We start from the raw sequence: 144,179 nt of genomic DNA on the forward strand, positions 1-144,179 counted from the left end.
TGGTGACTGGATATTACCCATGGCTTACTGGGATTTGTGAGCAGCCTTTATCCATGACTTGTTGGGACTTGAGAGCACATTGCCTGTGGCTTCAGATTGCTGACTGGATATTACCCATGGCTTAATGAGATTTGTGAACAGCCTTTATCCATGACTTGATAGGACTTGAGAGCACATTGCCTGCGGCTGGAGATTTGTGACTGGATGTTACCCATGGCTTAATGCGATTTGTGAACAGCCTTTATCCATGACTTGATGGGACTTGAGAGGACATTGCCTGCGGCTTCAGATTGGTGACTGGATATTACCCATGGCTTAATGGGATTTGTGAGCAGCCTTTACCCATGACTTGTTGGGGCTTGAGAGCACATTGCCATGCGGCTTCAGATTGGTGACTGGATGTTACCCATGGTTTAATGGGATTTGTGAGCAGCCTTTATCCATGACTTGATGGGACTTGAGAGCACATTGCCTGCGGCTTCAGATTGCTGACTGGATATTACCCAAGGCTTAATGGGATTTGTGAGCAGCCTTTATCCATGACTTGTTGAGTCTTGACAGAACATTGCCTGCGGCTGGAGATTTGTGACTGGATATTACCCATGGCTTACTGGGATTTGTGAGCAGCCTTTATCCATGACTTGTTGGGACTTGAGAGGACATTGCCTGCGGCTGGAGAATTGTGAGTGGACATTATTCATGGCTTAATGGGATTTGTGACGGGACTTTATCCTTTGTCGTGGTCTGCAAGTTCATATGATTCATGCGCTGCCGGTTTTGAACTGATATTATAAATACCCTGTGTGTGATCTGTCAGCTGGCAGGAGCAACAGTCTTCCATGCCTTGATGTTTATCCTGTTGACCGGATACTTTTGTCATATATGCTTTGAATTAAATGCTACTTTCAAAATGGGTGCATGACTGATTCCAAGGTTTTGTGATATTTAACATATTTATTCATTTGAGTTGTGTTTTATCCCTAACTCACGAGGGCAGGTAGCATTATGGTGGGAAAAAACGGGCAGAAACCCACAACCATCTGCAGGTTGCTAGCAGACCTTTCCACTGGACAAACTCACTTGAGACTGCACTGATGAGAGGCTTCTGGGTCACTGTGCCACGCTGGCAAGCTAACCATCTTGACCAAGATATTTAATACATGACCTGTCACAATCAACAGATTTCTGTAATCTGAAAACTAACCCTAATCAACAGCTTGCTAATAGCATGGCTCCCTGATATATGAGTGGATCGCAGGGATTTGTGAATAGACATTATCCATGGCTTTCAGGGATTTGTGACTGAACATTATCCAGGGCTTGCAGGGATTTGTGACGGAACAATATCCACGGCTTGTAGGGATTTGTGACTGAACAATATCTAGAGCTTGCCCGGATTTGTGACCTAACATTATCCATGGCTTGCAGGGATTTGTGACTGAACAATATCCATGGCTTGCGGGAAATTGCGACTGAACATTACCCATGACTTGCAGAACATTATCCATGGCTTTCACGGTATTGTGACTCAACATTATCCATGGCTTGTAGGGATTTGTGACTGAACATTATCCAGGGTTTGCAGAGATTTGTGACTGAACATTATCCAGGGTTTGCAGAGATTTGTGACTGAACATTATGCAGGGTTTGCCGGGTTTGTGACTGAAAATTATCCAGGGCTTGCTGCAATTTGTCACTGAACATTATCCAGGGCTTACAGTGGTTTGTGACTAAACATCGTCCAGGGCTTGCAAAGATTGGTGACTGAACATTACCCATGGCTTGCAGGGGTTTGTGACTGAACATTATCCAGGGCTTACTAGGATTTGAGACTAAACATTATCCAGGGCTTGCTGAGACCTTTGGGCTGATATTGTCAAGGAGTTGGTTGATTTTGTCACTGGATACTATCCATGGCATTCTGACCTTACATAATCTTTGGCTTTCATGGATTTCTGAATGCATTTTATCCATGGCATGATAACAGCTGTGAGAAGACATTATCCATGTGAGATACATAACAACTGAGAGAGCTTGAACAAGCTTGTATTCCTTTACAAACTTGAGATCCATGGAATATGTAAGACACTGGACGACTCGAAGATCCATGGCAGACCTGTATGGGAGATGTTGGTACGTGTAAGATCTTGGCAAAGGGATGCATGTATCATGTAACATCCTGAGCATAAATACTTCTAATATACAACATTGTAGGCCACGTTATATGTGAGATCTTGTGAGATCTTTGAGGGTGGGAGCCATTGTACACAAAGTATCTGAGATGCTGAACAAGAGTAGGATCAGTGTAGATACATCCTGGAGGAGTGAAGGAGCCTCAATATATGTGAGGTCTTGGAGGAGAAAGGGAGCCATAGTATGTGCAAGAACCTGGAATGGTGGACTGGTATACGTATGATCCTGGACTGGTGTGGGAGCCAAGATATATGTAAGACCCAGGACAAGTGTGGGAGTCATGGCATATGTGATATCCTGGACTAACATAGGAGCCACAGTACATGTGAGATCCTGGAGAAGTATGGGAGCCACAGTTTATGTGAGATCCTGGACAAATGTGGGAGCCATGGTATATGTGAGATCCTGGACTAGTGAGGGAGCCATAGCATATGTGAGATCCTGGAGAAGTATGGGAGCCACAGTATATGCGAGATCCTGGACTAGTGAGGGAGTCATAGCATATGTGAGATTCTGGACAAATGTGGGCGCCAGGCTATATGAGAGATCCTGGAGGAGAGAGGAAGCCATGGTATATGCGAGATCCTGAACTAGTGCGGGAGCCGTGGTATATGTGAGATCCTGGCCAAGTGTGAGAGCCAAGATATATGCAAGATCCTAGAACAGTGTGGGAGCCATAGTATATGTGAGATCCTGGACCAGTGTGGGAGCTACGGTATATGTGAGATCCTGAACAATTGTGGGCACCATGATATGTGTAAAATTCTGGACAAGTGTGTCAGCTATGGTATAAATGAGATCCTGAGCCAGTGTGAGAGCTACAGTATACGTGAGATCCTGGACAATTACAGGGCCATGGCATAAATGAGAATCTGGACCAGTGTGGGAGTCATGGTATATGAGAGATCCTGAACAAGTGTGGGAGTCATGGTATATGTGATATCCTGGACCAGAGTGGGAGCCACGGCATATGTGAGATCCTGAACAAGTGTGGAAGTCATGGTATATGCGAGATCCTAGACAAGTGTAGGAGCCATGGTATATGTGAGATCCTGGATCATTGTGGGATCCATGGTATATGCGAGATCCTAGACAAGTGTGGGAGCCATGGTATATGAGAGATCCTGGAATGGTGTGGGAGCCATGGTATATGTGATATCCTGGACCAGTGTGGGAGCCACGGCATATGTGAGATCCTGAACAAGTGTGGAAGTCATGGTATATGCGAGATCCTAGACAAGTGTGGGAGCCATGGTATATGTGAGATCCTGGACCATTGTGGGATCCATGGTATATGCGAGATCCTAGACAAGTGTGGGAGCCATGGTATATGAGAGATCCTGGACTAGTGTGGGAGCCATGGTATATGTGATATCCTGGACCAGTGTGGGAGCCATGGTATATGTGATATCCTGGACAAGTGTGGGAGCCATGGTATATGTGATATCCTGGACCAGTGTGGGAGCCATGGTATATGAGAGATCCTGGACTAGTGTGGGAGCCATGGTATATGTGAGATCCTGGGCAAATATGGGAGCCATGGTATATGTCAGATCCTGGACTAGTGTGGGACCTATCGTATATGTGAGATCCTAGACAAATGTGGGAACCACGGTATATGCGAGATCCTGGGCCAGTGTGGGAACCACAGTATATGAGAGATCCCAGACAAATGTGGGAGCCACGGTATATGAGAGATCCTGGAATGGTGTGGGAGCCACGGTATATGAGAGTTCCTGGAGAAGTGTGGGAGACATGGTATATGTGAGATCCTGAACAATTGTGGGCACCATGGTATATGTGATACCCTGGACAAGTGTGTCAGCTATGGTATATGTGATATCCTGGACCAGTGTGGGAGCCACGGTATATGCGACATCCTGGACAAGTGTGGGAGCCATGGTATATGCAAGATAGTAGACCAGTCTGTGAGCCATGGTATATGAAAGATCCTGGACAATTGTGGGAGCCACGGTATATGAGATCCTGAACTAGTGTGGGAGCCACAGTATATGTGACATTCTGGACAAGTCTGAGAACCACGGTATATGCAAGAGCCTAGACCAGAGTGGGAGTCATGGTATATGTGAGATCCTGGACAAGTGTGGGAGCCATAGTATATGCAAGATCCTGGACTAGTGTGGGAGCTACAATACATTTGAGATCCTGGACAATGGGTGAGAGCTACAGTATATGCGAGATCCTGGACTAGTGTGGAAGCCATGGTATATGCGAGATCCTGGACCATTGTGGGAGCCACGGTATCTATGAGATCCTGGACAAGTGTGGGAGCCACAGTATATGCAAGATCCTGGATCAGTGTGGGAGCCACGGTATATGCAAGATCCTGGACCATTGTGGAAGCCATGGTATATGCGATATCCTGGACCATTGTGGGAGCCACGGTATATATGAGATCCTGGACAAGTGTGGGAGCCACAGTATATGTGAGATCCTAGATCAGTGTGGGAGCCACGGTATATGCAAGATCCTGGACCAGTGTGAGAGCCATGGTATATGTGAGATCCTAGACCAGTGTGAGAGCCATGGTATATGTGAGATCCTGGACAAGTGTAGGAGCCACAGTTTATGTGAGATCCTAGATCAGTGTGGGAGCCACGGTATATGCAAGATCCTGGACCAGTGTGGAAGCCATGGTATATGCGAGATCCTGGACCACTGTGGGAGCCACGGTATATATGAGATCCTGGACAAGTGTGGGAGCCACAGTATATGTGAGATCCTAGATCAGTGTGGGAGCCACGGTATATGCAAGATCCTGGACCAGTGTGAGAGCCATGGTATATGTGAGATCCTAGACCAGTGTGAGAGCCATGGTATATGTGAGATCCTAGACCAGTGTGAGAGCCATGGTATATGTGAGATCCTGGACCAGTGTGAGAGCCATGGTATATGTGAGATCCTAGACCAGTGTGAGAGCCATGGTATATGTGAGATCCTGGACCAGTGTGGGAGCCAGGCCACAGGCAAGATAGCGGAGAAGTGTCATTGCTGGATAAACCTGACATACTTGGCCCACAGTGTAAAGTTTGAAATCCCAAGCAGGCTTACAAATTTGAAGGTGCATGTTTAAGATGAGAGACTGAGTTATCTCCGTCCATGAAACATGTTTCAATCCTGCTTGACAATGGTGGAAAATGATGACAATGCCAACGAAAACGGCTGTCAGTTGAACGAATAGTGTAACTGAATTATCAACAGCCCATCCATGATCTCCGAGTTTCCTGGCAACAATTTGGTTTTCATCTGCAGATTGCTTCACAGATCTTTCATTGTATACTCTGAAGCAGAGAACATTTAACAGGATTCCCACAAAGATAAATGTCATGACATGAAAATATGTAAATTCTAGGCAGAATCAAAGGTCTGGAAATCAATAAGTGTCTGGTGCTGACTTACCATGACTTCTGCTGGGAGGTTCATGGCCTGCAATGTAGATCATACACAGCTTCAGAGATTTCTTCCTACATTTTTGTTTCAGTATACATGGAAATGAGTTCTGTACGACATGTTACAAACAAAAGAATCCAGTTACTGACTTTCTTTCCTAAACAAATTAAAACCTTGTTTGTTGGTGAAATGTTTTTTATGACATGTCAGGATTTACAACATACATGTGAAAAAGTCAAATAAATACAGCAGTATTTTCCAGATAACAACATAGGCATAACAATAAATTAATTTACCACCTGGCAACTGACAAGGCTATGAGAAGAATACTTCATTTGCCACTAACTTTTCTTGCAAGCAATCAGAAAGTCTTTAACATTTTAAAACAAACTTAAAGTGTATACATGTATATATGAAAAATGACTTCAGCTACCAACTGCATTTTTAACCCTGAAAATGGCCCGTCCAACCAATGCAGCTTTGTCTCCAAAAAAATTGTAAATGTGCACAAATTGCCCTGAAAGTTGGTGTTTTATATGCGAAGGAATTAGGACAACAGCCTATTCAGATACATACCAAAGTCTCCGTTATAGGGACTACCATAATCCCTGCTCAATGCTAGTCCACGTCTGTCCATGGAGCGCCCACCAACATCCCTATGGAACAATACGTACACATACACGTACAATAATGTGCAACAGATTTAAAACAGCAACAGATTTATATTTGTTAAAGCCTTTACAGCTCATGGCATTTTCACTCATAAAACCACACCACATCCCTTGGACATACATCTGCAAATCTTTTGCAAGTTTAAATGAAATCTTCCACTGAAGTGGAAAGAAAGGTAAGTATATGTACACAGGACATGACAGATGTAGTACCTATAATAAGGCCAGCATTATGGTGGGAGGAAACTGGGCAGAGCCTGGAGGAAACCCACAACCATCTGCAGGCTGCTGGCAGACTTTCCCACATACGGCTGGAGAGAAAGCCTTGAACTCACAGTGACGGTATTGATGAGAGGCTCCTCGGTAATTACACCACGCTGGTGTGCTGGTATACAGAACAGTGTACTCCTATATATTCATTCATCGCACAATTGTACTTTGCTGCTTTTTCTTTAACATATCTGATACACCTAAATGATTGGACCTTCAACAACAACAACAAAAAATTACACTAAACTTTCAGTGAGAATCAAACATTGCCTGATGCCCAGCCTCCTTTTACCCTTCACTTTTCCATTTGGCTAAACTCTTAGGTCTATAGGCTTGTGATTTCACATGGCCATTTCTTCATCTGGTGTCTAGACTAACCTTGACATGGAAGGGTAGTCCCTGACAACCTCTCTGCTGAAAGAATCACGGCTGTCAAAGGGCTCATCCCTCATGAAGTCCCGCGATGAGTCCCGCATCACTCCTCGTCCTGAGAAGTCCCGCCCATGGTCCCGGCTCAGGTGAACATCCCTACAAGAAATACCGATATCAAACTGATATAAAATCATAAAAAGGCATTAAAACACAGTTGTCTCGCACTTGGACTGGAAGCTTGAACTACATAACGCCAAGTACTGGAATGAATGGAATATGGCCGAAATTATTTGTCACAACTTCAAGTGCATAAATATATATTTTTACATCTTCATATTCGAATAATTCAAACACGTCTTTGAATGTAGCCATAAATAACACTTAGTTTATTTAATTCATAGTTGTGTTATGATACAATAGTGAAGAATTTTTCACTTATACCAGGGAGGTCAGTTTTATGGGTGGATGAAATAGGAGGAACTGTGAATCATCTACAGTTTATTTAACCATTCCTTACTGTACTTGAGGCTTCTTTTAATGCTGTAATTTCAATGCAGTAATTTCAATGACAACATACAGTGAAGACATACGTCACCACGGTAAATGTGATCCACCTATTGTTGTGACAGCTTTGTGATTGAGTCAGCATGTTATCATTAGGGTTTAATGTTGTACTTAACAATTCTTCAGTAATATGACGACAAAAGACTCCTTAGGGTGCATGTAATGTGCTTCCTTGTTGCATTTTGCATGAATTGTCACTGGTCTTTAATCTAGTAATGCTTCAATGAGATGACTTACTGAAGGCAAGTAAGCAGACTCACTTGAGCCATTATACTGATTCAAGTCAACCAGTTGTTACACTATCCTCTTAATGCTGAAAGCCAAGCGAGGAAGCTACTTCCTCTTTTTTTTAAGGTCTTAGGTGTGACCCGACTCAGGGATGACCCTGGATCTACCGCCCATAAAGCTGACACTCTAGTGACAGCTTTGAAAAATGCCACCTACAGTTGTAGGCTTTATTGGTGGAACGTGGAAGACAAGTGTCCTTGAACGAACATTAGAACTGTGCAAACAGCCATACAAATGTGGTTGACCATTATTATAGCCAAGGCACAACAAACACCGGCAGCAGCAAAATCTCTGTAGATGATACAATATGGATGAAGATGTTTGCACTGCACAAGTCATGGCAATGACTTCTCCTTGTTCTCCAGTGTAGGACAGGTTTATCCAGATTTTAGGTGGTTTTGACGTATCCATACATCAATTTCGTGGTCACGGAGTGAATTGTCTGAACAAGCAATCAGCTGTGGGATCTTGTATAGCCATTCCAAGAAATTTACTAAGAGAATGAATATACTGATAGGAAAAGCAGTAACTAATTGTTAATTTCTTCACCAACAATGAGAGCCCCAATGAAAATTGCAGCTCTTTTGTGTACAGCTTTCTATGTCCTGACTGTTAATCGGAATATATTGGTTAAACAGATCGTCATCTTATCACAAGCACAGTGAAACATTTAATCATAGAAATAACTGCAGTGGGTTTAAACATATACATGATCTACTAAGCGTCCCAGATAACACAAGTAACAACAACTCCATTGAAATTTTTTAATGTATTCTAGCCAACACATCAGTTTATCACACAGCATGAAACTGATCTATTTTGTTTAAGGAAGCATTGGCTATTCGCAGATGTAAGCCATGTTGTAACCTTAGCGATTTACAATCATCTTAGGCTTACGACACATGAGGCCCCAGGACACCTTGCATCAGTTAATAATGTTCTCGAGTCAAAGTGTTCCTGAACTCATAATGACCAAAAAGCACTTCAAGCCATAAAGCTTACCTAGAGGACTGTCTCTCCCTGGGTTTTGGCCGGCTGTCGTAGAAAGAATCCTGGTCCGGTGGGTAGTCACGACTGAGCAGCACTCCACGCCGCGACATGGTAAAGCTGCGGGACTCCATCAGTGGCTCTCTGCACATATGACAAGAGCATTACAACTTAAAACATGTGAACATTCAGCCACCATCCACAATCAGCTAAGCACAGTACATGTATGTCAATCTAAAATATACATATAACAAGGGTATCACCACTACGTCCACCATCCACAATCAGCCAGGCACACAAAAATGTACACATAAAACAAAGACCATTAAAACCAAGCTAACTTATCACCTACTAACCTGGGTCAATGTTAAGAACAAACAAAACAAAGGCATCAAATGTTACAAGGCGATTAGAAAAAAAACATTATGGTTACGTGAGAAATAGAGATTAGCGTGTAAAAAAAAAAACTAATTTATATAAAAAATTACTTTCAACTTTTATGGCATAAAGGGTCTAAAAACTACCCCACTATTTTACCTCCCCAACCAGGAGTCGCAGAGTAACATTCAAGTTTGACCTCCTACAAAGCAGAAGATTGCATGTACCTGTCGCGCTCATATCCTCCTCGACCTGTGTCCCGGAGGTCAGAGGTCATGTAGGGGTCACGTGTACGAAGGTCCCGATCCATCCGATCCTCTTGGTAAGGCATTCGCTCTTCTCTACGGCCCATACCATCATCATAGCCACCTGCTCATACAAAACAAGGACACATATTATCTGATGACTACTGAGAGTCTTTAATATTCATGGAGGTATTAAAACTTTGGTGAACACACAAAAAGAAGATGTCTGTATGTGAATAATATGAACAATGCTTACTGGACAAGACAGGGAGTTTACTTTGTATTACAAATGTACCTCACAGCATGGATTAAATGTTTGGAAACTCTGGGCCCTGGGGCTAGGCTTACAAGTAAACCTTAAAACAAGTATTGTTCTTATACAAAAGCAAATCAAAAGTGCAACAGCAATTAAGCACGATATTTTAACTTTAGTCTTGACTGATGTCACATTACAACGTTACGACTTTATGTTCGCGCTGGGTAGTTGGGCAAGGGGAGAATTAAATCGGCTTAATTACATTTCACATATCCAGGTTATAAAACTTACTCAACGGACTCCGTCGTCCTCGTCCAGACCCCACAATTCTGCCCCTTGAGGAAGGCCCCATCCTACCCCTGTGAAAGTTCAAACAAAACATATAAAATCAGCCATGATCCCATAGAGCAGACAGAAGTTCTAAACTGGAAGGATTAATAGTTCTTAACTAGAGGATTCACACATGATGATGGGAAATTTAAGATGTGAAAAGGCACATGTAGATGTATGTATGATCAGAGGCCCAGAGCCCACATATATCAAACATCTTTAGACTTATAAATCAAAAAATCAAACACAGCCACAATTAAAATGTTTACAATTTGTACACTGATTGATTATGACAAAACAATGTACATGCATCAACTTCAGTTTGAGTTGATTCGTCTTCTGTATGTATGCTTTGGGGTTTACGCCGTGCTTAGCAACTGTTTGAGAATCCTCTTCCGAGTTTGAATTTCTAAGCAATTGCAATTCATGACACAAGTCTTAATGGTGAACTGTCCCAGTTGATCAAATTTGTCTCGCAAAACTGACACCATATATCCTAGAGGTACGTGAAACATGGAGCCGAAGTGATTTAAAGATGTAATATCGACAGATGTTGTAAAAAAAAAAGAAGGTTTTTTAAAGTGCTATAGGCCAAGTTTTATTAAGCTTAGTAATCTCTACACTCTTATCTGCCCTTGACGTCCACCTAGTTTTTGATGTCGCAGTGGAGTGATGCTGTTTTGTGCAGCTATTAACTATGGTAATCGCACACCGAATTAGTGGGATTAGTTTCACAACTTCCCATCAGACCCCTCCACGCGACAAAAATGGATAACCATCATGTGACAAGACCATTTCGTGCCGAATAAGCACTCAAAATTATGCTCCAACCACTATGAGGAGGCGTGTTTTGACCCAGCTTACGGGTTAAAAATGGGTTTGGAATTGGATTCCAAAGTGGAATGGAAAGTGAAAAAATCTGAGGACTATTTTCAACATTCCTGGTAACAAAAGCAGTTTTCCTGACAAAAAACGAGGAGCAAATCCAATGTAGCCAACATTGTGTCTTTAAACCGGAGTCCCAATGTTACGTCACACATATTTGGCACACTAGCGCCATTCAAGGGCATACAGGTAATGTGATCTTTTTTTCTCTGAATTTTTGGTATTAATTAAATTTTCAATTTCTACAACTAAAACAACTCACCAGATGCATTTTTTTGTTTTCATAATTTTTTTCCATCTTACAGGTTTACCATTCAGTTAGGTAAAGTGAGAAATAAAACCGGGACAGTTCACCTTTAAGTTGTTTGACAAATATGAGCCCAGATTTATCATATAAAAGAGAAGTTCATAACACCAATATTAAAATATTGTATGTTTGATGTTATGCGAATGACCCATCAAAATGGCCTCGACAGAAATTCTTTTTTTATTTCTTGTTGATCGTTTGAAATATCATATTGTTTACAGTTGAGATGCGCTCTGTCAAGATATAAAATTTCCTCTCTCGCTGTTGAGCAACGCCGGCTTTTTAGCACTTAGACAGGTATACCTTATCTGATACCTGCAGATCAAGACACCAGGTACCTGTGAAGTGTTTTCACATGTATCCATTTGGATACCTGTAAAACAGTGTAGTGCTCATACAAATGTTTAACAAATGTTTACTTGTTAGTTTTTTGTTAAGAATAATTTATCCTGAGAAATGTCAAATACTGCATGACATATTTTAGCAGAGCGTTTTGATCAATGTTGAGGACGCTGAATTGTGATCAATCCTTTGAACAGGATTCTATGATTGTTCTTCCGTTCTGCAAGAAATTAAATGAAAAAAAAACTACCTACCTACTCTCTTTTGCATGTAACATCAAACAAACAATATTTTAACTTTGGCCTAATGAAACATTTGGATCAACAATTGAAATTCCTGAGGTGCTACAACACCGAAAGACTGCATAGCTAGAGCAGATGTGCCTCACCTAATGCCACGGCTCCCCCTGGTCATCCCAAAGCCACCATCTCTGGACAGCCCAGGCCGGCTGCCCATCCTGCTGCCGTTCATTGACGCATCACGCGAAGTTTCTCTTACAGGCATACCCCTTATGGACTCCCTGGGTGGAGGGCCCCTCATGGATGACTCTCTTGGAGGGCCCCTCATGGACTGTTCTCTATGAGGGCCCCTCATTGAATCCTCCCTCTGTGGTGGGCCTCTCCCTGACCGCATAGAGCCATCTCTGTGTGGTGGGCCTCTCATGGAGGTGTCTCTGTGGGGAGGACCCCTCATTGGCCCATCTCGCGGAGGAGGGCCTCCTCTACGGGACATCATGCCGCGCTTAGGTGGAGGGCCACCTCTTAGGCTCACCGGCGGTCCACGCTTTCTTGGAGACATGGAAGACATAGTTCCCTTTGTCTACCAAGATGTATTCAATCACTATTTACCTGCAAAAAAAACAATGATTTTATATCAGAAACAAAGAGACGCATGGATCTGTGTTAACTATCTTATTGTAGAACCTTACTGACTTCATATCAAAGTAAACATAAACAAAACATGTTAAGCCCTAGGCAAAATAAATCTATCATCTCAAATTATCCACTTAATTTTTGCTCTTACTTTAGAATAAACCAAATAATTATCTTTCATAAAATAATGTTAGCCTCACCAGTGCACACATTCCTGTTCAAAATTGGTATGAAGTTCCTAAAATTCATATACCGGGTCACATTATAACTCTTTTCACATCAAGAATCATTTTAAACACTATATATTACATCATACAAGTTCAAACCTTCACAAGCTTGCGAGACACCTGAAATGCTGAATCAGCTTATTAATCTTACTAGGAGTGGGTCATGGGCGAGAGTTTAAGACGCTGGTCTTTCTAGGTCTAGGAGCCACAAAGTGTGGGTTCAATCCTAGCCTTCGAAAGGTAACTTGAAGACAATAAGAGGTGGATACAGTAGCTTGCCTATTGTACTGACTATAGTTTCTTTTCAACTGTTAACTGTTGGGAGACTGGCTGTGTGATAGCTGGTAAAAAATATTGACCACATTTAGGAATAACTTTTCGCACCCTTTCATCTGAACTATATGCCATTTTTATGCTTTCTCCACCTTTAACATTGGGCCGCCATTTTGCTTTTGACATAAAAGGGTGATCACGTGATTCCCAGCATCCGACCGGTCTTGCAAAATAGTAGTTGTGGAGTGGATAACTCTCACGAAGCAACGCAGTTGCGAGAGTAACAAGTAGAAAAATAGAGACCAGGTTATCAGGTTATGCAAGGGGAGATTTAATGCGATTGTGAACAGCAGTAAATATTCTTTTCCATCAATCAAACACATTTTGCCCTATTTTCCTCAAAACTTTGTTGCTTGATGAGTTACCCCACTCCGCAACTAGGCCTATACGGTAGTTGATAACGCAACCCTAGTGATGCAGACAAATGCGGCCTGGTGTCTTTTATTTCTCTGTTAAGACACCTCTCAACATGTGTGATGGGCACCTCTTTACTCTGGCAGTAACACGTTGTTGTTGTTGTAATTATACATTATTTCATTACATGTGCCGGGAGGGGAAAAAAACCAGACCTGGCCCCTTACGTCACCAACTGGACGTCCAAAATATTCTATAAAATCTGTCTTAGGTTCGCATATTCTAAATATCAGCATTATATACACAAAAAAATACAAACAAAAACAAAACACGGGCGTAGACATTCGGTGCATAATGACGACAGCGTTGTCAGTGAAAGTCTCGTGCTTTAGACACGTATTTAGTATCAGAATCTGTGCACAGTACCGCTAAGTCTAATGAACGGAACTCACTGTAAGTCACAGCAAACACGTGCAGCACACTGAAACTTACCACGCGATGATATTGCTAATAAAACTCCGCTGCAAACCGAATGGTCAAGAATAAAATGGCCGCCAACACTGTTATACAGCGCCCCCTGGTGGCAGATCGATGATTTGGATCAGGGGAATCAATTTTATTGACACATTCTCCACGACGTCGTCCCAAGATTAGCCCGAAGGTAAGCTGGAACGTTCCCACCGCAACGCCCAGCTGCGGTCATAGAAACAATTTCACTACAAAACTGGCCCGAACCCTACCTTATCTTTGCTTTCCACCGATTCCCTAAAACGCCCGAAATGTAATATGTCAAAACCCGCATTGGCAAACCATCTTTGTACAGTAACCCAGCCGTTTAAACTTTCGAATCTGACAACTCAAATCAACGTCTGCCATGTTTGGAACTCTTTTTTCTTTTTCCCGTCTATGCGAAAATTTTATCCCACCCAACATTCTGTTTACATCGCATGCACTTCTTAAAGAGAATGTTGTGTACGATAAAATTTTCGCGGCCCATCACATTGCCCGAAGTTGGAAAAAAAATTGCAAATATGGCAGTCGTTGGCTAACCAAGATGAGATTGTCTGCTACATGTATATATGCGTACAGTAACATTTTAACTTGCAGTTAGAGACTGCATCTTTGGATCTGAATAATGATGATTATTGGGTTTCTTACGATCTTTTCTTCACATGTCCACACAAATACGTAACTGGACATGTGTATTTGCCCAATTCTCAGTTAGTTGTACCGGTAATGAAGTCTCTCGTCGTTCAGGACACTTCAAAGTTTAGGCCTAATTAGTTCTGTAGACGGCATACGTGGACTGCATCAGGTCAGAACACCTGTTAGCCAAACGCCCGCAACACATGGGCCTATATCAGAGCCAGTTATTGGCACTATTTTTGGAACCTTTCTGTTTGACCATGGAGGTAAAATATTCCACCTCCATGCTTTGACCACATGGTGAGTAACACAGCCAAAAATGAACATGACACACACACATATATAGCGGGTGTTTTGATACTGGGCAGTAATGGGCGTTTTGGCTACAGCGGGCGTGTTGTTACCGGGAGTTTTAGTTAGCGGGCGTTCTGGCTAGAGGGCATTTGCTGTATATAGCTATGTTCCCGGTGTCATGCGCGCACAGGTAAATCCACTTGGGGAGAAAAACACGCACTGGTAAATCCGCATGGGCAGAAAATCAAGCACTAGTAAATCCACATGGTCAGAAAATCACGCACTGGTAAATGACACTTACGGCGAAGGTTCTGTTCTCTATACGCTCGATTTACAGTACATCCAGCATAGACGTGTTTGAACTTCCAACCACATGTCACGTACACAATCTTTCCTGTAAATCCTGGTAACACTTCATATGTTTATTATTGTGTTAATTTATTTTATTTATTTATTTGATTGGTGTTTTAGACCGTACTCAAGAATATTTCACTTATACGACGGCAGCCAGCATTATGGTGGGAGGAAACCGGTCAGAGCCCAAGGGAATCCCACGACCATCCGCAGGTTGTTGGCAGACCTTCCCACTTACGGCCGGAGAGGAAGCCAGCACGAGTTGGACTTGAGCCCACAGCGATTATTGTGTTTATGTGTTTATCTGATGATAACTATGCTAGATATAGGCCCGACGTTCAGTTCTTGATTAATGTTTATGCATCTACTACAATGTTTGTCCTAAAACATATGTTGTGATTAGATTATCAGAACGATATATAACGCAATCGAAACATCATTTATTTGATGCTGGTCTACGAGACGCTTTGTCCATTTATTTTAGTGTCAAACTGTTTATTTTCAGTAGATGTTATATATGAAATTAAGGTTAAACAACAGTATAATCTCCCTCTTAATATAGCAGATGTATTTTATTTATTTATTTGATTGGTGTTTGACGCCATACTCAAGAATATTTCATTTATACGATGGTGGCCAACATTATGGTGGGAGGAAAAAGGTAATGTGACGTCAGAGTTCCTAGCTACCGTCAGTATGACTCACAAAGCCCACCTTGGTTTCAAAATATTTGAATGGCTCTCAAGGCTCCCCCAAAAATTTTTAAAAAGCATTTTTACGTTTAGTTTTCAGTTGTCCGTGAACCGCCAGAATTGCCTGCTCACGATTTCAGGGCCTCTAATCCACGATGGGGGCAGGCCAAATCAGGAAAAGAGGTGCCTGTCTGCTATGCCGAAGAGGTTATTGACGGAAAATAGGGTTAGGACTGGCGACTCGGTTACGCTCTCACGGTCCATAGTTCCCTGGGCCTTACAGTCCAAGACCCCAAAAAGGTCTAGATCATCGACGACTATCTCAAAAGGTCAATGCTTGCCTACCTTGTTGTTTCGCGTGTGGAGTATATCCACTAGCTTGAACGGGTGGTCTGTCCCCCAGAGGAGGGTTCCGAGGTCTGATAACTCACCGAGCAGCAGCTCCGCAAAATCATCCAGAGGAAGCTGGTGGCCTACAAGCGCCAAGACCAAGCCAAGGGTCTCTGATCTAAAGGTGGACTATATATTGCAGCTCAAGGCGTCTCACAATGACGGCTGTGCCACCTGCAACATCGAGCTCCTCTGGATCTACCAGATCAAGGATACCCAGCAGTTTAGTATCGTCCGTCTAGACAATGCCACGTGACAATGACAATGACTTGTCTAGAGTATAATCGAAAAAGAGGGGCTGCACCTCTCAACGCTATACTCTTGGCATAACCCCATCTGGTGGTAGTTGGGTATCGTGTGGAACGATGAGAAGTTCCTCGAGGACAAACCCTTGTTGTGGGCCGTCTACCAGGTAGTAGAGCACAGGCTCGTCAGACTTGCTAACCGAGCGCCCAAGCCGGTACACTCCTAGAGACCAGACAGGGGCTGTCGCGCGACGGCGACCGCCTTCCAGCTCACCTGGCTGGTATAGATAGCGAACGCCAACCTCAGAAGGGAACTTTTGCTCACGAAGGTCATCAGGACGGCCTGGAACAGTGGAGGAGGGCTGTTTGTGTCATCGTTTTTGCCTTGATGGCATCCTTAGGTTTCTTGCCAGTGAGGCGTGAAACTTCATTGTTGAGAGCAGACACCATAGCAAGTGGCTGGGCCAACCATTCCGTTGATTGTTGGCCAGGAGGGAGACGCATCTCCTGGGTGTGTTGGTATCCAAAGAGCCGTTCAGCCAGAGTGCAATTGAAACGCTCCACAATGCCTTGGTCTCGGTGCACGTCCACCCGCCCACGCCTGATCGATACGCCGTGTTTTGCTAGCACCTAGCTTGTGACGTCCAGGAATTCACGCCCTGGATCGACCTGGAGCAGCTTCGGCCATCTAAGGGGCCCCCGCTTGTATATGCGGGACAGGGTATCAGTGACCAGTTTGGCTTCTTGTGAGAAGCGAGAAGCTACGTCGACAACGGTAAGAGCGTATTTCTAGAGCTTCCGCTCTCGACCTGGCCGATCATGCGGAAGAAACAGAAGATCGGCCTGATGGACTTCATTCGCCACGGAAACATCGAAACTACTTCGGCATGGCTGCAATGCCTTTCCAGTCGCCCTTGGAGCTACAGTAGACGGGAGACAGCTTCCGATCCATCTATCACCTCGTGATATGCGAGATATTCCAGCAACCCGATTAGTTTCCAACAGGTTTCAGCGACCGGCTCTGGCAGCTGCCTGATCGTATCTCGGAGGTTGGTAGGGCCCGGCAATAGCCAACCTCTTGCATCGCGAAGTACAGCTCTTCAGTTAAACCCATATTTTGCATCTGAACATGCATATGGTATACATATAAAGCCAGTACAGCAAACATCCGACATGGCAGACCGCAAGTGGCCAACTGATGAAGACTTTGAGAAGGGGCTAAGCAGGAATGAACCGGGCAAGTGACCTCCTAAATCGCATATGTCGTATAGTGAAGGTTAAACCAGTCTCCACGCGCTTTTGGAAGACTTCACTTCCACTCTTGGAGGCGGTCTGTGGGGATAGATTCTACATTTTGGCGCCAAACCGGTTGCAGAAGAATGCCTTAAAGCCTCCTACGTCCGATACCGTAAAACACTACCATAGCTTCGATTTGATATAGTTGAGGCAACCCGGAGAAAACGACAAGCCTCACCACTCAGGTTTCGCCCAGAGGAGCCCCTGTGGTCCCGGGGCGGTTTTTCGGGATACTTGGCAAGTTTAGTGACTATCCCATAGCTCACGAGGTCGGGCTCCTCTGTGGAATTTTTCTACTGCCCTTCTACTAACTTCGGTCGATTCTCGGGTTGGATAGGTAGAAATCTGTAATGCAGCTTCCCCGAGAGTCTAGTCATTTGGACGCCCACAAGGGCTTCATAACAGCCTTTCGATATCTTCGTCGCTCATGGAGCCGATTTCGTCGGCGGTCACGTATTTCCACAAATACCGTTTGGCCTGCCCACCTGCCACAAGGGTGGCGGCAGTGCCCCACAGTATGACTGGCCTCCAGACTCATCACCTTTGGGCATGTTGTCTTGTGCCGCTGGCACGGACCCAGCACGGGGGTTATGTTCGTCCACTTTGTCAAGCAGTTGGTCGATCAGGTCGTCACAGTCCAATCTATTCCTTCGGAACGCACGGAAAAGAGGTGTGATACTTGTTGCGTATATCTCCACGAACAGGCGCCTTAGTCTAATATAGTTGTACATGAGTCCAATAAACATCAGAGACTGTACCGCAATTGCTGCAAGCAGCAGTAGCTGTGTGATAGCATACATGCTAGCATACCTGATATGCATCTGGCCGCCGCTGGTATGATCTGTTTTACTGGAGCGAGGGGCATAGGATAACGATCTGGCGGAACGCCCCGCGGAACAGACCCTCAAGCAAGTTGAGTAGAAAGGCTGTTTTCCAACACCCTGTCTGCCCGTAGATAATGGCGCCGTGGGCGCCCCCCCCCCCCCACGACATCGTCGAGGTGTTGGCTCAGTACAGCGCGTCTTTGAACCTGCCATCTTCGATGTGAAACTGGGCGTCCATGATTACATACAGATAAACGTTCAATGCGCCCGCCGCCTTTGCCTCTTTCGTATCTTGTGTGGTCATCCCTTCGCTGGCGTTCTCCACGCGCCTTCCGCTGCCATGCAGCTGGTCGTCGTCTGGTGTCCTCCGGTCCAACCACAGGGCATACTTAGACTCGAGGAATTCTACAAATGACACCTGCTAGTCCTAAGTCTCTTACGACCCTGGCAGCCTCTGGGTTCCGCTTCTTGATAAGTGAGCTGGCGAAGAACTTCCGGGCCTCTTCCCATTGCTGATATGCCCGCATTCCTTGGCTGTACAGCTGATTGGGGATGTCCTCTGTCGTAACCTCTGCCTTAGTTATCTGATTGTTGTGGAAGTACTCAGGCTTCCTCTTCCATGGTGCCCCGGCTGTTTGTTTCAAACAACATCAAGACGCAATTCTGCGATTTAGTTGGCACATTGAGGTTTACGTTCCAGAGTGTGTCCAATTTGTCCTTCACCAGTCTGTGGTGCCGAAGGATGCGATCATATAGTATGACGAGCCTCCCCAACAGTTTAGCGGATCTGTCCAGCCAACTCTGGTTCGGTGACCATATCGAACTCCCGACATGTTTTCGACAGTGTAGCTGGTGCCGGCATCATCTGTCGTCTTCATGACCGTGTGGTAATTGTTCAACGTCAGTTCGTACTCTAGCCGGTCGTCAAAGGCGCTCTGACAGAATGGCATATGGCTCTCCAGAAGCTTGAAATCCAGCGAGATGTAGAACCCGTTATTGGTCAGCTAAAGATCACCATAGCCCTGAAATTGAGTCGTCGATGGACATTACTTCATTCCCGCTGATTTTAATCGTCGTCTTCTTGACTATGGTGCGTCCTAGGTTATTGACCACAATGGCGTTCGCGTCGGTCGAATTGAGCTTGATGGTGATGGCTAGACGCGCGATGCCGGGCACAATGACGTTATTTGGACCGAAGATCTGAAAGCGGACCAGCAATTGCTGGTTTTCGTCGATCGCGCTCGGGTTATTGGTGACGACCAAGGACTGCCGTATGCCTTTTACAGCCAAAGGCACGCGGAGCCTTCTGTAGGGATTGAGCTTGCGACCGTATTCACTGGAAGCCATCGTTACTATGTTAGACATCAAGGCACACTGTCTAATATAGACAGACGAACGGACTGAGGACGTTGAGCCTGATGATGTTGATCCTGATGACATACCTACCCTACCTGATATCGATACGACCTCACAACGGGACACAACGCGAACCACCAAAATGACCAGTGTTGAACGAGAACTTATTAAAGCGGCAATGGATGATTACTACCACGCGATGGCGGATGTGGGGCTCTCCCCGGCCTTTTGAGCGGGATTACGCGCAATTTGAGATGGATCGAGGAGGGCAACTGCACCTCGTGGCCTGGTCGCCTAGTTCTTTTCCACATTGATTACCCAGGAACTCATCCCCCGGGTGATCTCCGTGGTACCAGGTAGATTCGATGATGTGTCAGCAACACCCCTAACAGGTCTCTCTACCGCTGATCGAAAGGACGAAAGTTGCAGAGATCCACAGAAGTGAGCCGAGACATAAATCCGGATTTTTTGCTAGCAAAACCCACTCCTTGCAACCCAACAGGCCATCGCTCTACCTGACTGAGCTAAGAAGCCAGGCACCTTGAGAGTGAAAATTTGGGGTGGGGTGGGGGTGGGGGTGGGGGCTGTCTTTTCCGCACATATGTTTTGTTACAGAATCCTACCACCCCATACCCATCTATGTAAAAAGACGTGCCGGTTTCGATTATCACATCAGTTTTTATCTAGAATGAAAACTTTAGGTCTAATCTCCGAAAGAAAATATGCACAGTCATAAAGAGTGTGTGTGTGTGTGGGGGGGAGGGGGGTGTAGGATTACCCTCCGGCGTAAATAGATCATTGCCCCAAGTTTATGTATGTGCTTACCGTGAAGACTAAACGTGGGTTGAGGAGCCGCTGAGCTGGGCTCTCTGGGACTCTCTACGTGAAGGGCCTTACGCAGGGGGCGGATATATCATATACTAGAGAGCCTAGTCTATGGGAGACCGGCGGGCCGCGTAGATAAAAGTTTTTACATTGACGGGTTGAACGTGGATGGGGAATGCCGTGGGAGCCGCCCCTGCGCGATCTAGCTGGTACGCTCACACTCTCTGCTGCTTTTTAAATATATTTTAAATGAGTGCAAAGTAGGAGTGCCAAATATTTATAGCGTATCAACAACCTAAAATGTCTGTCTGGCAGAATTATCTATCAGTGCTCCTTTGGTTGGAAGGCAAATATTGGACCCAACTACCTGAATAGCGCATGTGTAACATTTAGAGCGTTTCTGCGCTTTATTATCAAATTGATTATACACCCGCGAGCAAATCATCTTATTGGTATCTAACAACACACTAGACAAGACTCGCCCTAGAAAATAAGTACATGTGTACGGACCTCATATGCTTTCCACCCAACATTTTCTGATAAATTAACGAAAGGTTAACTCAGATTTTGAGACTGCTGGCATAAAGATTAGCGATAACATTAAAAACAATATGAAAATACGTATATATGAAACAGGCTATTGTTCTCAAACATGTCGAGGTGGCGTTACGCCATAATCATTTATTTATTCCTTATTTCCAGACTTCCTTCCTTCTTTTAGAACAATTTTTCCCTTCAAAGACGAAAATTTCTGTAATTTGGCTTACCCTTAGTGGACTATTTTTGTCCTGTAAATCCTTTGATTTAACAGACGGGACAAAACTCTTCGCATTTGTCAAAGAGACGTTGTACCTATTCTGTCCAAAATGCACGGGGCATTGTCAATTGTTTCTGGAATAATAACCACAAGCCTAGCGGAATTACAAAAGTTTTCCTCATTGGAGATAAAGTGTTGACGCAGAGTCAGAGCTGCGTTTAGTATCGATCCGATGCAATGACTTTATTATCGGCAGTTTCTGTGACTGAATAGAGTACTTACGGTGGTTTGTTATTTAGGCATCTGACGTACACGCATCGCTGAAAAACAAGTTTTGCCTGCACGCTTTCAGTAATAGATTGCCCTCCTACTGCACGCCGTCAACGGTAGATTCACCTCCAGCTAATTAATTTTCTACTGTAAATCTTCATTTACCATTCATCGTTGTGAACCCAAAGACATCAACAAACGCCTGAGAGAGGAAAATGTTAACGGATTTGTGTAAACAGATTCGTGTAGAGTTCCACTGGGCGATTTGTCCGACTGCGGACTTCAGTGGATGCTCTGAGGAATCTCGACTCGAATGTGAACTTGTGAATCTATAGCTAGACATCTTACTTCTCAAGTTTTTGCATTGCTCAGGCGTTTTTGTCGACGTCAGATCGTCGCTGTTCAACTTTATCGTTCAACTTGATATACTTTGATATAAAAATGGACTCAACGTATCGGACGCCAACAACACAACACACCACGTGGAGTATACCACAGCGGGGATTGCAGTGAAGTCAGCAGTGGTGCTAATGGTGTCGGTGACGATCATTGTGAGCATTAATTTCACTGTCCTAAGAACGACTAAACAAATGTCTCCGGTGACCAACGTTTTCCTAACCAATTTGACAACGGCAGATTTTTGTGCCGGACTCATTGCATTTCTTCCGTCCGTGGCCCCGGGGATTACTGGCACGTGGCCATACGGCGCCGTTTGGTGTCAGATAAGCGATGTAGCTCATGGGTCATGCTGTGCCGTGTCCATCTGGAGTGTTGGGATCATCGGTGTCGAAACGCTACATCGCCACTCGTCATCCACTTTACTACAAACATAAACTGACGCCTAGAACATCTTTCGTGACTGTTTTCTCCCTGTGGACCTTGGCCATACTCATCTTCCTGACACCAAACATGACCAAGGCCGATTTCTTGTACTTCAGGTTCCAATCGGAAATTAGCATGTGTGGTTTGTATTGGGAAGCGGAATGGCTGTGCATCGCAACTGGATTTATGATTCCAGTCCTCAGCGGATCAATTGTCGTTTTCACTACAACTTTTGTAGCTAAAGCCCTGAAACAATCGAAATCAACAGAAAGTCAAACTGAGGCACCAGTCATAACGCGAACAGACACACTGCACCGGAAGTACCGTACACGTGAAGAGAAGGCCATCCGACTGCTGATCGTAACTACCTGTCTGTATTTCTTGACGTGGGGACCATATTCAGCAGTGGTAATTCTTAAAGCCTTTAGATCTGAAATTCACTCTGTTCTCATTTACTTCCTTGGGTATCATTCCTGTTTATAACGAATGTTGGTAGTTCTAAAAGTGATAAAAACCGGATGGCCTGGCTGTATTCAGAACTCAGCAATGACACGCCTGGTTACATTTTACCACAGCTTGGTTCAATATTAAATAAGATTTTATTTCAAAACGTCCAGCTTTACCATTTTTGTGTGTTTCTTTGACTGTGGCTTTTTGTCAATTTCATGAATATGTCGGTCATTTTACGACGATGACCCCTTCTATCAAGTCAGTCCCAATGTCGACAAAATTATATTCATTTATATATTTATTTGATTGGAGTTTTACGCGGTACTCAAGAATATTTCACTATATACGGCGTCGCCCAGAATTTTGGTGGGTGGGAACTGGGACCAACCCAGGTGGAAACCCAAGACCACCCGCAGGTTGCTGACAGACCTTCCCGCGTACTTCCACAGAGAAAGCAAGAACAATCACTCAGCAGCCTCGCACCAATGTGACCGTTGTGAGTTCAAGCACAGCTCATCTCCGATCGTACGTGAGATGGACTTCTAGCAACATGCAGATGGCCGTAGGCTTTTCTCAGGTTTTGCCTAATTTCTTTATACCATAATGCAAGCCACCGTCGTATAAGTGAAATATTCTTGAGTAAGGCATAAAACAGCAGTCAAATAAATAAATCAAATTTATAAATAAATCAAATTTCCCAAAGTTGGGAATGTATAAAATACGCAAATATTTATATGGCTTCAGGCAAGCACTCAAGTCCAGGCTGCTCTCAAATAAATTATTGCGTATTTTCTTGGCATCTGTCCTAGTGACATGGGAAATATAATGCCTTATTGTGTGCTACATACACGCCAGTATGAGCATAAGATGTTCTGTAAGACACTGTATAATGCTCCGTTTATGTCTATAGATATATTTTGTTTTGTCTCACTCTTGTATATCATTTGTTATATATAGACTCAAGATCCAAATATAGTGCTGTTGTCACGCTTTTGCTGCCTCACTGGAATGTCACCCCGGGCACAGTAACATACCCGTTCGCATTGTACCTGCAAGGGGCAAGCGACCAGTTTCCCTTTGAAACGGTTTTATTTTGTTTGTACTCAAGAATATTTCATTTATACGAGGGCGGTCAGCATTATAGTGGAAGGAAATCGGAGAGAGCCAATCCCCAGGTTGCTGAAAGACCTTCCTACGAACGGCCAGAGAGGAAGCCAGGATGAGCTGGTCTTGAGCTCATAGTGACCACATTGGAGGGAAGCCGCTAGGCCATTGTGTCGTGCTGATGTGCTAACCGCCTCAGCCAGGGAGGCCTCCTAGTTTGTTAGTAAGACCTCATTAGAAAACAAAAAACTGTCAACGACGTGTGGTCTTTAGAATTCTAACAACGCAGAACAAATGTTTAGAATTGGTCGCGATAAATGATTATTTTCATTCCATCAGTCGGTACATATATAACACAGGCGAAACAGCGGTATTATCATTTTGAGGAAATATTGATGTTTAACAAGATAAAGGTTTCTTTGGCAACCCCAGGCTATGGATGTACGGTAGATATATTTACCCCAGTCCTAATCTCACGATTTCCTAAATGGGCAATCATCAGCTATAGCTGCGTCCATTATCTTTGTGAATGTAGAGAAATCGTAGTGCTAAAATCATCTGATGTGTAATAGTGGTAGCAAAACAAGACAAACGATCAGCACGATGATTTTCTAGCCAATGGCCAGGCCTCAGACCCCTATTAATTTCCCATCAGCGACAATGTCAACGTTGGTGTAGCTCAGTCCCAAACATTTCGTGGCCGACGAAAATGCACCAATACAACCAATGCAACCAATCTTTGGTGCATACCTGGCCCAAAAAAAAAAATGAAAAAGAAACAGAAGTAGAACAAGAGTGAAGACAAATTATCCAGCACCTATAGATAAACAGAGATTGTGTTTTTTTTTTTTTTACTCCAAATGCGTATCAAGTCAATAACTTCCACCACGTATTTATGGCTATGACGTCGTGGTAGACCTACTGTATTTCGAAGCCTGGCGTGCAGGCTACTGCCCCTGAAATCAGCTATATAATAGTAATGTAGTGCATTGAAAGACAGAAGGAGTGGGAGAACAGGACTTGTAAGGGCTGGTATTCGCTCGTCAGATACTGGCTCTTTTCTGACACAGGTTTGCATTGAGTGGACGCATCAATGTCACACAATAAGTAGAAATAATTACGCTGGTATAATTGCTTGCTAATCGAATTAGGCTATCAGTACTTTCCAAAGATTGCCCATTGGCTATATTCTGAGAGTTCAACGAACTTATTGACTGCAGTTTTGATATCAATGTTGTCTGTATAATCCTTATGGACATGGGGTCATTCAACTTAGACTGTGTCTTGGTGGACCGTAGGTATGTTTTAACCTACGGAGAGCAGAGAAAGACCTTTCGCTTGTTGCATCTGTGGCTGGCACAACAAGGATCGGACGAAGTACAAAGCAAACCTCGGAGAAAAAGGTGGCCTCCGTGGCTCAGTTGGTTAATGCGCCAGCGCAGCGTTATTGACCCAGGAGTCTCTCACCAATGCGGTCGCTGTGGGTTCAAGTCCAACTCATGCCGGCTTCCTCTCCGGCCGTACGTGGGAAGGTCTGTCAGCAACCTGTGGATGGTCGTAGGTTTCCCCCGGGCTGTGCCCGGTTTCCACCCACCATAATGCTGACCGCCGTCGTATAAGTGAAATATTCTTGAGTACGGCGTAAAACACCAATCAAATAAATAAATAAATAAATCGGAGAAAAAGGTCCTCTCGTGGTGGAACATTTGAGAAAAAGGGGAAATCAGAGACTTCAACTCAACAGGCGAGTCTTCCCGTTCGACAAATTTTGTAGAAGTGTATCTAACTTAGTCTCTCTTTATGAAAATCTCATGTGTACAATGCTGCAAAGGCTTCTAGTTGCTGACTGTATTATTGCAGCCATTCACAAGCAGATCCTGAAGATTTCTGTATTGTCAGAACCCCGGCTGATCAAACCTGTCTTGAATTGCATTAATGATATGATCAAGAACATCAAAGTACTGTTGCCTGTGGACCCCTCGCGGCGTCTGAGGGAAATGCCATGCCCCTTCGCCAACTTCGTATCGTGATGGCGTCTTGCGTTTGCGCGGTAACACGGGATCTTTAGATACTTTTAGATATGAAACCCTGCAACCTTTAGATATGAAAGTGGACTCAGGCCTACTTCTGAAGGATAACCTTGACGAAAAAGTTGTGTTTTGGCATACAAAACAGAAAACTAAGTCGGTATTTTCTTGATAATGCAACCAGATGTATTTATCAAACCATTCCGGTTGAAACTTTCGTTTAACGATATTTTTTTTCCAATCTCACGGAACGGGTAATCAAACGATCTGGGTTGATCGGGAGTAGATGGCACACGTGTCGTGCTAGTACGCTGTGTGGTTATTTGGGACCCAGATGTCAAAGGCGTGTTGTCACCGCATTGAGGGTTTTCTTTGACAGCCTCTGCCGGAGGAGACGGATTCTGACAAATTTCTGAACAATTTCATTACAACTGTAGGCCTTCAGCTGTAATGGAATCAACCTGTTACTGGACGGTATTTATACACAGGCCGTTATATTAAAGCAGCGCCATCTGTGCAGTCTGCTGACGGCCCACCGATTCAATATCGTTGAAGTGAGTAAATTATCTGCAAAAGTATACTTTTTGGGACTTTAAATATAGATGACGGCATTTTTTTCCGACATGCATGATCGATTTATCCCCGAATTTCGAAAATTTATTTGGCACTAGGTGAAAAAATATGGTGTGCCTACCACAGGAATGTACTTTGCCTAAAGATGTAATACTCGAGGTCCAATTTTCGCTACCTGGTGAAAGTTTGACGCCCATATTTCACCCCAGCAATTGCATTTTTCTGCGCCACTGGGCACCGATATCTGCGTCAATAATAAGAATTCAGCAATTCATATACCTTAATGTAGTTCCTAATTTTAGACGCTAGAAATCGCTCTCAACGTCTCTGCGGCCGTCTAGCGGTCCCCAGCTTCCGTGGGCTAGGCGGCCCTTGTAGCCTCGCCAAATGGGCTGAGATAGTTGAGGCAATCTTAATTTGCTGCCGCCGCCCCAGAAAATCTTGACAAAAGTTGCCCATCAAATCCTGAACCTTCCGATGCCAGCAGCTTCGAGGGGTGCATGGCAGCCTCATCACCGATTGTCACCTTGTCAACAATTTCAGACTTTTATCAATAAAACTCTTACCTAACCAAAATTTAGACAATTTACTTTATTTTCATACGAAGCATGCACCTTTTGACGTTGTAAATTTATCGACATTAATGTTTTATGGTAACCGCAGGCTTCTGATGTAGCCTAGTTGTATCGTCCTGTATCCCACATTTCCTTATATGATGAGACTTACACCTTAAAAGAGTAAATTCAGACGAGCATCTCCAGTGTGATGATTTGCAAATGGTGAAGCGCGTGTCCTAAGTGGGCCAAATCTGATCGATCTTTTCATATCCAGTGAAATCGACCTTCCAAGCTCACCTCTAATACGGCCACACTGAATTACCTCCCTTGAAGTCCTTGACAGGTTTGCATGCATATGCACATGCATATACTGTGTCTTCTTGTAGCAAGTCCATGCCATCAAAGTGCTGCCGCCACTGAAGTAACATGTCGAAGACACCAAGTGTGACACCCACCCAGTCACATTACCACTGACACTCATCTTCATTCATCCTCGCTGAGGGGAAGGTTACTGACACTGGGCTAACCAGTCATGTTTCATTGCTCTAACCTCTCAATGCTGAGCGTCAAGTAAGTCCGAGTAAGTTCGGTAAGTCGTCTCAGTGCTGCTTCACTGAGACGACTTACCGAAGGCATGTAAGGTGCCCCACCCGAGCGTTTATACCGATACGGATCAACCCCTTAATGATTAACGCCAAGCGAGGAAGCTACAACTTCCTCTTTTAACGCCTTAGGCGTGACCCACCCAGGGTTGACCCTGGATCTATGCCTGCACCCCCCCCCCCACCCCACCCCCACCCCTGGTGTGACCTGACTATAGCTGTGGATAGCTGTCATCTAGTGGGTGATCGCTGTCCATACTTGTCACTAGTGGGTGTGACATTGTTACTGTAGTCAATACAGATAGGGAGTTGTTGCCCCTTGCGAATTCCTCGTTCTGTGACGTAGGTGCCATGGAAACGATATCGAGTGTCTTCCGGTTGTCACGGCAGCTCAGAACTTGCGTAGTTACGATGTTTTGAGGATCCATGGTGGTATGCATTTCTCTGAATTAGCTCAGATATTTTTACGATGTAAACATGTTCATTTTATGTTACCTAAGTGTACAGTGAGTGTGAATCTGCGTAGGAGTTGAAGCTATCGATAACTGACAGATTGTGCGCTAAATGTAATATCATTCTTTGTTTTTAGCGTGTAAGGAGCTTTGTGAACTGGATTGATGTATGGTTCTTGCGGAGCGCGCGATTTTGCTCAAACGGTGTACCTACACAACGAATAATAGTTCTAATAAAGCAGCAGTAATCAACCCATGGATTGACTTTGTCATTTCCTCATTGCGAACTCACAGCAGCATTCGTCGCCCACCGATGCGATAGCTGCTGTCATAGACATTAATATAGCTGTTCATAACTCTCATCTAATGGCTGTGACATGACTATAACTGTCCATAGCTGTCATCTAGTGTGTGTGACATGATTATAGCTGACCATGACTATTGTGTAGTGATTGACTCAAATACAGTTGTCTATAGCTATCATCTAGTGACTGCGACATGATAATAGCTGTCATCTAGTGGGTGTGACATAAACATAGCTGTTCATATCCGTCATCTAGCGGGTATGACATGACAACAGATGTCCATAGCTGTTATCTAGTGAGTGTGGCATGAACATAGCTGCCCATAGCTGTGAAATAGTGGGTGTGACATGACCATAACTGTCCATAGCCGTCATCTAGTGGGTGTGGCGTGGTTATTACTGTCCTTAGCCAATGAATGGAATTGTGTTATGCTAAATCAGAGCCTCATTCGCCCAGTGGGTGTGACATGACCATAACTGTCCATAGCCATTGGATGGAATTGTAGTATGCTAAATCAAAGCCACGGTAATGCAATTAATCTGTTTGTGAAGAAATCCATACAAGGTACACTTTGTCTAATATCTTGTAAAAACTCATGTGAAGCCTTGATATTAAAAATCAGTTAGGAAATTTGGTGTTTAGTGTATTTATGTATGTCTGGGGTTTAACGTCGTACTTTCTAGTCATATGACAGCGAGGATTCATCATGTATACGGTGTATTCTTGTGGCAGGACGAGTCCATGCCGCCATAGTGCTTCGGCCACTGAAGTATCATGCCGAGGACATGACAACCCATCCAGTTATATTATGCTGACACCGGGTCAACCAGGCCTGTTTCCTTGCTCTAACTTCTCAGTGCTAAGCGTCAAGCTAGGGTCAAGTATCATTTTTAAAGTCTTTGGTATGACCCGACCCGGGTTTAATCCCGGCTCTTCTGACTTCGAGGCGGAGGTTTTAACCCCCGAAAAAGAGTCCTGAAAAAGAAAATCGATTTACCAGCCAAACCAGAATGGGCAATAAAGAAATTTATGGCTATCAGCCGCGCGAGACGATATGAAGATTCCACATCAAACAACCAACTATTTAGCTACAACCACGTGATCTATTCCACGAAATCCATAAAAAACAGGACCGAATAGTGGAAGAGAGGTAGACCTTGTGGAAGTTGTCAGTCATCGTTGTCTACTGATGGCAGAATAGCATGATTTTTATCTTCAGATTGGGACCACGATTCCATTTCTATTTTACATTGTACAGCCATGCATTTACTGCTTTTAGTGGATTTTCTCCCTCTTAGGATTTCAGACTGTCTCCTGTTACTTCGCGTCCAAGGTAACCTGTTAGTAATCGCATTCTCGCGAGAATGGAACGAATGACTTCACGCCATATTGGCCATACTTCAGCCATAGCAGGGCCATGCTTATCACCGGAAACCGGAAAACAAAAATGAACAATGATTTGAAAGACGATGAATTATGCTTCTTATACGGGCGAGCTCTATAGGTTGGTCGCCAGTCTGGGCTAGAGGGTTGAAGTCTTAATTCTTTTCAGCTCAGAGACCTAATTCGGATTCTGGTCTTGGTGGATGGTTTATTGTCACAACAGCGTTCGTCGTTTGATCTATTAAGTGATTGTTGTTCAAGGATATACAACAAAGCCTGTGTCCTTTGAAAAGGTATCAGAAGTGTCTTATAGTAATAGGTCGTCCATCATACTCACTTTCCTATATGCCGCTCCAAACTGTCTCCTGAGCACCTCCTGAGCACCTCCAGGGACCTCGACTTACGCTGTATAACTAAACATCAGATTTGAAATAAGACTACCTCCATGGATATTCGTATGTAGTTTATCATAGCTTTTAGTGTATACGATGATGGGCTGGGGAGGGGATTGTGAGGTTGCTGAATCAAGTTTATTTGGAAAGGTCGCTGGTGTAGATTGATTAGTATTAGTGCTGCTAACCACACTGAAAAAGTTCCCAGACAAACGTCTCAAAGCTGTGTCTTTGCGGCGATTAGATATAATCATTGTATAAAAATTTGTCTTCCCAGCAGTCGAAAAGTTTTCGGCAAAAATACAAATGATGACGTCTTCATACATGCCATTGTCCGCTAAGAAGAATGGTAGTTTGAGAAGATTAGGGTTGCTTGAAAAGTTAGGATTGTCTTTGGAACGTGTACGTATAGGGTTTAATACAAGCGGCAAGTAAGAAATGTACACGAGGGAAATGTACGAGAACAGTTCCTCATTGCCTTGCCGCGGGCCTGTATGTAAAGTTGTATCATGACAATCCTTAGAATCCATTTGATTTCATAAAGCCGATGAAGTCTGCTAAGGCTTGACGAGTTATGGCCGGCTCCACAGGCGTGTTAAGGAGGGATAGAAAGCCGTGATATCCGCTGTCGTAATGGCGGTGTGTCACAGCTACACCTCCGTTTCTTAGACGACGGGCGTACAGGAAGCCTTCATCGCGTAACACGTCATACTCGCCTGTTAAGATAAACGTTGGGGGCAGGCCTTCCAACGAGTCGGCCATCAATGGATTAGCCATTTCGTCTCTCAAGAACGTGTTGAACTGTACCGATAGGGCAGGGTCTGGAGGCGCGTTGGGGGGTCGAACTGAACGATATTTGCCTGGTAAATATTCTGGATTGACGTAATCGGCATACCTTGAACGCCTGATCCACTCAGATATGTGTTGGTTTTTCAAAACTTTCTCAATATTATCGAGACGACCTTGAAAATAATACAGCCAAAATTCGACCATACGCCTCGCAGAAAGGATATCAGGAATGACGTCGCTACAAGTCTGGTATGACGGCAACCGGAAGTCGAAACTTTGAAGTGCTGGATACAGAAGACCTTGAAATTTGATTTGTTGGTTGAGAGACTTGTCTTGTCGAAGAGCCAATGACACGACAGCAGCAAGATTCCCTCCAGCGCTGTCTCCTGAAAAAGACAGTAGTCTCAAAACCAGATGATCCGTTACTGAGAAACAGTCAAATAGTTTGACAAGATACAATATACAACAGGCACATTTCAAAATGATGACAAAAGTAAACTTTGATAGGTTTATTGGTGTTGGCACAACGGCGTCGTCTTACTGTTGACTCTTTTTGGTGGTTTCTGTGAGTAAAACAGAACCTAAAGACACAGCTGTCTGGAAGCCCTGTTCCGTTATGTTATATATCTTAAACTTTTCAACAGTTTAGATCATGTCATGTGGTATCAGACAGTATACAAGGATAAGGGATTGGAATTTAAGGCAAAGGCAACTTATGCTAGTATGCCAGTAAGTGATGTTATTAAACATATATTTTTCAGAAGGTAAAATAAAACTACTGCATTGGGTACACATGACCAAGATTTCTTCGTCGCGGAACAAACATTAATCTGTCTATATTTAGAATAATTCTATCGTAACGCATTGTACTCCCCTCCCCCCTCCCACCCACACACGCTTCCCAACCGACAGTTACACAAAATTCAGTAAATTCCATACATTATAAGTTTTTTGATCAAATCGTTATTACAGCTGAGTCCGTTATTTGACCCGGAACTCATTCACGGACTACGAATTTGAACTTTGATATGGAATTCATGCCTGGAATATTCATTGTCTGCCCGGCATCATTGAAAACTGATGACCGCTTCTCTTTTGTGTGTTACCGGATTTATTTCTTATTTGTATAATTTCTTACATACCTTTGTCTTCGGGAGTTAGTGTTAAACGTTGTTGTGGAAATGGATCTTGCGATTATCGACTTGGAACGCCCTTTACGGACTACGAATGGTATAGGAATGTCGGACTTGACGCTTATATTTAATCACTTTAGTCACTTTAGTTTAGCTGGGTCATTTAGCACAGTTTCAAGTCGAATTAAAGCCCTTTGCTAACACTATTTTTAGATCTTTTTGAACAAATTTTTGTGACATCTTATTCTTTACCTTCAATTGAGAATCGATTCAAGTCGAATTAAAGGTCTTAAAGGCATTATTTGTGTGTATTATTTCTGGCAACATTGGAGAAAAACAAATGGAAAGAATGAATTTAGACAAACTAGAATAGAACCTAGGACAGCTACATGTAGTTACTATGTGCAATGCCCTAGTGATTAAACCAGTGAAAAGAAAGCGTGCAATGTTTGCAAGTGCCGGTGCAACTGTACTGTAACTTTGATACACTGCTGACTGTCTGAAAGCCGACAGAATGTTGAACTTTGTTGAAAAGTTGTTGAATTAGTGTAACCTGCTTCATGAATATCTATTGAAGATCCAACGAAAGGTGAATTTGAAAGAGCAACAGGATATTTCTGTGTAAAATACAGTGTAAAAATTGTATCCTCCAAACTGAGTGTTCTGTCATTTAAAAAAACCGTAGAAAACAACTGCTGAGGGGTGAGTGGGGGGGGGGGGGCTTGTAAATTTTTGGCAATTTCATGGGTTGTTCTTACTTCCGGTAAAAAGTATTGCCATATTTGGATCTAGTGCACAAAGTTACATGAAATTAGATAAAATCTGGATCAATGTAGGATAGAATAAGCAATAAAATGGGGGAACGTGGCCTGAAAGAAATGGTCACAGAAGCCAAATTTGAATATGCAAATCGAAACTTTTACAGTAACTGTATATTAAATTGCTCTATGATGGGATCATTCGTTTTTGAGATAAAAAATTCAAAATGGTCACCAAATCACATGAGCAATTACTTGTTAAATAACAACGAAAGCTTTCCCATACTGTCAGTGCAGTAAGTGCCAAGATTGGTTTCTCTACATATAGTTGGTGGGGAGGAGGGGGGGGGGATATAAACAATGAAACGAACAATAATTTTAATAATTTACGTAGGTGTTCCTGCAAGACATACACTCAAAAAATTAATCTGTTAATAAAACAGTCTGTTGTCTGAGTGATGCTAGAATGTAGTCTCTTTTTGCAGTACATTATTTTTTTAATATAAGACACATATTCTATTAATTCAGCGTAAAGATTCATTTACACTAACAGGATATTATGTTTATTATGACACAATATTATGTAATAAAAACAGTATACATTCTAGCATCACTCAGACAACAGAATTTCTGTTAAAATTAACAGATTAATTTTTCGAGTGTATAGAGGTTGAACAAAACCTCTGTTTTCCTCCACCCGTTGTTTTCCCACTCACATATTCGTGAGTGCGGCGTTAAACATCAATGAGATGCACACAAAAATCATCTTCCTACCTGCCACTCCTATTCTGTCGACGTCGACTCTCAGCTTCGCTGCATTCTCGATGATCCGTCTAGTTGCCATGTGGCAATCGTTCACAGCTGCTGGGAATACATGTTCAGGGGCCAGTCTATACCTATGACAAATTACACACGGGATAATAGGTAGATACCACGACCAATATCACGATTAATATAGAGTATGTCGCAATACTACAATGATCCAATTTAGCTATTTAGCAAATAGATAATGAATAACTTTATTGATCGGTTATTTGTCCAATATTACCTGGAATGCACGTGGACCTATTTAAGTTTGGATTTTAAAGACTCCAATTTTCACTGTTTAAGCTGATCATAGTCGTTAAATTTGTATACAGTTACCTTATTCAATATACTGGGGCGTTCATTTGGGTAGGGGTGGGGGTAGGAGTGGAGGTGGATGGGGGTGAAGGTGGGACGGTCTTGCTGGCTCAAACGTTAAGTTCTGGCTCGTTGTATGCAAAGGTCAAATCCTGGGCAAATGCGTTCACATGTTCGGATCCAGCTCTCGCTGTTTTGTCTTTAACTTAGAGGCTTTGTCAGTTTCTTCTGAAAGGTGATGGGTTATTCCTAACACTCATGTTTCGTCCTCTTACAAACCTCAACACCGACATATTCGTGAAAATTCTTAAGTTAAATATAGCAATAAATAAAATCTTACTCGACGGAAATGACTACGATGCCAGCCTCCGCGGAGATGTAGCTGGTGAGCGCATCGTGGGAAGCTGAAAACAAAACAAAGGACGATATTCATGAAAATTTCATATGTGGTCCTCAGGTACATAGACCTTTACAGGTACATGTGCTTATTTAAAGTGAAAGACAGCACCTGGCTAATGTTTGTGTCCACGGAAAGTCTACTACCCAAAGTATCTTAAATCGGCATTAAATATTGTTTTAGATATTTTTCAACCCAATAAAAGTTAAATGAAACTTCGTCTTGATACGGCTTCAGCAGGTCTCCATTATTGTCAGCACGGTGCCGTCACGTTTTCTCTAACTATCCAACGTCGAAGGTATTTTCCGTGTAATAGTCTAAGCAGTAGCCCTTGGCAGATAAAAGTTGTGGACTTCGGCGATGAAGGCCCAAGTGACAAATATAGTTTTCTCCGAAACTGGACATTCTGGAAGAATATTTCTTCCACTGCTCGAACTGTTGATACACTAGGCCTGCTATATCATTTACAAGGAACTCCAGAGATCCTGTTCAAATACACCAGCAGCAGATGCACGACCGCGGTATTCCTGCTTCAGATCGTAGCCTACGGAGGTGCTGTGGTGGTGATTTTGACCTCCATTAGATGTTTACAAATTACTATAAGGATTGTTGTAGGCCTACAACTAGATTCATGCTCAATTCTGAAACAAATGGAAATAAATCTAAGCACCGCTGAGACTGATCTAGGTATTCGACTGTCGCTTGATTTTATGCTTCAATTTTGTAGCCATGACTTCTAAGGTGAAAGCAGATCTGACCTAGTCATTGCGGACGTCAAAGAAATAACTTCGGCTTGAACACGGCCTTTCAATAAATTTACAATGTTTTATCACAGGAAACAGGAAAAGAACACCCCTTGTATGTGAAGAAGACAAAAGAGTAAAATTTAAATTCTTCAGTTGTAATAAATTCAGAGAAAAAAGATAATCTATCATAAGATTAAACTACTGCAGGAGTCATCATTTTGAGATCGTTTTGAAATCGTAGCCGAAGGGCCACTCACAAAGTGTTGTGGGGCAAATCTGTACCATTTATGGACCACCACAGATGTAAAATCAGTTGATTTACAAGCCGTGTAGTATTCAGTGACGGTGTAACAAAATATGTTAGACTGTAGCATGCCGTCTTGGCCTAAACTGCATTTATCTCCCCAAATACATTTTTGTCGTTCATTTTAGTGTTTAGTCAGCGGTTTCTAAATAACAAATAGGCCCATCAGAGTCGGTGCAAAATTCATTAGGGATACCAAAGGTTTACGGGAATGAGAAGACCGCACCTCACCCGACAACGCTTAAAATTAATTCTGTGTTCTCATATAGGTCACTTCATGAAGTGAATTTGTAAAGGCTACGTCACAGATTAGGCTAAGCAATCTGACAGCAACGTGTTGATTGGATAAAATTTTCAAGATGGCTGCCTCGGCTCACACCAGCCATTTGTGCGGTATTGTCATTTTGTTCTGCATGTCATTGGGTTAAATCTCATCAAAATAATAAAGTGTGATACTTTTTAGAAAGCTTGAGTACCATGATTTCTACTGAAATATGTTTTAGCCAGGTGCTCTCTTGTCCTTCAAGGATTGGGAACATGTGGATGGTCGTAGGTTTCCCCCGGGCCCTTTTCCTCCCACCATGATGCGGGCTGCCGTCGTAAAAGTGAAATATTCATGTGTATGGCGTAAAACACCAATCAAGTAAATAAATAAATAAATATTTAAGGATTGACTAACTTTGTTCAGTTCATTGGAGTATGAGCAAAAAACCGTTATGCAAACTGTATGAATCCGCGTTGCTTTAACATTCTGGGTATTGGATGGGTTTTACAAATTACGGTCGATAATGATTGTGTAGAATGAAAATTAGGTGTTTGAAACACATTTTCATGTCGAAAACCCGTATACGACACTTTGGAAATGTAAATTTGACGGAGGCATGAGTCCATTTTCAGTAAAAACATAGTCCATATTGGGGGGGGAGGGGGGCGTTCATCGAGACCTGAACGCAACACAATGACCAGAATTTTTCGTTATCTCGTTATCTCCGGAACCTAAAGGAAATTAATGATATGCCGGTGAATAAAAAATCTGTTTATACAGACATTGTTTTTTTTGTGTCTTTCTTAAACTGAACTACTCACCCACGCTCATAAATACAAATCCGCCCCCGTGGAAGTACACAAGGCACGGCAGTGCTTCGTCTCTCTGAGTCTTGGGACGATAGACTCGTGCCTTTATTTCGTAAGCACCATGAATATCAAATGTTCTATCTTCCACCTATAAAGACAAAATGAACAGGCATTAATCTTGATTTCCGGTTTCCTTCCACCATAATCACCGTGGTCATCAACCATGGCTTGTAACTGAGCCATGTGCATCGCCGAGTCCCCATATGAGGGTTGCTGACACCATATATTTCCGAGTCCTACGGGAATAATGTAAGGAAATACGCAGCAAAAGACCCACTCATTAAGAACAAAAGACCTATGTATAGGTGAATCGATTGTGATGTGGTCACCGTTTTCATAAGCCAACAAAGGGAGATGACCTATAAGTATGTATGTATGTTTGGGGTTTAACATGGTATTTAACAATTTGTTCAGTCATATTACGACGGGGAGTCATTAAGTGTGTGTACATATACTATGTCTTCCTGTGGTAGGGCGAGTTGATGCCGCCAAAGTACCTCCACCACTGAAGTATCATGCCTAAGACATCAGACAAGACACCTCACCCAGTCACATTATACTCATCTGCAATGGGCCAACCAAGCATGCCTCCTTGCTCTAACCTCTCAGTGCCTAGCGCATGACAGCAGCGAATACCACTGTTAATGGCTTTGGTATGACCCGACGTGGGTTTGATCCCGGGGTATCCGGACGTCGAGGCGGATGCTCTAACCATTAGGCCACCGAAGGAAGACAGCATAGTCAGCAGTCATATGTGACGTTGGCTGCAGGACACGGGAATATACAAGTCCCCTACATGACCGATGCTGTCCAATGAAAAGCGAATAAATATATATGGGTACAGTGATGCCCGTCATATATATGTATACTGAGGGGACGAGCATTTCCTCTTCTAGGAAATCAGCCACTGGCCCAGGGCACACTTAATTACATTTCCCGTCCGAATCGCATGATGTGTATATAATGCCGGCTGGCAGGGATGGCTCATCTGAACGTCTCACGGGAACTACACTCGCACACATATACATGAAATTCAGTACCGCCACACAAAAGAAAACAAGCCTGGCGATATCTTCATTTGTCTTGCCCACTATATCGATAAAGGCGATCACACAAAGGACTTTGAGACACCAACCAAATATAATTTTGTATCAAACCAACCGTCACTCTGGGATCACGGAATCTGTCAGCGAGTGAAAACTCGGCCCCTGCTCGAATGATGTTCAGATCAGTGGCTATACCCAGGAGGCTTCCAATATATCCCTGCAAGGCAATAAACAAAACATCAGGTACTTCATCTAATCGTTCACATTGACAAACATATATATATATATATATATATATATATATATATATATATATATATATATATATATATATATATATATATTGTTGATTTTTGCTTATTCGCAGTCTGATGCCTTGTGGCCCAGTCATACCTACGCTTACCACAATAGTCTGTTTCTTTTAACTTGACCCACTACGTTAATACACTTGCCCTTTGTGAGCAACATGCATAACACAGCCAGACTCACTACCTCGACAGAATTGCCCTTTGTCAGTAACACGCATAACACACTGAGACTAAATACCTTGACAGAATTGCCTTTCGTCAGCAGCACACATAACACAGTCAGACTCAATACCCTGACAGAATAGCCTTTCGTTTGTAACACGCATAACACAGTCAGACTCAAAACCTTGACAGAATTGTCTTTCGACAGTAACACGCTTAACACAGTTAGACTCAATACCTTGGCAGAATTGCCTTTCGTCAGTAACACGCGTAACACAGCCAGACTCACTACCTTGACAGAATTGCCTTTCGTTAGTAACACGCATAACACACTGAGACTAAATACCTTGACAGACTTGCCTTTCGTCAGCAGCACGCATAACACAGTCAGACTCAATACCCTGACAGAATAGCCTTTCGTTTGTAACACGCATAGCACAGTCAGACTCAATACCTTGACAGAATTGTCTTTCGACAGTAACACGCTTAACACAGTTAGACTCAATACCTTAGCAAAATAGCCTTTCGCCAGTAACACGCATAACACAGTCAGGATCAATACCTTGACAGAATTGCCTTTCGACAGTAACACGATTAACACAGTTAGACTCAATACCTTGGCAAAATAGCCTTTCGTCAGTAACACGCATTGCACAGTCAGACTCAATACCTTGACAGAATTGCCTTTCGTCAGTAACACGCGTAACACAGTCAGACTCAATACCCTGACAGAATTGCCTTTCGTCAGTTACACGCACATCACAGTCAGACTCAATACCTTGACAGAATTGCCTTTCGACAGTAACACGATTAACACAGTTAGACTCAATACCTTGACAGAATTGTCTTTCGACAGTAACACGCTTAACACAGTTAGACTCACTAAATTGATAGAATTGTCTTTCGCCAGTAACACGCGTAATGCAAACTCAAGATCCTAATATAAATGCCTTTCGTCAGAAACACGTATAACTCCATAAGCTTAACATATCAACATGTAGGACACCCATATCAATGCAAACGAAAAGTAGAGTTAGAATGCTTTTCCCACTTTGTAAGCTTTATAAGCCCATAGGCTTGGTTTCAAGAGGAAGAAGACTTCATTGCCTCGGGTGACATTATACATATTCAGAAATAAGTGACGTTCTCACAATGGGCGTGAAGAGTTATTTGTTTTACCACCAACATTCGGTTAGACCAAATACCTAGTAACCAGCCTACACAACTGTTTCAGTGAATAGACCACACTGTGTTATTACAACACAATTTCCTTACATCAAACTCTGAGGGAATACTGCCATGAGATCATACAACCTCTAGAGACAGAGAAAATTTCATTTATTAAGGTTATATTACACTAAACTTTGAAAAAATATTCACATCTGCACTATCAGAAAAAAAAATTTAAAGCAAATTTGATCCAAGTTTAGGTAACTGGTGTAGCTTTCTTTAATACACACTGGACTCGGTCCATCATACACATGCCTTCGTTTTTTTAAATCACCCGAAGCAGTGAGTGCTTAGGGTCGAAAATAGACTTATGGGAGTTTAACATTATGAATTTGAAACGTGTTGTATCTACATTTTGCAAAATGATACGGATGTCCAACATGTCTATGTGTAGAGCTTGTTTTACATGTCACTGGTCAAAGGCATCTTTGATAGTATTGGTGATTTTACACAACTGACTGCATACGAAAGATAGAAGGCACAGGCTTTTAATAGCCATATAACTGTTATCTCCCTTTCAAGTAACCATCAGAGTTACCACCACCGTGTGTGTATTTAATCTAAATACAGCAGCGTCCGATCAACCCCAATACTCATTTATTTTATCTGTGTTCGTTACTTACAACCCCCAAACATTACAAGACTACAGTTAAGACAACCTGCTAGCGGAAAGATCGAGGGTAATCGTCGTAATTCTCGGTTTGATCGTACGATAAGTCGTGTTGAATCTTTCGTCTCGAATCTTGATTTATCAATTCTGTGCAAAATATAGGCCTATATTTGTCTGTGCCTTAAACTGCTTCTGCATTTACTTCAAATTCTTTTTTCATGATAAACGCTTTTCTCTAGGTCCATTGATTCATTGTAAACTAGTAGAAAATGTTAAAAATTTCGAATGGCACAAACTCGCTACCGGTACCGTAATATATTTATTTGTTTGATTGGCGTTTTACCTACTCAAGAATAGTATACACCGTATATACTCACAAAAGTACGGAAGAATTTGGTGTTCAGAAGCAACAACCGGAGTTTCCACGGCTCGGCGATGCCATCAGGGAGTGGGTGATAGAGCGAATACCCCAGGGCTAAGACCAATGCAGCCAACACAATCTTCCTGTTCCCCATACTCCGGCAGAGGTGACTGATTCAAGTACATTTGATCCTGCTTGAAATCACAACACGTGATATAAATTGTTATCACAGAAAACAAAAAAAGAGGGCAAGTACTTGTATATCTGGAATTACATATATATTACAACATTAGATACGCATTCAAACATTTTATCATACAAATGAAATTGAGTTCTGTTCTACGCCCTAGAAGCTGATTAAACGCACCTTGTGTCATATATCCTGTGCCTTTGCAGTTTCATAATCTCCCCTGGTCACTTGTTATATCAATACCACTCCGTGAACGAGGCGCATGGTTAGCGAGCCACCACGGCGCAGGCCAAGGAGCCTCTCATGCACCAATTAATGCGATCGCCGCGAGTTCAACTCCATCTCTTGCTGGCTTCCTCTCCGGCCGGATGTGGAAAGGTCTACCAGCAACATGCGGATGGTCGTGGGTGTCCCGTGGGCTCTGCCCGGTTTCCTCTCACCATACTGAGAGACATTCTGAAATATTCTTTAGTAAGGCGTAAAACGCCGATCAAATAAATCAATAAATATAGGAACTATAATATTCATTTTATTTATTTCATTGCTGTTTTACGCCGTATTCAAGAATATTTCACTTATACGACGGCAGCCGGCATTATGGTGGCCTGAAACCCGGCAGAGCCTGGGGGAAACCCACAACCATCCGCAGGGGAACTGTATAATAAGTAGCAGTGTGTGTTCGCCGATCAATCTACTTTAATAAATACATGAAACACATGAAGTTTAGGATGTGACCTAACATATAAAAGCACAAAAAGGCTTCTCAGCTTTGTTCTTGAGGTATAAAAATGGCTTTAAAGTACAGTATTCGTTACGCCTCAGCAGTCAGTCCGTGCTGACGCCAGAGGTCATAGCTGTTATAACAAACTTTGTTGAGAAACTTTGTCGACAGAAACCGATAGGGGAGCCCTAAGCTGGCGCGGCGTTTTCAATATTTTCACTGATGACGTCATTTCCGGATATTCCCGACCATTGACAGATAATACGTATGAAATATAGGTTTTATTAAGACACATAAAATATGCCTCAAAAATAAAAAGATAAAAATGTCATTTTTTCATCCTCCTTCATTTTCCTTAAGGCTGTACTATTCGTTTTATGTAGTACATTTCCATGTACATATATACTGTACGTTTTAAACATCAGTCTTTTCGCATTCATTGAACTATTAACCTATTTAAGACCGCGGGCATCTGGGCTCTTCGCTCGCATGCGGCAGCGACAAGCAGACGACGGCGTGAAAGATAACATGGGAAGGAACAAAGAAATGATCATCATTTTTTTCTTTTTCAGAGAAGCACGTGCTGAAAATAATTATATGTAACAAAACAATGTGCACAGCATATATAAATTTTGAACGTCAACAAAACCTGGTATAAGACTACCAGGCCGTGGCGCAGAGTTTTGTATTAACTTAAATATATTTTAGAAGAAAAACCAAATTTGGAGTTTTAAGAACAAACATATGAAGCAACTTCTGAAGTTTTGTGCTGTTGGCCAGTGACACGATTTACAGGCCAGATTGAATTTTATCGACCTATTTAAAAAAAAATATATATATAGTTCTCCAGAACGCATGAAGCTATTTTTCGTTAGCAGTTTCTAAGTGGATGGCCCTACAAAGATTTCAAAAACCATTGTGTTTGGTATGCAAGCCAGGCTGCAACTCGCCAATGAAATTAGCTTAAAAGTAGATCAACTCTTAAAACTGAGAAAGTCTGAGGATGTTTTGATCACGGGAATATACATTTCAAAGATTTTTTACCGTTCGAGTTATGATTTTCCTTTAATTGCCAAAACATGTCAGAAATCATTGGAGCTTTATAAAAAGACTGCATGAAACTCGTCACTGCAGTTTACCGTGGTAACTGGCATCATCTTTGCAGACGTCTTTAGAGAGGGTGAGTGAGTGTTTTAAATTTAACGTGCTACTTAACAATTTTTCAGTCATATGACGAGGGGGAGTCATTTGAGTGCATGTACGCGTAATTTGCCTCCTTCTTGCAGGGCGGATTTCCACCGCTCTTTTATCTAGTGCTGCTTCACAGAGACGACGAGAGGTAAGTAAACTTCCTCTTTTAAGGTTTTAGGTGTGACCCGACCAGGACTTTTTCTACCTTCAACGATAAAAGAGTTCGAACTCGAAACTCCCATATTGTAAAGCGCATCTTGCGGATGGACGTGGGTTTCTCCCGGGCTCTGTCTGCTTTACTTCCCACATAATACTGGCTGTATATGAAATAATCCTGACTACGGCATAAAATACCAATTAAATATATACACAAATAAATTGTAAAGCAAAAGAGAGAGATATGGTTTCCGGAACTCGTTGTAGTGCCAGAGCCATTTTTGAAGTAAGATGCACGCGCCAAGCCACTCACGCCCCGTCCCTGTTCTGGTGCCATTATAGCCGATATACATGTACGTGTTATGAACCGTCACTATACCGTTTAGAAAATGTTACATTATTTACATGTCGCATATTTATGATTCATATGCTATCTATGGGCACAAATAAATAATAAATCTATCAGAACCCTGCAAAAACTGCGGTGCTGAATTGCATTCAACACTTCGAGGATTCACCACACTTTCTACACAGAACACTTACAACTGTTCCTATAACTTAGAATTAATATAACATTATATATTAATTACTCTATTAATTAACATTCGTAACGGTTACACAACACTTACAAGCCTTGCACAACACACTTTCAAAGTGCAGTCGATCCTAAATATCGAACCTTTTAAATGTTAATTATATGCAGCGCTTTTAATCTGGTGACGCATAAATGTACATACGTAGCCTACTCTTGTACTGTAGGCCTACGTAGTTAGGCCTACATGTAAGTTTACAGGTCGTTGGTCACAACATTACGTCCGAAGTCTTAGGTCTGGCTCTGTGTATATGATTTTATTGTTTTGATTATCTCGTCGGAACTTGATAGCAGACAGCTAACATAGCACCGCTGAATAGTGAATCAGGCATTCGCGATTTCGCACCTTTAAATATATTTAAATTGCTATGGTTCAGGCTGAGCACGGGCGGAGGTGATAATAATAGAGGTAAATACCGCACTGCTCAACAGATCGCAAAACACACATTGCACTAAAGTTACCACAGGGTTATATAAATACAATAGAGGATTTTGACACCCGCATTTTTACTCATTATGTTCAACGTTGTGCATTATATGAAACTCGTTCACTGTGAAAGCTGTCAGAAAATACAACGGAGACCTTTCATGTATATTGTTACGAATGGAAATTGCGTAAAAGTGTAATAAAGTATATTTAATTATATTTATTTTAAATTTTTTTAGCATGAATTTTGATGCTATATTTCTGTTTCTTCTATGTAGATCCATTTTTTTTTCTTTTCTTCGCGGACCCCTCTGAGACCCCCCCCCCCCCCCCCCCCCAGGGCCTGCCCCTCTATGGATGTATACATGTACATAGGCACCGTAACCTGCGGATGTAAACATGTATAGGGGCCTCAGTGGCTCAGTTGCTTAGAGTGCTTAGCGCAGCGTAATGACCCAGGAGCCTCTCACCAAGAGCGGAACGACTATCACAGTCTATTAGGCGAGGGTCACGGGCCGCCTAGGCCCCGAGAGCTCCGGGATATTAGATTCCCGAAGATCTGAGTGATTTCGAATGCAGACTTGGCCTATATTGGTCTATATAGGCTACAGCAAATATCTGTGGAAAGAATGTCAGTAGTAGGTAAGAGATATAGGCTAAAATATTTTTTCGTCGACTTGAGCGGAGCATTTTTGCCTCGCGGAAATGTGTTTGCCACAAAATCCGCGAATGTTAGTACCACGCGAATAAAATGGCATTTACAGTATCGGTACTTTACCTTAATTAACTTACCGTACATAGGCCCATATAATTTCTATACTCACCGGTTGGAGTTTTTGACAGACCTATCCGGCGATTTAAGATTACGTACATGTAGGTCGATCTTTATATGTCGGTGTACTAGTCTCACGCCTATCTCCGTGGACTTTCATGGGCCTGCCGTGGACTTCCATCGAGTTATCGCAGTGATTAGGTTTTTGCTGACCTGTCTTTAGGTAAAACAAACTTTTCTCTCGATTTAGGTCATGACCAAATCATTGGCAGTTCTACTGGCCATATGTATTAACCATCATTTGGTCCTCAGCGCGAAAACAATTTGTAGGCCTACCGTAGTCTCGCAGAATACCACACTGTGTTCTGTTTTACTGGACTGAATATGTGATTGTGCATTTCTTTCGGAAAATTTTTGAGCAAGGAGGAATCTACTTTATTTAGCCCTGACGAATAACATTTTACAATGCAGGCAGGCATAAAAGATGTTATCTGAAACTGCTGCATTTGACAGACCTATTTATTTTAGCCCATGGCCCACTGGGCAGTCTGCTTGAGCGTAGCTTTGCAGCTCCTATCACTGTGAGCAGACTGAAACGCCAAGGGGAGATGATTTGGATGGAAGAGCGCCCCCTGTATCATAATAAATTAGATTCAGCATCTGGCGAAACGAAGAAGATGGGGAGACGGAAAAAATGTAGAACGTGAGAAAACTTTGACTATAAACACAGCATTTAGTGCTGGTAAGGCTGAGTGTGCGCTCATGTTGCAAAGGTTTTAATTTCAGTGTTCGTTCGACGGCTTTAACGTTTGACAGGTGCTAAATTAGGTGGGGTTTTTTGTTTTGGTAAATTTCTTCCAAAACAACAACAACTTGTGTATAACCTGTTGCCAGCAAACCTCAGAGGCAAGAAAATGAGAAAATGTTTTTTACAGTTAACATAATTGGCTGGTATTGCTCTATAATTCTGCTGAAATTTACCTGATTTTTGACATATGGAAATTTTGATTTACATGATCGGTACTGTGTTGTGTTGGTGGGAAATATATATTTAATCAAGGTTTTGTTTTTCGTTTATTTGTAGAAAAACATGCACACGAGAGGTTTCCTTTGTCTGGTTTGAAAAATAATGTACCGTGATATACTTCTGTTTGCTAAAACAACAAAACAGTGATATTTTGATCTCTTACACCTTGGGAAAATGCATCCAAGTACTTATTCTTACAAATAACATGCAAAAGTTTGTATCCAGAACATCAAGCCTCGCTTGAGAGACATTCTCTAAGGTGCAGACTATAAAGTCAAAGGAACCAGCAAGATGTGGATCTACAATAAAATGTTGGTCAACCGTAAGACCAGTTTTAGGGAGAATATCCCCATGTCTGATTACGGCCCAGATGAGAACATCAACGACAACACGGACGTAGAGTGGGTGAACAAGAACTGGGTGAGGAGGATTTTGCGAGCTTGTGCCTTGTTGAGTATCATCTCTGTGAGCATGAATACGCCAAAGACGTTTGAGGAATTCCCAGCCCTAATGTACATCACTTTCACCATAGATCTACTCTGTATGTTCCTGTTCACAGCAGAAATGGTGGCCAAAATCCATGTCCGTGGCCTGCTGAAGGTAACTGACTGTAGCCTATAGTTTATTCAAGTTGTTTAGGAAGCAGCATGCCAGGGCATAGTGGCATTTAATGTAATCTGCTAAATGTATAACACCTGAGGTGCTGGTTCAAACCCAGTCCTCGACAACGAATTTGTTTCACAGCCTACAGGTGTGCGGGCTCTTATATGATGAATGCTAAGTATGGAGAAAATGAGCAAGATGTTAAAATTAAAATCCATAGGAAAACAGACATCATCCACTCTGTGTAATTCTGTAAGTGAATATTTTGCATGCCATAAATGAGTTAGTAATTTTTTTTTCATCTTGTCCATTCTGTCAGGGAGAGATTCCTTACCTAAAGGACAGCTGGTGTCAGTTTGACGGCTTCATGGTCATTTGTTTGTGGGTGTCAGTGTTTCTCCAGGTATGTTTCATCTCTAGCCCAGTAGTATTTGCGTGAGAGTTTGTAATTGACTTAAATTCTAAACGGCTGTAAGTTGGAAGGTCTGCCAGCAACCTGCGGATGGTTGCAGGTTTTCGCCAGGCTCTACCGGGTTTCCTTCCACCATAATGCTGACCGTCGTCGAATAAGTGATATATTCTTGAGTACGGCGTAAAACACCAATCAAATAAATAAATAATAAATTTTAAATTTAGCATATTTTACAATTTTCTTAACTCTCATGATTCTAATACAGGAGATTTGAGATTCCACTTTACGTCATGGTGTTGGGCCTTTCTGGCCTGAGGACATTGCATCATAGGAGAGATAAATGTAAATTTTAATTTTGAATTGGCTATCATTCGCATCTGCTGGCGTTGAAAATTTCCTTACAAGGGAGATAACTGCACACAGGCTGCTTTGGGGGATTTTGGAGATGTTCACATTGAGTTTGTGTAATGTAATTTTTTATATATTTCTTCCCAAAAACAGCATGATTTGAACAAACAGAAACTAAGTTTTTTATTCAGTTGACACACAATATAGTGGCCCACCCAGACCACCTTTATGAACCCCTGATGCCATGAACCTCTGACCAATGCTCATGTTATGATGCATTAATTTGCCCTTGTCTTGTATGCAACGAAGTAACATCACATCACGTCACAAAGGGACATAACCATGATGTGACGTTAGAACTTCAGATCCCTGTATTGACTGTTGGTTTCTATGTGACAGCTGCTTTAAATGTTAGATTGTGATAGTATTTTGCATGTTGATTCACTTCAGCCAACTTGATCCATGAATTTGTTTTCTTTGTTGCTTTTTGCACAAGTTTTTCGTATTTATCATATAAATATACGGTATTAAAATGACTAAAATTGTGCCAAAAAAGTGCATTCTATATAAAGCAATGAGTGTGAATAAATATTACTTTTGATGCTGAATCTTTCATTTTTCGTGTTGAACATCATGCTACCTTTCCAGCAAACCTTAAAACACCTCTTTTGGATCAATATAACTTTCATTATCAGGCAAACTGTTCAACTTGATCATGAGTGGAGTTTTAGATCATGGAACACAAACTCTCTCAAGTAGCATGTTTTTCTCAACTCTTGACTATTTTGATGCAGATGTTTGAGATGACCAAGTCCATCGAGCCGCCATATTCGTACTGGTCCATAGTCCGAGCACCACGCCCCCTCATCCTGATCCGGGTCTTCAGAGTCTTCCTCAAGTTCCAGCTGCCAAAGAACAGAATCAACTCCATTTTCAAGTGAGAACCAACAAAACTGTTCTCTCCAGAGGGTCAGATCATATGATGTTGATGATGCTCAGTAGCTATATAATTTGATGGCATAAGTAGTCAGTTGTTTCAGAAAACCTCTGACAAGGTAGTTTGTGTGTTGTCAGTGACATTGCGTTTTCTATGACACCTGCATCCACGGCACACCCCTTTAGGACCATCCGTTCATGTGACCTCCAACAACTCATCTGTGTTTCACTCAAAATCTGCCAAGTGTAGAAGTTTTGGCTGACAACTGCTACAATCTTTTCATTGGCTGATTCTAGAGTATTATTGTGGAAAGATGAACTGCTGTTCTTAGTGAGGTCTCCAGAATATGTTTAAATAAACACTTTGCAAACATGCGAAAAGATTGACAAACTACTGTAATTCGTCGTTTTACATGTCCCCTTCATGTTATGTTTTTTGTTCTCAGGCGTTCGGGTCAGCAGATCTACAACGTCACCATTTTCTTCCTCTTCTTTATGTCTCTCTATGGAATTCTGGGCTCAGTTTTTGGTGAACTAAAGTACCACTGTGTTGTGAACAGGACGGACTTTGACCCAGAGTAAGATAGTGGTTATTCAGCTTGAGATGATGCTAACAATACACAGATGATTCAACTTACAACTTAATTATTCATTTGACTGTATTTAAAGCATGTTTTAATTGTCTGCCAAAATTATGAAATGTGGAATGTGGCAATCAATTATTAGGGAGGTTAAGATACGTGTCAGCGAGATACATGTAGGACTTGTGCATATTATTTGCGTCGTCAAAATAAATTAGACCAATGCTGTATCTTTATGAAGTAACTGGTGATGCATATTGAGAATGGCATATAACAGAATGCTGCTTACATGTTTACAGCATGGACTGAGCTGGAAAAGCTGCGGCACGTACTGTAGAGCGTTACTGCACAGCGTTATACGCAGAAAATACATGCAGCTGAAAAATTTCATTTTCTCAGCTTAACTTCTACAGTTTGCAAGTAAAATTCGATATCTAGGTAGACTAATGCTTCATGAGTAGGTTGTTGCACTTTCATGTCCACGCCCAAACAGATAAAAACCCCAAATGTTGACTGTTAAATGAATTGCGAGTAAGTATCATTCAGCTCGTCAAAACAAGGAGATGACGCGGCCTAGACTTGCCAAGTCATTCACAGATAACGATGTGACTTGGAACTTGTAGGTTGTTCTCAAGTATCTTAACCTCTCTATTGATAAAAACAAGAAGTAGAATATCTGAAATTTCATCATCAGAAACTCTCAGAACAGTTGTATTTATTTGATCGGTGTTTTACGCCGTATTCAAGAATATTTCACTTATATGAAGGCAGCCAGCATTATGGTGGGTGGCAACTAGGCTTCCGGGGGAAGCCCACGGCCATCCGCAAGTTGCAGGCAGACCTTCCCACGTACAGCCGGAAAGGAAGGCAGCATGAGCTGGACTTGATCTCATAGGGACCGCATTGGTGAGAGGCTCCTTTGTCATTTACACAGCTCTAGTGTGCTAATGAACTGAGCCACTAAGGCCTTAAGACAGATTTGTATTCAGTGCATTACTGGTCTAATAATCCAGGCGCCAAATTACCTCCCTTTATGTCACTCTCTCATTCAAAAGGTGTGTTTCTGGGAGTAAGCTGTGGTTAGGTGGGATCTCTGAAAATGGCTAACTGCAAGTGTTGCGGGTGCAGTGTTCCAGTGCTTATGTTACCAGTAGCTAGGGGGAATTTCCCTTCAGCTCAGTTGGAAGAGCGCAGGACTTCCAGTTTGTAGAGGGCTGCTGAGACCCATTTGGGTCATGGTGTGACCCTTGTATTCAAATCACTCCACCATTACACAACTTTCTGAGTTAAAGCTTATGCTTGTTGAAGACCTATCTTTAAGACTGAATTTAGTTTTGTGAACTGATCTGGAAAGCTTTGGATAATTTGTTTTTGTTTTGTAATTTTTTTAAATTCATTCCGAGGTAAATTAAAAATCCTGACCTTAATTGCAATAATCAGTGTCACCGAAATATATATATTCTACCCAAGCTGAAAAAGATTGTCTTTATATATGATCTTTTGACATTTCTCCGACTTTCAAAGGGTGGTATCATGTTTTCTTTACATTCTGTTACTTACAGAAAATAGTTATCACAGCCTAGACATAACCTTCAAGGGAGGTAATTCACAGCAGGCCTATTGTGTCAGAACATTTCATTTCAGAACAGCTATATACTCAAGATCTATTCTTGTATTCCTATTAATAACAACACTTTCGCATGACTACTTTTCCTGGGGTGTACGATAACTGTAAACTGTACTGATTAGGAAAATTAATCCAGATGAGGAAAAACTTACAGTGTAACTTTTTTATGTTTTTTTTTTTTGGCAGTAATGTGACCTTGTACGACCTTGCCGTCCCTGACACATACTGTTCACCAGAACCCGGATCGGGCTATCAATGTCCTGAGGGAATGGTGTGTCGCCAGCTCAACCTGCGCAGAGACGAACGCGGATATAACGGATTTGATGAATTTGGTATGATTGGTTCATTCTGAGACGATATTCATACATTATGTTGTTTCTGAATAGATAGATATTTTTATGTATGTGTGTATGAGTCTATATTTGTAAACAAGGTTATATGTAGAAAAAAAATATGAAAGGTTTTGACCCTAAAGAGCAGAGGTGGCATTGCGACCGCATGTAAAGAAAGTTTGGAGTTAAATCCCTGATGTTCTGTGAGAACCATTCAGACTGTGAATGAAAAAAAAAGTTGTGTGGAAACTAAACTTTGAAATCCAACGTAAAACTGTCCTGTTAAGGCTTACTGAAACCATGAGCTAAATTACTAAATTTATCCCCCATCAGATAAAATTTGTTCCCATTTTCAGTGGACAGCAACGTTCACATACATATGTGTCAGTTGGCTAGGATAACTCCCTTGGTTCGGGTGTGAAAACAGTAACGTTGCCGGAGCGATTCATGGATACATCAGATTTCTTCGCTGAACTTAATGGATCTTTTGCAGGATAAATTTGTTACATGGTTTCTCAGTGACATATATCACTATATATAACTCTCATAAACCCAGAGTGAGAGTTTTTAACACCATACATTTCGTGTTTCACCCAGCCCATGATGAGGGTTACTGACGCCTAGCTCATTATGAGAATTTCTGACACTGTATATCCCCTGTGTCACCCAGCCCAATATGAGAATTTCTGACTCTGTATATCCCCTGTGTCACCCAGCCCAGTATTAGAGTTTGTGACACCATATATTTCCTGTGTCACTCAGCCCAATATGAGGGTTACTGATACCATGTATTTCCAGTGTGACTCAGCCCAATATGAGGGTTACTGAGACCATATATGTCCTGTGTCACTCAGCCCAATATGAGAATTTCTGACACTGTATATCCCCTGTGTCACCCAGCCCAATATGAGAGTTTCTGACACCATAGATGTCCTGTGTCACTCAGCCCAATATGAGGGTTACTGATACCATGTATGTCCTGTGCCACCCAGCCCATTATGAGAGTTTCTGACACTGTATATCCCCTGTGTCACCCAGCCCAATATGAGGGTTACTGATACCATGTATTTCCAGTGTGACTCAGCCCAATATGAGGGTTACTGAGACCATATATGTCCTGTGTCACCCAGCCCAATATGAGAATTTCTGACACTGTATATCCCCTGTGTCACCCAGCCCAATATGAGAGTTTCTGACACCATAGATGTCCTGTGTCACTCAGCCCAATATGAGGGTTACTGATACCATGTATGTCCTGTGTCACCCAGCCCAATATGAGATTTTTTGACACCATGTGTTTCCTGTGTCACTCATCGCAATATGAGGGTTACTGAGACCATGTATTTCCAGTGTCACTCAGTCCAATATGAGAATTTCTGACACTGTATATCCCCTGTGTCACCCAGCCCAATATGAGATTTTTTGACACCATATGTTTCCTATGTCACTCATCCCAATATGAGGGTTACTGAGACCATGTATTTCCAGTGTCACTCAGCCCAATATGAAAGTTTCTGACACCATGTATGTCCTGTGACGCCTAGCCCAATATGAGAGTTTCCAACATCATATATAATATCTTTATGTCACGCCAGTGGAAATTTGGGTCCAAATTGTTGGGAATAACATTTTGCCTTTACATTACTATTTTGTTGACTGTGTTGACTGTGACCTAAACGTGGGAGCATGGTGAGATCAAACCTGGGTCCGGTAATAACAAAAGACTTCAAAAATGGTGCTTGGCACCCACCACTGAGAGGTTACAGCAAGGAAACATGAGTGGAAGGCTAGGTGTCTGTGTAATGTGACCCTGTGGGGTGTGTTCAACATGATATTTTAGACCAGCCAGGTCTTACCCAGCATGGACTTGCCCTGCCACAAGAACACACAGTATATGTACACACACATAATGACTCATTGTTGTCATATGACTGCAAAAATTATTGAGTATGACGTTAAACTCCAAGCATTCATTCCTTCATTCCGCATGTTTCTGCAGCTACCAGTTTTTTCACCGTGTATGAAGCGGCCTCACAGGAAGGATGGGTGTTCCTGATGTACCGCGCCATTGACAGTCTGCCGTCCTGGAGAGCTTTTGTCTACTTCATTTCTCTCATTTTCTTCCTGGCCTGGCTTGTCAAGGTTTGTTAAAAAATTACTTTTAAAAGCCACATTCCTGTGGAATGGTGCTTGATTTTGATGTAACTCCATTGGTTATAGACAACAAAACGGTAGAGAGGTGACATGTTTGCAAATTGAGCTATTGTAAAGAGTGTTATACGTGTAACTTTCTACAGCTCTACTTACGTCAGTTCATTCATGCTTCCCTCGGTTAGGCCGGCCAGATATGGAGCAGACCCTTTTCAGATGTAGTCCATATGGCAAAAGCATAGGACACAAGCACTGGGACATTCAACCCTTACAAAGTTCATCTGTCTTAAAGACATCTAAAAAACTGGTATAGAGGTTTAAGCATCCGGCTACGGACCTAACATGCTGTTTTATGGAAATTTGAATTTTTCAAAGAAATTAATGATGTTCTGAGATGTATTATCTGCGAGAAGTTGAGCGCAGAAAACTCATGGACGCACAGTGTCAAGTGATAGAGACTAGAAATGAAGAACGTCTTATTTACGCATCATTTTTGTGAGTTAAATACTGGCCTGTATAGTCTATGGTCTAGTTAATCCACTGACCATCTTGATAAAATAAGTATTAAATGAAGTTCTGTATTTCATATAAAGTTTGATGTGTAAAAATACACTTTCAGAAACACACAGAAGCTTTAAAATGATATGTTTGATTCAAACTCTGAAGATGTTTTGACAAGAAATTGATCAAACTGCGAAAAAAAAAATGCTTTATAAGAGGCCGTCTAAGGTGGATAAACCAATCAGAATCAAGCCAAATGCTGTGTGTGAAAACTGCAGAGTTTTACATCTAGGTGAAATATAGTGACTCCTAAGAAATCATTTTGACAAATCTCAATATTTCGACTACAGTTATCTGCAAGTCCTCCTGTGGAAAAGTATACCATTATGGCTCACCTGGTACCTTTCTCCCAAGGATGACTTAAAATATTGTCAAAATGAAGAGTTAATAAGTTAAATTTCACTTTGACATTATATTTTGCCAGAACGTGTTTATTGCTGTGATAATCGAGACATTCGCTGAAATCCGGGTACAGTTCCAGCAGATGTGGGGGTCACGCGGGAGTGACGCAGATTCGGACACATCTCAGGTAACTAAATATGGATTGTTCTGTTTCCTTGCCCTTTGCAATTTTATCCTCTGAGAATAATTCATCAACTAACAAGAACAACTCATATTTTGAAATATGTTTGTCTTGATTTTGTTTATACATTTATGTGAATTGTTTTATTGAATCGGTAAATGACCAAAGTTTTGCCCTGGAACTTGGCAAGTGTATCCCATGACCCATTGGGCTGATTGTGGTTACTGACTGTGCGCCCTGGGAGAGCATCAGGGGTGGTCAGGGGATTATACTGACAATTTAAGAATGTAATAAACAGGCCCAATCTTCACTGAGCACTCAGTCTATGCTCCTACTTCCAATGATTCATGTTTTCCTCTGTTTTAATCATAGTAACTTTAGTATATGCACTTTGCAACTGGTTGATTGTTTTATTATCGTTTTTGTGATAGATGGGAATTGGGGATAAAACTCTGTGGAGATTTAGTATGACTACCCAATACCTTTACACATGTGGAGTGTCATGTCAAGTATCCGTTTTTAAACTGCGGGACTCTCCATATACTGTACAAAGCTGTGGCAGAATTTAGCACGCCATGAATCCATACTTGCAATCTATGCCTACCAGTAGATGAGGTAAAGATGTCAAATTGCAATCACCTACACATATGCGTTTTCACCACTGCAGCTAAACATTTCTTGTTCATTGTGGCATAATTTGAAAGACTGTCAACTTCTGCCCATATTTCAGAAACATGAATACTCGATTTACTTAATATTTAATCTAGTCCCATGAGATGAAATTTTAGTCATACAGATGGGTTTTATCTACATGTAGATACAAGCCACATACAATCACAGGACTTGAAATTTCCACATGTGTACCCATTGATCATGATTTTTGCTGGCAAAAGGCAACACAAAAATCCTCTCTGTCCCTGACGACACATAAATCACACCTGGCGCCTGGGCAAAACTGTGTACAGGAAATATTGAAATATTTTGTTATTAAAGCCAGTTATGGTCGGTGTCGTGTGAACTTCTAATGTGATAACAACTGAAACAAATCCTGTCTGCCTGTATGCTGGACTCGCACAAAGTGCTACCAAACAGGGGTAAAAGAAAATCATGGTAGTTGTCAGAAACCTTGCGTGGAGTATGTTTTCTGTGCTTAATGGAGGTATAAAATGTGAGATAAGGAACTCTGCCGTAGGACAGTTCCAGCTGTAAAGAAACAAAATGTACGCATTGACTGACATTGGAATTACATTTACACGGCAAGCTGATGACAGGTATTTCTCAGTGAAATTCATTTTTAGCTAAAATATATTTGTACACATATTCATTGCATAATGAGGACTAACCGCAGACAACTGTTCACCAGATAACAGTGTGGTGTGACTTTAACGAAGGCGTATGCCAAATAATCAGTTTATCTGCAGTGTACATTGTGCATGTAAATTCCTTGTTGTTGTGGTCATGCTGTGAGATAGTGTTTGGAATTTAAGGTTGTAATAAACATTGCCTGTATTAATACAGTACAGCTCAGGCTAAAAGTCAGAACCAGGCAGGAGATTCTCGCGATCCTGAAGGTCTTGTAGAGAGTTTGTCGAGGGCTTGTAAACAGACAGTCGCCTGCAGTCCGTGATCCGTCCACTGTGACTGATCCCACACACGTGGCTGAGCATTAGTAGGCCTACTGCTGGCTGTGGGAAGTTGACGACGAAAAATATAGTTCTTTTTCAGAATGATATGAAAGATTTTTGACAGACAAACACAATACATGAATACAAGACAAACTGAAGTAAAACATCTGATGTGTGTGGGTCCATGGGAGATTTGTAATGGTTCACCACATCTGCCAAAACTAGCTCATTCTTCGTCTCCCATAACAAGAGGTGGACAAATATATTTATATTCAGAAATGTCAGGAAGAAGAATTCATGCAAGCTTACTGCCCAGCAGTGACACTTTGCCAAAATTGAAGAACAATAGGGCCTAGGCATGTTGTGTTGGAGTAAGTAAATAAGGTAAACTGACACACGCTGTATGGTTTTGAAAATCGTAAACAGTAGGAATAAATTAATTCTGTGCAAATCTCTCTTCTGTATAACTTTGCGGGTGGCAATTTGGTCAGGAACTGAGCATGTCTGTATAGACAATCATTGATGTAGGCGTATCTTGGAAATTTTGTAAACACACCAGTCAGATTAAAAATCAAGTACACCAACCATTTTGGGTTACTTTTTGAAAACACTGATTGCTGCGGCTAGTCCTACATATCTGTCAACCGGAAGTAGCATACAGTGAAAGGTCTGCAGCCTGGTGATGCCTGATTCTGACCTGAACATATGATCGCCTGACTTCGATCACATATTTACTTCCTTAATCAGGTTGATCTGTTGATCAACTGATTTTGTTGTGCAGAGGTACGTCACATATTGAAATATAAACTTTTCTCTCTTCACGGCTACTACATGCAGGCCTATGTTAACACAGCCAAATACATGTACATGGGGACTTCAGCTTCGCTTGCCAACAAGGATATGTCTGTATGTGTAGACGGAACTATATTTGCACCTTCCACTGATAATCCTGAGTGCCTCAGAGTTATTCAGTTTGTCAGAGCCAGATATGAGGGGTAAACAATTGACCTGAGGTGTACTGTACTTTCTTCGATTTTATTCATATATATATTTAGAGATATAGGCCTGCTTGTTGGGAGACCTGCATACCCCACTGTCAGTGACTTGACCCCATGTGGCAAGGATTAGCAACCACACCCGCTAAGTGCCATGCAGGGTAATGAAACAAGCGGGGTGCTAATCACTCTCTCCTGGACGCCAACTTAAGTCATGCAAAAGTAAACGACAGTAATTCACATGAGAAACTCATGTCATTAATCGTATTTTCTGCATTGGCCTTCCTGCTTGTAGAAATCCCACTTAACTTCATGAAGACGTAACAGACATGGTGATGTAATGCCTACATTGCTGGTTGCCTCGGTAGTTACATGCTTGTAACGTTATGAAGGCTTCATACAAGTGGGCACAGGGAGTTGCAGAAAGTGGCAAACCAGCACCTGGCCTGCAACACACGCATAATAATAATTCTTTATGTCAGACAAAATATTCCAGATCACTAAATAACAGGAATAAAAAAAAGAAATATTGATTAACAGGTTAACCTTCATGCATATCACAGGTATTACATGTATTTCTAGCGATAAAGCGCCCTTCGCTAGTTAAGACCATTTACACATTTTTTCACGACCTCACAGAGGGAGCGTATGTCATTCATGGCAAACTTTGTACTTGGGCTAGAGCTACATGTATATCTGTAATAGAGAAGCCATTAAAAATATTGTTGTACATAACTCTTATCTTGCTGTTCAAATGCAACCATAAATGACTACAATATAAAGTTAATAGAACAAAAAGCAACTCCGAAAAAGCAACTTCTTAACTAAAGTAGAATAAGCAGCACACTTCCTCGGTGAAAGATTGGCACACATGCATAATTTACATTTCATAGCAAGCATCTAACATTCTTCATCTAACATTTTACTAGCCTTCATCTGCATGAGGTGAACAGTTAAAGCTCTGTGCCCAGTTGGTCGAAGTGCATTAGCTAATATTGGTGTTAAGTCATGTTTTATGTTCAGATTTTTAGCCAAACTCTTTTTTCACCATTTTAGGTGGATGAAAGCTACTGAAGGTTTGTTCTGGGCAGCATATCCGGTAATTTGCCAAACCATTATGACAGTACATCATCAGACCTAATTAAATTAGTTAAAGAAATAAATTATAATATAGACAAGAACTTTTCAAACTGTGTTTTTAGGTGATCCAGAGTGATGGGACAGTTTGGAAGATGGTTATGGTGGATGAGAACAAAGCTCAGGGGAGAGCACCTCCGATATTTCAGAGAATCCTTCGCTCTAACGGCTTTCACGTCTTCATCCTCCTCCTGGTGCTTGTCGATGCCTTCGTGGCTGCAAGCGTCCATTTTGACCATGACAAGATGGAAATTGATAAAACGTTTGACGGCTTCTACTACTTTGAGGTGATTTTCTTTTAAGTCCTCATGTTTATTCTGAATAAGCTTTGTGTTGTGTCACCTTTTGGATTGGTTTACAGGTGCTGATAGAGTGTCTTGTAACAAAGGAAATGTTTTACAGACTGGTAATTGATGCAACCCTCATTCGACCAACAGCTGCTTTCGTAACCCCAAGAGAACTGACTGCCTGTGTTTATTTATTTATTTGATTAGAGTTTTATGCCGTACTGAAAGATATTTCACTTATACAACGGCGACAAACAATATGGTGGGAGGAAACCGGGTAAAGGTGAGGGGAAACCCACAACCATCAGTAGGTTGCTGTCAAACCTTCTCAGGAAGGAAGCCAGCAACATCAGGACTCTTGGGTCATTGTGCTGTTCTAGCACGCTAACCACTAGGCCACAGACCCCCTCCACTGCCTATGTAATGCGATGTATAATGGAATATTCTTGAGTGCACTGGAAAAGCCTGATCCCAAAAAATTTATGATTAAAATTTATTGAGACTTTTATACCTGGTGTTAGATAAGGTTTCTCTGTTTTGTTCTCCACCAGGTTGTGTTCACTGTGCTCTTTGACCTGGAAGCCTTGTTTAAGATGTGGTGTTTGGGGATTATGGGGTACGGCAGACGATCCCTGCACAAGTTCGAGCTGTTGTTGGCTGTAGGAACTACCCTGCATGTCATCCCCAAACTGTACAGGTCACAGTTCACGTACTTCCAGGTAAATACAGGCTAATTTTCACACTGTATAGGCACAGTTCACACACTTCAGGGTAAATATAGGCAAATTCCCAGACTGTATAGGTCATAGTTCACACACTTACAGGTAAATACAGGCAGTTTTCTAAACAGTACAGGTCACAGTTCACATGTTTCTGGGTAAATACAGGCAAATTCCCAAACTGTACAGTTGGTCACAAGTCACATATCATGTATAGGTACAGTTCACATTCATCCTGTTAAATGCTGCAAATTCCCAAACTGTACAGGTCACAATTCACATATTTCCAGGTAAATACAGGCAAATTACCAAACTGCTCATTTCACAGTTCATGTTACAGGCTGGTAAATACAGGCAATTTCCCAAACTGTGCAAGGTCACAGTTCACATACTTCCAGGTAAATACACACAAATTCCCAAACTGCACCAGGTCACATTTCACATATTTCCAGGTAAATACAATCAAATTACTAAACTGTACAGGTCACAGTTCACATATTTCCAGGTAAATACAGGCAAATTCCCAAACTGTGCAAGGTCACAGTTCACATACTTGCAGGTAAATACGGGCTAATTCCCAAACTGTACCAGGTCACATTTCACATATTTCCAGGTAAATACAGTCAAATTATTAAACTGTACAGGTCACAGTTCACATATTTCCAGGTAAATACAGGCAAATTCTCAAACTGTGCAAGGTCACAGTTCACAAACTTCCGGGTAAATACGGGCCAATTCCCAAACTGTACAGGTCACATTTCCCATACTTCCAGGTAAATACAGGCAAATTCCCAAACTGTACAGGTCACAATTCACATATTTGTAGGTAAATACAGACAAATTCCCAAACTGTACAAGGTCACAGTTCACATATTTCCAGGTAAATACAGTCAAGTTACCAAACTGTATAGGTACAGTTCACATTCATCCTGGTAAATGCTGCAAATTCCCAAACTGAACAGGTCACATTTCACATATTTCCAGGTAAATACTGGCAAATTCCCAGACTGCACATTTCACAGTTCATGTTTCCCGATAAATACAGGCAATTTCCCAAACTGTGCAAGATCACAGTTCACATACTTCCGGGTAAATGCACACAAATTCCCAAACTGCACCAGCTCACATTTCATGTATTTCCAGGTAAATACAGTCAAATTACTAAACTGTACAGGTCATATTTCACATATTTGTAGGTAAATACAGTCAAATTACTATACTGTACAGGTCACAGTTCACATACTTTCAGGTAAATACAAGCAAATTCCCAAACTGCACATTTGGCAGTTCACACAAATCCAGGTAGATTCAGGGCATGTACAAGACTAAGCTAGATGTGTTGTTAACACATCATATAAGGTGATAACAGGAGTACACAGGAGTTTGCATCATGGTGATGTACATTTTGGCTCTGAGGCCTGACTGCTGTAGTATGAGTGAAAAGTTATTGAGTACAACATCAAACACCAGTCAAATGAAAAAGTTAAATAATGTGACAGGTAATCACTGCATTTCAAGTTTAAACATTTTTAAAGTGACACATTTTCCTTGATTGTCACCCATCTTAGAGGGTCACTCAAAATTCCTTTGTTAACTTTGATTAAATTCTTATCACAAAAAACTTCAGGGCTGGCATCCAGAAAAATTATTTTAAGGCCTTTGTGTGCTTCTGAAAGTGAATTTGTGCAAAGTAAACTTTAGGTGAAATGTTGCACTCACTGTCTCACTGCTTTCCCCACTGTAGGTGTTACGAGTGGTCCGTCTAATCAAAGCCTCACCCATGCTGGAAGACTTCTGTTGGAAGGTAAGTCTACCTGTGCTTGTAACATACATGGCCGTCTCTCCCTCATTTAATACAAGACAGTTGTCATGGACAATCTGCATTCCTACTGTGTTATGTCAAAGTAGTACGAGCTACTGGTAGCAGCCCTCTTAATTAGACACATCATGCGGATTTGCCAGGGCATGCTGACCTGAATTCACCGGTAATTGTAGTTACGACGGCCTTTTTAATTTCAGCTGATGTTGTTCCTGATGTGTTTGTTGACTTTGAACTTATACAAAAATTGCATTCTTATGAATGAAGAAGTCATCATATCAGTCAATGAGTCAGTGACAACAGAATGTCCTCTCACCAATGCAATGGCTGTGCATTTAAATCCAGCTCATGCTGGCTTCCTCTCCAGTCATACACAGGAAGGTCCGGCAGCAACCTGGTCGTGTGTTTCCCCCGGGCTCTGCCCAATTTCCTCCCACCATAATGCTGGCCGCCGCTGTATAAGTTCTTGTATGGCATAAAAAACAAATAAATAAATTAATCAATCAGTCAGTGAATTAATCAGTGTTCTCCCTTAACAAAGGAGATATACGCTTGCTATTCCTCTTCTTCAATGTGCCTGCTGATATTGTTTCTTGCGGATACATTTCAGTAAATGTTTGTCAGGAAATCAACCAGTCTCTGTTTTTCCTTGACAGATATTTGGTCCAGGCAAGAAGCTGGGTTCGCTGATCCTCTTCTCCATGTGCCTGCTCATCATCGCCTCCAGCATCAGTTTACAGCTCTTCTGCTTCATTGCAGAGTTTGAGAAGTTTGACACTTTTCCTCAGGTAAAGTAGCGGGTGTGCAGTTAACTCCTGTTTGTATTGTGACGCGTTAAATTCATATCTGACATAGCCTTCAAACCTGGAAACCAAGGAGCCTCCCTCCAATCCTCTCCAGTCATATGTGGGAAGGTCTGGCAGCAGCCTGCGGATGGTCATGGGTATCCTCCCACCATAATGCTGGCGACCATTGTATAAGTGAAATGTTCTTGAGTACGGCATAAACACCAATCAGATAAATAAATAAATAAATAAATCAAACCTGGAAATAATTATTGAGCAGCAGGAACCAAAAGACAATGTCCTGTACCAAGCAGGATTTTGGAATGGGCTAGTTGTTTGCTACACAGGTCTTACGCCGCATTCAGCAGCCCTTGTAAACACTAGGTCCTATTCGTGTCATCAATTTGGTCAAAGAAATGAGGCGGAATCATTTGGAAACTTTTACCGCAGCGGTAAAGGGAAGGTTTATAAATTGATAGCCGACATGTTAGAATACTTTTCATTGACCTGTTCCATCTTTGCACAACTTCCCAAGGTGAAGGTCACAAACTCGATCCTCAGACTTGTAGGTGTGCTACCGAACACCTTACTTATCTTACTTATGCTTCAAGGTGCAAGCAAGTGATCTCCAACTTCCGGGCTGTCACACAGAATACGGTCAGCCTGTAATGCACACTAAAGAGCTTTTTGCTGATGTAAGAGACTGGAGTGCTCTGATTGAACCACATCGTAGCAGTGGCTGCCTCTTTTGAACTTCTCAACGGCTAATAAAAATAGGAGAATCCTAAAAAAAAAAAAAAAAAAAAAAAAAAAAATATTTCAACAGGTATATTTTTATAAAGAGATAAATGACCTGAAGTTGTCATGGATTCACATAGTCATGGAGTCCTATCATGCACACCTTATAGCCTCTGGCTTCACAAAGGAAGACAACTCTTCCTGTTTTCTTGGAACTCTGAATCCCAAGCCTTTGAAATTCACATCGTTTTTGTTATGGACAAAATCCTACCCTATGTACATATAAGGAGTTGGACTCATGCTTTGTTTTAAGACATGTTTACTTTTGCTGTGAATGCCCAACTATCGCAGAGCCTGGGTCCAGTTTCATTAAGCTTATGCAGTGTTGCCTACATATGCACATAACTACCATGGCAACACGATACCCAAAATACTGATTGCCATGGCATTTATGTGCAGGTACCATGGCATGCTTGTTATGGAACAGCACCCATGGGCTTTAAGCTAGTTAAAGGGTATATCTTGATACTACAACGTTTTTTTGTGAGTAAAATTGTGACCGAGAATGAAGAAACGATAGAAATAGCCTGAGACAGTATTGTATGTGAAATTTTACATTTGCAAGAGATGTTGTGATGGTGAAATTTCAAAGTAGATTTAGAGATGTTTGACGATGTTTCCAAATTGTAAATACTGTGACATCTGTATTGTTTTGATGTTTTTATTTTCGATGTCTTTTTTTTTTTTTTTTAGACAGATGGACTGATTAGCAGTAGACAGCTGTTGTTGCAAATGTGTATATTTGACTCATTTTAATCCTAAATAAGTTTCCTTTGTGTGCATTTTTTTTTCTCTCTCTCTCTGAAAACATTTTGAGAAGATAACAATTTTCATTTCAAAACCCTTTTTGTTGCTAGCATCAGAAGCAAACAAAAAGATTTACACTGACATCAAATCTCGTAACTTTCGTATATACTTATTGAAAATGACTTTATATATATTGAATGAACTCTTCTCTTGACATCACTAAGGTTCAGTAATATATGTATCACTGTTCAGCAGTAAAGATTTTATACATATGTTCAGTAGATAATGCTGACTCTTACTATGTGAAATAGATGTTTACTGTCAATGTTTACACATATCTTTTTTTTATTTGCCTTTACACATTTTTTTTTTTTCAAATCATTGATGCACATTATTATTTCTTCATGTACATGTAGATTGAAAAATCATTTTTGAGTTAAATGCAATGTACAGTTTTCCTTTCAGTTGGTTACAGTCTGTAATTTTTTACCATTGCGTTTTACGTTATTGTTGTTCATTTTTTTGTTTTCCTTCCATTTCTCCCTGGGCTTTCGTTGGCCGACCTTGGTTGACCTTGACAGGCCTTCATGTCTATGTTTCAAATATTGACCCAGGAGGGCTGGATTGAGGTCGTAGACGGCGTCATGACCAGTGTTTCGTACACATTTGTCCCCGTAGTAGCCTTATATTTCCTCTTATACCACCTTTTTGTCTCCTTGGTGAGTAGGTGTCCAAATATTGGAAGATTTCATTCATTTTGATTGGCATTTTTGATTGCACCCAAATCTCACCAATGACAGTTGAGTTTTGTGCCTGATTTGCATGCTACAACCTTGATGGTGTGGGAGACATGGTGTCTTTTATACACAGAACACTGGCAGGGAAATTTATCATTGATTTTAGTATTTAATCTAGGCCAAAAAAAATGATGTTTGTGTACCAGCCATCGGCCAAAATGGACTTTTCTAGGTCAGTAATCCCAAGGCCAATTGAATCTCAGAACAACGCTTGGCACAAACCACCAAAAAGAGCTAAGATAGAAAATATAAATTGCAAAATTAAGATGGATTCATATAAAGAGGAACAGTCAGCAGTTAATTTCTAATAGCCACTTTCGCCAAAGTTTGTGATGGTCATTTTATAATAAAATTTCATTAAAAAATTGATAATTGCCAAAATGATGAAACATTGCAATGGTCATGTATGTGAAATCATCCAATGTTAGGTTTTCCAACTCAAGGGAGACCACTCTTGGATTGGATAGGCCAACATCAAGTCTCTTCAGGATGGCTGGTGCCCTTGGTTTGTGGAAATACTCAAATCACCAGTGGGAGCTAATTAGCAACTGTTCGTAAATTCCAGGACTGAAGTCTTTACAAATTTAAACCATTTCATGGAAAGTTTTGCAGTAGACATGCTGCTGAGGACATCTGTCTTCTGAAAAACCAATTGTGGAGTTCCAACGTTGTTTAAGAGCCAGTTGTCTGTGTTTATCAAAGTCCTCACGGCCAAGGTGCCAAGGGGCGTGCTCTGTGTATTTAAAGAGTACTCATGTCTTTTGTTATGTCAGGTTGTGTAAAAGATCAGTGTATCGAGCATGGCATGTCCCAGCCTTGCATGTAGTTTCTGTAAAAAAAAAAAAAAAGCATGAACTGGTTGTCCCCCCTTGAATGAACTCTTCATTATTAATCTGCTCCTGTTTTTAATATTTATACTGTGTTAAAACAGACCACAACAGCCAATGTTGTGGAAAGCTTTCACACAGGTTATGTTTCACAGTGAACTTTCTTTCACAGTGAAAGAAAAAGAAATGTGTGGCCATATGTAACAATGTAGCTCACTGAAAGACAATCATGGTTTTAATTTGAGGATAAAATGTACAGCTGAGTGCAGTTTTGCCTAACTTTTCATAGCTCTTCGCTTATAATCTCTACCCACTCACAGCATATTCATTGTCAAACTGCATAGTGTAACCTCCCACCTCTTATTACGCTCTCCCAGAAGCTGGTTTAGTAGCACCACAATCTTGTGTTAACTTATCACACTTCGCTTTTAACTTCACTCTTTGGATGTTTACTTAACATTAATTGAGGTTCCTGGGATAGGATCAGGGAAATCCTAAGATTAAGTTTGCACCTCACAAGAGTTAATTCTGGACACTAGGCTTTGCTTTGCCCACAGTTTAAAATTTCCAAACATGTATCCACGATAAAGGTTGTTGCCTGACGTAGGACATGGGTTATTCACATATGAAAAAAATGTCTTGTGTGTTCAGGAGAAAAAATTGACAATGTGCCAAAAAGTGCTGTTGACATCAAAGGGAGTTGAATGCAGTTTCGTTTACCTGGCTCATCCTGAAAAGTTCATGGCCATTCTTACATAAAGTAAACTGTATTTAGGTCTAACACTCCAAAAACCCTGTTCAGCTAAAACTTGCTTGATTTTGATAGGCAATTTCAGACATTTAAACCACGAAGAGTATTTTATTTCTGTGTGAGAGTATCCTATTTCAGATCACGAGAAGGCTCCAGTTTTTACATGTGGCCCACTTTTTGACCAGTGGGAATGTATGTGTCGTCAGCACATGGCACAGTTGTTGCTGTTTTTATGAAACCCTCTGTGATTGGATGCCATTTGACCTGATGGACTAGTCTGACATCCAGACAAAGGGCCGCTCTGATGTCTGTGCTGTTCGTGACTCTTTTTTGCTCCACCCCCTGGGTTCACTTGACCTTTCATGGGTGTGGTCATTCCCCAGGGCGGGGCATCTTTTGTCCTCTCTAGCTGTCACTTCCTGTGCCATATTTCGTGTCAACTTTCTATTTCATACAGGCTTTCATGTCAATGTTTCAAATCTTAACGCAAAAAGGCTGGATTGACGTAATGCACATAACCATGTGGAGGACTGGTGAAAAGTTTGCACCTCTTGTTGCCATCTATTTCATATTCTACCATCTGTTTGTGACCCTGGTGAGTATGGTTCGTGTACCGTGGTGCCGGGAATTGCATTACCCTTCTTACAAAGGGTCATCATCACAAATAGTAAAATGTTTCTCTTCCGTCATTTGTATGATGTCCTCTGCAAAAAAAAAAAAAAAATTTTAAGGGAAAGAAAACAGTAATATTATAATTTGTGTATTTCTGTATTAAAATGTTTCATGCTTAATAGAAGGACAAAATGCATCCTTTTGTGTATGGATGTAGTATACGAACTTCCCTGAATGTCTTATCTGGAAAAATCAAACAGTTTTGACTTCCATAGCCAGAATTATTGAGTCGATATGGTAAACTGAAAACAATCAATATCACTTAGAATAAATATATCCACATACACACGTCTTATTTCTCAAAACTAAGAGCTGAGCAAAACAATGAAATAAATATGAGCTGGTGTCCTTCAAAGAAAATTATGTTAGCAAAACTGAAGATTAGTAAGGGAAGGGAGTTTGATTATCACATGTATACTAATGATGCAAAGATACTTACCTTCAGTTGTAATATAAAGCAATGTTGCAGTGTGAAGTTTCAAATCTTGTGCATATACAATTCCAGCAAATTCATTTTGGAGGTAACTTTAATTGTATAATGATTTAAAAACAACCTCTTTTGTTTTCATCCACAGTTATTACAGTACATCAAAGTTGTGCATTTACAGATCTGTTAGTATCAAACCACATTTGTGTGTGTGCTTTGGTTTGTATGATCTACTTGACAAACCACATTTGTTATGACCATGAAGTTTAACAAATGGTTTAAGATTTGTAATATTTTAAAGTATCTTCAGTTTTAGAATTTGCTGGATTTGTCTAGCTGACATGGCTTATTTAAGGCTGATTTATAAGTCTGGGTATGAGTTCAGTCTCATTTTTGGCATTAGCTGATTTCAGTCTGTTTTTAGCACCCGCTGAATTTCTTTCTGCCTCAGGTCTGACTATAACAGAAATGAGACAAAATTTCGACCTAATTCTTGTACCAGCAAAATTGCCATCTCACTTCTGACACCAGCTGTAAATGCATCACACTTCTGACACCAGCTGTAAATGCATCTCACTTCTGTCACCATCTGAAAGTCGTCTCACTTCTGACACCAGGTGCAATTCTATCTCACATCAGATAAAATTCAATCTCACTTCTCACTCAAGTGGAAAACTCGTCTCATTATCTGGAATTCCATCTCACTTCAGTCCCACATCTGACACAAACGGGGGTTTTCTGGCTTCTTACAAAGAGAAATTCTGACTTCAAATCTCATGTCTTACATCAGCTGGCGTCGGGTCTGACATCTGTATACCACTTGTAAACCAAGTAGTTCCATCTGATTTTCGACACCACCTGAAATTACTTCTTACAGCTCACACCAGCAGAAAACTCGCCTCATATCTGACTCCGGCTGGAATGTTATCTCTCTCCTGACACCAACTGAAGTCTCATTCGACTTCTGACACCACCTGAAATTACTTGTTACAGCTCACACCAGCAGAAAACTCACCTCACATCTGACTCCGACTGGAATGTTATCTCTCTCCTGACACCAACTGAAGTCCCATTCGACTTCTGACACCACCTGAAATTACTTCTTACAGCTCACACCAGCAGAAAACTCACCTCACATCTGACTCTGGCTGGAATGTTATCTCTCTCCTGACACCAACTGAAGTCCCATTCGACTTCTGACACCACCTGAAATTACTTCTTACAGCTCACACCAGCAGAAAACTCACCTCACATCTGACTCCGGCTGGAATGTTATCTCTCTCCTGACACCAACTGAAGTCCCATTCGACTTCTGACACCACCTGAAATTACTTGTTACAGCTCACACCAGCAGAAAACTCACCTCACATCTGACTCCGGCTGGAATGTTATCTCTCTCCTGACACCAACTGAAGTCCCATTCGACTTCTGACACCACCTGAAATTACTTGTTACAGCTCACACCAGCAGAAAACTCACCTCACATCTGACTCCGGCTGGAATGTTATCTCTCTCCTGACACCAACTGAAGTCCCATTCGACTTCTGACACCACCTGAAATTCCATCTGACTTCTGACACCAACAGAATTTCCATCTGACCCTTGACACCAACTGAAACCTTATCGCTCTTCTGACACTGACATTCCATCTCAATTCTAAAACCTGCCGGTACTCAATCCCACTTCTGACACCAACAGAAATTTTGACTTTTGATCTTATTTCTGAAATCTCTTCTCGGATCTTATTTCTGAAATTTCTTCTCGAAACTGGTTCCAACTGAAGTCTCCAACTGCCATCGGCAAAAGCCCATCTCATATACCAAAATACCTGCCTAAATACCATCTTCTAAAACCAGCTGAAATTCAGTTTAACCTTTGACTGCAAATCTATGAACTGAATGGATGTGGTTTACTGCTTTGTTTGCAGTTACAGATGCATATTTTACCGAGGGAAATACTTAAGGAAACATAAAAACAACATTAACTTCTATAGACAGCTCACGATAGCTATAGGATGAGGCAAATATGGGTAACAGATAGCAAAAAGGTCTGTGACTTTATTGTGGAATCCTCGTACTGTAGGAAAGTGCTGGTACATTATAATAATTAATGATCAACAGATTCATCTGTAGTTTTTGCTAATCCAGAGTTCCGTGACTGGACTCCCCAAGATCTGTTCCCCCTACACACAAATGCTGTGGTGTTAACAAGATAGTCGTGGAAGTAGAATAACGCTTAATGGTACAAGTAAAATTAGTTAGACTTTGTATTGATATGATTACAATAAACTTCATCACTGACCCAGACTTATTAGACCAGCTACTTTAATACATGCTATATTGATATAATATGAAATGATCGTCCTTCCTACACATGCATGCCCAGACTAAGTTACCATGGTAACTGCCGTCACACAATATGTAGCACGATCTCACAAGAAAAGGCTTTTTTTTCCAACAGTGGAAGAGTGGAAAATTCAAAGAACGGTAAAGATCGATACTAAAATTGGTGATATATTCTCAAAAAAATGTTCCTGAGAGCATTTTTGGATGATTTTTTTTGAAAATATGTTTCCTTCAAATTTTGATGTTGTAATCTAACAAATTATGTTTAATTTTTCTCTGGAAATTAACATTGGGAATTCATTCTTATTTCTGCAGGTTTTGTGACAGTGCCATGTTTTAAAAAAGCTAATTTCCTTCTATTTGTTACTTTTGTTAATAACATGCGAACAGACAAAAGTAAATAGTGTAATTTTAACAATAATAAATGATTAGCGTGATGTAGACCCCTAAGAATATTCAGTTTTATATAATTGAACAAAGTCAAACAGCTCATTAAAATATAGCATAACTTTATTTCATTGATATCTTTATAATTTGTTGGATTAAGGTGTCTCAAGTTTAGTCACTATTATTCTGTGTATTTGCGTAACATGAATGCAGCTGTTTTATCACCATCTAGAACCCACAAGACTCCATAGTTTTGATGATTTCACCCGTGACCTTTTTGAATGTGCAGCAAAATACCGTTTTCTGACTTGTTTACCTGTATGCCTTACTTCAGTGTTTATATTTTAACACGGAACCATGATTTGTATGTAGATTGTGCTCAGCTTGTTTGTGGCTGTGATCTTGGACAACCTTGAGTTGGATGAGGATATCAAGAAACTTAAACAGGTGAGATTTACACCCTTCCTTAAAGGAGAAGAAAACATCAAAGTGATGCCAAAATCATATGAAAGAGCATCAAAACTTAATTGCAGGTATGATCTTTGATATTTTTTTTATCTTTTTTGAAAATAGTTTTATAAGGTGGGTATTTGGGATCACCTTATGGCACTTATTGTAGATACATAATAATGTGCTAAATAAGGATGTGATGCGTGTCTACTAAATTTATTTGAGTATGTACATATGTATATTTAATCTGAATTATGATAATATTTATGAATATTTTAATAGTATAAATATGATCACAATCCTGGCTGCACACATTTGTCAGTTGAAAAGACCAGATTCTAGTGGAAATATATTTATTAAACACACTTGTATGTTACATCCTCATTTATAACATTATTACCTGAAGACTGTGTATACCAAAAGGTGGTCCTAAATACCCACCGTACAAAAAATATTTTCAAGTGGCTTTTTTTCTTTAGAAAGAAAAATAGCAAAAAAATATTGAAGATCACATTTACGACTACCGTTTTCGCACTCTTTTATCTGAACTTCCGTGTAATAAAATAAAATAAAAGTATACGTCGAATGAAAGACCATTATACACTGTATAGAAAAGTAGTTTGATTTGTTTTTTTTTTCCAACCAAGGAAAATGGTTTTAAAACATGAGAATGTATGGTGGTCTGTAATGACCTGGTGACGTCGGATCCATACTTTTTGCTTAAAACAGTTTGTTTCAAGTTCCATTCGGTGAATGCATTCATAGATTTATACGTATATGCACTTTGTATGATGACACCTAGATACATGTTAGTGGCAAAAACCTCATGTGACATTACTGGTCCCAGTTGAATATGGTTGGAAAAGGTCACCGGAAAATCCAAAGTTTGAAATGCATTTTACTAGGTTGAAAGAGTTTGAATGCAACTACTTCTGTGGACAGTCTTGTATGGTCTTTCATTTCGCATATACATGTACTTGGCATTGATTTTTCTTTGATTTTAAAGAAGTGTCTGTTGAGCATAACCTGACCATGTTATTTTAAAACATTTTAAAATTTTTGTTTGCATTTTAATGACAATCGTTTTCATTTGGAAATGAGACAATGACACAAATGTTACAACAAGACTACCATTAAATATCCCAGTAATGAGGATATTTAATCCATTCAAAAGGGAAAAAATGTGTGGTCTTGATAATGTTTTCTAGAAATTTAGTGTTGGAAATAACAAAACAAAAAATCTTTTAACCAGTGATTTTGATGGGTTGAGCTCAACATACACAGTATGACCCCACAGGTAACTTGATAAAGTTTACACTCCCCCCCCCCAAAAAAAAAAGATTTGACCAAAAATAAATATGACCCAAAATATTTTCACATTTTTGTGAGGTGCTAGCCAAAACTGTCATGAAATGCAAATAGACCTGCTCTGAATTAACTCCCTTGTTACAAGATTGCAGCTACATGTGTATGAAGTAAGGCAAGGTTAATAGTTTGAGACAGGAACCAGCAAGAAATGGGACTCGCCTATTAAAACGTACATGTAGTACAAAGCAGCAGAATGTAAAAGCATGCCATCAGCACGTGACAGTCGCAGAACTGTGGAGAAATCTTAAAGGTAGTCTGTGTGTATCAGCTTCTAGAGGTATAATTTACATATTTGACGGAGTTCATCGAAGCTGTCTGTTGTATGTGTGCATGTATGTAATTAGGGCCATGAGTTTTAAATCACTTCAGAATGGATGAAAGAAGTACTTGATATTTATCCTGTTTTTCCAGATCAGTTTACAAAATTAAAATCTGTCATGAAGGTCTTCAGCTAGCTTATGCTGCATTAACTCCAAAAACTGCCACTTAACCATTTTCCGAGGTCCTAGGAACACATGGTTTAAACCCTATGGCTGATTGTGGGTTTCACACAGGCTGCCTACCATAAGGCTGGACACTGTTGTATAACCCAAAGCAAATGAATAAATACATTAATGTTGTTGTATTGTTTCCTGTTGGGCAGCTGAAGGCTCGAGAACAAAGCGCTGAGACACAGGAGAACTTGCCACTCAGGCTGAGGATATTCACCAAGTTCCCGTGAGTCTGAGACATTGTCAGAAATTCACATTTAGTTGTTTTCGATACTTTTCCATTCAGCTGGAGCTTGAATCTGTCAGGCTGTGCTGCAGCAGGCTTGCCTTGAATATAATATACATGTATGTATATCATATAGTTACCAGTACATAATGTTTCGTCAACTTCTAAACTTACCGGGGCCTCCGTGGCCCAGTTGGCTAGCGAGCTAACACAGCATAATGACCTGGGAGTCTCTCACCAATGCGGTCACTGTGAGTTCAAGTCCAGCTTATGCTGGCTTCCACTCTGGCCATATGTGGGAAGGTCTCTCAGCAACCGGCGGAAGGTCGTGGGTTTCCCCCGGGCTGTGCCCGGTTTCCTCCCACCATAATGCTGGCCCCCGTCGTATAAGTGAAATATTCTTGAGTACGGTGTAAAACACCAATCAAATCAAATGTGACACAAGCATTTATTTAACATGTAAGATATTATATATGAATGTTCATTGTCTATTAGAGCAACCAGAAACAAGATGTCATATCGCTCGTTCCCCATATACGTATAGTTATAAAGGCAAAACAATTTTCGGGTAATGTAAGCTGAAACACCTGCGTCTTCAGGTTATACGAGTACATGGTATACTCGTGTCTGAGTGGTTAGAATTGAGAAGATTTCAGCAGTTTTGATTGTCTCAAGAGTGGACGATTTGGCTTTACCTTCCACTGTGATATCTGGTGTGTACTTTAGGTCCTACTAGTTCAATAATTTATTTCTTTAGTTTTTTTTCTTTTTCATTTCTTATAACCACTGTTACGTGATAATTTCGCAAGTAATCTGTTCCTCATATGAAGGCACATTACTGCGTCATTTACAAAAGTAGGTCTGAATACGTTCAATATTCACTTTTCTCGTCTTTAGCGACCGGCCCCAAATGGTGAGGATGTACCGTGTCCCGGGAGAGTTCAGCATTGCGGATGTTCGGGAGAGCTTTATGAGGCAGTTCATCGACCAAGAGAATGACCTTGACCTTGAGATAGATGCCCCAGAGACCCGTGAGGAGAGCGACTCTTGTCAGAAGTTATCTCCCCTGCATCTGGTGAAGTCTCCCGCTCAGGGAGGCACAAGGAGTGGTGGAGTTGTAGAGAAGAAGGCTGGGGTGACCTCTATTCTCAGGTCAGGAAACGGGGAATATCTGACATTTGCCAAAATGAAGTTTAGTTTAAATAATCTTGTCCTTTCATCATTACTGTTTGTACATGTAGGTAATTATATGAAGGGTTTGGGAAGTATACATTTAGATACAATTTCTAAAGGAAATGAAATGAAGTGTATGTCAGATGGAAAACCATTAAGTACTCCCTATTGACTTTCTGAGAATTTTTTCCAACCCTGTAAAGTGTTAAAACTGTGGATTTTTCGGTAGTCTGTTGCGACCCAGTCCGCATCAGTCACAACACATCCATAGTTTTTGCATGAAATAGTTTATATCAAGGTCCGTGTGGGAAATATATTCATAGCTTTGTATTTATATGCATTTTGGAAGTGGAAGTCCAATAGTGCGTGTGTATAACGCTTAACTGGCAGACACTTGCCACAGTATGCTCAGAAAAGGCTTCCATATGATCCAATGTTTCAAATGCATTTTACTAGGTTCAAAAAATTTTAAAATAACGGATTGAACTATTTTCATGGACAGTGTGAATGGTCTGTCCTCTGATGTACATGTATGTATGTATTATCTTTGCCTTTAATTGTACAAAAGATGATTGTTATCTAGTTTTGTAGCTTTACTGTGAAACTGCAGCAATAACCAGTCGTAATGGGGTGCTTTTTAATACTTTTAATGCCAAATCCTCAGTTTTAATAAATAATAAAATAATCAAACTTCCCAAAACACTGTTAGGCAGAGGAGCACATCAGAATCAAGCAAAATGGGTCACTTGAAAACTTAAGTTGAAATACATTCTTTAATAAGGATAGTGTTGAAGATACTAGTAAATAATATTACCAGCATTCTGCGGATGTTTGTGGATTTCCTCCAGCCTCTGCCTAGTTTCACCGGCCTCGATAGCATAGTTGGTAGAGCGTCTGCTTTGGGAGCGGTAGATCCAGGGTCAATCCTGGGTCGAGTGACACTTAAGAGCTTAAAAGAGGATGTTGTAACTTTCTTGCTTTGCGTTTAGCATGAAGGAGATAGTGCAACAACTGGTTGACCCATATCAGTATAATGGTGGGGCGGCTTACTTGACTTCGGTAAGGCGTCTGATTGAAGCAGCACTAGATAAAAGAGCTGTGGAAATCCGTCCTGCAACAAGGAGGCACATTACATGCTCTGTAAGGATTCCTTCGTCGTCATATGACTAGAAAATTGTTAAGTACGGCCTTAAACCCCAGTCATTCACTCTGCCTAGTTTTCTCCTACAATGTTGGCTGTCGTCGCACAGTGTAGGTGAAATATTCTTGAGTGCAGCGTAAAACACCTGTCTAGTAAATAAATGAGATAGCTTGTATGTAAGATGGTGAATTGTTTATCTATTACAGGGACTCCAACCAGCAGCGGATTGTCAGCGGAGAGTCCATGTTATTAGTGAGAGCAGGCACAAAATCCCTGCTGTCTCAGCAGCACCAGATTCGCATGGATCGCAGGAGCATGCGAGGGTCACGACCCAGCAGTCTCAAGGTCAACAAGATGTCCATGAAGGAGAACGGGGACATTCACATGCACAGTGCCTCGTTGACCGGCAGACGAACCGACGACTTTGATATCAAAGTCTGGCAGCAGAAAAAGCAACAGGCAGAGATTAAAAGGTAATTGTCCAATCAGTCACAGTATTTGTGTGCCATTTCTGCAGGCCTTTCAAGACTGTCCTCCTCAGGTAATTCTGTGTGGTTCACTTTTCAGGGTTCAGTGTGGTTCACTTTTCAATGTTCAATGTGGTTGACCTTTCAGAGTTCAGAGTGGTTCACTTTTCATAATTCTGTGCAGTTCATTGTTCATAACTCAGTGTGGTTCACTGTTCATAACTCTGTGCGGATCATTGTTCATAACTCAGTGTGGTTCACTTTTCATAATCCTGTGAGGTTCATTTTTCATAACTCAGTATGGTTCACTTTTCATAATTCTGTGAGGTTCATTGTTCATAACTCAGCGTGGTTCACTTTTCATAATTCTGTGAGGTTCATTGTTCATAACTCAGCGTGGTTCACTTTTCATAATTCTGTGAGGTTCATTGTTCATAACTCAGTGTGGTTCACTTTTCATAATTCTGTGCGGTTCACCGTTCATAACTCAGTGTGGTTCACTTTTCAGGAACCAGCAAGAGGAGGACCTGAGAGAGAACCACCCGTACTTTGACACTCCACTGTTTGCTGTTGGCCGAGAAAGCAAAGTGCGGAAGATCTGCCAGTTGATTGTAAATGCTAAGTACGACCACACGGCCCGTGACCCCATCACTGGCAAGGAGCTGAAGAGCAAATACCGACAGATTCAGTGGGTCTTGTATAGTTTATCCTGTTCTTCAAGTGCAAGAAATTGTGTTAATAATTTCTGTGAATAGTCGATCAGGTTATGTGTGGCATAATCTTGGTAGTAAAATGGCCACAACATTTATTAACAATTAAAATAGCCACAACTAACAACAACTGTTCAAGTTTGGTACACACTTTCTTACCTCTATAGTCCTGGAATAATTAATTTTTGAAAAGCATTGCTTCAATTTTTTCAAGATTTTACAGGTTTATTGGCAGTTTTTGTTGGGTGCGAGTCTTTACTACATTGTGAGCAGGTCCAAACAAAACAGTAAATCTACAATGGCCATGTTTCTTTATATTCTCAGTAACTACAAAAAAATTACAGGGGACAGGTGTGCGTCTGGACAGGGGGAGGGGTTAAACATCATCTAGTTTTTACCTGAAATGGTGGATAAGAAAGTACCTGTGTTTATGTCCGTATTTGCAGTAAGCTGTTAGGACTGGCGACATACCTGGACTGGGTTATGATCATCGTCACTGTGCTGTCTTGTATCTCTATGATGTTTGAAACACCTTTCTACAGGGTCGTTAACACACCTGAGTTACAGGTAAGCTATGGAGACAATAAAATCCACATTTGGATAGCCGATGTTAACAAAAAATTGAAAAGGAACTCTGGACAACAATTACATGTAAGGTTTCAAGGGAAGTGAAGAAAGTTCAAAAATTTTCGCAAAGTTCAAAAATGAAAGTCATATTTTATATCTTTTATTGAACCCTCCGTTTAATGCATATTTTCCATCAGGGGTCCTAAATTTTCGTAAATGTGTCCAGCTTAGCTCCCCCTTTTATGGCATGTAGTCATATTTTATCTTTATAATCCATCAATGGTTCGTCTACACTTTAAAGTCAGGAAATTTGTCAGGTTCTCACAAATGGCAAAGGTTACATGTTGCTTACCTAGGCAGTCTGGTTAAATCCTCACCTGAAAACTTGCCTGCAGATTATTGAAAATAAATCCTCAAATATATCTTAAGTTCTGATTGTCGATGTTCAGTGTTTAATCAGCTAAAAATGCACAAAAGAAAAAAAAATTGAAAAAGTTTTTTTTTAAATTAGTCATATTTGCTACCTATATAATTAGAATGCCCATTTAAGCATACTGCTGTTGTAGTTAAGATTTTTTTCGAAAGTGATCGTAGATATGAATCAGGCTTTATAATGCAAACACCAGCTTAATCCCACCTCTCTGTTTCCACTGCAATACTTGTTTACACTGTGTTCTCAATCTACATGTAATCTCTGCAGTATTCTTGAATACAGCATAAAACACTATAGGGGGCACCTGTGGCTCAGTTGGTTAGCGTGCTAGCGCAGCGTAATGACCCAGGAGCCTTTCACCAATACCAGTACGGTCGATGTGAGTTCAAGTCAATCTCATGCTGGCTTCCTCTCCGGCCGTAAGTGGGAAGGTCTGCCAGCAACCTGCTGATGGTTGTGGGTTTCCCACAGGCATTGCCCGGTTTCCTCCCACCATAATGCTGGCCGCCATTGTATAAGCACCAATGAGATAAATAAATCAAAATATTAAAACACTATAATCATATAAGTTAATATTAATTAATAAAATCCACAATATGTATTGTAGAGAGCAAGCCTGACAATAAGTAGCAGGACACGGGCAATGTCCTGCAGCAAACAGTGTTTTGATTAGGGGCCAGCTGTTTGGTACAACAACAGTATAGGCCATGTAACTAACTGCCTTGTGACTTTATTAATGATGTGAACAGCTGGAAGATTTGCCTTTATGTCCTGCACAAATTTGAAAATTATTCCCAGGCTTGTATAGTGCCAAAAACACATTACCTTTCATAAATGATTCAAACACCAATCAGATAAGTATATCTTATGCCCTGTGATTGTTTGACAGATTGCGGAGTACACATTTGTGATTTGTATGAGCATTGAGATGGGGATGAAGACACTAGCCAATGGCCTCTTCTTTACTCCCAATGCCGTTGTCAAGGACTTTGGTGGAGTGCTGGACCTCTTTATCTATGGGGTAAGATTGTGGGAAGGACATCTCAAAGTCACTATGATATACATGTGGGTAAGAAGAGTTGGTGCTGGAATATTTGTTCTTTATCCATTTTGAAGGAGTGATTGATCTCTTCATACTTGTGAGTTTGAGGTTGAATGTGTATGCATGCTGATGGGGGAGGGGGTTACTTAACAGTTTTTAAGTCAGATGATGACAAGGAGTAATTGGGTGTGTGTACATTCATATACTGGGTCTTCTTGGGGAGGGCGAGTCCATGTCGTCAAAGTGCTGTCACCACTGTCATTTCAAAGACACCACACATGACAACACACCCAGTCACATAACACTGACACCGTGCCAACCAATCGTGTTTCCTTGCTCTAACCTTTCAGTGCTGAGTTGCAAATGAGGCAGCAACAAATACCATTTTAAAAGTCTTTAGTACCAGCATGACCCAACCCAGGTTTGATCCCGGGTCCTCACCACTTCAAGAACTGTTTGATGTGTTCTGGGAAGGAATAAATTTATAGTTTTAAGCTTACAGATCGAAGCTGAAGGAGATATCTGCTGTGTAACAGACTACCACATAGAGAGTAAAACCATGAGCCATGACATTGTGATAGTTTGCATATATCACTGGTGAAATCCCACCTCTAGTCAGTTACCTCAATCATTGCTTTATTCCGACTGTTCATGTGTACACTTAAAACATGGCAACATACATGTCCCCTATGACCATGGGTTAAGCAGAATTAGGTAAAGAGTTAGATTTATTAAATTATTTATTAACTTGATTGGTATTTTACGCCGTACTCAAGAATATTTCAATTATACGATGGCGGCCAGCATTATGGTCGGAGGAAACCGGGCAGAGCACAGGTGAAACCCATGACCATCCGTTGCTGTCAGACCTTCCCACATACTGCCGAAAGACGAAGCCAGCATCAGCTGGACTTGAACTCACAGAAGCCTCATTGGTGAGAGGCTCCTGGGTCATTACACTGCACTGGCGCACTAACCAACTGAGCCACGGAGGCACAGGAATGCTGTACATGTGTTGTCATCATATTTAATATAAAACCACATTAAATGAATCCAAAGGTACCAGGCCCCAGGCATGCTTAGTCCAACAGCAGAATCCTGGTTTATGCACTAAAATGTTACCTAAACATGTTGGATAAGAAAACCAGATGGACATCTATGGGGCATAACTATGTGCAATCATTGTTTGAGTTTTTTTTCCTTTTTCACATACATGAACTGGGAGCTGATTCCACCATGTCATTTCTGACTGAAATCAAAAATGAAAAACTACTTGGCTGTGGAAGTTGAAATTTTGACACATTTGGATTTAGATAATGATGATGTGATGGACAGAATTTGATATCTAAGGCCGAGAAATAAGCTTTTAAGATCATGTTTCAAATTCTGACTTACACGTAAGTCAGACATGTGTTTGTAAGACGAGCCCCAGTATCATAACATGGCATGATGTAATTGGGTTGTCAGTCAGCCAATCAATCAGTCAGCTAATCAATCAGTCTGTCAAGGTCAGTGCATTGTTTCTATGCTGGATACCTCAGCAGATCCCCACCCAGTCATCAATCAATCCGTCAACCAATGTTTTGTTCTCAGGTCAGTGTAGTGTTTCTGTGCTGGATACCTCAGCAGATCCCCACCCAGTCATCAATCAATCAGTCAACCAATGTTTTGTTCTCAGGTCAGTGTAGTGTTTCTGTGCTGGATGTCTCAGCAGATCCCCACCCAGTCATCAATCAATCAGTCAACCAATGTTTTGTTCTCAGGTCAGTGCATTGTTTCTATGCTGGATACCTCAGCAGATCCCCACCCAGTCATCAATCAATCCGTCAACCAATGTTTTGCTCTCAGGTCAGTGTAGTGTTTCTGTGCTGGATGCCTCAGCAGATCCCCACCAGGTCATCAATCAATCAGTCAACCAATGTTTTCTCCTCAGGTCAGTGTAGTGTTTCTGTGCTGGATGCCTCAGCAGATCCCCACCCAGTCCGGGGCACAAGTTCTGATGATTCTCCGCACGCTGCGCCCCCTCAGGATTTTTATCCAGGTGCCACACATGAGGAAAGTTGTCTATGAGCTTGTGAGAGGTTTCAAGGAGATCCTTCTGGTGAGGAATTTGATTGGCTACTACCTTGCTATAACCAGACGACTAGACTTTTACTGGGATGTGCGTAAACCCCCATAGCTCTCTCTTAGCAATGTAAATTGGCCAAATTATACAGGAAATATGGTGAGCCCCTTGACCTTTAGTGGTGCAACATGTACATACACTGTAGTGGGGCCAATCAAGTAATTGTACAAGAGAAAATGAAGTTTTGAGCAGTCGTTCCTGGTATATGTAAAGTCAAGGGGCTTCATATACATGTACATGTTTGATAGGCTGTATATATGTATATCTCTACATGTGTGTCCGTTTCAAAGGATACATGAATTGTACTGTAAACCAAAGGGTATGGTTTTAAAGGAAATAAATAAAGTTATGCCATGAAGAATGAGGACATTTTTTTATTATTGCTTCATAACCCGTCTGTCGGAAATATTCGGAAATGACAGCGATGAACATACTGGGAACACGGAACCGGCGTAATGCCCCCAATTTAAGCTCTCTGTCCAAAGCTGTGTAGAAAGCTATCACTGCTGTTTATTTTTACACCCAAGGGGGAAAGCTAAGAAGCTTTTCTGTACTGTTATACTTTGGGCATTACCTCATATACCCCGTATTGAGAAATAAAAACTAAGCGTGTCATGCATCCTTCAAGTTTATAATCAGGCTTAATACTATGTGTTTAACCCATTTGTTTTTACCTTGCAGGTATCTGTGTTACTGATTGTTCTGATGTTTGTATTCGCCACCTATGGCGTTCACCTGTTTGGAGGTAAACTGGCCAGGTGTAATGACCCTGAGATTAAGACTAGGGTAAGCAAGTCAAATTCTAAATTTAATAATGATACTTTGACATCTCCCTTGATTCTCGATTGTCATTGGCTGATTAGATCGGTTACAATGTCGACATGTACTTGCCAGAGCTGCATGGCCATTCCCACATGAGGTGTATAAATCATATCTGGGGTTTAATAATTTATATATGTTTGATAATAATCTAATTAGAAAACTGACAACAGATTAAATGGTGTGGTGTGGGAAGGAAAGAGGCAAAAAAGTTCTGGCCACCAACATATAAATGAAATATTATTGAGTGTGGTGTGAAATAAAAACACCACTCAGTTACATTGTGAGTGAAATAAATGTAAGTTATCCAGTGTTAATGTGTGGGCTGTTTCTGTGTACAGGAGAATTGTACTGGGATGTTCAAGACAAATGTGTTTGTAACAAGGATGAAGGTGCCTAAAGGGCCGGATGGGGCAGAGCCTGGCTTCTGGGTGCCAAGAGTCTGGTAAGGGACAGGAGTCCACAAGTCTGTTGGGGCATTTTGGTAGTTCGGCTTAATACAATATGTGTGTTCTTCTTCTTTTCATGTACATGTAAGGGGAATTTCTGTCAAAATCTATTATTTATTTAATTATTTATTCTCTGAGAACATACAAGGACACAACTTGGTTTCTGCCTGGTTTCCTCCTACAATAATGCTGACCACCATCACATAAGTGAAATATTCTTGAGTGCTGCGTAAAGCACCAATCAAATACAAGTACACATAGTTTAAATATCTAAACATACTGGATGACTGAACATGGCTGCCTTTTTAGACTGATCTGGAGTTATTATATACGGCATTTAGTGTGAGAATTGACGTGTTTCAACACATTTTAGAGACAAACTGTATGAACTAAATTCAGCAGCGTCCTCCATAACAGTTTTTAATAAACTGACTCGTTTCAACACAACTTAGAGACTTCAGATTAAGGAAGTATTTGTAATGTTACTGTTAGATGTATTTAGTCTACAGTACAGGGATTTGTTCATGTTGTTGTCGACTTCACCCTGTATGTCTTCTGCTACAAAAATGATATTATACCAGGCAGGGGAGAAAGCACTTGAATGTACAATGTATCAACCCTCAAAACTCAACGCACCCTAAACTTGACGTAGAGTATCTTAAGTCAACATCAAGTTTCCTACGAAAACATGTTGTATCTCCCCCAAATTTCTATAGAGTTAAAACTCGAATCTGAGCTTTGAAGATATGCAGGTTAAAGGGCCATTTAATACTCGATGTCATGGTTTGAAATGCATGTGGCCAAGTGGTTGGTGTGCTAGTGCAGCACAATCACTCAGGAGCCTCTTGCCAATGTGGTCGCTGTGAGATCAAGTCCAGGTTATGCTGGCTTCCTCTCCATTCCTAAGTGGGAAGGTCTGTCAGCAACCAGTGGGTGACCGTGGGTTCCTCCCGGTTGGCAGGTTTCCTTTGACCATAATGCTGGCGGGTTCCTCCCTGTTGTCAGGTTTCCTTCCACCATAATGCTGGCGGGTTCCTCTCGGTTGGCAGATTTCCTTCTACCATAATGCTGGCGGGTTCCTCCCGGTTGGCAGGTTTCCTTCCACCATAATGCTGGCAGGTTCCTCCCGGTTGGCACGTTTCCTTCCACCATAATGCTGGCGGGTTTCTCTTGGTTGGCAGGTTTCCTTCCACCATAATGCTGGTGGGTCCCTCCCGGTTGGCAGGTTTCCTTCCACCATAATACTGGCCTCCATCGTGTACGTGAAAGATTTTTGAGTACAGCGTAAAACACCAATCAGATAAATCTGGTGTCAAGCTTTGAAAGTTGTTAGACATACTCTTCAAGAGCACAAATAGAATGTTATATTATTGTAAAGATGAAACTAGCTACCACTTGTATAAGCACTGGCAAGCAGTTCCAGTTACACACATAATATTCAAGCAATAAATGTTGATTCTTTTCAAAAATGAAAAGTGTATGCAATGTATTCTTTATATTAACAAATATTTCAGGCTGTTATGTACAGAAATAACAAAGAGAGCAAAACCTTGGTAAGTCTTTCCTTTAACTTTCTTCCTATTGTTCCAGGGCAAATCCTCATAACTTCAACTTTGACAATATTGGTAACTCAATGCTGGCATGTTTTGAGGTTCTGTCACTGGAGGGATGGCTGGAGATCAGGGATGTCATCATAGACAGGGTTGGAGCAGTGAGTAGTTTATTCACATACCCTGTTACAGTTGTGAGAATATTCATTTGATATTCATCACTCATATTGGTAACTCAATGCTGGCATGTTTGAGGTTCTGTCACTGGAGGGATGGCTGGAGATCAGGGATGTCATCATAGACAGGGTTGGAGCAGTGAGTAGTTTATTCACATACCCTGTTACAGTTGTGAGGATATTCATTTGATATTCATCACTCATATTGGTAACTCAATGCTGGCATGTTTTGAGGTTCTGTCACTGGAGGATGGCTGGAGATCAGGGATGTTATCATAGACAGGGTTGGAGCAGTGAGTAGTTTAATCACATACCCTGTTACAGTTGCGAGGATATTCATTTGATATTCATCACTCATATTGGTAACTCAATGCTGGCATGTTTTGAGGTTCTGTCACTGGAGGGATGGCTGGAGATCAGGGATGTCATCATAGACAGGGTTGGAGCAGTGAGTAGTTTAATCACATACCCTGTTACAGTTGTGAGGATATTCATTTGATATTCATCACTCATATTGGTAACTCAATGCTGGCATGTTTTGAGGTTTTGTCACTGGAGGGATGGCTGGAGATCAGGGATGTCATCATAGACAGGGTTGGAGCAGTGAGTAGTTTAATCACATACCCTGTTACAGTTGCGAGGATATTCATTTGATATTCATCACTCATATTGGTAACTCAATGCTGGCATGTTTTGAGGTTCTGTCACTGGAGGGATGGCTGGAGATCAGGGATGTCATCATAGACAGGGTTGGAGCAGTGAGTAGTTTAATCACATACCCTGTTACAGTTGTGAGAATATTCATTTGATATTCATCACTCATATTGGTAACTCAATGCTGGCATGTTTTGAGGTTCTGTCACTGGAGGGATGGCTGGAGATCAGGGATGTCATCATAGACAGGGTTGGAGCAGTGAGTAGTTTAATCACATACCCTGTTACAGTTGTGAGGATATTCATTTGATATTCATCACTCATATTGGTAACTCAATGCTGGCATGTTTTGAGGTTCTGTCACTGGAGGGATGGCTGGAGATCAGGGATGTTATCATAGACAGGGTTGGAGCAGTGAGTAGTTTAATCACATACCCTGTTACAGTTGTGAGGATATTCATTTGATATTCATCACTCATATTGGTAACTCAATGCTGGCATGTTTTGAGGTTCTGTCACTGGAGGGATGGCTGGAGATCAGGGATGTCATCATAGACAGGGTTGGAGCAGTGAGTAGTTTAATCACATACCCTGTTACAGTTGTGAGAATATTCATTTGATATTCATCACTCATATTGGTAACTCAATGCTGGCATGTTTTGAGGTTCTGTCACTGGAGGGATGGCTGGAGATCAGGGATGTCATCATAGACAGGGTTGGAGCAGTGAGTAGTTTAATCACATACCCTGTTACAGTTGTGAGGATATTCATTTGATATTCATCACTCATATTGGTAACTCAATGCTGGCATGTTTTGAGGTTTTGTCACTGGAGGGATGGCTGGAGATCAGGGATGTCATCATAGACAGGGTTGGAGCAGTGAGTAGTTTAATCACATACCCTGTTACAGTTGTGAGAATATTCATTTGATATTCATCACTCATATTGGTAACTCAATGCTGGCATGTTTTGAGGTTCTGTCACTGGAGGGATGGCTGGAGATCAGGGATGTCATCATAGACAGGGTTGGAGCAGTGAGTAGTTTAATCACATACCCTGTTACAGTTGCGAGGATATTCATTTGATATTCAGCACTCATATTGGTAACTCAATGCTGGCATGTTTTGATGTTCTGTCACTGGAGGGATGGCTGGAGATCAGGGATGTCATCATAGACAGGGTTGGAGCAGTGAGTAGTTTAATCACATACCCTGTTACAGTTGTGAGAATATTCATTTGATATTCATCACTCATATTGGTAACTCAATGCTGGCATGTTTTGAGGTTCTGTCACTGGAGGGATGGCTGGAGATCAGGGATGTCATCATAGACAGGGTTGGAGCAGTGAGTAGTTTAATCACATACCCTGTTACAGTTGTGAGGATATTCATTTGATATTCATCACTCATATTGGTAACTCAATGCTGGCATGTTTTGAGGTTCTGTCACTGGAGGGATGGCTGGAGATCAGGGATGTTATCATAGACAGGGTTGGAGCAGTGAGTAGTTTATTCACATACCCTGTTACAGTTGTGAGGATATTCATTTGATATTCATCACTCATATCAGTGATATTGTACATGTTTGTGTATTTTTTTCTGTAAAGCGTACAGCTCAATGGATAATTAAGTAACAGATGTATTAATAGAAAGGCAGTAGTACGACTTTATTATTAACACCACATGGCTGAGATAATACAAGGATCAGGTGCTTGAGCAGGTAAAAGGTTTTTCTGAGTTAACCTTCAGTAAATAAATATTTCCCCAATTTTAATAATAGAGATACATTCTTACTGGATAAAAGTTGTACTAACTTAAAGACGAATGGCTTTCGCAAGTAATATGGCTTGATAAATATTTTTCTTTTTTTATAAGGTTCATATATGCCAGACAAATAAGAATAAAAGGAAATTCATGTTGGATGGCATGAACCTCACGCTTTTCACATTAACCCTAAGTATGGCATACATTGACATACCTGTCTTCTTGTATGGCAAGTCTGTGTGCTGAAATACAAAATGCTGATGTATATTTTAAATATTTACTAAGAACAGACTGAGTTAAATAAAACTGGAAGGTAAAGCTATCAACCAAGTATTGGTAAAGAAAACATTTTGACATGTCTTCCATTTTAGAATGTTATTCCTTTATAAATTGATCTATCAAAATTTGGCGGTACACTGCTAAAAAATGTGGCGCATTTGCGATAAAATAATTGTCCCAATATTCATTCATTCCACATTTAAATAACTTTTGCTCAATGTTATTAGGCCAGTTACACTTGCTACGAGATTCGTTGCATGAAGAGTACATAATGTTATTTTAAAATGCAATGATTAAATTCTGTTAACTTCACCCAGTACGTCATAATAATAAGCTTTCTTGTTAATGTAAGTGGATTTCGACCAATTGTACCATAATATTAGGCGATTTATTATTAACCCCAAGCACCCATTTACTGAAATTAAAACTTCTATATCTCTGACAACAGTACTTCTCCATACTTCACAATCATAGTTTACAATTGCTCCAATATATGTATCAAATAATTCCAATTTTGGTGAACAATTGAAATCCAAAGTCGAAATTTACTAAAAAAAAGAACCTACTAATATTATTCCCCTATAACTATCTGTGTCATCAGTGTCCCCCTTCTTGTATATTGGAACAACTAATCCCTGTGACCAGGCCTTTGCAAAATCACTGTTTTCAAAAATATTATACAATACAATTTATACAATTATATATACAATTTAACAAGCAGTGGAAGCAGGATAACATAAAATTTCATGAAGAACTTAAGACTAATGTTTATATCAGAAACCATACTTTTTAACTTTCTAACAGCAGATAATTTTTTGTCAGTCACTTTCAGTTGATGAGCTGTATTAGTCATTGAAAGAAATCATTTTAGAGGAATTTCACCGGCCAAGGGCACAGGCGGCTTCAGGAGGTTTGTCAGGAATCTGCCTCAGTATCCACCAGATCTGCCTAGTTTCCTCAACCCATACCACATATCTGTCATAATTTAAGTTACAAAAATTCAGGACAACAACATATAACACCAATCAAGGAAACGAAGAGCAAATTTGTAATGGCTGCAACATCCTGAGTAGGATTTCCTGCCGTCTCTTGCACTTAGACTCTTCATAATGTGAAAGGCCCATGGTACTTCGTAGAAGGCCCGTGTTAAAAAGACAGCAAGCTAAAAATTTCAGCAAACAATTTGCAAACGTACTGAATGATGAATGTTCACATAGCTCTTGTATTAACTCTTTAATTCTAGAGTAAATTTCAGCACCTAAATAATTTTCGTAAATAACCAAATTCTTCACCCACAGATTTATAGAAATAGAAGCAACAAGACTGCTACTGCATCAAATCTGTCTAAAAATGTGCAAAGAACTCATTTGTTTTCTTTGTTACAAAAGACTTTTGGCACTGTTGTCTTCCCACAGGTGTCTTCCATCTACGTCCACGTCTTCGTCTTTATTGGTTACATGATTGGTCTGACGCTGTTTGTGGGCGTGGTCATTGCTAACTACAGCGAGAACAAGGTTGGTGCAGCTGCTTAGGTGGAAATCAATCTTTTCATTTGTGAACTTCATTCATTGGTGAAAACTTTTGTGCCTATTATCTGCCAAACAAGCCTTTAGAGATGAAATTGGCTTACCTAGTCTGTTTTACGGGCACTACAACAGTTGTTGAAGACCACTAGCTCGTCTTCCACCAATACATATGTCACGTCGGGGTTTCAAAGTTTATCAGTAACTTACTAAAGGGTGGTTTATTCTGGGTGCTCCGGTTTCCTCCTTCCATCAGACTCTCCACTGTTGTAAGATTGGAAAATTCTTGGGTATGCATGGCGTGGCACAATGACCCAGGTGTTTCTCAGGGGTTGCAGTAAGTTCACGTCCAGATCATGTTGGCTTCCTCTCTGACCATACATGGTAAGGTCATCCAGCAATCTGCAGATGGTCGTGGATTTCCTCCGGGCTCTGCTCGGTTTAATTTCAGCCTACCATAATGCTAGTCATCATCGTAGAAGTGAAATTTCGGTATTCATGAGTATGGCGTAAAAAACCAATCAAATAAATAAATGAATTTGCCATAATAGATTTAGAAAAGTAAAAGGAAAATGAAAAAAAAAAGAGAGAATATTGACCTTGACTGTTTTCTCACAGGGTACAGCCTTGTTGACTGTAGACCAGAGAAGATGGCTTGACTTGAAGGGCAGGATTAAGCTGGCTCAGCCTCTTCATATCCCTCCCAGACCAGGTAAGGGACAAATCTACCAGGGCTGAACTGCTGTGGAGGCCTAATGGTTACAGAGTCCATCTCAAAATCAGCTGACGCAAGATCAAACCTGGGTCGGGTCATACCAAAGACTTTAAAAATGGTAGTTGCTGCAGCCTCACTTGGTGCTCAGCACTGAGACTTTAGAGTAAGAAAATAGAACAGCTTGGGCTGGTGTTAGTATAATTATGTGACTGGGTGGGGTGTCACATCTCGTGTCTTTGCCAATTTTCCTCAGCACTTGGACGAGAGGACACATTATATAAAGACACACTTAATAACTCTGCGTCTTAATATGACCGAAAAATTGTACAGCTTATAAACCCAAACATTCATGCATACTACTCTGTCCACTTGCCTAATTTGATTGTAAATCACTAAGATCACAATTGTAGCCCTGACTTACATTCGACGTCATTGTGCACGAAGGACTTGTAAGCGAGTGTAGTCATAACTTACAATCAGAAATTACAAGGGAGTCAACCCTATGGTAAATATTTAAAATAATTAATACTTAAATACAAACACTTGCCTTAGGTAGACTGTGAAGTGTCACTCAGTTTGCATAGATGTACAGTGTAATTGTCTGAAGACGTTTTCACATGTCGTAGTTGTACTGCTGAATCATTATGATGTAGAACCCTTTTCAAAATGAAGGCAAGAAACTGAGGGGTAAATTTTCCACTTATACAGATCACCATCATGTACATGTCAAAATTGGCATATGATCGTAAAGTTACAGTCGTCATACATTTCCTTTTTGCAAGACACATAACTTATTTTTACAATCAATTGTAAACTCAGTTGTATAGGATTTGCAGTCGCTGTCCTTGTGCAGTTCAAGCGAACCATGGTGATGCCTTACACATGTACATATACAGCCTGTCTGAGATCATTCCATTTTTAATGGTCTGTAAGAATGGAAATAAGGGTTGTTACTTTACTAATTATTCTTAAAAATCTGACCACATATGTAGAGCTGCCATGTTGTGGCATTGGCAGGACAGGTTGACATTGAATTGGACTGGAAATGTTGTGGGCTTTTTCCCAGGTTTTACTTTAATAGTTCAACTAGAGCTTCGTTAAGTGGTTTTTACTTTCATGCATCTGACAAAGGCCAATTGTATGGGCAGTCTGGGCACTCTGAGATTCTTTGAGCTATAAGTGAAAATACAGTGTTATCATCAATGAAGGAAAAGGAGCTAAAATTTCATCCAAAAAAATTCAAAAAGAAATCTCATAAAATATTACTTCTGGTGTTGAATCTTGCATTCTTCTGTTTGGATATCATCTTACCTTCTAAGCCAATCTGTGAAACACCTTCCTTATATCAGTGGATATTTTTGAGCCTGGCATAATGTGGGTGAAAATTAAAATAGGGAATTGACTTTCAGATGGGAGTGGATTCCGGGCGCTCATGTACGACATTACACAACACGTGTTCTTCAAGAGAGCAGTGGCAGTTCTCATTCTTGCCAACTGTAGTCTACTAGCTGTGCCGGTAAGTGCATGTGTACTCAGTACTTATGCTGGCTTCCTCTCCAATCTTATGTGAGAAGAGCTAGTAATCTATGAATGGTGGTGGATGTATGAGTGAAAAGTTCTTGTGTCTGGCTTTAAATGGCAATACACTCAATCAGTATGAGATGTTTAGGCAGGTATTAAACATTTATTCTTCATAAAAATCCCGCTGACTAACATTGCTGGAGCCTCCAGTATGATGGGATTTGTCTCCTGCATAAATCTACATCTGTTCAAATTATCGTAAAATTATGTTTTTTGTGAATCAGTTTTATATATTACAAAATTTACATCTGTTTAAATGTCAAGAAATTATGTTGGTTGTGAGCCAGTCATATATATTACAAAACATCTCCTGTGAACATTTCCATACACTGCAGTTCCAACTGATGCCTAAATGGTTTGTTTGGTTTTTGGTGGGGTGGTGGGGGGGGGACGCCTCAGTCATGTCTTTGGCCTAGTGGCACAATGAACTGGAACCATCGGGGTCGCTGTAAGTTCAAGTCCGGCTCATGCTGGCTTTCTCTTCGGTCTATGTGGGAAGATCTACCTGTACATATATTCAGCAGATGGCAATGGGTTTCCCCAGCCAGGGTTCCTCCCTCTATAGTGCTGGCTGCCATTGTATAAGTGAAATATTCTCAAGTCTGACGTAAAACACAAATCTAAATGAATGAATTAACTGGATTCCTCAACCCTGTCATATATATTCTCAATGTTCTGTATTTTGATTGGTCACAGTGGTCACAGGACCAGGCTGAGCGGACGTTTATATTGGCGAGTATCTCGGCTGTCTTCACTGTCCTGTTCCTGTGTGAGGTAGGTCAGAGGTCATGTTCTCACAGAGTAGTTTCTTAACATCCTCTGTATGCCAATGTCTACTTTATCTATGTATTCTACACAGCATCCATTTTTCATAAGGATAAGGCCAGCCCTTGGGGCTTTTAGCACAAAGGGATCGTAAGCCTAAAAGCTCAGTGTAAATTAACAAGCTCTCGATTGTAGCCCAAACTTACAACCAAACTTACAACTGACCCCTTTTACAGGAAAAGATGGTATGATATATTTAAAGCTACAATTATGATAACGTACAATCAAACGTTAGAATGACATGCGCCCTGCAGTAAATGAACAATTGCCGCAAAATTAATGTTATTAAAGTATACATGTATACTTGTCTACACCAGTAGTTAATATTTTAGACAATACATTGTCTCAGAAAGATGCTTTTGGTAGCTGGTGAATCACTATGTCTTTGAACTCTTTTGAAAATGAAAGCAAGAAAAAGTTATTGACATGTACCGACCGTCTACATGTACTGCTCAAATGTGGCCAATGATCACGATCATAAGGATGAAAAGCTACAGTCATGTTACAATTCCTTCTTGCAATAAATGCAGGGAATTTGAATCCTGTCACTGCTTAATGGATCTTGGTGATAGGCTGGTGACGGCAAACCTGTGACTTGCTCTAACAGTTATAATGATTTTTGGACCCCAGTATTCTTCCGTCACTGTGGTGTGCCTATCAGTATGTAACATGTGGGTAATTTTGTCAGTACTTGAACATGTAATTTGCCGGTTGTTTTTGCTTTGTGCTGGGCACTCTGTTTCATCCATCCATGAAAGTGACTTTCATCAAGTCAGTGAAAACTTCTTGAGCAATAAAGCAATAAATTCGTACCATAAATCATGACAGTCTTCGACCAAAAACGTATTCGACCAACAGCGAACATCCAATGATCAGGCTCCATGCCTCCTACGAGTGTCTCCAGCTCCAGGTACGTCTGAAGATCAGGTAAATACCTCAGAAAGTACCCAGTAAAGTGAATGATTGTGTTGGTCTTGACTAATTATGTCAGGTGGTGATGAAGATGGTTGCGCTGAACCCCAGCGGATACTGGACGAGTCGCAGGAATAGGTTTGACATGTTCGTCACTTTCCTCGGGGTCATCTGGATCATCCTACACTTCATCTTCAGCGTGAGTACACAGTGTGTTTCTCTCACGCATGTCCTGAGCAGGTCACAAGGACACATGTAACATTTGGTTTGTATATGAGGTGGCCATGAAAGTAAAAAGGAGCTTCTCAGCTATCTTCTTGGGGCATGAGGCCCCAGCTGTCCGTCGGGAAAATAAGTAACCTTGTGGTGCTTACAACATTGAAAGCTGTCAAAGCAACGCGTTCCCAGTATGTTGGTCAGTGACATCATTTCTGAATATTTCTAAACATAATAATATGCCATGGAAAGTGAAATTTATTTTCACACTTGGTTTTGGCATATCTGTCTTCGTTTCCATTAAAACAGTACTCTTCCTTTCCATTAAAACAGTACTCTTCCTTTCCATTAAAACAGTACTCTTCCTTTCCATTAAAACAGTACTCTTCTCATTTTGTAGCACCTTTTTATGTATCCTTTCAGTCAGGTTATATTCTGAGTCAGGTTGTTAGTATCGGCAATTTTGGCCTATTTTTGTGAGGAAGTATTGAAAACTAATGTAAAAAGTTGTGGATACACCATTTTTCATGGAAAATTTTCTTAGCATTACCCAAGTTAACTCAGCATGGGCAAATTTTCATAGCTTTGCTGGAAAATTTTTAAAAATCGACACTATAGGCTGAAAAGAGCACATTTTTTTCTATCTAGTGGTGCCTGCTGAATAATTTTGCGATTTTTCCTCGCCATACACATAAAGCCTGAAAACCGCAAAGCTGGCATAAATCGCTGAGTCCATGGCATCCTCCATCTTTAACACCCTGTAATTTATGCTGGGGGAGTGTTGACTCTCAGCCAATGAAGGTCGTTAAAACTGTCGGCTTGTTCGTGTAAACTCGGAGCCTATGTCCAACATTCCGGTTTTTCGATCGTCAAGCGGAAAACGAACTGTACTGTTCACTACCTTCTGGGAAGAGGAGTTCTACTGGAAATGTACAAACTGAACTTCGGCGGTTTCTGACGGCATTTCTCCTCCTAACACAGAATACTTTGGGACATAATTAGGCAAAATAAAGTTGCCTACAGCAGATTTTGGCACTGACTTTATTTATAATTTATCAACTTGAGGTACATATTAGAATTTTTTATTATGGCATGCACCTGCGAGGAAATGCATTTTCTTTTCAATGATATTTCATTGATATTTCAATTTTCTTCTCCTTTAAATGATATGTCACAATTTGCTCAACATCTTCATTACACTTTAACACTGGTAATCGAATGAGAATAATTAACAAAATGCATCTTTTATTAGGTTTCCTGAATCAACATGTTTTTTATTTTTTTTATTTTTTTCAATATTGAAAGTTTCAAGCCATGTAAAAGTAATGTAATTGTGACATGAGTATATGGAATACATATACCTCATTCTCCCCTTCTCTTGACAGAATGATGGCAGTAACTCCTTTGGATTTTTTGTCATTGTGCTGCGCTTTTTCACCATCACTGGCAAGCATGTGAGTATACTGCCAATCACCACATACCACTTTGGTGTATGCATAATAAAGAATACTTTATACAGAAAACAGGTCTTTTTTAATAGGTGAAACAGCTTTAGTAAAGGGGCTGTACAGGAAATTTTCAGCAAAAAATTCATCATTTGATATCCAGTCCAGTTTTAGAACTGCCCATATATAATTACCTTTCACTTAATATCGGTTTAAGAAATTGGTCATGGAGTTTCAGGAATTTCCAATATGTGCCACCTTATAGCTTTTTGAGTTTGATAATCATTTTAATACTATAAATGGCACAGGGATGAGTCTAAGATTTACTGAAAGCTAATACTATAATTCTTCAACCTTTTCAACTGCCTCGGCAACCAGTGTAGAACTGTGGGGTGAAGAGAAATAATTTGTACAGGTTTATGAATCTTTTAGAAAGGTGTGGGGAATTCCTGCTAACCGTTCACCAAACTGTCATTATATAAGTGGAAAATTCATGAGCACTGTCCTTGGTTGATTCATCTAGTTTGGAAAAGTGTATTGTTTATCCCAATCTATCAGATTTAATCGTCTTCTTCACACAAGGCTACCCTGAAGATGCTGATGCAGACAGTGGTCATGTCCGTGTTCAAGAGTTTCTTCATCATCATGGGGATGTTTTTGCTGATGTTGTTCTACGCATACGCAGGCGTTATTCTGTTCGGCACTGTCAAATATGGCTACAACCTGGGCAGACACGCCAACTTCAAGACGGCCTCCAGTGCTGTCGCTCTGCTCTTCCGCATTGTCACAGGCGAAGACTGGAACAAGATCATGCATGATTGTATGGTGAGTGTGCACAGGTGGATGTTGAGTGTACATGATTGTAAAGTGAGTGTGCGCCAGTGGATGTTGAGAGTACAAGATTGTAAAGTGAGTGTGCGCCAGTGGATGTTGAGAGTACAAGATTGTAAGATGATTGTGCACAGGTGGATGTTGAGCATACACAATTGTAAGATGAGTGTGCACAGGTGGATGTTGAGTGTACACGATTGTAAAGTGAGTGTGCTCAGGTGGATGTTGAGCATACACGAATGTAAGGTGAGTGTGCTCCAGTGGATGTTGAGAGTACAAGATTGTAAGACAAGTGTGCGCAAGTGGATGTTGAGAGTACAAGATTGTAAGGTGAGTGTGCACAGGTGGATGTTGTGTGTACACGATTGTAAGGTGAGTGTGCGCCAGTGGATGTTGAGAATACAAGATTGTAAGATGAGTGTGCGCAAGTGGATGTTGAGAGTACAAGATTGTAAGGTGAGTGTGAGCAAGTGGGTGTTGAGAGTACATGATTGTATGGTGAGTGTGTGTAATTATGTGGTGAGTGGGCAAGTTGCATGGTGAGTGTAGATGATTGTATGGTGAATGGGCAAGTTGTATGGTGAGTGGGCAAGTTGTATGGTGGGTGGGCAAGTTGTATGGTGATTGGGCAAGTTGTATGGTGAGTGGTGTAAAATTGAGCAGGATTACATTTTGTACGAAGAGTTTGCTTGATGGTATTGTAGGTGTTCACTTTGAAAGCTCGTTACTGCATTATTGCTTCCCAGGTATAACCTAGTGATCTTTAGAGTGTGACCATAGTGAACATCCTACGAGCCTTATTGGCTACTGACTGGCTGAAGTGTGATATTTTCTTTGCACATTTACATGCATGTTTGCTGATTCCAACATTTTTCATTTCTGTTCAGCATCACAGGTCCACATGTCTTGATCCCGTGTCTCTGAAAATGTGGTCATAACATGGAAAAGCTTGTCAGTTAATTGCCAAATGTGAATCATTACGTATGTCTTAAACTGGGGCTTCCGTGGCCAAGTGGTTAGGGATCTGGCGCAGCACAGTGACTCAATAGTAAGTCACCAATATGGTCACTGTGGTCAGACTTAAGCTGCCTCTCTGTTTGTACGGAGCCTGCAGATGGTCTTAAGTTACCCCCACCCCCACCCCCGTAAGTCTGCCCAGTATCCTACCTCCATAATGCTGGCCTTCGTCGTATATTTCATGAAATATTTTGGAGTACAGCGTAAAACGCCAATCAGATATATAAATTTAGGCTGCAGTGGACATAATACTTTTTATTGGATAACAACAGTCACGTACTGGACGTGCTCAAATGTGTCTACTGAGGAGGTTATCTCCCTTTCTTCACTTGTGAAAACAATAGTCACACTGCTGAAATGCTTCACCAACATGCATACATTGATCTTGTGAACTGAACTGATGGGTCTTGCATAGAATAAATTCATTAGCATACATGACTTCTCAGTGATGGTATACAGAAATATATGGGGTCAGTAACCGTCATATTTGGAAATATGAGGATTACTGACACCAGATATTTCCGTATATCCTATCACTGAGTTACCTTGTAACAAATCAAATTCATCATATGATGGCTAAACTTTATTACTGTAACAAAAAATTTATCCACTTCTGTGTTCAGGTCGGTCCGCCCTTCTGCACACGTGGTCCAAACTTCTGGGAGACGGACTGTGGGAACTTCACGGCGTCTCTGATGTACTTCTGTAGCTTCTACGTGATCATCACTTACATTGTGCTCAATTTACTTGTGGGTAAGTGAAGCTGATCAAGATTTTGACTGTGAAATTAGCTTAATTTGTTTTTAGAGAAGAGTGTTTAGATGATATTAAAAAAAGTTGATGGCAAAGATAAAATACTCATTGAAATGTGAGAATAAATTCAGTTGTTATCGATATAAATGTAATATGCCTGAGGTAGAGCCTATTATTAAGTGAGAAGCCCCTGTCTCTTCATCTATTTGTTCATCAAATCTAGCTTTCATAAACTTCATTATTGATTTAGGTCAAGAACTCGATTTGGTACCTTATAAACTGGGGCTGTTTCTCAAAGGGAACTTTCATTTAACTTAGGCTTAGGCACATCTTTAGTCATAAAATTTAACATTTCTCAAAACAAATCTATGGCCATGACAGTTCCTAAATTTTGAGGAAGTATTCACGGGCATAACAGCCTTTCATTAACGCTTATGTTGTTGTTGTTGGCTCTACATCACTGCACATACATTTTGTACCTTTTTGACCTATATGGCCTAAAATTTTTCTAATAAAAGTGCATTTTTAGAGGCAAATAAGTGTCACAAAATGTTATTTTAGGTGCTGAAACTGACAATTTCCCAGTAGAATATGATCCCATGTTCCAAGCAAACCGCAAAAGAGTAGTTGCAAAAGTGGGTTGTTGATACACCGTGTAAGTTATGACAACAAAAGAGATTTAATACTTGCTTTGAGAAACATTCCAGGAAGTGTAGGTGCTGTCACACGGCTGTTTTCTCGATGATTCCCTGCTCTGCCTGAGTGATGGGCTGATAATTGATAATCATTCGATCACTTTCAACTGAATACTTAACGTTTTGTTACAGCTATTATCATGGAGAACTTCTCCCTGTTCTACTCAAACGACGAAGACTGTTTGCTCAGCTACAATGACATCCGACAGTTCCAAAACACCTGGAACCTTGTGGATGTTAACAGAAAGGTAGGTTTACCTTACATATCCTGCTGTAACAGTCTTATGTGCCCACCTATGTCATAAGCTGTGGACGTTATGAGAAAGGTAGGTTTACCTTACATACCATGCTGTAACAGTGTTATGTGCCCACCTATGTCATACGGTGTGGATGTTAACAGAAAGGTAGGTTTACCTTACATACCATGCTATAACAGTCTTATGTGCCCACCTATGTCATATGCTGTGGATGTTAACAGAAAGGTAGGTTTACCTTACATACCATGCTGTAACAGTCTTATGTGCCCACCTATGTCATACCCTGTGGATGTTAACAGAAAGGTAGGTTTACCTTACATACCATGCTGTAACAGTCTTATGTGGCTGCCTATCTCATACGCTGTGAATGTTAACAGAAAGGTAGGTTTACCTTACATACCATGCTGTAACAGTCTTATGTGGCTGCCTATCTCATACGCTGTGAATGTTAACAGAAAGGTAGGTTTACCTTACATACCATGCTGTAACAGTCTTATGTGGCTGCCTATCTCATACGCTGTGAATGTTAACAGAAAGGTAGGTTTACCTTACATACCATGCTGTAACAGTCTTATGTATCCGCCTATGTCATAGGCTGTGGATGTTAACAGAAAGGTAGGTTTACCTTACATACCATGCTGTAACAGTCTTATGTGCCCACCTATGTCATATGCTGTGGATGTTAACAGAAAGGTAGGTTTACCTTACATACCATGCTGTAACAGTCTTATGTGCCTGCCTATGTCATACACTGGATGTTAGCAGAAAGGTAGGTTTACCTTACATACCATGCTGTAACAGTCTTATGTGCCCACCTATGTCATAGGCTGTGGATGTTAACAGAAAGGTAGGTTTACCTTACATACCATGCTGTAACAGTCTTATGTGCCCGCCTATGTCATACACTGGATGTTAGCAGAAAGGTAGGTTTACCTTACATACCATGCTGTAACAGTCTTATGTGCCTGCCTATGTCATACACTGGATGTTAGCAGAAAGGTAGGTTTACCTTACATACCATGCTGTAACAGTCTTATGTGCCCACCTATGTCATACGGTGTGGATGTTAACAGAAAGGTAGGTTTACCTTACATACCATGCTGTAACAGTCTTATGTACCCGCCTATGTCATAGGCTGTGGATGTTAACAGAAAGGTAGGTTTACCTTACATACCCTGCTGTAACAGTCTTATGTACCTGCCTATGTCATACACTGTGGTTTTAACAGAAAGGTAGGTTTACCCTACATACCATGCTGTAACAGTCTTATGTACCTGCCTATGTCATACACTGTGGTTTTAACAGAAAGGTAGGCTTACCTTACATACCATGCTGTAACAGTCTTATGTACCCGCCTATGTCATAGGCTGTGGATGTTATGACTTCAGTACTTCATGTATTGAGCTGAAATTTTACAGCCGTGAGTCTCCAACAGATGAGCTCTTTAGTTGCCTTGCTACCAAATCTATCTTGATTCTGGTGGTTAGTAACACAAAGGATGCTTTACCTTTCTGTTGTTTTAACACACAAGTCCCAGTCTTGAACACGAAAGTTGAGATCATCGGTCCTCCTTTGTTCTTGGGTGTCTCAGAAGCAATAAATTTTCATTGTCAGTGTCACTTGTCTTCCATGGAATTCCTTGGTGTGAATATTTGTACATCACATGTGACAAAGTTTGTTATTACCTTGCCAAAACTCAGTGGTTTATGTCAGTGGTTTGAGCATATCATTAAAGAACAACCTGTTCAATGCTGTGTTATGCAGGGCGTGATACCTGTGAGGAGAGTGAAGTTCCTGCTGAGGCTCCTGAGGGGACGACTGGAGGTCGACCTGGAGAAGGACCGTCTTCTCTTCAAACACATGTGTTACGAGGTGGAGAGGCTCCACAGTGGTGGTGATGTTACCTTCCATGATGTACTGAGGTAAAGTTTATAGTAGTTTGAAATCTGAATTATTTGGTCTTGAAAGCTACAATGGTGTTCAACCAACATTTTATTTATAATTTATAATTTTAACACTAGTTTACATTCAAATACATTTATTAGAAGTGCATCACATCCTTAATTAGACCATCCCGGATAACACAGTTGGTAGAGCATCTGCTTCGGGAGCGGTAGATCCAGGGTCAGTCCTGGGTGGTGTCACACCTAAGACTTTAAAAGAGGAAGTTGTAACTTCCTCACTTGGCGTTCAGCATGAAGGGAATAGTACAATGACTGGTTGACCTGTATCAGTATAATGGCTCGGGCGAGGCATCGTACTTGCCTTTGGTAAGTCGTCTCAGTGAAGCAGCACTAGATAAAAGAGCGGTGGAAATCTGTCCTGCGACAAGAAGGCACATCGCATGCACCCTAAGTATTCCTTCGTCGTCATATGACTGAAAAATTGTTCTGCACGACGTTACACCCCCAGCACTCACTCACTCACTCACTTATCCTTAATTAGAGCGTTATTATTCAAAGATAATATGTTTGAAGAGGTAGTCCCAAACATCCATCATGCGAAAATATTATAAATACAAACACTACATTTATCCTGAAAGAAAAGTTTCAGAAATTTCCTTCTGAATTCTCACCTGTGTTTTGATGCATGCACGGTGGTTGCTGTGTTTCAGCATGCTGTCGTATCGCTCTGTGGACATCCGGAAAAGTCTGCAGTTAGAAGAGCTGTTGGCGAGAGAGGAACTGGAGTATACCATAGAGGAAGAAGTGGCCAAACAAACCATCAGGAACTGGCTGGATAAGTGTCTGAAAAGGATCAGGGCTGTGAGTCTTGTTTTTCACCACTTCTTTCAGTCACCATGTCTGTCAGCGTATCTGTCAGTCACCATGTCTTGTCTGTTAGCATATCTGGTAGTCGCCATGTCTATTAGCATATCTGTCAGTCACCATGTCTTGTCTGTTAGCATATCTGGTAGTCACCATGTGTGTCAGTCACCATGTCTTGTCTGTCAGCATATCTGGTAGTCACCATGTCTATTAGCGTGTCTGTGAGTCACCATGTTTGTTAGCCTCTCTGTCAGTCACTGTGTCTGTTAACCTCTCTGTCAGTCACCATGTCTGTTAGCATGTCCATCTGTTAGCATGTCTGCCTGTCACCACGTCTGTTAGCATGTCTGCCAGTTACCATGTCTGTTAGGTTGCATGTCCATCAGTTAGTGTGTCTACCTGTTAGGCTGGTAGACACCTCCATCAGTCACCTTGTCTGTCAATATGTGTGTTAGTCACCGTGTCTCTCAGTCACCATGCCTCTTAGCATGTCCATCCATTTGCATGTCCATCTCTGAATTTGTCGGCCTTCCCAGATCTGCCTGTCTCTGCCTGGTCTTTCTGTCTTCTGTGTGTCAGTTTGTCTTCATGTCTGTTTATCTGCATGAAATCTTACAAGCTATTATAGCACAGCTGTTTTAAAATCCACATTTTCAACACAATATTGCTAAAGCCATGTACTGATTGAAAATGAGTTGTTCAGCTGCTTGTCGTACTGGGCCTAAAGATCAAAATGATATTTCACTGTAATTTCAGATATGGTTTTCAGGAGCTCTTCTTTTGAGAAGTGGTCATCTTCCTTAACAATGATTGTTAAAATTTTCCCCTGTGTAGTTTTTGTTATTTCTCTTGATATGCATACATTTTGCTTTTGCTTTAATACAGGGTTGTTATTTTCTTTCCAACAGAAAGAGCATTCCAACATCATATCCAACCTGCGGCTGACAAACGAGCCACTGTTCACAGTGACTGAACAGCTGCCCAGTGCTGTGGAGATCCACACAGAGCGGGAAGAAAACATTGCCCCGATCAAAACACGCAAGAAGGGGGTGGTGGAGAGAAATCCCATCCCCATACCTGTCACACTACAGGTCAGTCTGCAGGGGTCATCGGCTCACGTTTAAATGAAACCTATCCGTCATTACGAAACAATGTCGTCTCCTGTGTGTGGAGAGTTCCACGTTTTCCCTACCACAACATAGTCCATTTTGAGGCCTATAGCTACTGCAATATTTCACCAACAAAAATCTCCTCTACCTGTGTGGTCAAAATTCATTAGTTCACTTTTGTGAATTTTTAAACAAGAGCCAAATGCTATGAATGTAAGAAGGTCATTCGCTATTGCAGGTTGGTTTCATTTAATATTGGAGTGAAGGCGCCGTCATGCAGGATTAAGGCCTGGCAAATTTTCCAAGCTATTGAAAGCACAATCCATTGTCTGCCATCCATCAGCAGTTTTTTCTTCACCATTTCAGGTCAAACTTTTCATTCTGACAGCCATGTGTTGTGACATTGATGGGAACTCGCGCCACATGATATCATTTATTCATTTGGCTTATCCCTCTACTTAGCATTGTTCTATTTTTAGACCATCACTTGCAAAGCCCATCCAATACATGTACTGTGGAATAGTGAATGGGCATTTGTGCCTAAATATCAATGATCTCAGAAGCCTAAAACAACATTTTATACTTGCAGTTGCCGATTGCCAATATGAATTGAGTGGGTTGTCCATAATCAGATATCTTCCCTGTGAAAAAAACTATAGTCAGCTTACTGAGCCAGCTGTCTAATCTTAGCTCTAAGACTTTTTGTTAAACTTGTCCCAGGGAATAAGTGATGAGGGTTTAACGCTACAGTAGCAGTATGGTGGTGTTGAAAATGTTAACCCTCCTCTGGGTCTTGATGTGGAATAGAAACCAACTCCGAATGTATACCTGTAACAATACCAAAAAAAAAAAATACGTGTAAAGTTTATTCAGATATAACAGTGACAGTGCAGCTACATCCCTCAGCATTGACTCTCTACATAGTTTGTAACGTAACAACTGTGGGTTACAGCAAAAATTTGTGATGTGACGTGAATCAGTAATAAACCGTGAAACGAACATGGACTTGATAGCCTGTCACCAGTACTTTAGGGAAGGAGTCATTATTATATGTGTATTTCATACTAATTATGTCCATTTACTAAAATATGTTTGTGACATCCAAAATCAGGACATAAAGGAAGCAAATGTTTTTAAAACCAGCTGAACAAGAACATTGTTAAGATTCAAATACTATATTAAAGATACATAAGCTTCCCACCAATGAGGTCGCTGTGTGTTTAAATCCAGCTCTCATTGGTGCCTAGCTTTCTCTCCAGCAACCTTTGGATGGTCGTGAGACATCATTTTTTTCTGGTGTTAATTTGCGGTGTTGTTTCCATGCCCTCAGCCACCATCAAACCGTAAGTTCCTCACCCCAACCGTGACAGTGAATGTAGAGAAGGAGCGGACAGGCGGACTGAAGAAGAGAAATCCGCGACTACAGTGTGAGTGTCACTCCATCAAAAAGAATACCTTTATTTCATGTGTATTTTTTAAATGATGCTCAACAATAGTTTACTTATACGGCGTTGCTTAAGGCTTTATAGGGGTGAAGGAAACTGTGTTAATAAACTATTAAAAAGTTTGCGTACTGAACAAGTTGATACCCATTATTTTATTTATATCCACTGTACAAAGTTGAGGGGGTGTAGTGAAATCACCCTTTATTTTTGTTCTGTCTTATATTTTTGGAATTGTTCTTGGGTGAAAGTGGGTATTTCGGACAACCTGATTCTAGCTCATAAGCTACCTATAGCGAGCAACTTTGAGGAACAGCTAATTGGTGAGGCTTCGGAATTGATATGAATCATGTGTAAGGTGTAAAACCTGTAAGAGCATGTAGGTTGGTGTATAAGCCCAACCTGCACAAGTGTGTAACAGCTTCACTCTAAAGTCTATTAGAGAAAATATCTTGTGTTGAAGTCCTTTTTCAGGGGTAAAAATACTCATTTGCAGGTTTAAAGCCCATGTTCAGGTGTAAAAAAAAACTTGAGGCATAGGTGTAAACTCATCTTCAGGTGTGAAAACCTCAGGTTTACGTGTAAAGCCCATCAGGTGTATAAATCATCAGGCATACATGGTGTAAAAATCATTGTTGGGTACAAAAACCTCAGGTATATGTTTAAAGTGTAACTGTGTAAGCTATAAATTTGCTTTACCTTTCTTGTCATACAAGTAGATGTAGCTGGTTCCTGTTGGCCAGAGATGGTCTGCATCTGTTGATGTAAAAATCCTTATTGGGGCCTCTGTAGCGAAGGGGGCTAACACGATAGAGCAGTGTAATGACCCTGGAGCCTCCCACCAATGCGGTCGCTTTGAGTTCATCAGTCTAGCTCATACTGACTTCCTCTCAGGTCATACTTGGGAAGATCTGCGAGCAACCTGCGGATGATCATGGGTTTCCCCCCGGGATCTGCCCCGTTTCCTCCCACCGTATGCTGGCCGTCATCGTATAAGTGAAATATTCTTGAGTACAACATGAAACACCAATGAAATAAATAAACAGCAACCTATATTAGGGATGTATTGAACAGTGTATAATTTGGCATTTTTTTTTTTTTTTAACCTTTGTTTTAATGTTACTTTCATTATAGTATTTAAGTCATGTGAACTCACTGAACATCATGTTTTTCCCAGTGTATGGCTGAGATGTTGCTTCATGTTTGATTCACCCATTGTCATCCCACAGCTGGATCCAGTCTGCCAGAGGTGACTGAAGGGCTGACCAGCCCTGACTACAGCCGCCTTCACCAGCCCATGTTTGTGGGGAAGCACATGAGTGCTGACGTACAGGGCTGGTGGAAGGAACAGGTCGTGCAGTCCAGTGGAACAGAGTCTGACTGATGGTGAACTGATCATGGAAATGATGTGTGGAGGGGGGATCAAGGGAGTTAATTTTGTGTGACTTCACTGGAGTGATTGAAGGAGCAGCAGAGAAGATAGGCAGTGTTTGGAGTACATCTGAAGGGAGACATTTCAAATTAAAGAGATACAGAATGTCACAGAAAAGGGATATTTGTGATGTCACCTTATAGGGAAGCATGTCACACTATAGAGATACAGCATGTCACAGGGAAGGAATATTTATGATGTCACATTATAGGGAAGCATGTCACACTATAGAGATACAGCATGTCACAGGGAAGGAATATTTATGATGTCACATTATAGGGAAGCATGTCACACAATAGAGATACAGACCGTCATAGGGAAGGGATATTTATTATGTCACATTATAGGGAAGCATGTCACACTAAAGAGACATAGAATGTCACAGGGAAGGGATATTTATGCTGTCACATTATAGGGAAGCATGTCACGCTATAGAGATACAGAATGTCTCAGGGAAGGGATATTTATGATGTCACATTATAGGGAAGCATGTCACACAATAGAGATACAGACCGTCATAGGGAAGGGATATTTATGATGTCACATTGTAGGGAAGCATGTCACACTATAGAGATACAGACCGTCATAGGGAGGGGATATTTATGATGTCACATTATAGGGAAGCATGTCACACTATAGAGATACAGACCGTCATAGGGAGGGGATATTTATGATGTCACATTATAGGGAAGCATGTCACACTAGAGGGATACAGACCGTCATAGGGAGGGGATATTTATGATGTCATTATAGGGAAGCATGTCACACTAGAGATATACAGAATGTCACAGGGAAGGGATATTTATTATGTCACATTAAACGGTCATGTAGCACATTAAAGAGAGTCCTGTGAAAAGTGGACTGGTTGTAGAAATTTATAGTTGACTGGACCACAGTAGTAACACTACACCAGCATGTAGAACAAGGATTGTGGAATGCTAGAAGTTTGCTGGTGGTGTGCTAGTTGTACAGTGTACCACTGAGAACCTTTAGCTTGGTTGGTGCTGTGTTTATGATGGGTGGAGTAAATTTTGTTCGCAATCCCTCATCTTGGTATGTTAAAAAAACTTCAGTGTTTTTTTTTGTTGTTTTTTTTTACATACATTTGGCATTTTAATGAAATATATTTATGGAATAGCTAAAAATTGCTGGTGTAGAAAAAATAAGGGGTTAAATGCTCATATTACAATAAGGCTGAAATGACATTGTCCTGTTGCACAGTAGAATACTTGAGGAGGTTATTATGTGCATGGTGCTGTGAATTTCATTATCATCTGGATGTAATTGTTGGTGGTCAAATGACCTGTTGAAGCCCATCCAAATGTTCCATGTTAGGAAGTACAAAGAATTAATTTATAATTAACATAGCAGTTGGTCCATGATGTATACAAATTGTATTTATTTATTGCTGTTATAGAAAGATGTTATTAGCATGTTCATATTTTTCATCACATTGTTTCACCAGCTACCGTTTGTTGAATTAACTGTAGTAAATTAAAGACGGGTGATAATGGTTGGTGAAAAACCTTGAGCATGTATATGTGATTTACAGTTAATCACAGAAAATAGGATTTGCTGTAATTCTTCAACCTTTTCACATGTTTGCAAGGTGGTTACTAAAGCATGTTATGAAGGCTTTATTCTGTGTGGACTGATAAAATTATACTTTTTGTGAAGCTCTGAAAATTTTTCAACCCAACCAGTGTTGTTTTGCTTTATGAAAAAAATGTGCATAAATATCATGTGCAAAGTTGCAAAAATGTTGAGGAATTAGTGTATGTGTATAATAGGTGATAGTGTTGGTTAAAGATTTGTTGGGATTGGTAAACTGTGGAGTGTCTACTGCAACATGTATTGTTCATGGTACCGTGTTTCATTTCAAATTTGGTGTGTAAAATGTATTTTCAGCAACATGTTATGGCCTTAAATTGATACTTTTGATGCCATCATTTAAGTTTTTTAAATATTTATTTATTTATTTGATTGGTGTTTTGCGCTGCACTCAAGAATATTTCACTTTTACATTAGCGGCCAGCATTATGGTGGGAGCCCCTCCACCCCCCCCCCCCCCCCCCACTAAACCATCCACAGGCTGCTGCCAGACCTTCCCACAAGTTTTTCTGGTAAGAAATCAATCAGATTTCCTATATTTGGGAATGTATCAACCAGAATTAAGCAAAATGTGTCGCCCGAAAAATGCGTAACTTTAGGTGAAATACAGTATTATTGGAATCTGTTTGGGTCACACAGTACTCAGCGTTTCTTGGCAGTGTGGTACTTCTCTGCTACGTGGCAGTTTCATGTCCGTACCACACGATCAATTGTGGTACATTACAGTGGTGTCGTGAACCATACAGTACAGCCCATTGGCTATCACACTGTACATAGCTGTACATAGTACAGATAGAAATTTATGACAGTGTTATGTTGAAAAGTAGGATGTGGTGCCGGTTGCAGAAAGCCGTTTCTGACTGAAGTCAAAACATATAACCACCTGAGAACATTTAGTGTTTGGTAAAGGAAGATGAACTTTTGACACTTTGTCTTTCGATTATGTTTATGCGGTAGTTAAAGTCTTAATTTATTAAGCTCTAAAATAAGCTCCAAAATCGTATTTTAAATTTGGCGTAAGTCAGAAATGGGTGTGAGGAATAGGCCCATGACAACATAAGTCATTTATACTGTTGCAAAGGTTTGTAGGAGAATGTTGGATGAGAAGATAGCAGAAGATGTAATATGTCTCACTTCTTCGAGTGTTCAGTCTCTCGTTGCTGAATCTTTTTAATGTGATATGGAGGCTTTATCTCGGCATGGAATAAGGTGTCGAAGAATGTTACAGTTTAGGATACAGAATTGATGTCTACATTGTACATACAATGTATGTATTTCTCCTTAAAATTTATAGTAAGCTCTGTATCACAAATATTGTACATGTATGTATAGTGCATAGGCCTGATTTTGTAATCATAATGAGGAAGGTGAGAGGAGTTTTTGACTGATAGTTGACCAATTTTTGCAATTTGCAAATTTTTAATCATGTTTATATTAATGATTTCATATTATATGCATGCGTGACAGACATGACAAAATCATCAGTTAAAACAAATACCTGGAACTTTTAAATGAATTTGAGTTTGTAAGTGTCATGTACCATTCATAATTATTTCTAGTGTTAAGCCAGGGACAAACTAGGCGGATTTTTTGGCTTGTAGGTTCGAACTTAATCACCCCGAAATATGCTGACGATATTCTCAACATGGTTGCAGACACGGAAGACGGATTTTTCCGTTGATCGTGGTCAGTAGGTTATGTCATGTGACCTACTAAGCCATGTGATACAAACGATCGTGGTCATTAGGTTATGTCATGTGACCTACTAAGCCATATGACACAAACGGAAGTTCGCAGGTGAACACAATTCCGTGTTGTTCGATTGGTCAGCTTGATCGCCGAAATTCGCTGGAGCGTACATATTACGCGGGCAGAGTGACATTGCCGGCGTATTTCTTAGCTCGTACATGTATGTCACATGTTTGATGCTGGTGAATTTCGCGGCGGACAAGATCGCCTGCGAAATACACCGTCGTAGGCGCGGGCAAACCGGGAGGGTTTTTAGAAATTAGCAAAATACGCCTGTACAAGCGAAAAAATCCGCCCAGTTTGTCCCCGGCTTGAGGAAAATAGTTGAAATAAATTGATCACATAGCTATATACTTGTACTTGCCTGTTGAAGTCTTGTAGCTTCTTTAGTTTACTAATTACATGTACATACAGTAAATTCCATCGAAGGCATTTAAATATTTTCAGTCTGAATTTTTGTGTTTGATCTGATAGCCATGCTTAGCTGTTGCCGCTCTTGTTGTTTTTTGGGTTTCCTTGAGTCTGGGTGACTCTACCCGAGTTAAACTTCGGGTGTGGCTTACTGACTCAGTGTTTTTTTCCTGAAAAATGTACAAGGACTATAAAATAAGAAAGAATGTGTGCATGTGTTGACTGAGCGATAAGCCATGTCTAGATGATCATGTAAATGTAGCAGGCATAATATATGTGGGAGTTCTTCAGCCGTCTGATGAGTATATTTTCCCACTGTTATGATTTTTTGCTTTTATTTATGGTTTACAATGCCTTTACCTTATTTCTTTCTTTTTATTTTGAATTACTCAATGTTTTTGTTTTCACCCTGATGAGATTGTGGACATTGTGCAATTTGTCTATATTTTGTTTTAACAGACATTTTATGTTAAAGCTATGGAAGTTTTATTTATTGTAGTTGTTTTGAATATAAATTCTTGTTGGTAAATATTGCGTCTTGTTTGTTTATACTTTTAACCTGATTAACCCTAAGATGATGGTTCTGGGTCCTGGAGCCATTCTGTAAAATGGGTCGGGAGGTCACGTGACCACCCTATCGTGTCGAAAACAAAATGGTCGATCAATATTAAAGCATACGGGAAAAGGTGGCTTTCTACCACTTCGTCAAGTTGTTCAAAATAACACCACGCAAGCTCTGCAGAAATGCGTAGACTATCGGGAAAGCTGAAAATTATACCAATCCAATTCAAAAATAGGCGTTTTCATATGCATTGGCGTTGGGAGGAACGTTTCTTCACCCACACCGTTTGTTACTAAGGAGATCACGTGGTTTCTATCTTCCGAGTTTTACAGAATTGCTAGTCGAAAACGGATTGTAGTGTAACGTCTACACCGCCAAAATGTATCAGTTTGTGTTGTAACGTTGTGCTGTCTTTAATGTGATGTCATCATGATGAGCAGGGAAAGCAACATCAAGCAGTAAAATGACGTCAAGGTGTTGGCTGGTTCCCTCCCCCTGACGTCAGATGGCGCTAATCACATTCAAGGTACACAGAACACGTCAGGGAACCAGACTAGTCAAAGTTCGGCTCACGTGACCCTTATGTGAGGGGCCCAGAAAGTGACGCGGACCCGACGCTGGTAGCTTCGACTAGACCGGAAGGCGAGATTTGGTGAAGATTCTGACGACAAGGCGACATTTAGACGACAGTTAGTCGAGAACGCGAGATTCAGTCGAGATTCAAGCGCCATTCTGACGACAGTGCGAGACTTATCGAGATTAACCCGCCGTTCGAACGACAGAGCAAGATTAGGTTAAAATTTTGTATCTTGTGGAGACAATATTTTGACGAGATTAAAATAAGCACATGCGAGATTAAGTCGAGATTCAATGCTCATTGCGAAATTTTGTCGAAATTCGGTCGAGAATTGAATGAAGGAGCGAGATTTTAACAAGGACGTGAGATTCTGGCGAGGGTGCGAGATTTGCACGAGATTCTCGACCGAACATGGTGGGAATCTCGTAGGAATATGGACTGAATCTGGCGTTGTCGTCCTAATCTCGACTAAACCTCGCGCTGCCGTTCAAATATCACCGTTCATGGTTTAAGGAAATGTGAAAGAGTAAGCATAGCCGCATCCGGCTTCGTTAGATTGGTGTTCAGCGGGTGTCAGGTTTACGGATGGAGGAATCTTAAGGCCCAAATAAGACCATTGCTCTTCGCCAAGTACCTGAGATACTACACCTGGCCCTCTTTGGATCGTAGCCCTAAGCTGATTGGAAATCTCTAAGATCACGATCGTAATAATTGCAGTGATGATAATTGTGAATTATTAGACATCACTAGGGTAGTAGTATACGAAATGGTGTATTGTAATTATATTTTAGACAATCACATGAAAACAATGCAAAGGGACCAGGCCTCGGGGATGATGAGTCCACCGGCAGAATTCTGTTTTTGTTTTTTTGCAGGAATACAATATAACATTTAGCATGATGAACAAACCAGAGCAGCGACGACCGTGAGATAATTGGCAAATGAGCACATGTAACCCCTGTCAATTTACCGGAGTCAAGGTTTTATTTTTGTTATTCATGTTTTGGTGCTTAAACAGTAGCAAATTACACGTTCTCGCATGGACCACCTGGAGTGTTAGGTAGCTAAGTGCGAAAAAAATGATTCATAAGTTACAACTCAGGTGATCGCCCTGGCTTGGACGGAAACAAAATTGCCACCTTATGTGGAAACACAGGGCATGTCAACACATGCGTGTTATTATGGCAATACTTCCCCATCCATACCTGCACGAGTAAAAGGTGTAGGTGCGAAGATGTCCGCTGCACACATGTACCTCTAGCAGATCACTTGAAAATAAAATTAGTTCTACTTCCTTCTTCAGGTTTACATTAAGACATGAGTTCTACGATATACAAAAGCCAGTTGATGCTGATGTCTTCTGTTGATGAACGAACTTGACAGACGTCATGTTTCCGAAGGTAACCTTGTTAGAGTAAATCGATTCACATTATTTCAAAGCAAGTTTTTTTTCGACAAAAATGAGGGGTTTTAAGGATATGAAAGACTCAGTGAAAGTAATTACATTGTACAGGTTTACAAATCGCAGATAATGTTTCTACCGGGGACAGGATGTCATCAAAACAGGGTACAGTTTCTAGCAACGATATACACATTACGTAAACGTCTTTGTCTAGATTAGGTGTATGACCGTCTGCCCTGGTAACATCACATTAGACGCCGTCATCTTTGAATTATTGCATGTCAATGACATTCAATTTCTTTCGTTGATATGTTATTCACTTAAGTTCCATTTGTTAATAAGGGAGCTTCGAGTTCGAACTCTTTTGTGGTTTAAAGGTAAAAAAAAGTCATAGAGTATCATGTGACTTGGGGAAAATATTATGCAAACCTGTGTTGACATTAATTTACTGATCAGTTCTGTCCCTGTGTCCCGTAGGTACAAATGAGATTTATTCCCTGTGGAAATTTTTCAAGGTGACAAACATTCAGCTCATCACTTTTTTCCGTGGTTCTTTTACTCTAAATAACTTTCTATGAAAATTTTTAGACACCCATTACACAATAAATGCAATCTATAACAGTTGTCTAACATTTCTGAATAGTCACATGTCACAGTGGGGTATTTGTTACCTTACTGATAAAAGAGCTTTAAGTCGAACTCCTCAATTCCTGGGGGAACTTCGAAGACAGAAGTATAAATCTTTGATCAGAGAACTTTGATAAACGTTACCGTATTTCAGCATGAACGATTCGTTCGCGAATAGCTCATAAAATTAGGCGTTGTCTTTGTCTACCTCATAAGAGTTCTCACGAGAATGCAATTGCTCGCAGACACACTAAGTCAAGCAAAACAGTTTGCAGTCCTAGGAGAAATAGAACATCCATTAAAAGTTTGAATGTGTATGGTTGTAGTATGAAGAATACAAACAGGATCACATATAATAACCCAATCATGCTATTCTGTCATCAGTATACAACCGTGACTGACATTTTCCACAAGGTCCACCCCTTTTCCACTATTCGGCCCTCTTCCATTACTGATTCCGTTGAAAAGGCGTTGCATTGCCAGGTCATTCGGTTGTAGTTAAATAACTGACAATTAACACCGGAATCCTGACATCGTCTTGCGCAGGCGGTAACCGTGAACGACTTTATCGTCCACTCTGGTGTCGCGATTAGTCGACATCCTTTTTCAGTGGTCAGTTGAATGACTTGCATAGCTGAAAATAAATGATTAGTGTCCCGATTCATCAATTATTCATAATTAGCTACCCCGGTATATATTGTTAAATTGACTGTAAAAAATTGAAAATGGTACAGTAATCTGAGTAATATGGCACGTAAAATCCCTAGATAATGAGGCTGATTTTTTCCACCAACACTCGGTAGTCTCCACCGAATTACGCCAGTTAGTTCAGAATTCAAAAAAAGCTACAAGTTACAAGCATATCGAATTTCTCCACGAGTTAGTTGTTTCAATTTTCCAATCGAAGGGATGGATATACAGTATAAGAAGGAAGAATTTTGTGCCCACCGAAAGGAGCTGTATCTGCTCTCGCCATTTTATGTATGAAAGCTGCGACATGAATACAGCTGAATTTCCACAACCGTTTCACTGCACACAGTACTTATAAATTAATTAACTCAACTGAAAACTCATAGATAGTAAATTTCTGTACACTAACGCCAACGTCCACATTGTACGTCTATCGGAACTTCAACGTCGTCCACTATGGGTTCAAGTTGATACGGCATTTGCTTCTGATTAGCTAGAATTCATCTCGAAGTAGCATCATTTTGATACGAATCCCCAGGTTATTTAGGCCTACTGGCCTTGGGTTGGCCATCTATGACGTCACCCGCTGAGCCGTTGTGGGCGGAAGGCTGGAGATCGTTTAGAGCAATAAATCTATTGTTTTTGGTGAAATTAAAGTCATTACGTTTCTCAGAAGCCCTCCCGGTAATATACAGTTTAAACAGCTTATAATCTTTATCATTAGGGCCAGCAGATAAATCTGGAGTTGACCAATCAAGCTTCGTTTTAAAACAGAGTAATATACTGCGTCGAAAAAATGTCGGCTTGGGGGAGGAGCCCTGTCGTTGACTCTAAGCACAGGCCAGCGCGGAGTGAACGCTACATGGGTTGGTAGATGATATTTATATACTATACCATATGAGGTGTGGGTGGGGGTGGGTGGGGGTGCGTGATGACAAGACGATTGATATTCTACAATGTCCCATAGACCACGACTCTCCACCCAAGCGTGCGTTCTCGATGGCAAGGGCTGGGCGGGGTTTAAGGAACTGACTTCAGATCTCTTCGAGGCCAATTTGGCGGTGCGTTAGCCTTTACCCGACAGCTGGTGTTTCTCCACTCTGTCCACCTCAACAGCGTCATGTTCGTCCACGAGAAGAAATGGAGGGCACACCGACAAGACGGTCAGACTATCCGACCAAAGAAGGTGGCATCCACATCTACCTAACCAACTTGCAATAAATTGGCAAAAATGGAAGCCATCCCAGACAATGACAACAACAACGACAACGTGGAGGCGGAGCCTGTAACATTCAGCCCGGAGGTGCCGATCTCGCTCGAGTCAGAGCTTGAGGTGGCCCTGACCAGCGAAATCGTAGACGAATCCTTTCCCGTTACCTGATAGAAAGAGCCGTGCTCGTCAATTTCATGCGCCAGGCCCGCAAGGCACCACTAACTTGAGAGGCGGGAAAGGAAGTGAAGTAGCAACTGTGTCAGTTTTTACAGGAGAAGGCCAACCCACACTTCGCCCGGATGTACTTGGAGCATATGGCAGCCAACCCGCCCAAGGTGACGAAAGTAAAGGGTGACAAGCCCGCAGACGAGTAAGCGCTTTTTCCCCACCCTCGCCACCTTCCTGTCGGTGATGCCACCATTAACACTTGCCATGGCTTACGGTGATCATTTTACCCATGTGTTTACAAGGGTGCGAGTTCTGAACATAGACCATAGCCAAGACTTCCATATCGGTAATTCATTCACCACCATCACCACTATAAGACATTTCCCACGGTGACTGGACACCTGCGTAAAGCACACACACAAATAACGGACTTGACACGGGACTTTTGCTGCTGCTGCTTGTGTTCTGTTACTTACTTAGTTCTTTTATTTCACTGTTGGAGTTAACATGAATTAAATAAAGAAAACCAAAGGTGACGTTGAATCCCATGTCTTTTCGTTGGTAATTTGTCACCTACACCGCCTGTGTATAATTTAGTTATGGGTAGTACACCCTAAGTGATATGACTGATGGCTGTATTACTCGGCCTGTGACAGCACTAGATTGTCGGTGTGTTTTTAAACTTTGTGTCTGACCGCCTTTCGAGGCTACAAGGGTGTACTCCGTTGTACGTTTGTGGATAGTATCGTCAATCAGGAACGTCAATCAGACGTGCCTCGCAGTACGCCCCTCGCCAAACCTGACCAGCTTCGACTTCCCACGAACATCTTCCCCAGAGAAATTCAGTACGTCTACCTTTCCAAATCATAAAACTTCGTATTTACGGTCCATTGCTTCAACGTCGGCTACTGCGATGTCACGCTGTCACCATCGATGCGCGTCCTTGCTGTCCCTGCTGGTTCGAGCTACGCCACCCGTTTGACGTGCAGTTCTGTGCAGCAACGATGAAGGTTTACTTCGCTGTTTGTGCGAATGCGAGAAGAATCTGTTAACTGGAAGCGTTCCACTCACACAGGCGCAGAAGACGAGGTTAAAGCGACACACAGACGGTTCTCTGCACCTTGGTCAAGAAAAATGTCCCCTTGCATAACAAAGGACGCATTGCTACTCCTTCCCCTCGTATCAGCCCTTACAGGTGACGCCGTAATTGCCATCGGGAAACGGTAATAGAGCTTGCCAAGAAAATGGCCTTAGTCGAGCAGCGACTGTTTGGCACGTTCACACAGCTGTCAACGCGTTCCCAGTACCGCCAAAGCCCTCAGCGCACTCGACCAAGAGATGGCATCGATTCTCTGGTACACGACCCTCTCGGACGATCATCTCGGACGATCAAAAATACGGCGGTATCACCACACCCTTCAATGGTGCCGTGTGTTTAAAGACCAGTATCAAGCCGTGCAGCTCCCAAGTCCGACGATCCAGCCCACCGCCAAGTCCGTCAGTCGTTTGAACGAGGCGGAGGTTTTAGAGAGCGTCACAATCGCCTTACTGCGAAAGGCTGCTTTGCTTCTCCAGCGCACCCAAAAAGTCATTCTATGGGGAGGACGGGCCGCGGAGTACTCACCGTCGATGGAAAAACTGTCCCCCGAGAGTAATATGATCGACTTGGTGAACAACGCCTGCGTGAAAGACAACACTTCCAACCCACGGGTTGGGTGGAGTTCACCCGCAGGCTTTGAACCATAAACATCCCGCAAAGCTGGGTACGCAACCGAACGTGGTGGGGCGACATAGAACAATCGAGCGAAACACTGGCGCGAGTGGGTGCGGGAAATCCACTCCTCTCGCCTCCCCATATACCACGCTTCATGCCTCCACCACCACCACCGCGCCACGCCGACGACCTGCTGGGCAACAACAGCACAGACGCGGACTCCGCCCGTCTCCAGTCATCTGAATAACATCTTACCGACTCCAGATAAATTCGGTGATGACTTCGACCCTGGTTCTCGCAGTCTTTGGGGTTGGCCTTGTCCAGATGCACGGTGTAACACGGAAAAAAACACAAATGGTCCCTTTAAGGTCCACAACAACCTCCCGACTAGCGTGTGCAGCCCCTTGTTATCCTTCAGGTAAGGTGACAACGTTATCCCGCCCCCAACGATGGGCTCGTCGGGTAGCTTGAAAAACAACACCTTATTCAAGATATCTACGATCCATTTCGTGTCGAGACGTTGTTGATGCGCCAAGGAAAGTGGGGCTGTGCTGGGGACATGGGCCAGGAGTCCACGCATATCAGCCCAACTCTCCACGTGGTACGGGCGGTGGAGTACCCGTGAGTTATTGGTGCTGGCGTAAAGTAACGCACCTGTCCCGTCTCCTTGTGGCGTAAGATTTTAACCGAAGCTGTAGCTGACGGTGAAGGCTGTGGACTGGTCTTCACAGATACCGTTCAGGTAGGCCCTACTCGTCCATGGCTCCAAGAGCGCTGAGCCGTTACTTGTAGAGGTCCTTCACCGGCTTTCCGTGATGGAAATGCTGGCGGATGGAACGCCAATGCAGCCGGTACAGTTGTCTTATGCCGCTTGCACTACTACGCCAGGAGATAGTTTTGGGAGTTGCGTTGGATCGAGTTAGATAGTGGCTCACTCAGATTTTGCAGCCATGATGGGGAATATAGGAACCCGAATACGGGAGCGGCCTAACACTGTGCAGTGGTTTATGATCCCGGGAGATAGATTGGGAGTTGGGTTGGATCGTGTTGGAAGTGGCTCACTCAGATTTTGTAGCCATGGTGGGGAATATAGGAACCCGAATACGGGAGCGGCCCAACACTGTGCAGTGGTTTATGATCCCGGCGGCATTAAGGCCCCACCAGCCTGAGACGGACCGCCCCAAGCGGCAGTAGCAGCAGCAGTGATGGATGATGATAACCTACAGCCAGGTGTACCCGCTGTGGATGGTGTGACAGCACCAGTCACAACCAGGAAACCAGCGTATGACCCGTTCGCCACAAGAGATTGTTATATATGCTACATGCAGTCGTCTGATAGATGCCACCTACCATGCCACCACGCGGGAATTTGTGGTTATTGTGTGACGTATTTTGAGCGTCACGACTGCCCTTTTTGTAACGAGCCATTCCACTGTGCGTTGAGATTGCCACCACTAATAATGGGGTATTGTAATAATGATAATAATAATAATAATAAATAATAATAATAATTGTTGGCATGTGTGGGACCATCATTGTTGGACGTGATATGGCGTTGACAAACGAAAGCTGCGTTTGGACGGGTCCATTGAGGTTATATATAAACTAGTGTATAGCCCCGTTGGCTTTTGTTTCCTGTTTGTTCGTGTTGGACTGGGTGCTAAATACATCCGATATATAAACAACGCTCAGAGTCTTTTTTGATTTTATTCTTACTGGCACATATTAAGCATTAGTTTTTTTCTCTGTATTTAGTGGTTGCGGTTCTACACTATTGGGTGGACGTTTGGTCTAATGTGGTCAAGAAACGACCGGTACTCCGATATAAACTTAAACGCTCAGTCTTTCGTTACATTTTCTCTGTATTTTATTCTTTACTGGCACATGTTTGTATGTATTAAACAGTAGATGTTGCTCTGCATTTAGTGATTCTCCGCAAAAAGTTCTGACTTGGCGGTCAAGTCGAGCTTATTATTTTTACTGTTACTGTCATAGACATAGCGTGAGCAAGAAACAAAAAACTTTCGGTCAGTTGGAGGTCAGGTGTGTGGGTGTGAGATGGATGACGCCTCTGCGAGCAGTGCGAACTCAGCGTCCGTAGGCTCGCCGATGAAAGTTATTGATTTCGTCTAACAGACCAGGTTGCCACATTGCCGGAGGTCTATAAGCTGGGGTAATATATTGGTGCGGTGTGGCAAGAAGCATGGGGCGGAGAATTTTAGAACCGGGACCGTGCGTGAAGGATGATGCCCCCGGGACGTGTTATAAACACGACAGCAGCGTCCGTGGGGCTCGCCGACGAAGTTTGTAATAGTGTCTTACGGGTCAGGCGGGCACTTGAACTGTCTATAGCTGGGGCAATTATGTACGTTGTGGTGTGGCAAGAATATCAGGCCCGGGGCGTGCGGTGAAAGAATGATGCCCCGAGCTATGTTGAAAACGATGCCGATTTTTTGACGTGAGATCCTCCGTGGAGTGTCGGGATCTGGCATCAAGAATGGCACCTCAGCCCACTAGGCAGATTGTCAGATTGTAGTTGAACTTAGCGATATTCCCCTGAGCGATATTCCCCTAAGAGGTGTCTCCTTGTGGCGTAAGATGTAACCGAAGCTTGTAGCTGACGGTGAACGCTGTGGACTGGTCTTCACAGGATACCGTTCAGGTACTCGTCCATGGCTCCGAGAGCGCTGAGCCGTTAGTTGTAGAGGTCCTTCACCGGCTTCCCGTGATGGGAAATGCTGGGCGGATGGAACGCCAATGCAGCCGGTACAGTTGTCTTATGCCGCTTGCACTACTACGCAGGAGATAGTTTGGGAGTTGGGTTGGATCGGGTTGGAAATGGCTCACTCAGATTTTGCAGCCATGGTGGAGGAATATAGGAACCCGAATACGGGAGCTGCCCAACATGCAGAGGTGTCGGGGTCAGACAAGATTTGCACCTCAAACCGCTAGGGGGAGGCTTGTCGTAAGGTGACTTTTCACACCTACTGTAAAAGGCGCACCCTTAGAAGGACCCCCACCAGTTCGAAGGACCCCTTGTCACGTGAGACGAACGCTATCTTAGTGATACGCTTTGTGACTTAGCGTTCCGTGTTCAGCCACGTGATGCACTAGCCAATCCTACAACCGTAGAACACCTTCTAACAGGCGTCCGTGGTTCAAGCGTCCGGACTCGTGTATTGCACGTGAATTTTCTCCCCCCGCAGAGTGGTGGTTGTGGTGTGCGTTCGCGGATGCCTGAGTCAGTTGTTCCGTCTGGAAAACGTCCAGGCCCGCGTTTGACAAACGAGCTCGCCCTGCTCCGAAGACTCTCCGTCAGGCTGTCCGTGTGCTTGGCGTTTGCAAAACTCGCGCTGACATTGTACATATGTGTTGGTCATGATTCTTTGACTAGAGATACCGTCCACTAACACTTTCGAGCCGTTTTACGCCTGCTGCTGCTCATCCAAAAGCGCTTGGACGCATCCACCACTGTAATGGGAGTGCTCTCTTCCTTCTGTCGTCAGCCAACGGTAGCGGGGACGATCCCTCCAATCTCCCAACCCTCTATTTATCCCGTCAACGCAGATGTCAACGAAATTCGCGTGGCAACAGTGAGTCTAGGATGATTTTTCCCAATCTGCGTTTCTAGATCTGCTCGTCGCCCATTGGTGAGTTTTGGCGCAACGGAGCAGCTCAACAACTTTACTAGCCAACGTTTCGCTCACTGGTCCATCCGCGTGCCTCCCATAGGACGACACGGAGCGGACTTCAACGAAAGCCGAGTGGGGCAATCCAACCCACCCACTGATCCGTTGTTGCGCGCTACAGCTCAACACTCAACTCTACAAGCTGACCAGAGGGTAAGCTTACGATTCCAAAAGATACATTCTGTGATTTTTCTTTAGTCGCATAATTCCTATTTTTTGGACAGTTTGTAAAATCATTCTACTAATCCCAAAGACGGATAAAAACGATGATATATCCGATATTTATGTTATTTACCTGTTTTTCGTCGAGTATTCCTGGGTATCTTGGATTCGATTTTAACTGGCTCAACTGTGGAGTCTGCGATAAGATATAAACGTAAACAATGTACATGTCAGGCTAGAACAAGAGATACCAATGTCCACATTGTACAAAACAGAAGCCAACACAGTCAAGAAATACAGACACACAGTGTCCGCAGAAGGCTAAAGCAAGAGAAACAGGCACGCAATGTCCACAGAAGCCTACAACAAGAGATCCAGACACGCAATGTCCACAGAAGGCCACAAAGATACAGATACAAAATGTCCACAGAAGCCTACAACAAGAGATCCAGACACAGAATGCTACAATAAGGGATACAGACACACATTGTCTACAGAAGCGCACAACAAGAGATACAGACACACAATGTCCTAAGAAGGCCACCAAAAAGATCCAGACACACACTGTCCACAGAAGCCCACAACAAGAGATACAGACACACAATGTCCTAAGAAGGCCACCAAAAAGATCCAGACACACACTGTCCACAGAAGCCCACAACAAGAGATACAGACACACAATGTCCACAGATGTCCACAGCAAGAGATACAGACAAACATTGCTCATAGAATCCCACAGCAAGAGATATAGACACACAATGTCCACAGAAGCCTACAACAAGACATACAGATGCACAGCATCTACAGAAGGCTACAACGAGATACACAGATACATAATATCTACAGAAGGCCAGAACAAAAAATATAGATACACAATGTCCACGAAAGGCCACAGCAAGAGATACAGACACACAATGTCCACAGATGGCCACAGCAAGAGATACAGACAAACAATGCCCACAGAATTCCACAAGACATATAGACACACAATGTCCACAGAAGCCCACAACAAGAGATACAGATACACAGTGTCCACTACAAGAGATACAGACAAAGAATGTCCACAGAAGCCCACAGCAATATATACAGGTACACAATGTCCACAGAAGCCCACAAAAAGAGATACAGATGCACAATGTTCACAGAACGCCACAGCAAGATACACAGACATACACTGAAGGCCATAATATAGACACACAATGTCCACAAAAGCTTACAATAAGAGATACGGACACAGAATGTCCACAAAAGCCTACTACAAGATACACAGATACGAATGTTCTCAGAAGGCCACAACCAGACGTACAGATACACAATATCCACCGAAGGCCACAACAAGAATTATGCATACACAATGTCCACGAAAGACCACAGCAAAAGATAAGACAAAGAATGCCCACAGAGTTCCACAACAAGACCTGTAGATACGTAATGTCCAGAGAAGCCCACAACAAGAGATACAGATACACAATGTTCACAGACGACCACAGCAAGATCCATAGACACACAATGTTGACAGAAGGCCACATATGATATACAGATACGCGAGGTCAACAGAAGGCAGTAAAAAGAGACACAAATTCACAATGTCCACAGAAGCCCACAACGAGAGACACAGACACACAATGGTGACAGAAAACCACAGAAGATATATAACAAGAGATGCAAATTTACAACGTACACAGAAGGGCACAACCGGATATACAGATACGTAATTTGCAAAGAAAACTTTGGACCGAGATGAATTATGAGATTTTAAAAGATGGACTATTCTCCTTTCAAATGGATTCAATCTCCATGTACAGGCAGAAATGGATATGAGAACCTACAATCCGCGCTATGTGGATTTTAATCACACCTTGGCATAAAAGCCCATCCTTTCTTAAAACAGCGTTACAAGATTTAAGCTTAGTGCAACAACCTTTAGTGGTCTTCATTTTACGGAAAAGAACTTACCCTGAAAGCTTCCCATCGGTCATAGGAAATCAGCATACATGTACTAATGCATAACAAATACAAAGCCTGGTTTTTTGGTTTGTTGAAGTTTCCTCCTAGACAGTAGCCCTTGCATTGGAATTTCAAATGAGGATTGATATAAAATCGCCACCTAGTGGTCGGAGTTTTAAACTGGCAAAACGATAGGATCATTTCGTTATAAAGTTACTCACCAGGAGTAGGGGCTGTCGTCAGTTCTTCCACTGGGATAGCATCTAGGTAGGATAGAACAGAAAACCTTTATATATAGTTGTATCTTGTAACGGAAGTGTTTAATAGGAAATCGTCGATATAGACATTCGTATACCAGATGTCAACTATGGATGTTCAATAAACGAAAGACCAGTTTCTAAAACTACGCTAAACACAAACCACCCGGAACTTAGGGAGTATATAAAGTTAAAACAATAAAACTATTCCATGCAGAGAGAAGCACAGGGTGAGCTGTGGTGATTTGGTCAGGAGTTCGACCATTGCTTGTGTCTGATTGTGTTTGATCCTCTTCCGTGATGGCGGTTAGTTTTATCGTTGGATGAAATCATCGAACTTCGGCAAGAACTCCCAGATTTAGACTTTCAGATTTAGGCCTACATTCCATATTGGTTGAAGGCAAGGGGTTTTCAATGACCAAATGACCGCACAAACCGATCACTTATTTCTTCCAAGGTTCTTAGGACATGGACGGATACATGAAACGATTGGCTTTTATTTCATTAGGGTTTTGCCTAATATATAAAAGTACAATAAAAACCTCTACTTTTGTCTTTTGGTGTAAAAATAGATTTAAACTATACTTTTCCTACAGCCCCAGAGCTCTGCCTGAAAATTAATAAGCCTACCGGGGTTGGGGGGTGGGGGGGGGGGGGAGGGATCAACGGTTATAGCTGTCAAAACAATTTTGTTGCGGGGCAGCTCAAATTAACCGGCTCTAAGCCACTCTCGTGTCCCCAGTATGTTCATCTATGACGTCATTTCCGAATATTCCCCACCACTGACAAAAGATACGATTAAAAATAAACGGTGTATTTTCCTTAAAACCGTATTCTTTATAGTACCTTTACATGTAACCTTTTCTTGAGGGAGAATCTACTAAAACCTGGTTTGAACCCATATCTGGAGTGTTTCATAATTGTAAATGGCGTATCTTTGCAATGAGACACCTCTCGTTCACCTAAGACAATCATTAATAATTTTGTTTGTACTGAATAACATTTTACTACACCTTCCAAACTGGCAGATGAACCTGCGGTGGCCCGCGTCCTGGCTTATACTACTACGTCTACCAAACTGGCAGAGGAATCTGAGGTCGACCCCACACCGGCCCCTACCTCTACACCCACCAAACTCCCAGAAGAACCACTCATCGCACACACACACCGGCCCATACTACTACGTCTACCAAACTGGCAGAGGAATCTGAGGTCGACCCCACACCGGCCCCTACCTCTACACCCACCAAACTCCCAGAAGTACCACCCATCGCGCACACACCGGCCCATACTACTACGTCTACCAAACTGGCAGAGGAATCTGAGGTCGACCCCACACCGGGCCCCTACCTCTACACCCACCAAACTCCCAGAAGAACCACTCATCGCACACACACCGGCCCATACTACTACGTCTACCAAACTGGCAGAAGAATCTGCGGTGGTCCCACACTGCCTCATACTACTACCCCCTACCAAACTGGCAGAGGAATCTGAGGTCGACCCCACACCGGCCCCTACCTCTACACCCACCAAACTCGCAGAAGTACCACCCATCGCACACACACCGGCTTATACTACTACGTCTACCAAACTGGCAGAGGAATCTGCAGTCGCCCCAACACCAGCCCATTCTACTACACCTTTCAAACTGACCGAGGAATCTACGGTCGCCCCTACATCGGCCCATACTACTATACCTACCAAACTGGCAGAGGAATCTGCAGTCGCCCCCACACCAGCCCATTCTACTACACCTTTCAAACTGACCGAGGAATCTACAGTCGCCCCTACATCGGCCCATACTACTATACCTACCAAACTGGCAGAGGAATCTACGGTCGCCCCTACATCGGCCCATACTACTATACCTACCAAACTGGCAGAGGAATCTACGGTCGCCTCCACACCGGCCCGCACTCCATTTCCAGTTGGCAAAGCCATCTGCGTTCCAACCCGCTTTAGAAGTGCAAACACAGTCAAGAAAATGTCCTTCCAGCCAACCAGTCAAGGTTTTAAAACTATTCCAGTTGGTGTAGACAGCTTCTTCTCCTAACCAAGTATTGAAAGTCGAAAAAAAATCAGATTAGCAGGCAAGCAAAAGTTGATAGTAAGCAACAACGATCTATAGATCGGTTGTTTTCAGTTGTCCGTAAACAAACAGTATTCTATAGACAGGCTGTTTATAGTTGACAGTAAACAAGCACAATTCTGCAGACCGGTTGTTTGAAGTTACCAATAAACAAACAGCAATCTATTAACCGTTTCTATGAAGCTGTCAGTAAACAAACAGCAATTTATAGACAGGTTGTTCGAAGTTACCAATAAACAAACAGAAATATATACGCCGGTTGTTTAAAGTTGTTGGTAAACAAACGGCAATCTATAGACCGGTTGTATGAAGTTGTCAGTAAGCAAACAGCAATTTATATACCGGTTGTTTGAAGTTGTCAGAATAACAAACGCCATACTATAGACCGCTTGTTTGAGGTTGTCAATAAAAAGCAGAAATCTGTAGACCGGTTGTTTGAAGTAACCAGTAAACAAGCAGCAACATACAGACCGGTTGTTTAAAGTTGTCAGTAAAAACAGCAGTCTGTAAACCTACTGACTTAATTCCGCGTTCCCTGGAGGGTTTACGCCAAACTAAATGGTCGGTTGTCTTAGCTACTGTTGACTCATTTAACTGCTCCGTTAGTGTTTAAGTTCACTTAATTGTTGTTGATTCACTTAACTACGCCGATAAGAGTTTAAATTCAAATCTCTCTACATGCCGGCTGCGGACCTCCTTGGTCGATGGGTTAGCGTGTCAGCGTTGCGCAATGGCCCAGCAGCCTCTCACATATGCGGCCGTTGTGAGTTCAAGTCCGGGCGTACGTGGAAATGTCTGCCAGCAACCTGCAGGTGGCCGTGGGTTTCGCCGCACTTTGAACTGTTTCCTTCCAACACAATGCTGACCCCCCCCCCCCCTCCCCTCGGCATAACGGAAATGTTCTTGAGTACACCGTAAAACACCAATCAAAAAGCAAATAAATAAGAATGGTCACCTGCGATTAGCATCGACGCCAGTGAAGTTACACTTCAGTGCATAAACTGATATCTACCGACCTTACCATCGCTCCATCGCCAATTATTGGCATCGCCTTTGTCGTTCAGCCCGATCCAGAAACACACTGTCGCGCTTATATCGCTGGAACCAAGAAGTTCGTGTCTGAAGAACGAACTTATCTGTTTATTTGTCTCCTTTGCTAGAATTCCACCATGTTTTTTGCAGTACGATTCAGCTTCGTCCCATTCCATCTTAAAGTCGGACCGGAAAAAGCACAGCTGTTCGTGTACAAGGACTAGCCCTTCGCTTCCGCCCCACGGAAGACAGACCCACTCTATGGAACCTAGATGCGTGTGGAAAGTAATTTGTGATCGTCGTTAGTGAATACGTCCATTATTAGTCATGTCTAGTGGAATTAAATTCACCAAAATACCATGATGACAATGTTGTGAACTAAGTACCTTCTAAACAATGATCTTACCAAAATTTGGGGTAATTATTTATTTTAAATACCTATTGAATGAAAACAACAATAACAATATATGTATGTTATTAAATATGGAGTCTGTTCGAAAGGACGAACGGCTTTTATAAACTCACAAAAATTATTCTGTTAAATTTAAGAGAATGTCTTAGGGATGTCAGAATGTATTCTGTTATTGCAGATTCTGCTGTGAAATACATCACACATATTCTATTAATTCAACATTTCAACGATTCTATTAGAATAAAACGTTATTGTGCTGAATGTGACACAATACAGTGTTATAAGAACAGAATACTTTCTAGCATCATTCAGACAACACAGGCCAACTGTAACGTCCGCAGCTGACGATGTACACTTTCTACATGTTGTGGACATATCGAACGTTCAGTAATAGGTGTGCCAGACCACAGTATGCATAGTCACGTCTTCACTCCGTAAAGTGGGAAGTTGAAATGAGGTGGAGCATGCGCACAGGAGCGACGGTTTACTCCTCCCTGCCAGAATGCCGACAAGCGAAGAATGTCTGGCGCATCGCCGTGCCGGCATCCTAGTGCACTGGGCTATATAAGCGGGCATAATCGCTGATTACAGCAGTAGCTGTTGGTCACGGCTTGCTTTAGGGGAGGAGGAGTAGGCGGACTGGAATTTAGGCTGTTTGGACCATGGATATCTTACCTTGATGAACTGGACCGGTGACGGGCTATCCCGGGAAACTCCAGAGAGGGACATATACGCGGAATCGTATTTGCTGTTTGTTTGTACTTTATTCAATAAAGCTGTTGTATTGTATTGGAATAATCTTTTGTCTGTAATCTCTGTCTTCCGCTCTTACACTCCTCATCTAGGAGATAAGGGTTAATGTGCAATCTGCCCTTGGACATTTGGAGCTATCCGTCAGCTACGCTACCAAAGGACTCGGAACGTGACAATACTTTCTCTTAAAACTAATAGATTAATTTTTGTGTCTATTGTTATGTATTATACTTAAACATATCGGGTACCGTTAATGGCTGTGTATTACTCGAAGTACCTGTATCATATAATATGGAATAAAGAATTGTCAATTCTATCCCACTGGCAACAAAAACTTCTGCAGCTTATGTCAAAAATACCAAAACAGCATTTCTTCTTCCAGTTAGATGTAAAAAATTTTTTGAATCATGTAATGTCGCCTAGAAGAGAGGAATATTTTGGCGAAGGATTAGAGGACAACCAACCGTGGTTGGGGTGAGGTCAGGCTTACTCTTAGGTGAATAATTTATGGTAAAGTCTTAAGAAAGGCGGCGTCTCAAGCCTTGATGACTTTGACTGGGTCGCATGCCAGGTAGACTGTTCAACCCATTGCGTTTAATCTTTCCCACAGAGCAGCTAGAGCCATTTTAAGGAAAACTCTTACATTCTGTCCAAAACATTATATTCTCTTTAAGATGCGTGTAAATAATGAAGAAAAATGTTCTGAAGCTCAAAACCTCATATCGTCTTTAAGTATTGGAATCTGATCATATTACTCGGCTAAGAGGAACATTTTAGCTTATATCTGGAGCAATTAATTCTTTCATAGAAAGGTAAAAACTACACAATATCTGTGTATCTTGATCTGTGTACGTTTATCCATACCTGTGGCGAACAAGTCCCAATATCCTGTAAGCCCGACTTACCGCAGTACCCTTCCAACATCATGGCGCCCACAAATAACTGATAAACTTTGCACACCGGAACTCGGTTGATCATACTTGGCTCCGTTTGTCTTTTCAGTTTCAAGCGCGTTCAGTCTCTGGTGAGATGCAATTTAGGGTGAGGCGACAGTTTAGGTGAGGGAAGGCTCAGGTGATGCAAGTGCTTACTCGGTGCACAGTTGTGAGGTTAAAAGTTTTATTCCAACATATAAGAAAAACCACGACTTTAGAGATGATGACGCTGAGGAGAAAACGCTCAGGGCCGCTGCGCGACGATCAACTTTCTCGCTTTGTGACATATCTTTCATGCATGTCCAAGGATATAAAGGAGCCACACGTCTGTCGGATCACTAATACACTTGAAAGTGTCCCCTTGTGGTACTATGAGGCGTTCATACCATCGCTAAACGACTCACCGGATTCTCTCATTATATGGACTATTCCTGCAGGTAAAACAATAGTGTCGTTTATCTTAAAAGAGGCCATCGCGCTTCTGTCAGCCGTCCGCTTATATTCTGTCAATAATTAATAGGTTGGATTTGCGTGACGACTGTCTGTTTGTTGAGAGGGTTAATTACTTTAGATTTTCTATTTTCTGGTAATACTGTAAGACAATATAGAACCTCATTAGGCAGTAAGCATGGCTTAGAATGACATGGGCTTGTCGAAATGTCCACCGAGAATAACATGGGACATTTGACCTCACGCAAGTTAGTTAGCCAAACGCCTTAATCTGGCTCTCCACAGGAAACACTAGGTTTCTAATATACTCCACAACCCACTGCGTCGCAGTAATTCAAGGTTACAATTTGATTTCTAGAATTGCTCAGCACGTCTGTTTTCACCCCTCATTGGAAATAAGTAACTCACGGCTATCTTACTTGTTGTGCTACCTATCAAGCCATCATGGACGTGTGTTTTTCCCGGGCTCTGTCCGATTTCCTCACAGCATAATACTGGCTGCAATCATATAAGTTTACGTATATTCTTGAATACGACGTAAAACTCCAATCAAATGAAGAATTTAATAAATAAAAAAGTAAATAATGAAGCTCGTCTATTTGAAGTTGACTTCTGTTATTTGTTGTACCGGTTAAAAGGCATTGACTGCTATGTGGAGTCTTCCCTTACTACACAAGTTCTGGGGAAAGCCATATGGCATTTTGTCAAGTGCCACAAAAATAATGTCAGTCGTCCCCATGGTGACGCAGTAGTTCATACGTCAGCGATTGTATAGTTACGAACTGGGCCTCCGTGGCTCCATTTGGTTAGTGCGCTAGCGCGACGTACCAATGCGACTTCTGCGAGTTCAAGTTGATATCTAGGCGTTAAAAACAAAAATCTTGTAATAATAAGTTGTCGATGATCAAAATATCTATCTGAGAGGCAGTTTGTGATAAAGACGATGAGGCGGTGAGGTGGAAAAATATATGGAACTTAAAGTGAAGGCCTTTGATGGAATAACCTTGACCTACCAGTAATGTAGTAATGTAGGTTTGTAGTAATAACTTGTGATCTTGGTCGGTAATAAAATAATATTCTGAAAGATCAGCAATGTAATATTTCACTTATATGCAGCGATTAGCATTTAATGTTTTGCTGAATCCGTTATATCTGGGCTGAGTATGAAGTTCTGTGAGAAAGAATATTTTATAAAAGACAAAGACGGATTTTTTTATTCGCATAATAATACCGAATAAGTAATCGTGTAACACCGCCATCGTTAGAAAACCATGACTGGCAGCTTCCACAAGCTCCAGCCCCTCTTCCATTATTCGGCCTTCTCCGATAACAGACTTCGTGGAGTAGGCGTGGCACTGCTTGGTCACGTGGGTATAGCTAAACACCTGACAGGTTGATCCGGGACCCTGACGTCGTGATCGCTTAATCGGGAATGGCCGAGAGTCGACCTCGAATGACTCGGGTAAATGAAATTTAAAACTTAAAGGCGGAAATACATAGCAAGCTGATATCTAATATCTGGAAACAGACATTATCGATGCAGTCTAAGTATTTCTCTGTGTGTTCTTTTTTGGCAGACGTGTAAGTTACCTGTTTCTCGTGGGCCGAGGTGGTTAGCACTCCAGCGCGGCACAGTTACCCAGAAGGCTTTCACCAATTCTGTCGCTGTGAGTTCAGGTCCAGCTCATGTTACCTTCCTCTACTGCCATACACTGGAAGGTCGACCAGCAACCTGTGGATGGTCGCTGGCTTCGCTCGGGTTTGCCCGGTTTTCCTCCCACCATAATCTTGGCTGACGTTGTGTAAGTGAAATATCCTTGAGTACGGCGTAAAACACCAATAAAATAAATAAATAAATAAATAAATAAAATATCCAGATTTTAATAAAGAGCTCGATCTGCCTTATCTGTTCAAATTTGATTCACAAAATGGTATGTTGATAATCTATTAGTTTTAAACAACCTGTGCATATGGCGGAAAACAAGGAAAAATACTTTTACTGGATTTGAAGCACAACTGCAAAGTGTTCAAGTCATACATCGTATCCGGACATGCATCTGAACAAAGACCCGACGATTTGTAGTCAGGGCCACATTACAAAGGGGATAGTTTAAATTGTTAATCTTACCTTGATAGCAATATACCGAAGAAACCTGCATATGGCGTGTACATATATGGCTTTGTACAGTGCAGTATTTTTTTTTAAATTTATGAGATTTTAGTAAAAGTTATAACTACGAATCTAAACCACCAATCTCCAATTTCTTCAACTTCTTGTCAGTAAATGTGGACAGAGAGAAAGTGTATTAATTGATTTATTTGATTGGTGTTTTACGCCGTATTTAAGAATATTTTACGGGGCCAGTATTATGGTGGAAGGAAACCGGGTAGATCCCGGCGGAAACTCACCATCAACTGCAAATTGCTGGCACACCTTGTCACGTACAGTTGACAGAGTATCCAGAATATTTATTACGCTGGCGGACATTTTGGCTCGTTCCGTGGCTAGGAGAAGAATGTACATCGTGCTGTGTAAAATTTTTTGATTCATGAAGTGTTGCAATCGAAGTGTAATTAAGGTGACATTTTTTTAACAGCAACAGAACAGCTAGCATGGTACATGGACACCATTTACATACTGGTTAGATCTATACCAAGAATATACTTGGCGTCTTTTAATCGTCAATAAATCATACATGGAAACGTCTGACAGCAACCTGCGAATGGCCGTTTGTTTTCCTTGGGCTTTGTCCGTTTTTTTTTTCACACCATAATGCTTGTTGCCGTTGTACAAAAAAAGCATTCTTGTGTAAAACATCGTAAAGTAAGTAAATTATCATAAAAAAAACCTGGTGTCTGCTTCTTTTTCTGCTCCACGGTTTAGCGTTGACCTGTTCAACATTAGATTCTGAGACGGGAGATATAAATGTTCAATATAATAATTACTATAGACGTACAGCATAGAGAGAAAGACCATAGCAGCGACGACAGTGTGATAGACGTACACCATAGAGAATAGACCCAGAGCAGCGGCGACAGTGTGATAGACGTACAGCATAGAGAGAAAGACCAGAGCAGCGACGACAGTGTGATAGACGTACAGCGTAGAGAATTAACAGAGCATAGAGAGAATTACCAGAACGGCGACGACAGTGTCACAGACGTACAGTATACAGAGAAAGAACATAACAGCGACGACAGTCTGATAGACGTACAGCATAGAGAGTAAAACCAGAGCAGCGACGATAATGTGATTGGCGTACAGCAAGGGATACAGATACACAATGTCCACAGAAGGCCACAATCAGAGGTACAGACACACAATGTCCTCAGAAGGCCACAATCAGAGGTACAGACACACAATGTCCTCAGAAGGCCACAATCAGAGGTACAGACACACAATGTCCTCAGAAGGCCACGACAATATGTACAGATACATAATGTCCACACAAGAAAGATTCTCAACAAGAGTCAGATATAGAGATTGTTGAAACAATTCCTCAACAGGAGATACAGTGCCAAAAGAAGACTAAATTTATTTATTTATTTATTTGATTGGTGTATTACGCCGTATTCAAGAATATTTCACTTATACGACGGCGGCCAGCATTATGGTGGATGGAAACAGGGCAGAGCACGGATGAAACCCACGACCATCCGCAGGTTGCTGGTAGACCTTCTCACATACGGCTGGAGAGGAAGCCAGCATGAGCTGGACTTGAACTCACAGCGACCGCATTGGTGAGAGGCTCATGGGTCATTACGCTGCGCTAGCGCGCTAACCGACTGAGCCACGGAGGCCCCTGAATTTAAATGAGTTGCTTGTATTAATTATATGATAAAGCAGAACTTTGTTTAAATTATTAAGCACAATTATCATTCAGATCAAAGACAGTATTTAGATTTGAGCACTTCAAACTGTAGTAGGTTGCAGTAGCTCGTCCTTTCTTGTATTATGTCTTTGATTATGGCATTTTTTTTGTATCTGTTAAAACTGTTTTGAAGGACAATATTGAAGATAATAGGCTAAAATGTCAAAAGGTATCTGTTCTATATCTGACAGACCGATTGATCTATGTGACTGTTATGCAGGTGTAACGTGACAGTTTACAGGTACAGGTAGGCGAGGGAGGTCAGAGAAGGGACACCATCCTCTATGGTTATTAATTTGATTGGTGTTTTACGGCGTACTCATAAATATTTCACTCCTACTATACCGGCCTGTATAATGATGGGAGAAAACCGGACAGAGCCCGGGAAAACCTCGTGGCAATCCGCTGGCTGCTGGCAGACCTACCTATGTATGAGCGGAGAGGAAGTCAGCGTCAGCTGGACTTGAACTCACAGCGACCGCTGTGTTTGAGGGACATTGAAAGCAGTGACCTCAACTCCTATCGAATTCTGTCTAAACCCTGTTTCTGACACTGTCATATTTGAGATTATTTATAGGTTTTATTAATGACCTTAATGGATGAATTATATTGATGTCTTGTAGTATATGATCTAATGGCACAATAGTTTTTGAGTTTCATGTCAAGAAATTTTGTAATAAGAAAGAGCCGATTCACGGAGACAGTACTGAAGGCTGTGTTACTGGATGCAGTTTATCCTAACCGAATGTTGGTGCACCTATTATAAAACAAATTGATCTCCACGCCCATTATCCAGCATGCAACTTGTTTCAGAATAATTACGACATGACCCGCGGCAATGGGTTCTTTGTGCGGAAACAAGGCTTATGGAGTATAACGTTAAAATTAGAAAAGCGCTCTAACTTCATTTTTTTGCAAGAATATGAACTTCCAATATATGGAAGAAATTACGTACGTGTCACTGACTAAAGGCAATTTTAGCAGAGAGTATTACTGATTTTACAGACAGCTGAATATAGGCGACTCGCTCAAGGCAATAGACTATAGTCACATTTGTGCAGCATTTACGAGGAAGTGACTGTTATATATATAATATATAATTGATCTGAAACGCTTACTGCAGTGGCGTTCCAAAGTAAGTACACCCATTAGCCGCTGAGAAATGTTGGGCAATAGATGTTGGTTGTCCCTTCCTAATAATGTTCAACCTGATGTGAGGCACAGCATTCGAAAAGACTATACTCGCCTTATGTACAGTTTTGGGTAAGGCACAACATTCGAAAAGACTACACGCACCTTATATACAAATACAATAGTCACACCTATCAAGTGAAATCCGATAGGGGCATGCTGGAACCGTGAAGGATCTTGGTTGTTTTCTCAGTGGAATTGACAATTTTGAGGTATACATCACACCACGACAAATTCTGTTGACAAAAACTATTGTCATGAAGTTGCGATAGATTTCCGATTGTGCCACGATCTAGAGGGCATAACGTGCAGAATGATCACCATATAAGAGTATATCATAAAGTGTAAAACTAGAGCAGCCAAGACAATGTGATAGTTTGCAAATTTTTCACAGAAAACCACTAAAGTACGGCCTCGTGTCAGGCTACTTTAATTCGGGTTTCATTCAAACTTTTCGATCTATTAGCCGACACTTACTCAAAATGATGTATTGTCATCAGACTTAACATACAATCACATTTAAGTAATACACAGGGGCAATGCCTTGAGGACGCTAATAGTCCATCGGTAGAACACGAAGAACATAGTCGTCAAATCTTATTCACGATAATACGAAATTCCATGGATATATTCGAGACATGAAATAAAAATAGAATCTCAAAATCATGAGACGATATATACTAAAGCTACGGAAGTTTAACCGGATCGTAGGGTCCATCGCATCACAAACATACTGTATCGCAAACATGTATCGCAATTAACCTGTATCGTGCAGTGTGTATGCTTATGTACATTCCTCATGATATGCATGACACTATATGAAGAAATATAAAAGCAGGATTTCTTGTGTCGGTCAAATTCAGACCACTCCCTCCCCACCTAACTCAACGCATTACCTCCCTTTGGTAAACACTAAAAAAGGTATGCAATATAAGGAATCGAACTCCTTATCCTATTCGGCACCACTGGACCAATGCGGACAATGTGTTACAAGCCATGAAATGTTGTGGTGAATATAAGCGTCAAGTCAGACATTCATATACCATTCGTAATCCGTGAAAGGGCATTCTAAGTCGATAATCGCAAGATCCATTTCCAAAACAACGTTTAACACTAACTCCCGAAGACAAAGGTATGTAAGAAATTATACAAATAAGAAATTAAGCCGGTAACACACAAGAGAGAAGCAGTCATCAGTTTTCAATGGTGCCAGACATGAATTCCATATCAAAGTTCAAATTCGTAGTCCGTGAATGAGTTCCAGGTCAAATAACAGCTAAACAAGTATCTCAGTCGCGCTTTAATTGCAACTGTTCATAAAGGCGTCATGCTGATGTAATGAGCATGGCTACCTTTACGGTCCCTAGCCCCAGGTTAAGCGGTATTAGATACAGATTGAAAATGACGAGGGTTACAGACCCTAACCGATCAGATTGTGATTCAAAAGTAACGGACGATTACGTCTTTCTTGTTAATATGTAAAGATCTCATACTACAAGAGGCGCCATCTATGATGTTACACGACATACAAGATAGACGGTTACACTGGGCAACCAGCGCATTCTATGTTGTTAAATACCATGTACGTGATAGATATGTACATAGGGATAACAGCGCCGTCTATGTGGTTGATCACAATGCAGATCGCCAGAGATTCTGAACTTTCTGTCCATACCTGCCAAAGAGAGTGTTATACTCATTGTAAAATTTGAGAAACTTAGAATGAAGGCGTTTGATGGAGTATCCTTGACAAACTAGTTTTTGAACTAACAACTTGTGACGCAGATTAAAATCATCACAATTAACGCAAGATCTGACAAATGCTACAAGGCGAGATATATATACGCCTTTGGTATATTGCTATCTAAATAAGGATAATTTACAATATCAAAATTGAAATGATCCCTTTTGTCGTGAAGGCGGCGTGAAAGGAGACCTTGTTCGTCTTTGTACAAATATAGATCCAAAAAAGATGTACCATCAGGACTATCTGTTGTCTCCTTTAAATCCAATGAAGGCGGATAGATTTCCTTCACCGCTTCAGCAATATGGGGGTTATTTAACGCCAGTAGATGATCAATATACCGCTTGGTAAATGAAAAGGATCAAGCTTTAAAGATATTACTTTTAAGTAATTTCTGCATATACAGGTATAGGTCTGCCAAAAGAGGTGCACAATTGGTACCCATTGGAATATCTACTGTTGGTAAATGGTATCTCCGAATTTCACATAGATGTTATTAATGAGAAATTCAAGTAATTCAATAAATAATGTAACATCCCATGAGTGGTAACCTTTATAAAGAGTAGAACTAAAGAAAGCCTTATTGCCTCTGACGTTAATGTAACGGTGACCTGTTTTAGTAAATACCGAGGCAATTAACGACGATATTCTTTCAATAAGATCTTTGTGAGGAATCGTAGTATAGAGAGTAGAGAAATCCCATGTGGATACGTCTTTGTACGGTATATGCATATGAGCATCAAGTTCTTCTGTAAGACGTTTAGAGTTGTTAAGAATCCACATGCAGTTGACACCTGAATTTTTTGCTATGGCACAACAATACTTATTCCAAAATGACTTTACTTCTTGTAACGCTCTAGTAAGTAGGGTTGACAAGAGTTTGGTGGTACAGCTTCTCGAACCCGCAATAAATCCAGCCTTGTATGGGGATTTATGCATTTTAGGAATCCAGTAAAGTTGTGGTATTTCTGTATGACGGGTAGGTATGTTTATGCGCCTTTCTTTAAGAAAGGTTTTGTGTTTGTTAAATAGTTCCTCCAGAGTACATGTAGTAGCAGAATACGTGGATGTCGTTGTAGATGCACATAGCTCTTGAACAAGAATTTGATAATAATTCTTGCAAATACAGATGACATTATTAGGAGCCTTGTCTGCTACAGTGATGACAAATTCACTATGAAGGTCAGCGAGTGTTTCTTGCACAATGGGATCCTTCAGAACCTGTTTAACTTTAGGTAGAGCATCAATGTCTAGACAGTGTATAGTTAAACTAACCTTCTTTTTGACAATCTCAAGCCAATCGTTAAGTACCGAAGAATCCACTTTCTCCCGTTTTGACCATTTTCTAACATACTCCTCAAGTGCGGAAATGTTATTTTTTTTTTAGTTTGATAGAATGTTGACATTTCTCTTTTCTCTATACTTAGGACCCCTCACAAAGAGATTCCTTAGATCATGATTCTTAATAATATTAATGTCACCGGTCAGGACATGTCTGCATTTGTCGTAGGTAAAAACTGAGGATTAACAATCACAGTTATAGCCGCCAGAAGTATACGTCGCCAAATCGAACTCCTTGATGATCTGGGAATAATTGAAAATTTTGGAAGCGATAGACTTTGTATACTCATAGGATATGCAAGGTGGCTCTTAGATATTAAAATAATTAGGCACAGCACTACGAACATCAGGTTCATTAAAGATGCGTGGTAGGTTAATTAAATCAAGGCCACTGTCTAAATACTTTATCTTCAGAAAGAGTCGATCGTGTTGAGTTCCAATTGTAGTTACAGGGCGATACAATCGAAAATACGATATGTCTTGACACAGACGTACAAGGTGAGGTGGAACATTAAAATTGTGTATGTTATTGGATACGTTTTGAACTACCTATTTTAGCAAGTTCAATGGCAGTGCATATAATACTGTGCGTAGAGCATGCACGCTATTGGTGTCATACGACAATCCTACTAAATAGCTAACTGTAACGTGGTTGTGAATCATGTTTCTGTTGAACATGACTGCGAGGTCTACGTTTATGGTATTTGAATAAATTTGTTATGACGGAGTCATGTGGTTGGCTAGATGTTACACTGCGATTCTAATAACGTTATCGTTCAACCCATATGGGAAGACTGAACCAATCTCTAGCATCGAGAAAATCTCACGGTCACGGATTTTACGTTCAAATTCGACATCTGTCTCATTTGTCGATGGATAAACCGATTCTATTATTTAAATGCTGAAATGGTCCCAGTCATGCTCGGATTCAGAGAAATGCTTGCCTTTTAGCAATTGTTTCTTGCGCATGGACTTATGGTGCCAGTTCACCCGTAGATGTAGTTTCTGGGTGGTCTACCCAACATACTGCTGACCACACTTCTTGCGTGTTACCAAGTAAATACAGTTGGACGCAAAAAAAGTTTAAGTTAACGTAGGAATTAACAGAATAACATTTACCAGTCAGTGAGGAAATAAAAGTGGCGGATGTATCAAATGATGGACATGTAAGACAATTGGTATGTCCACATTTGGAAATAGTTAAATGTTTCCTTTGGGAATTCAGTGTCAAACAAGAAGACCTCCTCCGAACTTCCAAATTATTTCTTTTTTGTCGATTTATAAAAAAAAATATGAATGCATGAAGCAACACCATATTTCGATATAGCTTACTTCTCCCTACCTGAATACCAAATATGTGGAAATGATTTTGGTTCACGTAATCATGTTTTCATTTTGAAAGGAACTCCCGCAGGCTTTTAATAGCAAAATCTGCTTTTGACCTTACTTTAGTCTTTTGAAAAGCAAAAAGTATAAATCACTTCACTCCAAATTTTCGCACACATATTATTCAGTAATTGAACTCATATTCAAGTAAGTTGTACTTGTTTTCCTGCGCGAAAAAGTTACACCCCACTGCTGAAAGGGGATGATTTCCTATCTAGTTCCAAGGGCCTATGGAAGATGTGATGTATATCCAAACTATGACTACATCTTAGCGAGTAGGACTGATTTTATAGATAGCTGTTTAGAATCTTGGATGAGGTTACGGATTAAAATTCTATGCACACAATGGCTTCTGGAACTAGCCTGTTAAATATTTGTGGTGATATGAACCTGGATCTAGAACACGGTATATTTTTATTTATTTATTTGACTGATAATTTACGCCGTACCCAAGAATATTTCACTTATACGACGGCAGCCAGCATTATGGTGAGAGCATTATGGGGGAAACCCAAGGCCATCCTCAGGTATCAGGGGAAAATGGGTCCTGTACCGTTAGCGTTCTCATGAATACATTAAAGAATGACAAAATGTCGCCAAGAACAAACCTTGCGTCTTTCAAGCATGACTGGGAACTGCTCACTGCTTCTCTTTGTTTGATTCTGTCGTATGTTCGTACTTAATATACTTTCTTAATTCTTTGGTGGTTTGTGTTATACGTCGTTTCGGGAATTAGCCCTGCGATTATTGACCTGGGACATCATTGGTTTACGGCTTGTATACGAATGTCTGTTTCGCCGCATAGACTATACATATAGAATTTGGATATGAGTTAGGATTTATTTATCCATTTATTTGATTGGTGTTTTACGCCGTATTCAAGAATATTTCACTTATACGACGGCGGCCAGCATTATGGTGGGAGGAAACCGGGCAGAGCCCGGGGAAAACCCACGAACATCCGCAGGTTGCTGCAAGATCTTCTCATCTACGGCCGGAGAGGAAGCCAGCATGAGCTGGACTTGAGCTCACAGCGACCACATTGGTGAGAGGCTCCAGGGTCATTACGCTGCGCTAGCGCGCTAACCAACTGACCCACGGAGACCCCCTATGAATTTGGAGAGCAAAATGTCTGCGATTGGTTGATTTTATCAGGATTTAATATCAGACCGTGCAGAAATGATCTTAGAATAGCATTTAAACAAAAGAAAAAACAAAAAAAAAAAAAACAACAGACACAGTAATGCTGATATTACTACTTTTTAACAATGGCTGCTCATCACAACAAATAAATACAGAATATGTTCTCATGACCACATTTTAACAAAGAGTGGGATATCTTCACATACAGAGAAATGGTCTCATGACAAAACTTTTACGAGGACTAGATATTAACACATACACAAATATAGGTTTTCCTGATCCATGTCCACAACTGGTAGATATGACCACATACTGAAATCTTTTTATAAACACATCGTGATAGTGTTTAGATATCAACACACTTTTACTATGTGAAAATTTAGCATATCATATATAAGAATGCTCCGATGGTCAAATGCTTAGAAGGGCTAGATATGAACACATACATAAATGCACCTGTGGCTACTTATATACGATTTTGTTAAACAAATACAAAGTGGAAAGAATTATGAAGAGATTTTAGACACACACGATGAAACTTGCAGGTAACACATTAGTGGATAAAGTATGCAAATAAAACGAAAAAAAGAAGCCAAAAGATAGACAAGCCCGTGTAAAAAAACAAAAAAAAAAAACAATCCTATCTGGGCCCTTAATTACTTGACCTTTGACACATTCGATACACGTCACTCAGAATGCCCTTGTTCGTCACAATCCTCAGGTATGCATTGCTTGGCAATTGTGACGTATCCTGACATCATTAGGAAGGAAATCACGCCAATACATACCAATGTGCATTTGACGGCGATGTGTGCACTGAAAATCTGTTGTGACTAAATCTGAATGGAAACGAATTAAATAAAACTAATAACATTCAATAACTGCCCACTGTGAGATAATTACATTTATCATTAAGTGGGATGTATTTTTATAATGGCATTTCAAATTTTTTGTGATTTCACCACTGAATTGCAGGATAAAAAAACATTAATTTTTTGTATATGCTTTTTAATCATTTGGAGAGTATAAGATTTGTATACATATACTTTCGCAGCACTACATTTCTGATTTGAAAAAAATGTAATACTTTTCGTCTACCATCTTTAAAAAGATCAAATGGTATTTAAATGAATTCACTTTAAGTTTGCTGCAATGTTTGTAGATAAATTTCAAACGAAATAAAAGCCTACCGGTCAACTACCTTCCATTTTCGTGGAAGGCCACTTGGTCGAGTGGTCTAGACGGTTGACATGTATTACTGGCGGTTTGTTGCCTGACTCAGCCGTCGCTGGTTCGAAACCCGCAGTGGTCTCAAACAAATTTCAACACTAGAATCTGTACTATATTCAGAAAATGTAATCCATATTAACGATAATACTGCTACTTAATCCACTTTCTAAATGACATGTATACCTGTCTGAAACAGATTATTTAAAAGTATGTAAAACATAAGGCTAAATAGTCAAAAATGAGCGTTATTAAGAAAAACATGGGTAATTCTGTAAAATTTTGAGATTTAGGGAGAAACTAAGCTATTGAACTCATCGTTTATAAATCGTAGTATACAGCAGCTAAATCTATCACTTTTTCATTGCACGAAAAAGCGAAATTGTTTTCTCACAAACTGCTCCCCACAGACATTCAGCAGCGACAAAATTGCCTCTTATTTGTCTACTTTAAATAGTGTTGAGCAGATACTTTCATATTCACGCTGTGGTACTCTATTTATCTTCCCTTTTCTCCTGATTATTCTGATGGATTCCGTGGCTCACTTAGTTAGCACGCTAGCGCCACGTAATGACCATGGAGTGAGTTCAAGTCCAGCTCATGCTGGCTTCCTTACGTGGGAAGGTCTGCCAGCAACCTGCGGATGGCTGTGGGTTTCCCCCCCACCGTAATGCTGGCCACCGTCGTATAAGTGAAATATTCTTGAGTACGGCATAAAACACCAATCAGATAAATAAATAAACAAATTTTCTCGTGGTCTATTCTATTCTAGTTTATTGGTATTTTACAAAGGTGGCCCTGGGGTCTATTACATCTGGCATTACCCCAGGCATAGTGCCAGTTAGTGTAGTTGAACATTCCCAGACAGTGTTCATTTAAACCATCTTGGGGTTCATTTCCGTAAAAATTCCTGAAGTCCAAGGTTTGGTTGGAATGATACCAGGAAAAGGGTTTACCGTCACCATCTCTGGTACCGCCAATCCAAAATGCATCTGCAAAGAAAATAGCTGTTTGTACATTCTTAAAAGTCTGTTGATTAGACATTGTGTAACACTGGTTTGAAAAATTGTAGGTTTCAACGTCTGGCGTCTTAGGCATGATGTTTCAGTGGCAGCAACTCTTTGGCGGCATGTACTCGCCCTGCCACAAGAAGACACAATATATGTGAACACAACTAAAAAACTCCTCGTCGTCATATGACAAAAAATTGCACGACGTGAAAATAAAAGCACACACACATGCATGTTTCCCACGATGCAACACTCAAACAGAGGGAAAATTTCCCCCAAACCTGATAAAAAAGCTTTAAGAATCAATCAGATCATGAAAATAATGGTAAAACTGTGTACCAAATTTCAACAATGTTGCTTACCTATTGTTTTTTACATTACGTTCACTAGATTATGCCACGCACACACACACACACCACGCTTGTACATGCTGATACAGCTGCCCGTGATGAGGGGTGGACGAATTGGCATAAAAACAAGGAAGCAAAACCTTCAATGTAAATGTCCTTTCAGTCACCTTATTGATTTCAGGAGATACGACAACTGACAATCTAACCCTTTATATTTCCTTACTTAAGCTATTGGTCATAGCAGTAAATTTATTATTTATTTATATGATTGGTGTTTTACGCCGTACTCAAGAATATTTCACATATACGACAGCGGCCAGCATTATGGTGGGTTGAAACCGGGCACAGCCCGGGGGAAACCCACGACCATCCGCAGGTTGCTAAACCTTCCCATATACGGCCGGATAGGAAGCCAGCATGAGCTGGACTTGAACTCACAGCGACCGCATTGGTGAGAGACTTCTGGGTCATTACGCTGCGCTAGCGGGCTAACCAACTGAGCCACGGAGGCCCCCATAGCAGTAAAAGTATTAGTAAAAATGCACTTGCAATGTTCTCAATCCAAGCATTTGGACTGTCAATTTTGTTTCTTGTCCTGAATCGGAAATCTATGGTATCGGACAAAGCACTGGAGTCAAGTGCAAGCCCCGTTTCTAAGTTGGTCTGTGGAAACGTTTGTATTTATTCAGCAAGGCATTAATGGTCTCATGCCCCAACAATATACGCACAGTTTTCGAAATTAAAGACTCAAAGCAAGTAGTAAACAAAAAAGTGTTTTTATTCACTGATGTATTTGAAGCATCCGATTTACCAAAGGGGGAAAGTTGCCATGATGTACTAGTCATTTAAAAATTGTCTCCGTTAATAAATCCATCATGTACATACGTTGAATCCGTGTCCCATCTTTTGTTTAGCCATTATGCGCTAGTCATGTAGGTGTATGCCCAGCCCTTGCGGATATGTCAATTACTTTAAGGCCCATTTGTGACTAATGCTGTTTGCTCATCATGCTATAGAAATCTGCGTAGTGCTTTTGTCAACTGAAGTCAACTACATTTACAAAGGCTTTTTATCACAAATATGGTTTGTCCAGCTTCCTCTAGTCAGCTATGTGTTATCTGTGCGATTACGACGACTATACCTATACGTTGTTCATCAATTTCAGCTTCTTTTAATGATTAGAGATCTTTGGGTTGTGGTATGCCAAAGATTGCAAAATATTAAATGTTTCAAATATTTACGTATGCGTTCTCTTTCTGAAGGAAATAAATTCAACAAAAACGGGTTAATGTTCAAAAATCTGTCCGAAATCTGGCGTATTTAAGAAGACGCGCGCTTTTCACATACCTGTACACGTGTGGAGTTCTAGTTAAATAACTTTATAATAAATTTATATAATGATACGATTATAGTATAATGAAAATACCGTTATACGGAGGAGGTCCGCTAAGCTGGCCTAATGTTTGCACGAGGAAATCGCTTTCTGCCTGAGAGTGGATGTCTGCCAGCCAGCCACCGTAAGATTCACATTCTTCTTTGGAAGCTTTCCAGGTCATCCCCATCGGATTGAAGTAATAGCTGTTGTTCATCCATTCATAGCTTTCTGTAAACATAACAGAGGTATCTGTATGTGTCTATTGTTACGAAACCCGCCTTTAAACATTGTATTACATTTACGTATTTCATCACGGACGCTACTGTCAACCCCGTCCGCCCTCAGAAGTTACGCATTCACAGGCAGTTGGGGAGTAAGCTACTTATCGGACTGTTATCCGTGAATATCGTACTCCTTACAGCTGGTGCCGCTCTCTTCGCTCGCTCTGCATCACTGGTACCACTAGACAAGCTTGACCTATTGAGCTTGTGCGACGTGTTTAGACTTGTTTAGACTTATCACTGGCCCTCTGGTGAAGCTGCTTAATTCGCATTTAACAATTAAATCTTGTCAGGTGTTGGTCAGAGTCATATTGTGCTGTTATGTTATTATGCTATTACAATGCTATCACAAGATGTTATTAACATTGTTAATGGGAATGCGTCTATAACCTATTAATACAAACGGGGGCCTCCGTGGCTCAGTTGGTTAGCGCGCTGGAGCAGCGTGCGGTCACTGTGAGTTCAAGTCCAGCTCATGCTGGCTTCCTCTCCGACCGTACGTGAGAAGGTCTACCAGCAACCTGCGGATGGTCGTGGGTTTCCTGAATTTCCCCGGGCTCTGTCCGGTTTCCACCCGGTTTCCTGAGTACGGCGTAAAACAGCAATCAAAAAAATAAATAAATTAATTTAAACAACGGATGAAACAGAGTTTGGTATCAACCGACCCTGGTTTGATCCTTTCGTCTCCAAACTTCGAGGCAGCCACTCTAACCATAAGGCCACCGAAGAGGTTGAATCCCTATAGTGGAGGACAGTAACAATCTGAACACAAGGTGTCATAGCGCTGGGCTAAGTTTATAATGCGTCATTCTTTACCATCGCCGTATCATCGCAACATATGAAATGAAATATAAAATTTCTGAATGCGCCGTTGTGACCCACAAGATACACTCTAGTGAGTGAGGCGAGTTTCGACCTCGGTTCAAAGTGTTCTTTTTAAAACCGTTTTCGCAGAGGGTGACGATTTTTGAAATTAAAGCATCAACTTTAGGATTGTTTTAGACTAGGATGGGTACGAACAATAGAACACAAGTACATGTATGCTATGTTCAGAACAAGTCACATACTGAGAGTGGGCTAAACACGGTTATTCGCTTTTGTATCGTAAATATTTTGTATCGTATGCCGAGACTCCATGTACCTCGGATTGGAGGCACTTAAACAAAGACGATGGCAGTATATATGCACTACTTACTGTGGCAGGATGGCTCCTGTCCTATCCATGCGCAGTTAACGTCCGCCATTAAAATCGCCCTCTGTCCCACGTAACCAGGCGTGCACGTAAGTGTCGCGTAACCATTTGGAAAGGGATATACATGACGGACTTTAACATTCGTCGTCACAGGTAACGGGTTTGGACAACGTTGTGACATGTCTGTGAAAAGAGACAATATTACTGGGTAGGAGTAGCCATGTCTAGGTGCAGTCAGAGATATCCTTACACTAGTCTCTAGTCGTAAAACTTCAGGCCTCGGTGTTATTACTATGTATCCAAAAGAAAGCATTCAAGTTATCGTACCTAAGCCTTTAGTAGATATAATTTCAAAAATTTTCGAGACCAGCGAAAATGGGGCTAGACACTCAAAGTCGTGAGTTCGAGTCTCACTGGAGCCACTATTTTCGCTGGTCTCTATTTATAAGTGTTGGAACCTATATCTATTCGATGTATTCCCTGATGATGATTGCAACTGCATAGCTTTTTAGACAAAGCGCAAAATGACGAAGCGAATCAGAAGCTACGCATTTAAAATGTATTACTACATCAAGATCCCAAGATTTTAGAATGTGAATACTTTCATCATATCCATTCATACTTTCGATCCTTTCGTATTAAACTGTATAAATTGGACCTTATTTCTGAATTGTGTCCAGACCGTTACTACATACAGACAAACGTATACACATTATCTACACTACAAATATCGATGATTATGTGAATAAAAGTAGATGACCATAGATTTTCACATATCCCAACATTTTCTTTCTCGGGAATGTTGGCTAGACTTGTCACATAAAAGTAGACATCGCGTGATTATATGTTTCACGTGCGTTTGGAACAGGCTCATGCAGTATTGACCCTGATAAACGATGTTGGCCTCGTTAGACCGCATTGGTCGAGTTTGTCGTGAACGTAATTGAGACTGTTAATAGTTAATTAATAATACAGAAAAACATTGTAAATCACATTGTTATACTTTACCATAGTACCTACCCCGACTATCAAATGCCGTGTCATACACAGCATGAGCATCGAGAATCACTGCCCCATCAAACGCAATGCACATGTCATCCGACATGGCGACCGAGGTACATTCGGTTGTCTGCAGACATATCAGAACACAGTGACTGGCGGATATTGCCGGAACCACCGATATTGGGGCAGTAATAGCAAAACCATCAAGATCCAAGAGGGAGAAATGTAGACTGGTTCTGTCTGAGAATAAAAAGTCAAAAAGAAATCCATGACTTACTGAATTATTTACCAGTGCGATTCTCCAGTATCGTAAGCTGACTAAGTTTGAAGTCTGAAACCGTTTATTTCGAGCAAAGTCATACCAAATACCTTAAAATGGAACATGACGTGCGAGTTGTCATAAATATACACGACATAAGGTGTTAAATGGCATAGAAAATATATTAAGCGGCATGATAAATGGCATAGCCGACATGACAAACGACTTGACAACAGGCATAAACAAATGGTTTGTGACAAATGGCACAAACGACATGGCAAATGGCATATACATGACCACACGGCATTACCTCATGTAAATTTATCGCTCCCCAGTTCGATAATATCACGTAACGTGGCTTTCAGCCATTCGTGATGTTGCACATTGTGACGTCATTAAAGAAACAAATGTTATGTAGCACGCTAAACAATGCTACATCACATTTAATTTTGGTCGCGTCAGACAGTCTCCACTTTGTGTTGTATTACGTCACATCTGCTGTCTGCCTTGAGAGTCGCTGTTTCGACAGTCCCTACGTGCCTACCCTAACCTGTTCATTTATGGAAATGTAAATAAAATCTCAGGTGAAGGTTATCCGGTACTATGAAACAATTGTTGCATGTTTCAGAGTGGAACATCGTTATTTGTCGACTCTGAAACATGCAATAATTGTATATGGTACATATTGCATGATGTCATAAACGACATACGCGGCATTGGCACACGACATGATAACGGACATAAACGACATGACCAAAGGAAAATAACAAATGCCATATACGAGGTGACGTGATCAACGGAATACACAACCAAATGGACGACGGAATATGACAAAAGGAATTTATGTATACGACATGACATGGCAAATGTCATACATTACACGATAAATGACTTACTCGACCAGATACCAAGTGGCGTTAAGCTCTCGTCTCAAACAGGAGACTTTATCTAAACAAAAAAGAGACACTCTTCTGGGCCCATTGTGGATGGATATCACAACAGTTTACCCATTCTAAACTGAAGTGTATTTTATCTTTGTTTTACCATTGTTTTAATGGAATTTTATTACCCAGAGAGGTCTCTAAGGCAATTTTTGTGTGCTTTTTGTGGCCAAACAAATGTGCGAATGTATAATAATGTTTTAATGGGGCAATCAGGCAAACATTAGTGCTCCTAATAAACCATATACCTGTTTCCAGTGGAACGCATGAGCGTAACGTGCCATTTGTTTGATAAACAAAATATTACAACATTGCCGTGTTCGGCGACAGTCCAGAATTCAATTCTAATCCAATTTCTTAAGACTTATTGTTCTAAATTTTCGACTTGAAACTGTCCTTGAACCAGCTTAGCGTTGGCGCGTGTCCATTTTCTAATGTTGCTAAATCCATTGCTGTATGTATTGTATTAGTCTGCAAGTTGTTTAATATGTAAAGGCCTACTTTTAGGTCGTTTCAAGGTAATAGCAATTTTGGTCAACATCAAACTGTCGAAGTAGCGTACATTGTAAACTGAATCCCACAAGGTGCGATTTGTGTATCGTCAATTTCTACAAGTTGCATTCAAATGTGAGAAGTGTTCAGATAATGTGATTTGTTGAATGTTACAATCGCATGGAACCTCATATCTCCTCTCTCCATTCGACTTGTCGATTAAGCAATTCACATACTGTGAACGCAACTTAACTTTAGTAAGAACACTCCATTTGAACTTAATTTCCAGCTGCTTATTCGTAATTCCGGGAGCTGTTACGTATACTGACCGTGGTTTAAAGGCAAGCTGCCATACTCCTCACACTTTGTGTTGCTTCAACCATTCATATCCGAAATAGTAATAATTGAATTTTTTTTATATTAAAAAGGTCACATAGGTCTTTGTTGGCATGAATATATATATACATATGTTTTTTTTTTCCAAATGTCATTTACATATTTGTTTTCTTATCGTACTTATCATTGTTTTTCCTGTGGGCATAAGTAGCCTTTGGCTAATGTTAATTTTTCGTAACCAGCTGACGTTAAATAAAGACTCGACATTGAGGCTTGAGATTTGGAAAATGGAGGACCCGTATGGGCTTTTTCAAGTCTAACCTCATCACTGGTGTCCCTTATCGGAACTATTTAATCAGCATTCATCAATACAATTGCAGGCCTCCGTGGCTCAGTTGTTTAGTGCGCTAA

At 41.2% G+C, this 144,179-nt stretch overlaps 3 protein-coding genes across 6 annotated transcripts in view; 1 reads left to right on the top strand and 2 right to left on the bottom strand.

Annotated features, from left to right (window-relative positions):
- The window catches only part of LOC135479221 (RNA binding motif protein, X-linked-like-1), an 18,498-nt gene extending 4,648 nt beyond the window's left edge, over positions 1 to 13,850 (bottom strand). The window contains exons 1-8 of the mRNA XM_064759015.1: positions 13,778 to 13,850; positions 11,888 to 12,347; positions 9,927 to 9,994; positions 9,362 to 9,503; positions 8,772 to 8,900; positions 6,924 to 7,073; positions 6,181 to 6,260; positions 5,614 to 5,640 (exon numbers count right to left, since the gene is read on the bottom strand). Of these exons, the coding sequence (XP_064615085.1) occupies positions 5,614 to 5,640; positions 6,181 to 6,260; positions 6,924 to 7,073; positions 8,772 to 8,900; positions 9,362 to 9,503; positions 9,927 to 9,994; positions 11,888 to 12,306 (1,015 nt within the window). The 5' untranslated portion in view covers positions 12,307 to 12,347; positions 13,778 to 13,850. The remainder of the gene's footprint in view (positions 1 to 5,613; positions 5,641 to 6,180; positions 6,261 to 6,923; positions 7,074 to 8,771; positions 8,901 to 9,361; positions 9,504 to 9,926; positions 9,995 to 11,887; positions 12,348 to 13,777) is intronic.
- Positions 13,851 to 29,943: 16,093 nt separating this feature from the next.
- LOC135479264 (arylacetamide deacetylase-like) lies at positions 29,944 to 44,898 on the bottom strand. 4 transcript variants are annotated; one of them, XM_064759079.1, is made up of 7 exons: positions 44,650 to 44,898; positions 40,518 to 40,692; positions 37,946 to 38,047; positions 36,737 to 36,872; positions 34,544 to 34,607; positions 33,856 to 33,977; positions 29,944 to 31,576 (listed from the first exon to the last, which is right to left on the bottom strand). In XM_064759079.1, exons 2-7 carry the CDS (start codon positions 40,653 to 40,655, stop codon positions 30,921 to 30,923), a joined length of 1,218 nt encoding a protein of 405 aa, XP_064615149.1. In that variant the 5' UTR covers positions 40,656 to 40,692; positions 44,650 to 44,898; the 3' UTR covers positions 29,944 to 30,920. The 4 variants fall into 4 exon arrangements, with proteins under 4 accessions (XP_064615149.1, XP_064615148.1, XP_064615147.1 ...); XM_064759078.1 differs by having other exon boundaries at positions 40,518 to 40,695; XM_064759077.1 differs by having other exon boundaries at positions 44,603 to 44,898.
- Positions 44,899 to 45,219: 321 nt separating this feature from the next.
- On the top strand, positions 45,220 to 103,738 carry LOC135479893 (sodium leak channel NALCN-like). The gene is made up of 39 exons (XM_064759798.1): positions 45,220 to 45,292; positions 45,635 to 46,177; positions 46,500 to 46,583; positions 47,735 to 47,877; positions 48,323 to 48,454; positions 50,271 to 50,416; positions 52,416 to 52,558; positions 53,553 to 53,657; positions 57,474 to 57,695; positions 58,247 to 58,414; positions 60,159 to 60,218; positions 60,890 to 61,021; positions 63,145 to 63,282; positions 65,396 to 65,533; positions 69,142 to 69,216; positions 71,231 to 71,304; positions 72,202 to 72,456; positions 73,825 to 74,091; positions 74,594 to 74,773; positions 75,242 to 75,362; positions 76,685 to 76,816; positions 78,771 to 78,938; positions 79,644 to 79,748; positions 80,123 to 80,226; positions 81,821 to 81,941; positions 86,068 to 86,166; positions 86,794 to 86,887; positions 88,300 to 88,406; positions 89,168 to 89,245; positions 90,288 to 90,407; positions 91,810 to 91,878; positions 92,452 to 92,694; positions 94,341 to 94,470; positions 95,298 to 95,413; positions 97,187 to 97,344; positions 98,037 to 98,187; positions 99,099 to 99,281; positions 100,630 to 100,726; positions 101,971 to 103,738. Exons 2-39 carry the CDS (start codon positions 45,869 to 45,871, stop codon positions 102,123 to 102,125), a joined length of 5,322 nt encoding a protein of 1,773 aa, XP_064615868.1. The 5' UTR covers positions 45,220 to 45,292; positions 45,635 to 45,868; the 3' UTR covers positions 102,126 to 103,738.
- The last annotated feature ends 40,441 nt before the right edge of the window (positions 103,739 to 144,179 follow it).

The sequence above is a fragment of the Liolophura sinensis genome, chromosome 12, assembly GCF_032854445.1.
Source record: "Liolophura sinensis isolate JHLJ2023 chromosome 12, CUHK_Ljap_v2, whole genome shotgun sequence".
Classification (NCBI taxonomy): Eukaryota; Metazoa; Mollusca; class Polyplacophora; order Chitonida; family Chitonidae; genus Liolophura; species Liolophura sinensis.

Coding starts and splice junctions, on each gene's coding strand:
- LOC135479264 (XM_064759079.1), bottom strand. CDS start 40,655: ATGGGGAACAGGAAGATTGTGTTGGCTGCATTGGTCTTAGCCCTGGGG. Junction 38,048..40,517: donor CCAAATTCTTCCGTACTTTT/GTGAGTATATAC, acceptor ATTGCCTTGCAG/GGATATATTGGAAGCCTCCT. Junction 34,608..36,736: donor ATTTGTATTTATGAGCGTGG/GTGAGTAGTTCA, acceptor TTTTGTTTTCAG/CTTCCCACGATGCGCTCACC.
- LOC135479893 (XM_064759798.1), top strand. CDS start 45,869: ATGTGGATCTACAATAAAATGTTGGTCAACCGTAAGACCAGTTTTAGG. Junction 58,415..60,158: donor CACAGTTCACGTACTTCCAG/GTAAATACAGGC, acceptor TCCCCACTGTAG/GTGTTACGAGTGGTCCGTCT. Junction 65,534..69,141: donor ACCATCTGTTTGTGACCCTG/GTGAGTATGGTT, acceptor ATTTGTATGTAG/ATTGTGCTCAGCTTGTTTGT.